The following is a 142,380-nucleotide window of genomic DNA, read 5'->3' as shown; positions in this document are numbered from 1 at the left end:
TTTGATTGCCCGAAAAGAGTCGGGCCGAGAGCTCAAGCATAGGTCCTGGCTCGAGTCAGGTCTTAATAGGTATTAAAAAACAATAATAATAAATAAAGTAAGGGAGAAAATAGACCCTCATTCGAATTTCCAAAAAATGCAACAAATGGCTCAAAAACCCTCATTTGAATTTCGCAATGGAGGGCTCCAGCTGGCCTGACAAATGATTGGCTCCATTTTTTTTTATTGAGATTTGGGATACTTATCTCTAGGGGTGGCAAATGACACGACCCGCCAACCCACCTCTTAGGCGGGTTCGGGTTTGGCTTAAACTAACCCGTTTAATAAATGGGTCGACCCGCCTAACCCGTTTAATAAACGGTTAGGCGGGCGGGTCAACCTGTTTACACGAACCCAACCCGTTTACCCGCCCGCCAACCCGACCTGCCAACCCGCTCGATAACCCGCCAACCCATTTACCCGACCCAACCCGTTTATTAAATGGGTTGGTGGGTCGTATTGGGTTACCCGTTTAATAAACGGGTCGGGTTCGTGTTTGCCACAGCCGACCCGTTTATTAAACGGGTCAGGTTTGGGTTGAGGTATGCTGACCTGCCAACCCAACCAGATTGCCACCCCTACTCTCTCTCTCTCTCTCTCTCTCTCTCTCTCTCTCTCTCTCTCTATATATATATATATATATATATATATATATATATATATATATATATATATATATATATATATATATACTCCCATTTAATAAAAGCTTTATAGTTTTCAAATTTTATTAACTTTTTTTGTTGATAGGACCCTCATCTATAAACATTATTTAGTAGAAAACAAATTTTAAATCATGCAATTATAGTATACATGTAGGCTTTTTAAAACCTTTAAAAATAAATGGCTCACGATATATCAAAATTTCATGACTTAAAAAATCATATTTTTATGTCAAAAAAATATGATTCTTATCAAAAATACTACGTTGAGTACATCCATAAAGTCTGATTTATAAGATACAACGTACAGCTATGATTTCTAGTATGTGGGAGTAGGTACTCCCCAAGTACCATACAATTAATATATATATATATATATATATATATATATATATATATATATATATATATATATATATATATATATCAGGTGGGGTTTTTGGGTAACAGTTGAACAATTACCATACCTCGAAACAACCTCAACAGTTGAACAATCAAATGTGTATTCCTTCGTCATTCCTCTACAAAAAGGCTATCAATACTATGATATCGTCAAGAAAAAGGTGTGACAAAAGTGATGTACAGTTCGTTGAACATTAACCTTTTCAAATCTTTATCCACATGAAGATATAATTCAGGGGGAGTTTTTCAGTGAAAATAGGCCACTAATGCTACCCAATTTATCACCTGATGATAGCACTGACTAGCCGCAAGAGACTATCGAAAATGAATCAGATGATTCCAGCCCCACAAGTAGTGAAACTCGTCTAAGGTTGAGTGATTTCTAACCTTTTTGCTCAAAAATCACATGCTCCAGATCAGTAAATTGCGGCTTCCGTGGGCAAAAACATGCTTGATTCTCCTCTTTCAAGTTTCTCCAAGGAGAATAGCCTCTTCCTTGAATACTAGGGGGAGTTCCCTATCCTATTATTTGAAGAAAATAAATGATTGAGAACAGAGTGGAAGAAAATAAGTGAGGGTTAAAAGGGGTGAAGATGAATGATTGAGAAGGGCAAGACAAAGGGTGCCAACAAATAGGACACTTAATTTGATAAAAAACTCTTTAAGATCCTGATTTTTCCTACATGTACAAGTGATAATTTTTTTTTTTTTTTTGCAGAAGATTTTCTTAACAGCTTCCTATCATTGCAGACTGGCACTCAACATGTGGTTATTGAGGGTCCGCTGTGTAAAGAATCTTACAAGATCCGGGAGTACTTGTATTCTCAGTTTTATTTGCTCTAAGAATGTAATCAAAGTTGAAATTTTGGGAAGAGCTTGTGCAAGATTTGAGCTTCAAGTACGACTATCTTAAAATTGATTCAGTTGCCACTAGTGTACCATCAGTCACCATTTTATTGTGGCAATTTTGGGGGTCAAGATCTACATGTTTCAGTGTTCCTGACATGGCCGTGTGCACATTGATGGTTCACTTTGATCAGATTAATATGCTGGCTTATCAGTTTGTTGACATGGATAATGTAATAACAGTTTTCTGTAACTATGGACCAGTATACCTCACCTCCCAGTGTATTTTAGAGAACTGTAAATATAGTAAACCCTAATTGGTAAATTCAGTACCAAATATTAAATAAAATACAGAAAAACATCATCAACAACAAACGCATGTACTGCAAGGTTATTAAATGTTAATATTTACAACAACAACATTTTGAAATGAATAAAACAATACTCATATATATTGTTTGTATGGAACTCACCTTTCGACCTAATAGAGAAAGTCGATGAGAAGGATATTGCAATCTTTCCATAATGGAGCAGAAAGATTTTATAAAAATTGCAACAAGGGAGGAGAGGAAAAGGTGTTAGGGTTCTTTTTAGAAACAATAAAAAATAAAAATAAATAAAAACAAAAGCGACTTTATATATGATTCAATAAGAATGTACAAAAATTCACATGCTAAAATATTGCACATGTCAGCAAATATTTACAGATCTCATTAAAGAGAATTTTGTCTGGGGAGATTCGCAGGTGCTTTTCATCAAGGTCATACACTATAAGAGTGTGAAGGTCAAAGACATTCACAAACACTAATATCGATTATTGTCACACATTTGTGGGCATCCTTGAGGATCATTTACATAAAGGAGATTTGCAAGGCATCTCGCGAATGTCGTACTATATATGTGATGGTAGTACCTTATATGTAGAGCTCGACCAAAGTTTGAAGGTTGAGGATATTCATAACACTAATATGTGAATGTCGCCAATATTTACGAACCTCTTGAAGATCACTTACTTAAAGGAGATTCATACGATATCTCGTAAATGTCGTACTATATATGCAAATTTTAAGCGATGTTTGCAGAGTTACATAGGTTTCAATTACAAGAGGTTCACAAATTTAGTTATGTGAATTGTGTGAGGTCTGCAAAAACATCGTGCAAATATACTTTTTTGTGAGAGGTTGAGACCGTGTATTGATATATAGCGCGAACCTCAGGTGGTTCACTCATGAGAAGAGTAAAAAGGTCTAAATAAAGTCAGCATTTGTGATTGTGTACACCAGGCAAATTTCACAAATTAAGGGGCATTTCGAAAAACTTGTTGTTTTTTAGGACATTATGTTTTTTCCAAAAATGAAACCATATATGATGAAGTTCATGAATCATGTTATTTTTGCTGCTAATGGAGTTCATGAACTTGGTTGGTTTTCATTCATGGCCAAACACACATTTTTGGCTATTCAGTGGGCCAAAGTTGTTGAATTCTAAAGGTATTAAGTGCCTAGTTTTGATAGGGGTGTCAATGTGTCAGGTTTGACCCAGACTTGACATGTACCAAACCCTATAGGGTCAAGGTTTAGTAATAAATGAGGTCTTATTAGAATCTGGATCAGACTCGAAAGATCTGATTAATATATGGAGCCAGGTATGGTTTGTGAAATTTCATACCAGACTTGGACTCTACACGAGTTTTGACTAAGATCCATAAAATTTTAATATAAAAAAATAATAAAAAATTTATTTTACCAAGTCTGGTTCATGTAATCCTTATAGGATCCAATTATGGCTTCTCTTATGATGGGTGTGATGGGACCCAAATCTATGTCACGTACCCTGAAAATTCTTGAAAATTTGAGCTATTTTTTTTATTTGAATAGAGCACACAATGAAAAATCAAACATTTATTTATTTATTTTTAAATGTTCTAGATTCTTTTGCAAATAATTTCTAACACAACGGAAGGAAAAAACTTGTTAGCAAAACAGTCATTCCATTGATGTATGCATTAATGCCTAAAAAAATATAGGGGTGAACTTTCACTAATTCATTACAAAATTGCATCCAATAACATTTTTTATAATAACCCAAAACACAGAGCAGTCCTTGAAAGATAAGGGTTCACGATCTAGCTCAAAAAATACTCTAGTTAACCACGTCTATTGCCGCCATGCCCGCCTATTTGTGGGTACCTAAAAAAGAGAAAATAAAGCATGGGTGAAATAAACTACAAGTCACAACAGAAAACATGATCACCCACTACGCAATAGCGGACATGGGTAGGTTACCAACCCAAACTAGACTTTAACTAAGTTTATGGCTAACCACGAGTCTCAAACCCTAACTCCTTGCAAGATTTCACTAAAAAAGAACTCTAACTTGAGAGGTGACTCACATAACTGTGCAAAACATAAATGCATGCATAATTTTTTCTTTTTCATTTAGGTACATCTTTTGCTATATACCAATACTCACAACAATTAACTTAAGTCTCAATAACATTGTTATCTCTACGAGGGCACTATTGCCTCGGGTCGCTATAGGTTTGCCAGACTACATGGAGGTGTACATTCAACCATGAGTAATTTAGATATTTTCTTTCTTTCTTTTAAACCCCACAAGGACTCGGTTCACCAACATTAAGGTCCAAAATCCTTCGTCAAGGAGTTTCTTTCCTTTGAAAAAGTCATAGTGCACTATAACTAGTGTATGTAGCTGGACCTCCAGCAAAAAAAAATTGTGTCCCTTAAGCCACCGTGATTGGGGATTGGTTCACCCTAGTGGCCAATGGGGGCCCATAACAGTAACATACCATCGCCAGCTGAAGAGTCTGTTGGCAACTCATCATAATCTCATGGGGTTGGTGCAAGCTCGCTCTAAAAGCGAGAAAGAATCACTCAATGTGATAAGTTACCTCATCTTTTAGGGCACAACACACTGGAAATTTTCTAATTAAGAAATAATCCATTTCCCGAGGCTTATGCAAAACCTCATACCACTCTCAATGAGCCTTTACTGCATATAATAATAAGCTCTTGGGAAAATCATTTTCCAAGGTCCTCACTACGGAAAAAGAAATTGGGAGCATTTGTAAATCTCAAGTTTTCGAATCTCAAACCTCATACATGACCACTAGGGCCCATGTATACAACTCAACCATTAGATTCCCAGATCAATTAATATCATTACATTTTTTTTTGTCCAGGTTAAATTCATCTTTCATGGTTCTATAAAAACTAAAATTGTAGTTTTTAGTTTTCTCTTCTTTTTTTTAACAAACCACATGATGTTCATAAATATACACATGACTACTAAGGTTCACGTATATGAAGATCCACCCGACTTTCACAATCAACCATACTAACTCACATTCTCCGAACTGAATTTGATTTTTGTGCGCACACACACATACACACACACACACACACACACATATATATATATTGGTGAGTGTTCATTTTCTCTTCTTCTTTTTCCAAAAGCCTTAAGGAGCTGAATACATTCTCATTTCAAAACTTACTTAATATGCATATGAAATAAATTATTTCAAGTATACTTGTTTTTTTTTCAAACTGAATTTTCTCCTCATAAATCCTCATATCATCCAACACCATATATATGTATATATATATATAACAAAAAATTTTCTTAAGACTATTCAAAATACACTAGTGAGAGGACAAAGCAGATTTTTTTTTTACATAACTAAGCATTCAAATTGAAGAGGACAATATAATTTTTTTTCTTATAATGCACATGAGTAGGGCGGCAAACCAAGTATAACAGAATATTTTGATCTCAATGCAAATAAACAAGGATTGTTCATATATGACATAAATTTATTTTAACCCACATACATATGAACAAGAGCAATTAGTTTAGTAAAAATGCATTTGGGTAGGCTGTTCATATCAATTTGGAATGCATATGAACAAAGTTGTTCGCATTTGACAGCAACTAAAAAATATAAATACATATAAACCGAGTTGTTCATATATGACAAAAAATTATTTAATTATAATCCATGAGCAACAACACATAAGATCATAATGCATAACTAAACAAGGTTGTTCATATTATGATAGCAGCTCATTTAGTTAAATTACAAAGAGCAAGGCTATCATAATATGACAACAATCATAAAATAAAATTGCATATCAATACAAGGTTGTTCATATTATGACAACTCATGTATTTAAAATCTAATGGGCAAGCTATTATAATATGACAACAATCTAAAAATCACAATGCATATCTAAACAAGGTTGTTCATAATACGACAACATCTTGTTTAGTTGAAATACAATGAGCAGGGTTATCATAATATGATAGTAATACATAAAATAAAATGCATATCTAAAATACATATTTTTAAACAACTATATCATGCAAAAACAAAAAATAGCAAGCCTTCTTTTTCTTGTTCGAAATGTAGACACATAGGCAACATATCATTTGCTTTATAATAAGAAAATTCTTCTCTTCAAACAAACTCACAAAATCAGCATACACAAATAGCTACAGAAAAAAGAATCAACACTCCATTACATGAGCAATATAGATTTTTCATCAAATCACAAAGGCATGTATAGCTTTACATGTGTGTATATTTTTTTGAAATCTATCACCTAGACAGCATAGCCTTTGGTGCAATTTTTTTTTTCGAAATCAAATTACATAAACGACCTAGCTTTCACTATAGAAAAATGTTTAAACCTACCACATTTTCTTTTCAGGTCATATAAAGGGGAAAACACAAAGAAAATGTAGAATATTCATGGATTTCTCAGTCAATGAATCAAATTTGTTAATTCTAAAAAAGAACACAAATTAAAAGCAATCAACCTACTCACAACTTTTTTTCCTAGCATAAAAACATGCAGATTTGTAGCATATATATTTTTGTATATATATATATATACACACACACACACACACACACACACACACACATATATATATATATATATTTCAATTATTCAAACCAAACAAGAACAATCACATGATATAGTCACCACATTTTTTTTCTTGAACATACGAACAAGTAAAGTGCATATTCAAAATAACAATTTTCAAAAATATAAATTGTAGATTCAAGTAACACATTTTTTTTCTTCTCTTAATATAAAAAAATGCAGATTCTTGTGTACACATATGTATTTTTCTTCATGGCTTAAACAAGATCTTAAATGTGCAAATGTACATGATAGAAAATAAGTATGACAACAAACATTGTTTTTTTTTCAAAAAGAAACAAACTTTGCAGGGATCAATTTCTAAAATAAAAACCCGAAACCGAGTATGCTCAGTTTCTAAAATCAAAACTCAAAACCAAGTAGGCTCGGTTTCTAAAATCTAGTAGGCTCGGTTTCTAAAATCAAAACTCAAAACAGAGTAGGCTCGATTTCTAAAATAAAACCTATTATATATTTTTTTTAAGTTACACAAAAGAAAATCCCAAATCCAATGATCAACGCTTTTTTGTTCTTTTTTTTTTAAAGATAAACCATGCAAGACAACATATATATACACATGTATAGCATAGATATATCAACACTTTTTTTTCCAAAGTATCGTACCATTAAAAACAGAACAAAATGTCCACTAAACAAGGGTTCACAACCACCAAAATTTTTAGACAAATCATATCTCGAATCGGGCCTAACTCATGCTATTATCGTGAAGGAGGGGTCGACACCTACCTTTGTACGCAAAATCTGATAGGTACAATCCCTAGGTGTAGCGAGACACACCCTTTCCTCAGTGGTTCTCCTCATGGGGTCGACTCATCCTTCATCCCTTAGCTGGGTGTTATCCAAAATCTCCAATCAACAAGTTTGGCCTCCATAGCTGCCCCACGAGTAGCTGGTTACATGGAGAGTGGCACCATCTCTTACATGGAGAGTGGCACCATCTCAAACCCGTGCTTAATGCATAAATTGCGTTTGTGTGTGTGTGTGTGTGTGAGAGAGAGAGAGAGAGAGAGAGAGAGAGAGAGGGAGAGAGGTGAGAAGGAGAATGAGGTGAAATCATCACCCTCCCCTTTCCTTCTCTCTAAACATAACACCATCTCTTCCTCTCATCATTCTCTCTTTGTTTTTTGTTTTTTTTAATTTTTTTCTCTCATATGAGAGGCTAACATGGGCAGCAAGAGAGGCCTCTATACTAAGTGCAAGAGTAGTAGGCTTAGGTAAGGTGCTTATGCTATTTTAGTTTTTAAAAGATTTTTTGTTGTTTTCTTTTTCACTTTTTTTTGTATGGTCGGCTTGAGCAGCAAGGAGATCTCTACCTTCAAGTGGGCACGAGTTTAAGGGGCTGACAATGCATGGAGACCAAGCTCATCATGCATTGATCTAAGATGGGGTGTTTTTTAATTTTCTTTTTTTTCTTTTAAAGTATTTTTTTTAATTCAACTCACATAATTAATAAAATTCAGAAACCACCCTAGTCAAAACCTAGTCAAAGTGCTTGAGACCAACATGGGTCTCACACAGTTGACCTGTTTGGTCAACCTAGAATGAGATTACTATGTCGCCCAAGGTCAAAAATATCCTTATAAGACCCTGAATTTACTCGAATTGCCCCCAAAACTTGCCGAGAATGTTCCGAAGCCAATTCAAATCCAAATTCGATGAAATAAATGTCAAAATTCATCAAAATTTCATTGCAAATCCATTCCCAACCTCAAAAAATAAGGTTTGCTGGCCCTCAATGTCCGAATTTCTTTTTAAAAAGAATCACTCAAAAATCAGGATTGTTACAATCCAAACCCAGCACCATCATCTTAAATCAAGCCTGCGTACGAACCAAACCCGACCTGTTGACACCCTAATTCCTCACTATGATTTAGTATATCATAAACATACATGGATATGAGGACATATAATTCTGGTTTGACTCGCATGTTGAAATCTTTTTCCAACAGATATGAGGTTGCAAAATTTAAGCAATAATTTTTTTTTTTAATAATGGAAAATATTTTTATTGAAATAATATTAAAAAGTATTAAAATTTATTCAAAATATTAAATAATGGGCGTACGTGTCAGTGCCCGTATCAACATGTATGTGCGTAGCCTGTGGTGTCACCAAGGACATTGGACCAAAGTGGCGTGTCCCAATGACATAGATGATTGAAGAGATGCGAATGGGGTCAGAGTATCAATCAAATCAGATCCAACAATGTTTGTCAGATCCGGGTAGTATATATCCAAATTCAAGTTGGATTTAGAAAAAAACTGCCGCCGGTTTTAAATAAATTATTGTTGGATCTAGCGTGGGTATATTTCTGAAACTGGCTGGATTCATAACAAATATGATCAGGTTCGGCTAGATCTGATCCGATACGGTAAACAAATGGGTCTGTTCCGAAACAGAATCAGGTCTAATCTGACCCACTTTACTTTTTCCACATAAAAATCTATAGATTTTATCCATTGTCAGTGGACCCAGTACTACAGAGAAATTGAGTGCAGGATTCCACAGTGAGATCTAAGTCATATCAAGATTCAGAAACGGACCCACTTTCCAAAAATCAGATACCTTGTCCGGTCAAGTGTGACCAGACCCCTTCTCATCTAGGTCCGGTCCATTTTCAATCGATTACTTTCACAGTTCACTTAACAGGTCCAGTCTAAGACATACTTGATCGGTTCGGACCCATTTGGCACACAGAATCTAGGTATGGATTAGAGTTGGATCTACATAGTTGGTTTTGGTTCGCAACTTGGCATGATAATAGTAAACCTGAAAAAAGGTGGTTGGTGAAAGGTTGAGCTGTGATAGGTTTTGACTCAGGACTAGGGCTGCCAATGGGTCAGGCTTTCATCTGGTACTTGACCCACCCGAACCCAAATTTCTGGGTATGAGTACAAAAGTGTCGACCCAACCCGAACCAAGCAATATGCTGGTCGGGTTTGGGTTACTATTTTTTTCTGGGTACCCGACCCAACCGGGTTTTTTTGCCAGGTAGCCCACTCGATCCAAGCGTTTTATATGTATTTTTAATAAAAGTAAACTTCTTAAACTATATGGATCCGAATTTGGGATTTCATTTTCATTGCTTGATAAAACCCGAACCTGACAATCTGTTACCCAACCCATTGACAGCCCTACCCAGGACTGTAGGGTTGCAGATATATTGGATACAGGCTGGATCATGTTTGATTCAGATCTAAATATACAAAATAGATTTGATTCAAAGTCTGGATCTGAAAAGTCTGATAACGCAGGGTTAAATCTGAATCAGAAACGTATGTTGGTAATATTAGATCTGGTAAAAGAAAACTGAAAACAGGCCTTTTACAGGCACAATCGGTTCCATTTTATCCAGATCTGAAGCTTGGTCCAGCAAAATCACGGATTTGACTCCGAATTTGAAAAAACAAATCAATAAGGAAATCTGAGCCTGATCCGAATACAAATCTGGATCTTATTTGAAATCTCTACATCCAAAAACAAAATGATCGATTCTACAAGAGTTCAACCAAACCTGATCCAATTGCACCCTTGCCCCAAAAGCAACTTTGTTTGATTGCTTGTCCAAGATCGGATAGAAATATCTTAAAGGAATTGGCCAAGTAGAGCTAATAGAAGAGATGAAGGAATTTTCTGTTTTTCTGGATATTTGAGAAAAAAACATATCAGTAACTTGCGAATTCATTGGTGCGAAAACCCCTCATTGGTGTGAAAACCCCAGGTATCTCTTGGCCACCAGAAGGTACACCCAATTTTGGCTTGGTGACAAGGGACGTCCGACCAGACCTTTCATCATCCCGGTGATGATCAATAGATTAGGATTTAAAGTTGTATATTGTTATGAAAAACTACAAGAGAAATGAAGCAAACCACAAGAACAACAGAAAACACAAGATTTTTCCTGATTCGACCATAGTTGTATAGAAACCATATTTTGCCCTACCTATCCCGTTTCATACATACCAGTACAGGTACAAAACGGGTTTAAAAAATATTGAAACCAGTTTAGGAAACACCAAGAAACTCATTTCCAAATGCACATGAAACTTGTTCTTAAGAATATAGGAAACCAGATTCTTATATAAATGAAACCAGTACCAAGCTTGGTTTCATATATAAATGCATATGAAACTTGACCCTAAAAATATAGAAAACCAATTTCTTATATAAGTGAAACCAGTGGCGTAGCTAGGATTAGGGGGGCGGGGGGGGGGGGGGGGGGGGGGGGTAAACAGGGGTGTAGCAAAAAAAAAAATGGTGTGATAGTCGGGGGTTCGGGGGCAGCGCCCCAATTTTTTTTTTTTTAGATAAAATAAAAAATGGCTACAATTATTAATAAAAATCTATTTCATATGGACAAATCAAACTATTTGTTGCAGTCAGGGCTGGGCTATGACTAGGTTGGGCTAAAAAATGGATAAAAATCTATTTCATATGGAATCAAGGCTGGGCTATGACTGGGCATTTAAAAAAATAAAATTTAACTGTTTCGGGAGGCAGGACTGGGCTACAGCCCATTCCTGCCCCCCCCCCGCTCCGCCTCTGAGTGAAACCAGTACCAAACTTGGTTTCATCTATGGTGGTGGCAATAATTGTATACTCTCAAACAAGGTACGACATGAGATAATAAAAACATCTTTAACCCCCTCTTACACGTTTTTTATGTGTGGATCTAGAGGTTATTTCTTTTTCTTTAATTTAAATATGAATTTTGTATTTTTATACCAATATTTTGATGGAGATTTGAAAAAGGCATTCAAGAGATCATTAGGCAACCCTTACATCATTAGCTTGAGATTGTTCTATATTTTTGTTTTATTTAGTTATTGTCTTGAAATATATTACTTTCAATATTTTGCTTTTACATGTTACTTGAGACATTGGCCCATTGCTATGGTAATACATAGTAAAATTAGGTGATATTTTGATTTTTAGCGCTGTTACTTTCCTTAGCATTTTTTGTGAGAGTATATATTATGGTATTATTCTTATAACATAAATTCTGAGATATAATTTTCAGAAACTCGTACCATCATCAAGGAAATCACGTACCAAAATATCGTATCAATGTCCATTAGAAACTCGTACTAAAATTTTTAGATGCACGTTTAAAAAAAAAATGTACTCAAAACTTTTGAGGGCCTTGCTTACTCGTACTAGTGTTTAGTACTCGTACCAGTACCAGTACCCGTCTAACAACTATGGGTTTGACACTCAAACCTAAGCTCACAAGTGAAGGAGGAAGAAATCCACTAGTAAATGTGAGAAAATACAAATCTCTCAAAACCTTAATCTCCAATACATTGAAACTTTCATCCACAACTCGCAAAGGAGGCGGCTATATAAATCACAAAAGATATAAAACCCTAGTTGGTACCAAAAAAATTTATAAAACTAGCTAGGTCCATACCGCCGGAATGGTGGGCTTCGATCTCGAGCCTAATGGCTCAATCCCTTAGCTACCACCAAAATATTTTCGAATCATATCTAAAATTCAAGACACCCACAACCTATATGTTTGATGAGAGAGAGAGAGCTAACCTAGGGTGGGCACAAATGCAAAGTAAAAACAAAACAATAATTACTAATAAATTATACTAATTCATGATATTAAAAAAAAAAACAAATCAAATCTCTAATCCTACAGGCTTCATAAATCAAAACCATAACCAAATATTATGTCATTCTTAAAAAACAAATCAAAATCTCAATTTCAACAAACATCAAAAATTATGATTTATGTTAATTAATAAAAAAACCTAATATTTTAACCAAAATAAAATCACACAATACTCATTCATTCATGCCTAATGGTAATTAAAAAACACACAAAAACTCTAGAACCATACACTATTTTTTCATGTCAATATAAAAACACCAAATTAAAACCTTAAATCATAGCAAATATCATTCATAAACATGCTAATTAAAAAAAAGCAAAACTCCAAATTAAATATTTGTGTCATTTGACAAACCAAAATAAAACATTTAAATTCTTAGAAAAATCAAAGATTTAAGGATTTGATAACCAAAATTAAGCCTTCATTGATGAAATCATGCTTAATGATAATTTAAAACAAAATAATACAAAAATACCCTAAAACACTAATTACATACATATTCAAGTCATTTGCAAAAACCCTAATCAATACCCAAAGTCCAAAAAAGTCATAAATTTAAGCTAATTGAAAAAAATCCTAACATTCTAAATAAAATCAAGTGTTAATTACTCATGCCAAATGCTAAATAAAAAATAAAACACAAGAAACCCTAACTAAACATTCACAGTAATTAAAAAAAACTACATTAAAAACCTAAACCCTAACAATACATCAGTCAAATTAAAAAAAAAAAACTTGAAATCAAAACTTTATCAAGCCTTTTGAAAAAAAAAGTTTGGAAAGGAGACAACACAAAATAAAATTTTAGGAGATCAATGCAAAATAAATTTTTTTTATTGCACAATTTAATTTTCAGGGTAATTTTGTGGTTTTAGGGTTAGTGTTTTGGGGAGAAATGTGGAGGATCCGACCGAATCTCAGTTTTAATTGTGTTTGTTAATTACATGAATCAAGGATAGTGCATGCAATTCTTATAGTAAAAATTTCCAATCTTGGTTTGACTTTTGTTTGTCTTTCATCAAATTAGGAGTAATGCACTTTTTTTATGACAATTTGTTGTAGTTAAATGTGGGAAATGTTACTATTTTTTATTGAAATTTTATTTTTTGTTAAATATGGAAAATTGTACGTGGAATTTAGTTGTAGGTTTAATTATGTTTGTTTTTTGAATTAGTGAAATTGCAAGTACTTTTTTATGGTGATTTGTAGTGCTACAAATATATTTTCACTTCAATCTTTTTTTGAATTTTTATGTGTTTTGAGTTTATTTTGCATAAATTACTTATAATGAAATATTTATTTTATTTTATTTTTATTTTTAATTTCACTGATCTCCTATGTTTTGAATTTTTTGTGTTGAAATTAAATTAGTTATAATGAAATATTTTTTCAATTAATTTTTATGTGTTTTGAATTTGTTTTGTTTTTAATATATATTTTTTTCAAAACTTTAGGAGGGGCAGGGGCCCCTCCTTACCCCCTGGATCCGCCCTTGAATCTTGGGTTAACTATTCATGAACTTGGGGGTAGTTTTGGACCTTGGATCAAAGAGTTGGAGATCCTGTGTCAGTAAAACCCATGAATTCAAGATGGACCCTATGCCAAATTCGATCATTGGATTTAAGATACAAAGTAATAAAATGCAGAAGTGTTCAGATTGACACAATTTGTTGACCCATAACCTATATCACAGGGATACTCCAACTTACCCTCTTGTTAGTCAAAAACTATGTGTCCCTCCCATGTCTTTTATGGCATGTCCTTGTGATATAGTCTGTAACTGAATGTGTGTCCAACAGAATCAAATTAGACTATACGGGAATTCGACCCGTTTCACCTCTAGTCTAGATGCATGCCTCATAGCTAATAAATTAATTGCATTCCAATTAGTGATGCAAATAGATATGCTTTGTTCAGATTTGTTGTGCCACATGTGATTCCAAATCACATTTGATTTGGAGTCATATGAGGCCTCTTGTGATTCTGATTCTCATTTAAACGAAAAGGCCTTTCAAACAATTTTTTTAGGCCAAACAAAGGTAAAGTAAAGGTGGGCTCTCGACCAGGGCAGCCCATGGGCTGGCCTGACCCAAAGCGGGCGGACACGTGCTGGACAACGGGCCATCCCGGTTGAGCATGTTATTATTATATATATATCATATACATTATATATATGATATATAACATAATATATATTATAATATATTATATAGATTGTAACGACCCGACATATTTCAACCAAAAAATACTAGAAACAATATATATATATATATATATATATATATATATATATATATATATAACATCTTGATGATTCTCTTTTTCTTTTTCAAAATGTAATAATGCAAGAGTCTCACCAACAGACATGTTTTAATCGTACCAAGTATTAGACAACCCGTCTGAGCGCAAGCGCGAGCGTGTTTTAGCATCCTAGTACCATATCAAGTACAAAACCACTGTTAACAAATATGATTGGATCATTACATAAAAGAACTAAGTCTTTCATCATTGGCATTGCCTTAACCGGAATAAGTTCTAAGGAGTCAGCATGCGCATGCACCAACGTTTAATAGCTCCATAGAACAAAGTTCAAGAATAAAGCGTCCACATGACAAAATCCTTAAGTTATTACTGGTGTGAGCAAACACAACAGAAAATATTAAATTTAGAAATCAATTTAATAAACTAGATTTGGTTAAATCTCACAAACACATTACATTTTAAAACATTACCAATTCATACCAATAAGAGAAATCAACTTAACATAAAATAATCTTATTTAAGTATTGGACCATTAAGGTAATTATTCAAATAAATATTTATTAAATAATCAATAATTATTAAAATTGAAACGAGACAAGTAGACCTTGGGATCATCGAAATCACCAGTCTTCACAACCCCCTTTATCTTCTTGCACTGACTCCACACATCACATATTACCTGAAAATATTTTATTTTGAAAGCATGAGACTTTGAAAAGTCTTAGTAAGTTTCACACAACTAATACAAGATATATACATTGATAGCTAAATTACTGCATCAACTATCAAAAAAGGCAATTACAAGATTTCTCCAAGATATTCATGCATCCATAATTCATAAACAAGTAAGAAATAATAATATCAAGCATCTATAACATCAATTCTAAATGAGATCAAGATATTTATCAATGAGCTTGAATCCATAAAATTTCAGAAACAAAAATAAAATACAGTAAAGTGAGCAAGTATATTACGTTTCACTTGATTATTTATACCTATCGAGTATGTGTAGGACTAACACGAACATAGTCCAAACTACTCAAGGTGTTTATTATGTCATGTATTTTAATTTTCCCGAGTAGCTGGTGAGTTGCATACTTCCCCAAGAGCGGAGTCAAATTGTGAGAGGTAGCGGTGTGCTTTGAGAGAATCTACCTAGGGGCTATGGCCTCAGGCAGCTATGATGATCATGATTACTCACTTATACAGAAGTCCAAGGGATATGCCCACCTAGGATAAAAGTAGCAGTCCTGGTCTCTCTAAATTCTCTGGGTTAGGGGACCGTCGAGGTATTGCCCCTCGCAACTCAATAAAAATAAAGACCCAAAAAGTTCCATACTGCCTACCCTCTCTCCAAGGACCATTCCAGTTCAATATACCTCGGTAAAGACATACCTGAAATCCTACTCTGGGTTATCTTTATTTATTGGGCCATAGGTAAATACAACTACTATTTAAGCTAGTGCATTGTCATCTCACTATTCTCTCGGTTGGAACCATAAATTCATAATTTATCAAGCACACCAAGTGCCCATGTAATCCCGTGGGATTTCTACTCATCCTGCATACATTTAACAAACACTACATTTCAAAGCACAACATGCATTCTCATAACAAGAAATCATGTCAACATACTATTTAACAATTAAATTATGTAGTATCATAATATTTCCAATATTCAGGAATGAGCATGCAATAATATCATAGATATATATCATTCTGAATTCGCATATATGGCCAATATGCAATAAAATCAATATGTTTATATTCATCTTTTACATGCTTTGTACTTATAAACATGCTCATAATAAGATTATCATAAAATTACATAATTAAACTACCATAATTGAACAAATTCATAAATCTCAATTACAATATATGTATGAACCATTTCCTCAGAAACAAGCCATCTTTACACCATAACCATAACTTTTCAAAAGCAATCAAACTCACCTTTATCTCTATCATAAATATTTGTATCAGATTTAAAGTGATTCAAAAACTGAATTTATGAAAAGTTTAGGAAAAATATCAAAATCTAATTAAAGCCATAAACACGTTTTTTTTTTATAAAAGCTCTTATAAACTCTCACCGAGCAAATCAATATGACTCTAATTTATATATTGACTTTTCAATTCTTAAATCATAACAGACCTAAATAAAATATTCATGATAATATAAAAATTAAACAACTCACTGCAACTATTCTGTAACAAAAAACACATAAGTCTTTTTCCCTTATCCAGGCCCCCATAAACCCAAACCGGAAAGACTTATATATTTCTAATTGTGTTCAGTTGTAATCATGTTTAAACAAGACAAATTCACATAACTTAATTTAGTTCATGTTGTTCAAACTTGTAAACATTCACATCTCATCAACATATGCCTTTGAAAGAATCAAAATCTGAGAACAACTCCAAAACCCTAAATCAAATTTTGAGAAATCGAGGTCTTGAGTGTCATACGAAGAAACCATAAGAAGATTTAACAAATTAACATATTGAATATGATCATCTAACTAAGAGTACTTGCTTTTAGAACCAATCAAAATAGTTAATTCACAAGACAATAGAAATTGAGTCATGTCATACATATACAACTCACATAATCCTTCATTCAGATATTCTCACATGTTTAGCACTTTATTTTGATTTCATGGGGTTTATAAACACTGATAATATGTCATACATGTCAAAAATATATTTAAAACCCTAAGGTCCACAACCGTTATTACTTGAACACAAGCATAAGTCTTTATGGAAACTCATATATTTGTTGACCCATTTTTATAAAATATGTTAAGAATAACCAAACACATATAAAATTGTGATATTTTTCTAGTAGTTATCTGTACCTGTCAAGAACAACATCCAATAAACATATCTTAAGAATAATAAATACATAAATAATTAAAAATCTTTTATGAAACCCTATTCTGACAATTTTGATCCAAAATTTGTAAACTACAAGATTTTCTTCAAATTAATGTATTCCTTAGAATTTATATATTCATCCAAAATATTTATAAAATATTTGGAATCATTTTTCTTGGGTATACACATCTTTTATCAGAGATGGATCAAAATAATCCTATAACCGGAGTCAGAAACTGGGGCTCTATTAAAATAAATGTTTCTTCCTCAATACGAGTAAAAAATAGATGAAACAAGAGTCTAAATTTAAGATCAAGATATGTAGATCATCATAGTGAATTTATTTAGATTTTTGGGGCTGATATTAAAAAAGATATTGATTTATTTCTAAACTAATTGAGAATAATATATCAAACATCTTAGATTTTGGTTTCTTAGAAAATGTTTTGTAAAAACTCTTTTTAAGATCATAAAGCCTTTAGAATCTTATTATTTTAGATTTGATCTGGCTTAATATGCTTTAACTCATGAATAACACCATAAAAAAACATGTTATGATTGAATCAAATATGAAACCACAACGAAACCCTAATTAGGCATGTTTTTAAAAATCATTTTTATGGGAAACCTACTATTTATCTTTTTTGAATCAAATAAATAAAATTTTCAATAAAAAACATGTAAAATAGATCAAAACTTGTAAATATACTGCTAGAAATTAAAATAATATAGATCTACATGCTTCATGTATGTAAAGAGCATTGGCTACGTAAATCTTATCTGAGAATTGATGGATCTCTTAAAGCAAAAAAGGGAAAATCAGGTAGTCCGATCTCTACACAACCACAACCACCAAAGTATGTGTAGGTTTAATGGCTATTGAAAAAGTTCCAAGAAGAAATAAGAAGGAAGAAGGAAGAAGAAAGAAGAGAATGTTAGATGATTCTAATGAGAATGGGAGAGAGAATTAACCATGTTAATCCTCCTCATAAGGGCCTCTATTTATAGATGGACTTAGACAAGAGTTCCATATTTAATATAAGAAGTTAATATTTATTAATCTTTTTTTATTAATAAAATAAAAAAACAAATTATGAGTCTTAATTCATTAGATTTCAAAATTAATTAAGATAGAGAAGAAAAGTAAAAACTTCTTACATTGGCTTGGGCGCCAGTGACATGGTAACCTTTTGTGCCTCCTACAAACCAAAAGACTCAACAAAATTTGATGTTTAAATAGTCGATTTTATAGCCCTCAAAATATAGATCGTCGTACTAGTCTTATATTTAATTGTATGCACATAGATTGACAAAAAATTTTAGTCGATGTCGAAACATTATTTTTTGACATACAATTAGGCATAAACTTTGGTCGATGATAAAATGCTCAAATCAACACCAATTGGGGCATGCAGATAGTCGATTTTGATACCCTCAAAATGAGAAATATCAAGATTGAATCCGATTTAATAAGTGATCCATTGATCTGCTAAAATTTCTGTTGAAACAATAATGATGTTTGGAGCATCCGATACTATTGGTCAAATCTAATGAAATTAGATCCAAATATTCTGAGTTATATCCAATTCAATCAATCCTTAATTAAATCTAAATTCAATATCCATAATCTAAAAATATACAAATAATTTATTTTCTTATTTAGTTCATATATTTTAAAATTTTTAATTATTCTTGTAATGTTCTTGATACTTAATTTTATAATAATTCGAAATCAAGAAAATAAAAAAAATCAGGAATTCACAATTATAGTCATAAATGCACTGATAATTCATCATTTATTTATTAATTATCAAGAAAAAATCTTGGGTTATATATATAACATAATATATATAATATATAATATAAATAACATAAGTTTTATATATATATATATATATATATATATATATATATATATATATATATATATATATATATATATATATATATATATATATATATATATATATAGGCCCGACCCAGCCATATTAGGCCCATGGGCCTAATGGGAGGGCCGTGGTTATTGGTTTTCCCAATAGGCCAGCCCATCATTGATGGGACCGGTCGGCCGGTCCATTAGCGGGTCAGGCCAGCTTGATGCCCACCCCTAAGGTTGAGTGAGTTTTTTTTTAAACATAAAAAAAGAATAGGTTGGATTATTTTAACTAGTGTATTTCAATTAGGGGTGTTAACGGGTTGGATTTGGTTCGGACCCAAGTGGAACCATACTTGGACCATGTTTTTAGGTATGGTATCAGGCCTAGACCCAAGTTTAGTCAGGTCTACTATAAGAGAAACCATACCCGGATCTTATACGAACTACATGAACCATACTCGGACCATACCCGGTAGAATAATATTTTTTATCATTTTTACATTGAAAAATTACGGGTCTTAATCGGAACTCAGGTCGGGCCCGAGTCTGGTATAAAATTTCAGAAACTATATCCGGGTTCATGTATTAATCGGACCTTCATGTCTGAACCCGAGTCTTAATCGAGTCTTCTAATTTGTCACGACCCTCTAGGGTTTGGTTCGAGTCGGGTTCAGGTAAACCCGATCCATTGACACCCTTAATTTCAATAGGCCTGGTGTCAATGTTGTCAATAATTGGGCCACCAATTCAGCTGTATCGGTCGATATCGATACTCAAGTGAATTATTCTGTATCGGCTAAAAATTTTTTTTATGTAGCTATTGTAGCGTGATACATGTTAAAATCATTAAAATAATAATAAACATTATTTTTTAGTATTTTTGTATTTATTTAAAAGATAACCTATTCAGGGTGAATCTTATTAATTTTATGCCGATACGATGCGTATCGGCTCATACGCACCGATACTGATAACATTGGGTAGCGTAGTTGGAACGGGCCTCGATTGTTAGACGGGAAGTCGGGGTTCGATTCCTGCGGGCGTTATTCTGTTGCGAAAACCGAAGTCGGTGGCTCTATGGGGTAAGGGGTGCGCCCGGGTTTACACCCCTCTGGGGTGGTTTTTTCTGTAAATTACTCAAAAAAATCACAATCACACACAACACTCTTCTTCTGCTTCGTCGGCGCTGGTTCTTCCAACGCCACCCACCCACCCACCCTCTCTCCCTCTGCAAATTCCCCCACCCAAACAACGGAACCCTAATTGTTCATTCTTCCCTTCATCTGAAACTCGATGGCTTCTTTGGGAATTCCTTCGTCTCCCAATTCTTATCAACTCCGACGCCGCACTCTCTCGCGTTCTTCCCCGGATTCCGTCCGACGGAACTCATTAATTTTCCGGCAAAGTGTTCGTCCGTTGTGTTGGAGGATCCATGCGAGTTCCGTCTCCGGAAGAGGAGACGGCGACGTTGACGTGAGCCCCGACGGTCGGTCGTGGATGGAGCCAGAGAAGGGCTCCGCGGAGTCGTTCTCCGGCTGGTTCTCGTCGGACTCGGGATCGGAACGGCGGCGCCGATTCGGAGGTAGGAGTGATTAGTTGTGGACGTGCTTGACATTTGGTATTCGTGAATCGTGATTTCGAGTAGTTACTCGGTTTGTGCTTCAATTTGGTTTTTGTGGGTTATGTGTGTGTTTTGGTCGAGTCTACTTCTTTGGTTCATTTTTCTCGTCAGAATTTGGTGTTGGCTCTCTGTAATTATGGTTTGGCTTTAGGGTTTTCCTTGTGTTTGATTCACTTTTTGGGGTCTCGGATATCTTGATTTTGTTGTTTTCTTGGCATCTTTAGATTGGTTATGTGATGCGGCTGCGGTTGCGGCTGCCCAATTGGTTCTTCTTGCTCGGTGCTGGTTGCTTTTGTATGTGTTCACACTTTGCGCATTTGCAAATGTGTTTGTGAGTCTTCGCTGTGATGGATACTTTGAAATCTTCTATGTTTCGTGCTGCATTTGCTTGAATATGTAGGATGGCTCATGTTGGCATCTCAAATCTTGGCTTCCTGGGGTTTGGTGAGGCAGTTCGCAGATGTTTGTAGTGTTGTTAACCAGTGGTGATGTGTTAAGACCACCTTGCGGCTTACTCTTTTGTTTGTTCTCTTCACTGTTTCATTGCTGATCTTTCTTACTTTCATACGTAAGAAGAATGAAGAGAGAGAAAAATGGGAGACATTCTTTGACTCACTGAGCTAAGTGGTGAAATTAGGACGTGTTTAGGAAAGATGTGATGCTTGAGTTTCTGCACTGTCTTGAAGATCGGGATTGCACAAAAGTGGCTTTTAAGTTTTTTTGGTTATAGTTCTATATGATTTTTTGAAACATAATAACAAAAAAGAAGAATCTGTGCTAAATCTAGCTTATATACTTCTTGAAAGCTTAATAAGGCTGCATGGAACCTCATTCCTCTGCGTGGTTTTAGGAATTCTGCAAACAATGGTTGAGCTTGTTTCTCAATAGGTCTCCTCAGACGATTCCATGTTTATGTGCAATCCCCTTTTCATTGATGATGTTGTTCTTATCTTCGTTTATGATTTTTCTTTTGTGAGAAGTTATTTTTAATAAACATTGTAAAATCTTAGTCAAACAATAATGTCTTGGAGAAGTGCGGTATGCTGTTAAATTGAAGCAAGAAGTCACCATAAGTAATCTCTATCAGTTGTCATGATCATAGCTGGGATTGGTTAGTTAGAAGTTTCTCTACTTTGCTCTGTGATGTGCAACCAACAGCCTGGCATCACAAGAGTACTGGGATTTCTTTAAGTTCAAATGGTCTCTACCCTAGCATACTGGAATATTTTGGTTATTATGTACAACATATTTGTGGAGCCAAGCTAACAGATGGCATATGAAGAATTCAATACTGATGGTATATTCTGCTTGTGAAAAAACACTGGTGGATGAAACATGGTTAAGAGACTTGTCACATCTCACAGTTATGGCACTGGACAGTTGCACTTGTTTGGTACATCCAGTTGAGCTCATGCTGTGGGACTGCTTGTGATATCCAACAATAGTGTTTTTCCAAATTATTTGTTTAATTTGCATCCCCTCTGTAACATTTTGTTTTTCTTATGTGTCTTCCGGGGTTTGTCTGTTTGGTGATCTCAAAGATTAAAACAGATGTTATTTGTGATAAGTTCTTTTACTTTTTTTTTTCCTTTTTTTTATAGCTAATCCTTCTGGGAAGGGCATCGATCATTAATATAATATGGAGTTACCAAACTTGAAAATAATTAGGAGTTGCAATTCAATCATAACCAATGGTAGAATGATTCCAATATGGTGTTTTGTCATCTTTATGGATCATTGTACCCGTGATCGGTGATTCCTCGGCTAAACATCGATGAATCGCAATATGTTAGCAGGCTGAGTTGGTGACCCTGATTTGCAAGGAAAATCGAGACATGACCAACTCATCAATAGACCTAGGTGATAAATGGCAATGTATTGCCATTCAATTGGGAAGTGGTTTTTTGCGTCGAGAGAGAGAGAGAGAGAGAGAGAGAGAGAGAGAGAGAGAGAGAGAGAGAGAGAGAGAGAGAGAGAGAGAGAGAGCTTAATTTAACCTTTCCAATACCAACTACAGGATCAAAAGGTTACTATTTGTTGATAAAAAAAAGGGTTAGTATTTTATTATATAATTACAAATCAAAATTTTGAAAATGACAATGTGAAGATAAATCTGAAACTAAAATGAATATGAATATAAAACTAAATAGTATTTTATGTATGTTTAAAAATATTAATATAATAAATTTAATCAGTATAAATTTAAAATCAATAGCATTTATGTACATTAAAAACTATTAATCTTGTATGTCTGATAGTAAAGTTAAAACTAATCATTTTTGAGAGTTAAGTAGATTATATATTATTTGCTTTCAATTTCATTAATTTCAGTATTTTGTTGTCACAGATTCTACATATTGGTTTTATTCTTTTTAATTGGCATTTATTTATAAGTAGTGTAGTTTTGACATGATGGTATTATATAATTAAAATATTAACATGCCACCAATTTTAAGAGTATAATTAGATCATTTTTATTATTTATATTTTTAAAATTAGCTATTTATGGATTGTAATGTAATATTCACAATGTTGCTGATCAATCATGTTTTGTGAGTTGACGAGAAGTTTGCATGCCGTGTTTGACCGTTTTTTCTCCCGATTAATCACGATTTGCCGAGGAAGGCAAACTCCAAGTAATGGCCAAGGAGGAGTTTAGCTACTATGTTTTGGTCTAACTTCGGTTAACTTTCTGGTCAGGCTCTTCTCATCTTGGTAAGAGCTTCCAAAACTGACTTCATTAAAGTCCATGAGCTGTTCTCCAAATTATCTTAGGTCATAATTCCAGGCTAACATTCTGTCATAAGTTATTTTGTGCGTTGGCTAAATATTGAATCCACCTTAAGCAATACACAGCTTCGTTTACACAATAAGATTCAAATATCCTACCAATATTCTTTGTGTTGCATGGAGAAGCAAATTGGGCAAAAACAGTGGCTTATTACGAACTGACCCGTCTTGTAATGATTGCTTTTTTCTTCACTTGCTTTTGCAAATGGTCATTCCATTTACCTGCTTGTGATAGAATATTAACTTTTAAAAGCAAGTAATTGTGCTTTTTATGCACTCTATTGTAACTCTATTAAAACTCAGATCAACTCTCATATGGTCGTGGCCAGAATCATCATGTGAATGAGTTTATTTTTTAAAAATACGGATACTTTTCAAATCACCCAAACTTTTTGGTCACCAAAGTTTTCTTAGTTTTTGAATACCCCCAAACTCTTGTCTTGTTTAAGCAAACAACCATGAGTTAACTGTAATCAAATAACATGAGAGAGTACAAAAAATACAAGAGGGCAACAAGCCAATAACACACGCCACCAAGGGCAATACAAAAAGCCACCAAGGCCAATAACAAATGCATTAAGGCAAAGAGAGAATGAGAACAAGAGAACAACACATAAAAAATATAGATATTTATTGATGAATAATACTCACTAAAGGCATACAAGATAATGGTAGAGGCCATATATATATATATATATATATATAAGATAGGGAATAAGAGAGAGACAAGTTAGCCATTAGGAGTGCCTAATGGCTAGTCAAACTAGCCGTTAGGCACTCCTAACCCAACAGCTAGTAGATAAAAAAATAAATAATAAATAAAAATTACATTTGGAAATAATTACATATATATATATATGTATATGTATAATAAGAAAATTACATATTTTAACATTAACCCCCTTTAATGTTTTTGTTGAAATGACAATTTACCCTTATAAAAAGTAACTAAAGACGATTTTTGTTTCGACCTTTTCACTCGTTCTTGTCCCAACAACTTCCTCTCAATCAATAAAACTGGTTGATAATAGACATTTGGTATGTTTTTGAGGTCGAAAATAAATTTATAGTGAGCATGGGGGGAAATTATAAATGCACTTTTATAGAGGTGACATGATAATTTTGACTTCAAAATCAACAATAATCCAAAATTAAATCAAGGGTGGTCTTGATGAGGGTTTCTGCTTAAAAGTGGCAAACATTTGGGGGTGTTCAAAATATGAGAAAACTTCAGTAGATATAGTAACTAGGACCAAGCGTTTGGTGGACATTGAAAATTGTCCAGTAATAACAAAAAACTGCTGTATCATGACAAAGTCGTCCAATTGGTTCATGTTGATCTGATTTGAATCAAACCATGAGAAATCAGTTGAATAGGATTGGATGTATCTGAGTCAGGTTGTTGTAATTTCACAAATTATGTTGAATTATCATGTTTCATCAAATCTAACATCATTAGACTGGTGCAGACCTTTTCTGTTATAGGCCCTACACCCTTTCTCGCTAGAAATTAAATTATTCCTTTGATGATCAGCTTTGACTGATTATTGATTTAGCTAGATTAGACATGATATTTGAAGCTTTTTGATCTATTTGTTTGGAATTCATAAAGTTGGATATATCAAATTGCAGATTTGTAGTGGTCTAATGACACTTGTTTAGTAGCTTAATCTCAGGGATTGTGACAGCTGGTGCTGCTGGTGTTATACTTGCTGCTGGGGTTGCTTTTGCATCATTGTCTTTAGGCAAGAGGAGTACTGATGGTAAGTAAGATAACTTAGTTTTATCAGGCAGTATGTCTTATTCTTATGGTTATTTAACATATTTTCTGTATGGAATTAGTTTAATAATCTTAAGCTGCCTAGCTATAACTTTGAATTTATTTACGAAATCCTTCTAAAGGTAGTTTTGAGTCTTTTGACAATAATTTTGCTTCTAGGTTATTTGTTAGTTTTCCATAGTTACACACTATAGCATGTATTTCTTTCTGATCCTGTTGCCTTCTCCAGGTGTTAAAGAGCAGATGAAACCCTTGACTTTGCAGCAAGAAGCAATATTAGCATCTGAAAACAGCGATGAAGTTGATCAGATGGGAAATGAGTGCAAGTCTGTGTTATCAGATGAGAACAATGGGCTTACAGACAAAACCTTGTCTGGTTTAGAATGTAGTACAGGTACAACCAAGGACTCTTTTCCATCTGAAGAATATAGTGAAGCTTCTTCTGAAAGCAGACCTGATGAGGTGACCTCAACACAAACTGTTGAACCTGATGAGTCAAAATCTAATGTGGTTGAATCCAACAATCTTGCCGTTATTAGTGATGAAGTGGGAAAACAAATTCAACTGCACTCTGATGTTAATGAATTTTCTGTATTACCTGATTCAAATCTGGGAACATCTGATATGTCTGCTGCAGTTACTGATGATTGTCCTGATATGACTAGCTTAAAAACAATTACCAAACATGAATCCTCTGACATGGTAGACATGGACACAAGCAAAGAAAATATAGGCACTGATCATCCAGCTAGTTTTTCTATACCTGATATTGATCTAGTTAGCTCTCAGGAAGAAATTGTTGTCTCAGTGAAAATTGAACATTCCAATCTCCATACCAATGTGCCTTGTGTTTCTGGTAATGAAATTTTCCAAAACCCACTGACTTCTGAATTCTCATTACCTCTTGAATCAAGTGGTCATCAAGATTCCTCTTTGGAGTCTGATTTTGTTATGTCAACATCCACCTCAAGAGAGCAAACTTTTGACCTGGATGAATCAACGTCACAGTTTCCTGTTGATGATATTAATGCATCTCTCAATGGGAGCACTTTAGATGGGAACGAGTCAGTGGAGACAGTTGATACTTTAGAATCTTCTTTACATGGAAATGAACTGTACGCTAATGGTGTTTCTGAAACTGATAGAAGCAGCTCTTTCACTGTGTCACCAAGTCCTGAAAATACCTTTTCCTACGCTGGAATACCTGCTCCATCTTTAGTTTCAGCTCTACAGGTGACTCCTGGGAAAGTAGTGGTTCCTCCAGTCATTGACCAGGTTCAGGTGCAGGCTTTGGCAGCATTGCAAGTTTTGAAGGTATCCTATCATGTTACTTATGAATGGTAATAACTGAAGTAATTGCTGCTACAGTTCTACTAGAAACTGCTTATTTTTCTTGCTTTCATTTCCAGTCTATCCTTTGCATATATCAGTTTGTGAATTTTCTGGCTGCTACTTTAACATAAGCGAGATGGCTATCATCGCGGAGTTCTCCATTAATAACACTATATGGGGGTATAGTATGGGAATGGAGATGGAGTATCCTTGTGACATAGAGTGACTAATCTTTATTATCACAATTCTTTTACAAATTCCCATTTGAAAGGGGAGACCATATCTCTTGGAACTGCATAAGCTTATGTTGAACAGTTGTGTGTAAAGGTGGTCTCTGTGTGGTTGTTCTTGTTGAATAATTACCTGCTGGGGAAAGCCTTCTCACTGAACTACAGTGAAGAAACAATGTTTGCTTACCCTTGTAATGGTTTATGTTTTGATGTCAAATTATGTCAGAAACTTTGCATTCATTTTAAATTAACAGTGCACATTTTGTGCTCTTGATTTCTATAAACATCAAAATGGGAAGATAAGGAAAGAGAAGGTTAATGGACCGCATATCTCTTTCTGAAATTTTATTGTGGGCTTTTGAAATTATACTCTTTCGTTGTATTTGTTTACTTTTTCAATGAAAACCCTCCTTTAGAAGTAACTTTGTTTTTATAACTCTAGATCATAAGAACTAGGGCTTGCAAAATTTCTCAAATATGATAAGAGTATGACACTCTTCCCATCTAAAAAGATGAACTATCCCTCTGTTTGGGACCTTGTTGTGTAGGTAATCTGTTCTATGGTTATTACAAATACATTGATACCTCTCACTATCCATCCTTAGACACTGGATGTTCTTTGCTATTATATCTTGATGTTCCCCTTCTCCTAGTTCTGTCAGCATTCAACACATTGCTCATTTTAATTCTATTGCTTCATGCCCCTCTGCAAATGACATTCTGTTTCTCAATGCTATCCATGAACTTCATTTAATGTATTTCATTCATAATTCTGTCCCTGGCCTCAGATATCCAGCTCAATGTGCACATCTTTGCCATATCTGGTTTATCTTCCTTTTAGTTCTTTGTTGCACTGTTCTCTTAGAATTTTCTTTTAGTGCAAATTATTTTGGCAACTTTAAGCAGGGGCAAAGGTTTGCGTTTCCCATGAACTCTTTCGGGAGCTCAGAGGAGCATGGTGCTTCTAAGATAAATGTCATATGAGCAAGGGTTCAGTGAGATGTGTAATGAAGCAAGCGGAAAAAGATATAAGGAATGCTAAAGGATACCCAATATCCTATAAAGGACAGCCACAAGAGCAATCACAACAAACAAGTCAACAAGGGACAAATACAAAAGCCAACAAAGGGCTTACAAAGAAAAAAGGAGGATGTTATTGAGCATAAGGGCTTGGAAAAGCCTATCTTACAAAGGGGTGAACACCCCTATTTATACAACTAAAGGGGAGGCCATTGGGGGCTCCCACTAATCGTCGTTGGGAGCCCCCAACGGTCATATTAATGACCGTTGGGGGTCCCAACGACTCTTAGTTGGGACCCCCAATGCAATTCAATGAAAAAAAGAAAAGAAAAAAGTTCAAAAAATAAAAATAAAGAAATAAAGAAATAAAGAAAGAAGAAGAAACTAAAAAAATAAATGACAAAAATGCTCCTATTGGGCAGAAATACAAGAATACCCTTTATCGGTTATGAAGCAATATATATATATATACTTAAGTACATATGTTTTAACACCCTCCCTCAAGCTTTACGGGGAGATGACCGAAAGCTTGTTAAGCAGAAAGATATAGCGAGGAGCAGCAAGAGCTTTGGTGAAGAAGTCCGCCAACTGGTACTCGGATGTAACATATGGCAATGTGACAGTCCCTCTTAGATATTCATCACGCACATAGTGACAGTCCCTCTCAATATGTTTAGCATGCTCGTGGAAGGTGTGGTTGCTTGCGATATAAATGACGCTTTTATTATCGCAACACATCTTCGAAGGTGTAGAGATGACTATGCTCATATCACTAAGAAGACTGCGAAGCCACACAAGCTCCATCGTTGTAGTGGCCATTGCACGATATTCAGCTTCTGTTGAGGACAATGATACTTTGTGTTGCTTCTTGCATTTCTAGGAAATCATAGAGTCACTTAAAAACACACAAAAACCTGTAGTTGAGACTCTATCACAAGGTTGCCAAACTAGGAAGCGGAAGCGGGAAACGATACAGGAAGCAAAAGCGAGAAGCGAGGCATTTTAAAATTTATACGAAGTAGGAAGCGAAGTTTCAATTTAAAAGCGAAATATGAATAAAAATGGAGCAATATAGAATCAAACAAGAAACAAATAAAAACTAAAATAAAATTGATCATTCTTATATTTCATAATTTTTCTATAAAAGAGTTAAAATTTTGTTAAAATCTAACAATGATGGTTACCAATTTAAAGAAAATACATGGAAAGTCAGTGAAAGCGTGAGAGAAAATACATGAAAAAGATGAAAAAAAATGTGAGAAAAGTACATAGTATGCATAGACCATGTGTATGAGAAGCATAGAAGAAGCATGGGGGAATCAAGCTTCCCATGAAGTTTCAGAAGCGAGGAGTATCACGCTTCCGAAGCGAGTTTTCGGAAAGCAAGCTTTCGGAAAGCAAGCTTCCCACCTACCTAAAAAGCTTCCGGTAACTCGGCTCTATCATTGGGATTTCCTCCTCAATCAACATCAATATAAACAATTAAATCAAGTGACGAAGATGAGGAAAGAAAAACTCCCTTGGTTATAGTGTTTTTAATGTATCTGATGATTCTTAAGGTTGCACTCATGTTCACCGTTGTAGGTGCGTGTTGAAACTGACTGACTGAATGAATTGCATTAACTATGTCTGGCCGAGTGATGGATAAGTATGTCAGAGACCTGACAAGTTGACTGTAGGGATTAAGATCTTTAAGAAAAGTTTCATCTTCCAATCTCAATTTGGCATTGATAACTTCAGGGGTTTCTGTCTTCTTGTCATCTAAAATGCCGAACTTTGAACAAATGTCAGCTGCAAGTTTCATTTGAGAAAGAATGTACCCTCTGGGGGAGTACACCACTTCAATACCTAAAAAATATCTTAAGAATCCAAGATAAGACATGCCAATTTTTTTTTTAAACTTTCTTGATATCATTAATTCCCTGCTTATCACTTCCTGTGATAATCATATCATCTATGTAAAGCAGAAGAATAACTACCAAAGACCCTATACTTTTCACAAAAAGAGCAGTGTCAGTATAGCATGAACGAAAACCCAAACATGTCATTACATTACTAAATCTATCATGCCAAGCTTTTGTGGCTTGTTTTAATCCATATAAAGCTTTGTTGAGTTTAAGAATTTTATCATTACCAATACATACCCCTGGTGGTGGATCTATGTAAACCTCTTAATTTAGTTCACCATTTAAGAATGTATTTTTAACATCTAATTGATAAATAGGCCATTTTTTAATAGAAGCAACAACAACAAGTGTCCTAACACTAGTCATTCTAGCAACCGGGGCGAAGGTTTCCTCATAATCAATACCGTATTCTTGAGAGTATCCTTTAGCTACTAACCTAGCTTTGTAGTGTTCTAAGGACCCATCGCTCTTAGTTTTGACTTTATAGACCCATTTACAACCTATAGATTTCTTTTCCACAAGTAATAAAGTTATTTTCCAAGTTTTTGCTTTTTCAGGGCACTAAGTTCTAAGTTCATGACTTCAACCCATTGGGGAAAATTCTTAGCCTCATTATAGTGGGATGGTTCATAGAATGAATGTAACACAATTAGGCATGACTTATATTTTGGTGTTAGTGAATCATAGGAAACAAACCATGGTTGCCAGTCGAGGAAGCGGGAGCGGGAAGCGAGGCACTTTCAAAAATTTAGGAAGCGGAAAGCGTGGGACTACTTAGAAGCAAGTCACGAACCGTCTCGGAAGCGACCTAGGAAGCGAACCAGAAGCGAGGGGGAAGCGAAAAAGAAAAAAAGATAAAATAAAATGGTAAAAAGAGGGAAGCGTGCTTCCCCTAAATGGGAAGCACACTTCCCATAAAAGGGAAGCACACTTCTCATAAAAGGGAAACACGCTTCTCATAAAAGGGAAACGCGCTTTCCAAAAAAAGGGGACGCTTCCCCACGCGTTTTGGAAGCACGACGTTTCGCGCTTCCGAAGCACGTATCGGGGAAGCGTGCTTCCCCTACTATAGGGGCGCTTCCGGTAACTCTGAAACAAACCTATTAGGGGGATTGGAGATACGACTGGATCTTCTAAGTGAAGTTTTCTCTATGCTAGAATCTTGGGAGTATTTTTCCAAGGCATTCATGGGAACTTCTTGACCACGCCAAATATAGATTTGAATTGGTCTACTATCAATGATATCGTTTTCATGTATTATTTTATTAACATTATCATTTTCAATATTGTTAAGAGGAGTGTCCTCTTGGTCATTCACCGAATTTTCATTAGGAATCACTTCTTCTTGAGGAAGAAGATCAAACAAGAAAGCATATTCGCTTTCACTAATGTCTTTAGTTTTCTCAAAGCCATTTTCATTTTCCAAAAAGGTTACATCTTTAGATACACATAGTTTGTTATTTTTGGAGTCAAAGCATCTAAATCCTTTTTTATTTTCTCCATAACCTAAGAATACACATTCAATAGCTTTTGGTGATAATTTATCTCTTTTATGTGAACGAACAAAACATTTACAACAAAAAAATTCTTAACCTATTGAAATCAGATATTCTTTCAAATAGTTTTTCATAGGGAGATATATTTTGTAAAGATGATGATGTCATTCTATTTATCAAATAAATTGATGTTAGAACGACTTTGGCCCAAAAACTTTTTGGAATTTCTTTTGAAATAAGAAGTCCTAGTAGTTTCCAAAATGTGTCTATGTTTTCTTTCGGTTAAACCATTTTGTTGAGGAGTTCTAGGACAAGATTTTTGATGGCAAATTCCATTAGTTTCTAGATAATTTTGAAACTCGTTTGACAAGTATTCTCCACCCGAATCGGACCTAAGGATAGAGATATTACTTAAAAATTGTTTTTTGACAATCATATGAAATTTCTTAAAAAATGAGAAGACATCGGATTTTAAGTTAAGAAAATAAATTCTTACATATCTATAGTAAAGTCATCAATAAAAGTAACATAATATGAATATCCTCCTTTTGATATGACAGGAGAAGGGCCCCACACATCCAAATGAACTAATTTAAAAGGCCTCTTAGACACAAAGGTTCTATTTGGAAAATGAGTGGATTTTATTTTTCCAAAAATACAATCAACAAAATTTTTCTCATTAATTTTTTTTTCTAGAGGGAAAATAATACATTTTTGAGAAACTTGGATGTCCAAGTCTTTTGTGTCAAGTCTCAATATTTTTATCTTGGACATAATTACAAAAAGAGTTGGTGGGGAGTTTCAATTTGTTCATGTAATAGAGATCCCCCCTCCTATGGCCTTGCCCAATCTGCTTCCCGAACCAGAGATTCTGCACAGAGCAACCCTTATTTGAGAAGGCGATTTCACATCCATGATTGAAAATTTGAGAAACAAAGAGAATGTTTAAATTTAGTTGTGGAACGACTCTACCATTTGGCACAATTTTTTTTAAAAAGAGCTTAATGTTCAAAAACTTTTGATTTGTAAAGATGTTCCGTCGGCAGTTAAAACATAGGAGGTTTTTGAATTAAAAATGTAAGTTGGATAGCCCATTTTCAACCGGTGTCATATAAAAAGATGCTCCTGAGTCAAGGATCTAAGAAGACATACCTGAAGAAGAGGAAGACGCAATGGTGACACCCGATGTAGATGGAGATTTGAGTAGAATTTAAAGCGCCTCCGATAATTGAGCAAGAGAAAAGAAATCTTTTCCTTTGATTGAATCTTCCTTCCTTGGGGTGGTTTCTTCAACAGAATCAACTCTAGGTTTGGGAGCTTCATTTATCTTGGGACAATTAGGTCTTATGTGTCGCGGTTCTTGGCGATGATGGCATATGACTTTCTTATATTTACCATTATAGCCATTTTGCCTCCCAAAATATGGAGGCTTGTAGGTCTTAACATGGTTGTCGGGTTTGAATACGGTTAAGACTTCATCTCCTTTTATCATGCCAAGACGGGTTTCTTCTTGACATATTTCGGCAACCGCGTCTTCTAGGAGAAGAGGCTTAGATCTATGGAGGAGAGAAGATCTAACTTGCTCATAATCGGGCCTAAGCCCATGTAAAAATTGCAAAAAGTGTTCTTTTTCCATTTGTTCTCTTCTAAGCTCTACATCTTTACTAGCCACCCACTTGGGTTTTAGGAGAGAGAGCTCATCCCATAAGGGACTAAGAGAGCTAAAGTAGTCACGAACACACATGTTCCCTTGCTTAATGGTGCGAATCTTTTCTTGAAGAAAGAATTGTCTAGCGAGGTTTTTTTGTGTGTACATACTTTTAATGAAGAACCATGCCTCGTTAGCTTTCCGAAATTTGGCAATGTTTGCACAAATTTTTAATTTCACATTGTTCATAAACCATGCAAGTATCTTTGCATGTTTACTCTCTCAATCCTCAATCTTGGATTGATGTTCTTCAATCGCCTTAATTCGTGCACCTCCTTCCAAAGCCTTTTCTTGTCCTCCTTCTATTTTGGTAAGTTGAGGTTCCGAAACGGTGCCCATCACATAACCTCAAAGTTTTTTGCCTTTGAGGTTGTTCTCCATAACGGATGCCCATACCAAATAGTTTGTACCATTTAGCTTGAAAGAGAGATCTATCTTTTGTTCATCCTCCATGGTGATTTAGAGAGAGGATGAGCAAAGAGAGAGATACAAGAAAAACAAATACAACTTTAACAAGAATCAAGAGCACAATCTTGCTATGATACCATGTAATGAAGTAAGCGGAAAAAGATATAAGGAATGCTAAAGCATACCCAATGTCCTATAAAGGACAACCACAAGAGCAATGACAACGAACAAGTCCACAAGGGACAAATACAAAAGCCAACAAAGGTCTTACAAAGAAAAAAGGGGATGTTATTGAGAATAAGGGCTTGGAAAAGCCTATCTTACAAAGGGGTGAACACCCCTATTTATACAACTAAAGGGGAGGCCATTGGGGGCTCCCACTAAGAGTCGTTAGGAGCCCCCAACGGTCATATTAATGACCGTTGGGGGTCCCAACAACTCTTAGTTGGGACCCCCAATGCAATCCAACAAAAAAAGGAAAAAGTAAAAAAAATAAAAATAAAGAAATAATGAAAGAAAAAGAAACTAAAAAAAATAAATGACAGAAATGCCCCTATTGGGCATAAATACAAGAATACCCTTTATCGGGTATGAAGCAATATATATATATATATATATATATATACTTAAGTACATATGTTTTAACAAGATGGTGGCAGTTTGCTAGGTAATAGAAATTTGCTTTTTCTTTTTTTACTATCTTGAAAAATATCACATTTTTATCACAATTAACATGGTATAAGCATGTTTTAATGTTTTTATATTATTTATATTTTTATTTATCTTCTTTATACTTTTATATATGACAGCATTTTGCTGTTTTTTTCCTAACAAAACCTGTTTTTTTGAAATATCAGTGAGATTTTTCCTTGCCGAGATCTCCCAAGAAGGAGATTTGTTACTTTGGCTTGATGTATATTGTGCTTTGCACCAAACTAGTAAGATGGGAATGCAATAACTGTTAATATATATATATATATATATATCCATATGTATATATATAATCACACACACACATATATATATATAGTATGTTAATAGGTAATGATCTCTAGGGGCATTTTGGTCTTGTTATTTTCATGTAAGTAGTGACTGTTCACTAGGGACAGTATTGTATAGTGTAGGGGGTCTATATGACTGTCAGTCATAAAGAGTCATAAATATGACTGTTGGAATAGTGACTGCCTATGGGACTGTTCCAACAGTCATAAATATGATTGTTGGAACAATGAATGCCTCAATTAAATGCCCATCTTGGCTCTATATATAATGTCTTTCTCCTCTTTGTAATAAAAGGCTTTGCTTAAGCATTTGTGATCAATAAACTGGGTATTTTTTATGTTCATTTGGGTCTTTGTAACCTTGTATGCACTTTGTGCTTGTGTAGTGCCTTAGTGCTTTTGTGTTTATCCACTCTTGGATTTGTAATTGTGGTTTTGCATGTTGTTTTGTACTTTCGCATACTTGGTGACATGTATTAGAGCATAGGCTCTTGATCTTGTGGTGAATTCCTATTGGTGTTCGTGGTGCTCAAGCTTGTACCAAATCATCTTTTTGTGGTGCTAGAAGTTAGTGTTGTGCTCATGGCTCTCAAAAGACTACTCTTTCTCTCTCTTTACAATTATCCATAGCGGACCGTGATACTAATATCGACCTCTCCTTCAAGCTTAATGAGGCGAATTACATGATGTGGGCCTCTGCAATGGAAAACAATCTAAAGGGCAAGAAACCTTGGGGTTTCATCATGAGAACCATTTTCGAACCCCAACTCGTGTTGACAAAGAAAGAAAGAGATCTAGATAAAGCCCATGAAGGAGATGATCGTATCAAGGCCATTCAAGACTATCAAAATAAAGTGGAAGATTGAGAGAGTAATCATGCAAAAATTCTTGCATGGTTCATGAATAATGTTGACATCAAAATATTTGCCAACATTTTCAAGTTTCGAAAAGCTAATGAAGCTTGGGTATTCTTGAAGAGAATGTACACTCAAAAGGATCTTGCAAGGCAATATTATTTGGAAGAAAAAGGTCTGAACCACCAAACAAGGAGACGTGAATGTGCGTGACTATTATAGCACATTATCTCTTATGTGGAATGAATTAACTATTCTTGAACCCAAATGGGTTCACATTCAAGATATTCAAATGAGACAAGAGCAATTGGAAAGAGAATACTTCTAATTTCTATATAGTCTTCGTTCTGAATTCGAGCAAGTGAGATCCTCTCTTCTTCGTAACCTTTTATTTACCTCTTGAGGATGCCGTTGCCGAAGTATGCAAAGAGGAGACACATTTTGAAATGACAAGAGATAAGTCTTAGTTGTATCTAGGCTTAGTAACCATGTAAAAACTTATAGGCCTCCACACTTTGAAAGAAAAAATAACTATGGTGGGGGTAGAAGAATTGTATGTCATTATTGTAATGAGCCGGGTCATATTAAACCGGCTTGTCCAAAGCTTAACAACAAGGTGGCTTCAATTGAGGAATCTACTCCAAAGTGGGAAGCGCTAAGTAAAAGAGGAGGAGGCGATTCTAAAGACTATTTCTTCCTCTCTCAACTAAGAGAGGTCCTTCAACAAATATTCAAAATATCATCTACATCCGATGCCGCTATTGCTTCCTCTTCTCCTCTCGGTATGTGTTCTTGGATCCTTGATTCTGGTGCCTCCTTTCATATGACCCCTTTTGAGAATCCCCTTTCCAATGTATGTACCAATACAAATCTACTTTATGTTTCAACCACCGATGAAACTTCTTTAGAAATTAAAAGTATTGGAACTTTGGATTTAAAAGCATCTCAAACCTTTTTTTGTTTCCAAAATAAGAGTAGTTCCAAAACTCATTCTTAATCTTTTTTCGATTTCTCAAATTAGCCATCAAAGGTGTGAAATTATTTTCTCATCAAAAGAGTGTACGGTCCGAGAAGCGGATTGAGCAAGGCCATAGAAGAGATCTTTACTATATGAATTTTTTGTCTATTCCCTTTAAGTCATTTTGTAATCATGTCCAAGAAAAAAATATTGAAATATGACATAAGAGACTTGGACATCCTAATATTTCAAAGATGTATCTTTTCCCATTTGCGGAGACTTATTGAAATGAAAAAGTTATTATGTGTAAGGATTGTATTTTAAAAAAAATGAAATCCATTCCCTTTCCTCAAAGAACTTTTGTTTCCAAAAGACCTTTTGGGTTGGTGCATTCGGATATATGGGAACCCTCACCGGTCATATCAAAGGGCAAATACTCTTATTATGTTATTTTTATTGATGACTTCACAAGATATGCATGAATCTACATCTTTAATCTAAAATACGATATATTTTCTTGTTTATAAGAATTTCATATGATAGTCAAAAATCAATTTCAAAGTAACATCACCATTCTTAGATCCAACTCGGTCGGGTGGATAATATATGTCTAATGAGTTGCAAAACTTTTTAAAAGAAAATAAAATTTGTTATCAAAGATCTTGTCCTCAAACACCTCAAAAAAATGGACTAGCGAAAAGAAAACATAGACATATAATGAAAACCACTAGAACCTTACTTATTTTAAAAAATGTTCCTGAGAAGTTTTTGGCCGAAACAGTTTTGACTTTTATCTATTTGATAAATAGAATGCATTCTTCTTTAAACAATATGAACCCTTTTGAAAAATTGTTCAAGATTGTGCATGATTGCATGTATTTGGTTGTAAATGCTTTGTTCTTACTCATAACATAGATAAACATTCACCAAAAGCTATTGAATGTGTTTTTTATGGGTTGCGGTGAAAACCAAAAAGGATATCGTTGCTTCGATTATAAAGAAAATAAGCTTTATGTTTCTAAAGATGTAACTTTTTTAGAAAATGAAAGTGGATTTGATAAAAAAGGTAACAAAAATGAAGTAGACTATGTATTCTTGTTTGATCTCTTGCCAAGACATGAGGTTGCCTCATGTGAGTCAAATGATTGTGAAAAGTTTTTTATTGTGAAAATTCTTTAGATGATGACAATGATTTGTCTCATGATGTTAATTAATTGAATGAGAATTCTTCTCAATATATTCAAGTCTATACCCGACGTAGAAATGATACCCAAACATGTGCCTATGATAAATTTTCCCAAGATATTTCTATAGGTAATAGTCAAGGGTCTACTTTAGAAAACATCACTCTTAGGAGATCGAATAGAGCATCTATTCCACCAAGCAAATTTGTGTCTTATGACTCTCCAAATTATAAAGCATGTCTTCTTGCAATTCATTCACATTGTGAACCCTCTCACTATCATGAAGCCAAAGATTGTCCTCAATGGGTTGAAGCCATAAACTTAGAATTAAATGCCCTTCATAAAGCTTATATGTGGGAGATTGTTGATTTTCCTTTAATAAAGAAACCTATTGGATGTTGGTGAATTTTCAAAGTTAAAACTAAAAGTGATAGGTCTCTTGAATGATACAAAACTAGACTTGTGGCTAAGAGATATTCACAAGAATATGAAATTGATTATGAAGAAACATTCACTATTATAGTTAGAATGACTAGTGTTAGAAGTCTAATAGTCATTGCTTCCATTAAAAAATGGCCTATATCTACCAATTAGATGTTAATAATGCTTTTCTCAATTATGGATCTTCCTCCAGGATATAATATTAAAAAATGGCAAGACTTTAAAACTTAGAAAAACCTTATATGGTCTTAAGCAATCTTTTAAAGCTTGGTATAATAGATTTAATGCTATTATGATTGTTGAGAATAGGTGGTTTTAAGTAGAGTTATCTTTCATTAAGGTGCTTTTTGTAATTTAGGTCTTTATAATGGGGCTGTATTGTAATTAGGTCTTTAAGCCTCTCTCTATTTAACATAGAGAGGCCCTAATCGTATTATGAGTTCTGAGGTTTTCTTTGCAGCCGTCTCTCTCTCTTTCTCTCTCTCTTCTCTATTTCTAGGGTCTAGGCCATCGTCTACATGGTATCAAAGCTGTACCGACCGTGGGAGCGTGATCGTGGGAGTGTGATCGTGGGAGCGTGATCGAGTCTGATCAAGGCTCGATCGATCGTGGAGGCCACCAGATCTGTCAACAGATCTAATGAGTAAAAAGAAAAATACCTAATTAGGTCAGCGATGAAATTTTTTTTTCTGGATCTGTTGACAGATCTGATCACGCAGTTGGTCGTGGATGCTTGCTGTGAGTTCGCAGCTTCTTGTCGTGGATGCTTGCTGTGAGTTCGCAGCTTCTTGTTTTATCATTTCATGACTGCCTACTGTCTCGGTTTCGTGGCTACCTGTTGGGAGTCTGATTACTGTTGGTGATTTTACATATGGTTGGGGGCCTGTTTTGTGTATCTTGATATCGTGGTTGTGTGGAGTTTGATTGGTGCTGGTACTCTTTGCACTGAAAATGTTTTGTGTATCTTGATATCGTGGCTGTGTGGAGTTTGATTGGTGATATCTTGGCTGTGTGGAGTTTGATTGGTGCTGGTACTTCCTGCTTATTTTTTTTTCTCTCCAGCAATCCAACTCTTAGTGGTGTTGCTCGAGAAAAATTAATGATGTATTGTCAAACTGTATATGTCTGGGGAGCTGCCCCTGTTATGGAAAAATTTTTCTGCATATGCAGAAGTCGTGTTAGCTGTGAATCACTGAAGTGCTGAATTATCTGTCTGCTTGTGGGCTGCTGCTCACTACTGTAGTGGGTTTTTTTTTTATTGTTGTTCGTAAGTGAACAACTGCTGGTTGGAATATCAGTTGGCGTGTGGGTGTAACACGCGGGTTTTTTTTTTTTTTGCAGTGTGGAGACTGTCCAGTTTTTTTTTACCTGCAGTATGGCTGAAACTTCGAAAGGTGATTCAAAATTGGAACATATGGGAGAATATAAGGCATTTGCCAATCCCTTTTCGTACGGCTCGTCTGTGAGGTTAAATGAAACCAACTATGCCAGGTGGTCCAGAACATTTATGATGTCGGTATCTGGACATCGTAGAAAACATATCTTGTTGGAAGATGGACCCACTGAAAAGGTGGGAAAATATGTTACTTGGGATGAAGATAATGACATAGTCATGTCATGGATTATGAATAGTGTCGAACCCCATATTGCAGATGGTTTAATTTATTATAATACCGCCAAACAGATGTGGGACAATCTTCGAGATACATATTCACAAGAAACTAATGTGAGTCGTATCCTACAAGTCGAACAGGAAATATACAATTTACAGCAGGGAGATCAAACCTTGGCCCAGTACTATGCCTCCGTAAAAGCTGCTTTTGAAAGACTTAATGCTCACAGACCTCTCTGTTGTTCGAAACAAAAGGATCATCAAGAACAAACTATGGTTGCTAGGTTTCTTACAGGTTTATCTTCAGAATTTTCTGTTGCAAAAGTCCAAATGTTGACTGGGTCGGATGTGCCTACTCTTGCTGAGGCATATAACCGACTAAGCAGACTTGCTATATCTCTTCCACATTCTCAGCCTGTGACTCAATCTTCTGCCTTAGTTGTCTCATCTGGTTATGGACGTGGAAATCTTCAGAACATCAGAGGACGAGGTCGCGACCGAGGTGTGGGAGGCAGAGGAAAGCTTCAATGTACATTCTGTGGAAAATCTGGACATTTAGAAGATCGTTGCTGGGATAAGCATGGCCGACCAACCTCATCTTCATCAAAGTCATATGCTCTTAGAGCTAATACTACTTCTCTCGAGGCAACAAAGGCACAAGACAATATTTCTGCAAGTGACAGTAGTATAACCCTCAGTCGTGCTGAATATGATGAGCTGATAGCTCTTCGTCCTTTGAGCTCTACCTCTCCTGTTGCTGGTGTTGCCTATTCAACCGGAAATCTTCTTCATCCGACTGACAGTAAGTGGATTATTGATTCTGGTGCATCCAGGCATTTGTGTGGAAATTCACTTGTTTTTTCAGATCTGAAGGATATTAAGGCTCCGCTTGGAGTCTCATTAGCCGATGGGAGTACCTCCCCGGTTGTTGGTCAGGGAAATATTTCTATATCCTCCTCATTACAGTTGAAAAATGCTCTTCATGCCCCAAAATTTTCTCAGAGTTTACTTTCTGTGAGTTGTCTTGTAAAAGAACAAAACTGTAGAGTAATATTTGATCCAATGGGTTGTCATTTTCAGGATTTGCTGACGGGGAAGAAGATTGGTGGAGGCTATGAAGAAAATGGAATCTACTACTTACATCATCCAATGGGTACTGTGCATGCAGCAGTGGACCATTCATTTAGTCCTATTCAGTGGCATCGTCGTCTTGGTCATCCTTCATTGTCAAAGCTTCGTTCGGTCTTTCCTCAGATTCCCTCCACCACATCATTTCAGTGTGAAGCATGTCAGCTGGGCAAGCATCATCGAAGTTCGTTCCCTTCGAGTCAGAGTCAGTCTAGTAATAAAGTCTTTGAACTTCTTCATGCAGATGTATGGGGTCCTAGTAAGATTCCTACTAGGACTCAGTGTCGATACTATCTAGTTATTGTTGATGATTTCTCTAAGTTATCATGGGTGTTTTTAATAAAGGAACGATCTGATGTTCCAAATATTATCAAATCTTTAATTCTTGAAATAAAGACTCAGTTTGAATCGAGTGTCAAGATTGTTCGCACTGATAATGCTCTCGAGTTTAAATCAAAAAGTCTGTTACAATTTTACCATGATAGTGGCATCCAACCCCAAACTTCCTGTGCCTATTCATCTCAACAAAATGGGGTGGCTGAGCGAAAACATCGTCACCTACTTGATATTGCCAGGACCATTATGATCCAATCAAATGTTCCTGCGTTATACTGGGGAGATGCAATTACAACTGCTTGCTATCTGATCAACCGCATGCCTTCCTCTTCTGTGGGTGATCAAATTCCAATTCATATCCTAAAACCAAATACCCCTCTTTTCTCCCTCTTGCCCAAAGTGTTTGGATGTGTTTGCTTTGTACACAAACTTGGCCCTGACCGTGATAAATTAGCTGCTCAAGCTACAAAGTGCATATTTATATGTTATCCCAAAAATCAAAAGGGATATCGATGTTATGATCCTACTTCTCGCCGAGAGTATGTCAGTGCGGATGTGTCTTTCTTGGAATCCACTCCATATTACTCTAATACTGGTTCCCCGCTGCAGGTTGATCCAGCTGAGTCTTGCCCATTACCTATACCCCCTTTTCCCTTGGAATCCGTGCCCTCATTCCCGAACCACACTTCATCCTCTTCCAGATTTCATAATCCTCCATTGGTATATGTGCGTAGAGATCCACCTCCTCAAGTGCCTCCATCTTCTTCCCCTGAGGTAAGTTCTACTGACAATAATGATCTTCATGATGATGATAACAGGCCGATTGCTCTACGAAAGGGGACACGACAATGTACTTTATATCCCATGTCTCGTTTTGTCTCTGAAGCCAGAATTGGAAATCAGATGAAATCTTTTATTTAAGCTTTATCTGCTGAAGTTATTCCTCGGAACTATCAGCAGGCCGAGATTCATACTCACTGGAAGAGGGCTATGCAAGAAGAAATGGATGCCTTAATATCTCAGCATACTTGGGACCTAGTTGATTCCCCTGCAGATGCTGACATTGTTGGATGCAAATGGGTATATACGATAAAGTACAAATCTGATGGTTCCATTGAACGGTACAAGGCCAGATTAGTAGCCAAAGGGTATACTCAGACATATGGTATTGATTTCTTTGAAACTTTTTCTCCTGTTGCACGAATGGGTACCATTCGTCTTGTTCTCTCAGTAGCTGTGCAGCATGGTTGGAGCCTGTCTCAATTAGATGTGAAAAATGCATTTCTATATGGGGACCTATCTGAAACTGTTTACATGCAACAACCTCCAGGATTCGAGGTTGAGGGGGAGTGTCAGAAGGTGTGTAGATTGAAAAAGGCAATTTATGGCTTGAAACAAAGTCCTCGTGCATGGTTTCAGAAGTTGTTTGAAGTAATGTCAGGTTTTGGCTTTAATAGGTCAGCAACAGATCATACACTATTCATAAAGAAAACTAGCTCTGGCATAGTGGTTATGGTGGTATATGTGGATGACATCATTCTTACAGGTGATGATGTGAAAGCTATTGAAGCCACAAAGGCTCATCTTCACAAACAGTTTGTTACAAAAGACCTTGGTTCACTCAGGTATTTTCTGGGTATAGAAGTTGCCAGGAGCCGTGAAGGGATGACTTTGTCTCAACGAAAGTATGTTCTTGACTTATTAAAGGAAACAGGAATGTTGGGAGCTAAACCAGCAAATATTCCCATGGACCATAAAGTTCAGTTGTTTGAAGAAGGGTCAAAACTGGTTGATAGCAAAAGCTATCGCTCCCTAGTTGGGAAACTACTGTATGTAACTGTGACCAGGCCAGATATTGCTTTAGCAGTGAGTAAAGTCAGTCAGTTTATGGACAAACCTACTGAGGTACACTGGAATGCAGCTATTATGATTCTCAGATATCTAAAATCTTCTCCTGGAAAGGGGTTATTGTTCAAGAAAGGTGGACCTTTGGATATAGTGGCCTATTCTGATGCTGACTATGCAGGATCTGTAGTAGATAGAAAATCTACCACAGGATTTTGTGTGTTCCTGGGAGACAACTTAATCTCTTGGAGAAGTAAGAAGCAAAATGTGGTTTCGAGGTCTAGTGCAGAATCAGAATATCGGGCTATGGCCCAAACAACTGCTGAATTGATGTGGGTTCGTACTGTGCTTCTTGATCTCCAGGTGAAGGTTTCTTCTCCCATGACCATGATGTGCGATAACAAAGCTGCAACATATATAGCGAACAATCCTGTATTTCATGAGAGAACAAAGCACATTGAGGTTGATTGCCACTATGTAAGGGATATGGTTCAAGCGGGTCATATCACTACCCAATATCTAAAGTCGGAAGACCAAGTTGCATATATGTTCACAAAACCTCTTGCCAGACCAAATTTTTCAAAATGTTGTGACAAGCTGAGCATGATCGATATCTATGCTCCAGCTTGAGGGGGAGTGTTGAGAATATGTGGTTTTAAGTAGAGTTATCTTTCATTAAGGTGCTTTTTGTAATTTAGTTCTTTATAATGGGGCTGTATTGTAATTAGGTCTTTAAGCCTCTCTCTATTTAACATAGAGAGAGGCCCTAATCGTATTATGAGTTCTGAGGTTTTCTTTGCAGCCGTCTCTCTCTCTTCTCTCTCTTTCTCTCGTCTCTCTCTCTCTCTTCTCTATTTCTAGGGTCTAGGCCATCGTCTACAATGATGAAATTGGGATTTCAATCTTGCTATACCAACACTACTCTCTTTGTTAAGAATACAGGTATCAATATTGTTGTATTGTTGCATTGTTGCTATATATAGATGATATGATAATCACATGAAGTGATACAATGGGAGTCAATGAAATAAAAAATGTTTTAAAAAAAATTGATGTCTAACCTAGGATTTCTAAGATACTTCTTGGGTATTGAAGTAGCTTATTCTCCCAGAGGTTACATTTTGTCTCAAATGAAGTTAGTAACTGATATTTGTGCTAAGTTATGAATTTTCGACGACAAGAAGGTGGAGACTCTTGAGGTTGTGAATGTCAAATTATGACTTGAAGACGACTCTTCTTGAAGATCCTATGTCTTACCGTCAACTAATTGGGTCTCTCACCTACCTCTCTATTACCAGACCTGACATAGCTTATGTCGTTCATGCCGTCAACCAATTTCAACATGCTCCAACAATTGTGCACATGAGTGTTGCCTTAAGGATTGTTAGATATTTTAAAAATACAATAAGTGAAAGGCATTTTCTATCCTCATCCTCTTCTCTAGACTTACTTGCCTTATGCTGAATAGGAGGAAAATCCAAAATCATAGGATCTCAACCACTGGTTTTTGTGTGTTTTTAGGTGATTCTCTAATCTCTTAGAGGTGCAATAAACAACAGAAGGTCTCTTTATCCTCCACTGAAGCCGAATGCAGAGCAATGCCGACAACTACAATGAAACTAGTATTGCTAAGGAATCTTCTCAAGGATATGGTGTAATCATCTCATAACTTTCGAAGATGTGGTGCAATAATAAAAGTGTTATTTACATAGCCAACAATCACACTTTCCATGAGCGTACAAAGCCATTTCACTAAAGCTCTTTCTGCATTGCGATTTATTTTTATCCTTAACAAACTTTCAGTTATCTCACTGCAAGTTTTAGGGGGGTGTTAATATATATATATATATATATATATATATATATATATATATATATATATATAAGAGTTGTAGGTCGGGGAAGCAGGAGCGGGAAGCGATTCGCGAAGTGAAACTGGAAAGCGAGGCACTTTCAAAATTTTAGGAAGCGGGCAGCGCGAGACGACTTAGAAGCAAACCAAGAATCGTCTCGGAAGCGAACCAGAAGTGACATAAGAATCGAGGGGGAAGCTAAAAAAGAGAAAAAAATAAAAATAAAAATGAAAAAAGAAGGGGAAGTGTGCTTTTCCTAAATGGAAAGTGAGCTTCTCAATTTTTTTGGCGCTTTCGAGCACATTTCGGAAGCACCACATTTTGCACTTCCAAAATGCGCTTCGAGAAAACGCACTTCCCCATGCCCTATGGCGCTTCCGGTAACCCTTTTTTATATATTATATGTTATGTAATAGGTAATGCTCTCTAGGGGCATTTTGGTCTTGTTATTTTCATGTAAATAGTGATTGTCCACTAGGGACAATATTGTATTTTTGTCTTTATTGTATAGTGTAGGGGGTCTATATGATTGTTGGAACAATCCAACTAGTTGTTGGACTCTTGAAGCAGTGATTGCCTCTCTTAAATTGTTGGAACAATGAATGCCTCTCTTAAATGCCCATCTTGGCTCTATATATAGTTGTTAAATTGTATATATGTATATATATAATATAATATACGTATGTGTATAGAAATATACATATTTATCTATTATATATATGATATATATATATACATATTTGTACATATACTTATTATATATATATGGACCAATATGGACCATGGTTGGACCAAGTCAACCTTGTTGACTTGGAGCCCAACGGCTGATTCCAGTCGTTCGGGCCTTGGCCCCTTTTTCAAGGTCTCTCTCTTAGCTCTCCTCTTTCCCCCTTTTTATATATAAATAGGGGTCTATCCCCCTTGTAAAAGTATGCTTCTTGCATACTTGTTTCTTAAATAAAAGATTTTATTTTTATCTTTTGTGTATGCCCTTAGTGGCACTTGTGGTTGTGCTCTTCGTAGCATTTGTGATTGTGTCCTTGTTGACACTTGTGCTTGTGTATTGCACTTGTTGATAAATGATTTGTTGGTGCTTGAAGTTGTTCAACCCATTCTTACATGGTATCAGAGCTTGGTCCTTTTGAAGCCTATTTGAGGATCTTCTTAAAGTGTTGGTGATCTTGCAAGAGTTTGAAGTGATCGTGTGACCCATTGGAGTGCTTGTGTTCCACATTTTGCTCTCTTTTTCCTCCTCACTTCTTATCTTCTCTTTCTCTTCTGATTTCAATAATGTAATATGGACTTTTATTATGAAACACCTTATTTGGGGAAAAGGGTTATGGAGACTAGTAGATGGGTTCGATCAGAAACCTAAGTTAGTTCTCACTAAGGTAGAAGGCGAGAAAGATGTGCCTTTATCCAAAAATGAAAAAAACAATGTTATAACCTCTTTGTGAGAAAAAGTGTAAGGATTGGAGGATGAGTCATGCCAAGATTATGTCTTGGCTTATTAGTAGTATGAATGTAAAAAAATTGCTCGAGCCTTGCTAAATTTGAGTATGCTAACAAGGCTTGGGATTATCTTAAGACGATGTATTCTCTTAAAGATATTGCATATATATGCAATATGCAATAAAGGGTTCATACTATGGTCCAAGGGGATAAAACCGTTAGAGAATACTATGACCTATCCGAACTTTGGGAAGAATTGGCTTTTTCTAAAGCCAAAGTGACACTATCCTGAAGATATAGAACTCCTACAAAAACAAATAGATGCAGAGCATTTTTACAAATTCATTAACGGTATAAGATCAGAATTTGAATTTACAAAATCTATTATTCTCCATAGTGGAAAAGTGCCCTATATTGAAGATACTATAGAAGAGTTGAGTATGAAAGAAAATAGTTTGAAAAAGCATGTAAGCAAAAGTGAAGATGACTCAGTCTTAGCCATTTCTAGACCGGCTAACTATGTTTGTACATATAAGCCACCTCATTATAAAAGACAAGGAAATGACTATGATAGAAAAAAAGCTATTTGTCATCACTGTCATGAATCAGGATACATTAGGCCCAAATGTCTTAAACTGAAAGGGGCATATGAGAAGAAGGTTACATCGGTGGAATCTTCAAGAGACAAAAGATATTTTTACATCGCAAGATTCATCCATTGGGAGTTTATCTTTGGCTCAATTAATAGAAGTGTTTCAACCTCTTCTCAAAGGAGCATCTTCCTTAATTAGGGTTGTTGCTTCATCTTACTTTGATCCCAGTAAAATTTCTTGGCTTCTTGATTCTAGTGCATCTTTTCATATGATCCCAAACAAATATTTTATTTGAATATCATAGCAACTCAAGTGTGTCAAATGTTTTCACAGCTGATGGCACATCTCTTCAAATTTAAGGAATAAAGAACTTTGAAAAAGATCTAATAAAAAAACTTTCCAAAAGTTTGTTACATTCTTAAACTAAACTTAAATCTTTTATGTGTCTCAAATTTTCGATTATGGTTGTAATATTTTCTTATTTTCAAATGAATGTTTAATACAGAATCGCCTGTTAAGGAAGCTGATTGGGCAAGGCTATAAAAAAGGGGGACTCTACTATATGGACTTTTTGGAAATACCCAAAGATGCTTTTTGTTGTAATATCCAAAAATTGGATTTAAATATATGGCATAGAAGATTAGGATATCCAAATGTATCCAAAATTCAATATTTTTCAAATTTGGAAAATTTTTGTAATCTTAATGATTTCTCTTGCGAAGCTTGTTAAAATCAATTTTGAGTTTTTGGTTGCAAATGTTTTGTATTAACCAACAAAAATGACAAATATTCACCAAGAGCCATTTTGTGTGCCTTCTTTGGCTATGCTGATAACCAAAAAGGATACCAGTGTTATGATCCTAAAAATGGAAAATTATATATATCTAGAAACGTTACCTTTTTGGAAAAAGAAAATTACTTTGAAAAATATCAAGTTAAGGAAATAATTGAGTACTCTTTTTTATTTGACCTTGGATTCAACAAAGATGTTACTGAATGTGACTTTGAATATGATTTTGAAAATGTTATTGAATCAAGTGAATCAATAGACAATGAGTCTCATGATGATCAATCTTGCTTACAATATTTTAGACGAGGTCAAAAATTTTCATGTGCACTTGAATTTTTTTTAATTTAAATGAAAAGAAACTGCAACCTAGGAAATCATCTCGAGTCTCACAACCTCCATCTAAGTTTGTATCCTATAACTCTTTTTCCTTCAAATACCAAGCATGCATAGCTCTAATACATTCATATATAGAACCCTTTTCATCCACTCAAGCGAAAGATCACTTAGAATGGGTTAAGGCCATGAAAGTGGAATTAGACGCATTAAAAAAGGCCCATACTTGGACTATTCAAGATTTTTCTAAGGAAAATAAACCTATAAGTTGTAGATGGGTATATAAGATAAAAACTAAGAGTGAGGGGACCCTTGAGAGATATAAAGCTAGGCTAGTCGTCAAATGATATGCACAAGAATATGATATAGATTATGAAGAAACTTTTGCACCTGTTACCCGAATGAGTACAATTAGAACTTCCATTGTAGTTGCTTTAATTAAAAATTGGCCTATATATCAAATAGATGTTAAAAATATTTTTTTAAATGACAATCTTGAAGAAGAAGTGTACATAGAGGCACCTTCTGGCATGAAAATGCCCCACGGGAAGGCTCTTAGTCTAGAAAAGACATTGTATGACTTGAACAAACTCCCTAAGCTTGGTATGATAAATTTAGCGATGTTATGATTAATATTAGTTTTAGATCTTGTTTGACTGACATAACTTTGTTTGTTAAGAATTCTGATGCAGGTATTGTCATTGTATTTTTCTATGTGGATGATATGATAATTATTGGAGGAGATAAATAGGGAATTCATAATATTAAAAATAGTTTTGAAATGATTGATTTGGGTTTTTTAATATATTTTTTAGGAATAAAAGTTGCTTATTTCTAAAGAGGGTATTTATTGTCTCAATCTAAGTTTGCTTTTGATATTATTCTCAAGTTTGGAATATTAGATGCCAAAAATGTTGACATTTCTGAAGTAACAAATGTCAAAATAAAGATTGATGATGGAGAGCCTCTGCATGATCTGACTCCTTATCGGCGCACTCTCTTAACGATTATTAGACTTGATATAGCACACATTGTAAACACAATTAGTTAGGTTTAGCACGCTCCTACATCTGTTCACATGGGAGTTGTTTTGCGTATTATTAGATATCTAAGAAATTCAGTTTCTAGAGGATTATTTATGTCTTTATCGTCTGTACTAAATTTGCTTATATATACTGATGCAGATTGGGGAGGTGATGATCCTAATAACCGATACTCAACTACAGGTTTTTGTATTTTCATAGGTAATTTATTAATCTCGTGGAGGTGCAAAAAGCAGCAGAAGGACTCCCTCTCCTCATCTGAAGTTGAGTACCGAACCATGGCTACAACCACAATGGAGGTGGTGTGGCTGAGAAGATTGTTGGCTGATACGGGAATCAAAATTCTAGGAGCGTCAAAGATGTGTTGCGACAACAAAAGCTCTATCTACATTGCCATCTATGTCACAGGGATTCGACAAAACAGGTGTCGCACCGGTTGCGGTCAACGCACCCAGGGTCATTTTTGTCCACTTTTTGGCGTTAAAAAAATTTCTCTGATGAAAAGGAGGATTAGGGCAATTTTTTTTGCCCCTAATCTCTCCTCTCCTCTCCCCCTGAGCTCGAGCTCTCTCCTATCGACGCCCCAGCTCCTCCTCTCCTTTTGCAGGTACGTACCCTCTCTCGCTCTCTTCTTGTGTCGGCAGGGGAGGGGCCGAGCCCCCCCTTTCGCTCCCTTTGTTTTCAACAGGTGAGGGGCCGAGCCCCCCTCTCGCTCTCTTTTTGGGTCGGCAGGGGAGGGGTCGAGCCCCTCCCCCCTCTCGCTCTCTTGTTGGGTCGACAGGGGAGGGGTTGCTCCCTCTGTTTTCGGCAGGGGAGGGGCCGAGCTTCCCCTCTCGCTCTCTTGTTGGGTCGATAGGGGAGGGGCTGAGCACCCCCTGCACCCTCTGTTTTCGATAGGGAAGGGGTTGAGCCCCTTCCTGTTTTTGGCAGGAGAGGGGCCGAGCCCCCCACCCTACTCTCTTTGATTTCAGGGAAGGGGCCGAGCCCCCCCCCCCCCCCCCTCTCGCTCTCTTGTTGGGTCGGCAGGGGAGGGGCCGAGCCCCCCTCGCTCTCTTGTTGGGTCGGCAAGGGAGGGGTTGAGCCCCCCCTGCTCCCTCTGTTTTCGGCAGGGGAGGGGTCAGGCCCCCCTCGCTCTCGCTCTCTTGTTGGGTTGGCAGGGGAGGGGCTGAGCCCCCCCTTCTCCCTGTGTTTTCGACATGGGGAGGGGGTCAAGTATAATTGATTTGAAAATTTGAATGTATTTTTTTTTTGTGTTTTCAGGATAAAAATGATGGATAAAGGGAAAGGTCTTGCGTCATCCTCATCCCAACATGTGAGTTCTGCTGCTAGTTTTGCTGATAGTTGCAGTGAGATTGATGATGTGGGGCCACTATGGGTACATGTAGATAAACTTGCAAAAACTGGAGAACGAGGTGGTGGAAACAAGAGATTTCAATGCAAGCTCTGCGAAAGAGATTTTGTTGGGTCTTACACAAGAGTAAATGCTCATTTGTTGAAGATATACCAGGACATGGCATTTCAACTTGCAGAAAAGTTGATGAGGCAATGTGAAGACAATATAAGAAAATACAAGAAGAATATGAGAAGAGAAAGGCAATGGCCGATTCTTCTGTAGTTAGTGTGTCATTTGCAAGCCACCAAGAAGATGCTAAAAGAAATGAAAAGTCAATGTAGGAGGTAGAGGAACGATACAAGCAACATTCAATACATATGGAAGAGAAGAATTGGATAGAAAAGTTAGGAGGTATTTTTATTCTGGTTCACTCTCATTTAACGCTGCTAGAAATCCTTATTGGAATGTTTTAGTAACATCCTTGGCAAATTGTAATTTGAGTGGTTATGTGCCTCCAAGTTCAGAAAAAATACGAACCACACTTCTTGCAGAAGAGAGGGCAAATGTGGAGAGGTTGCTGGAGATTAAAAAATATTCATGGGAGCAAAATGGAGTTTCTATTGTGTCTGATGGATGGACAAATATTCAAAGACGCCCATTAATCAATTTCATTGCTTATTCGCTTGGTGACCCAATATTCTTGAAAGCAGTTGATGCATCTGGGGAATATAAAAATGCAGAATAGTTGAAGGGATTGTTTATAGAAGTGATAAAAGAAGTGGGTGATCAGAAAGTGATACAAATAATTACAGACAACGCTTCAGTTTGTAAAAGTGCAGCGTTGAGTTTGGAGAGTGAGTACCCTCATATTTTTTGGACTCCCTGTGTAGCACACAACTTAAATCTAGCCCTAAAGAGCATCTGCAACCCCAAAGAAGAAGAAAATTCACAAGCATATGCTTTATGTTCATGGATTGAAGATTTAGAAAGAAATGTCAAAAGCATTAGGAATTTTGTTGTTAACCATCATCATGCTAATGCTATATTTAATAGGCATTCTGATTTGAAATTGTTTAAGGTCGCTGAAACACGATTTGCGTCCATCATTGTGATGATGAAGATGATTAAAAGAGTGAAGAATGCTTTGATTAACATGGTGACTGATGAAAATTGGACATTCTATCGTGCTGATAATGATATCAAGGCTCAAGAAATTAAAAAATTCATTCTTGATGATGAGTTTTGGGACATAGTGGTATAATTCATTCAATTTATGCAACCTATTTGGGAAATGTTAAGAGAAGTTGATAAAGATGAGCCCATGCTTCACAGAGTTTATGAAATGTGGGATAATATGATTGAAAAAATACAAGCTATAGTTTTCAAGCATGAATAAAAAAATCCTGCATTGGATGATTCAGATTTTTTTAATCATATTCATTCAATTTTAGTCAGAAGATGGGATAAGAGCAACACTCCTTTGCATTGCATGACACATTCTCTTAATCCAAAATATTATGCAAATAAGTGGCGGCTGGTGGTATTGGTCGTGTCCCTTCAAATTTAGACCCAGAGCTATCAAAACATAGAAATATGTGTATGACAAGACTTTTTCTAGAAGCATATCTTCTACATCAAGTCACACAAGAGTTTGAAAAATTTTCATCTTCGAGATTATATGGACCGACATTATTCGCGAGAGAAGAAGATAATATAGATCCTATCACATGGTGGTCAACATTTGAATCAGAAACACCTCTTCTCCAACGTCTTGCATTAAGATTGTTATCGCAACCTGCTAGTTCATCTTGTTGTGAAATAAATTGGAGCACATATTCTCAAATCCACAACATGAAGAGAAACAAACTCACCAGCAAGCGTGTAGAGGATTTATTATATGTTCATTCAAATCTTCGATTACTTTCGCGAAACAATGATGAATATAGGTACTAATTTGCTCTCTTAGTTATTTGATTATTTCTTAGTTTTCATTTAAATATACTTGTATTGTATTTAACATTTTCAAATTGGGTTTGTAACGTAGACAAGGAACATCCAAATTTTGGGATGTAAACCCAGAAGAGTATGACTTCGAGGGAGAACATGATTTCAACATAACAAACATGGATTTAGTTGAGCCCAATATTCCTTCTAATGATGCATTTGATGATGAAGAAGGAAATTATTAACGTTCATTACTTCATCAGGATATACTTTGGTATGTAATTTAGTTTTTTTATGCTTTACTTATTTAATTGATATTTAGGTCGATTTATGTAATTGCTTTACTTATTTGATTGATAATTTGATATTTAGGTTGATATACTGCATGCATGATGAATGATATTATGACAATGTTAATTGTTAAATGTGAAACTGTTAAAACTTTAAAATTATATATATATAATTTTTTTTTACATTTTTGCCCCTGCCGCACCCCCGCACCCGAGTTTTTTGGAAGTGCCGCATCCCCACACCCACACCTGCACCCATGTGACCTAGATTGCCATTAACAACACTTTTCACGAAAGAACAAAGCACATTGAGATGGACTATCATTATGTTCGAGAAGAATATCTCCGAGTCATTGATCTGCCATACGTTACATCTAGTACCAATTGGCAGATTTCTTTACCAAGTCTCTCTTTGCTTTTAGATTTCATTTCCTCTTAGGCAAACTTTCGGTCATTGTGCCGTAAGTTTGAGGGGGAGTCAAATTGTATATATATATGGACCAAGGTTGGACCAAGTCAACAAGTGGAGCCCAACGGCTGGATTTCCGGGCCCCTTTTTTAGGGTCTCTCTCTTAGCTCTCCTCTCTCCGCTTTTTTGTATATAAATAGGGGTCTATCCCCCTTGTAAAAGTATGTTTTTTGCATACTTGTTTCTTCAATAAAAGATTTTTTTTTTTATCTTTTGTGTATGCCCTTAGTGGCACTTGTGGTTGTGCTCTTCGTAGCACTTGTGATTATGATACTTGTGATTGTGCTCTTTGTAGCATTTGTGATTGTGTCCTTGTTGACACTTGTGCTTGTGTATTGCACTTGTTGGTAAATGATTTGTTGGTGCTTGAAGGTCTTCAACCCATTCTTGCAATAGTGTCTTTTTCCTCTTTGTTAGATAAGGCTTTGCTTAAGCATTTGTGATCAATAAAGTGTATATTTTTTATGTTGTTCATTTGGGTCTTTATAACCTTGTATGCACTTTGTGCTTGTGTAGTGCCTTAGTGCTTTTGTGTTTATCCATTCTTGGATTTGTAACTGTGGTTATGCATGTTGTTTTATACTTTCACATACACCGTGATAATAACATCAGGTTGTTGTAAGCCATTTTTGTTTCTTCAAGTGCTTTCATGGAGTTGCTTGGTTATGTTTTATCTTCTTAGCCCGTGATGTTCTTAGTGTTCAGCTTGTTGTAGAATGAAAGGATTATTCTATTTTTTATCTAAAGGTTACACAACAATACAGTGGATTTTGAGATGGTAATTTTTTATGTTAATGCAGAATAATTAAATGCTTAGTGAAAGTCTGTTCCATTTGAGAATTATATGTAGTGGTACTCATAGCTTTTGCATCAGTAGATGCCAATGTCACTCTGAGTGCACCTATCTTGACAGGTTATTGAGCCTGATGTCCAGCCAGGTGATCTTTGTACCCGTCGTGAATATGCCCGATGGTTGCTTGCTGCAAGTAGTGCTCTCTCAAGGTGTGCATGGTGACCTTTTCCTGTTGATTTATCAAATAGCTGCATCTTTCTTTTTTCAAGCATCATGAATTCAGGATGACAATTGAATGTTCCATACGTCTGCATCATTATTAGAGTAGCCAAGGATGCCTACGGATATTTAGTCCAGAGAAAGTTTACCTGTGGCCTTTTTTTATCCTAAAGCATTAGAAGCTAATGAGTAAGATAAAAACAAATTAGTTTCAAACTGTATCTCAAATCATAACTCATTCTAATATTAAAAGAATATGATTTCTTATGAGTTGGAGTTGCTTTCTTTCCTGTAACTTATTAAATAATCTTCACTTCCAATTAATTTTTGTTGTTACAGTGATTAGGGAAAATGACACTTTTTTCACTGGAAAAATGAACTAAATGGAGCATTATTCATTTCCTGTTTTGTATGCAATTATTAGCAAAATAATAGTCAATAAAATATTAAAAAAGGTAAAAAATGAACTGGATGCATGTAAAAATTGAAAATAGATTGAAAAAACTTGTTCATTACAATTTGAACAAATAAATTGTGTTTTTGCTTGATGACATTTGGTTTAGTTTCTCAAGCCTTTTTTGGTAGAAAATAATTTAAAATGGGGCATCAAAGCATCAGGAAATCACATTAATAACATTTCTTGTTGATGCTTTTTTATTCAATTGCATAGTAACTGCTTACTTCCATGTTCAGGAGTTCAATATCAAAGGTGTACCCAGCTATGTATATTGAAAATGTTACGGACCTTGCGTTTGATGATATTACTCCTCAGGACCCTGACTTTACATCAATTCAAGGTGATCAATAAGATTTGCTTCTAGGCCTTGAGGAAGTTCCACTTGGCTTGTTGAAATTCGAAAGGTTTTATTTCTATGTATGGCATGGTCACTTAACAGATAATGCACAATACAGGCTTGGCAGAAGCAGGACTTATCTCAAGCAAACTTTCGTGTGAAGGAGAGCAAGATAATTTCTTATTTTCCCCTGACAGGTAGTTTACTTGGTATCTCAAAGATATGGTCCTTGTCAATGTGCATTTCTTGTAATCTGCACCTGAAGTTCATAAAACAGGCTAGATGATATAACAGTCTTTTCTTTTTTCTTTATTGCATAAAATGACTCGTCTTTTGGTTCCTAACCTTTTCCTTCTGCCTAAAAATGCATTGCAGTCCTCTTTCACGGCAGGACCTGGTGAGTTGGAAGATGGCAGTTGAGAAACGTCAGCTCCCAGAGGTTGATAAAAAGGTTGTTCTTATTCAATATCTAGTTATTTTAGTAACTCAGATTTTTAAGGAGATAGAAAACTTAAGCTTTGCATTAGTTTCTTTCAGACGCTTTATCAGCATTCTGGCTTCATCGACATAGATAGGATAAGTCCAGATGCTTGGCCTGCTCTTATGGCTGATATATCTGCTGGAGAACAAGGGATAACAGCACTTGCTTTTGGTATGAAAATCTTCATTCAATATTAATATGTAAGTAAATGCTTCATTCAAACACTGGAAAATACAGTTTATGACCATCTCTTTTTGTTGTCTAAAAATAGGTTATACAAGATTATTTCAACCTGATAAACCAGTCACAAAAGCACAAGCTGCTATTGCTCTTGCTGTTGGTGATGCTGCAGAAGTCGTTGGAGAGGAGCTTGCTCGTATTGAGGCAGAATCATTGGCCGATACAGCTGTGGCTGCACATTCTGCTTTAGTAGCTCAAGTTGAGAAGGATCTCCATTTAAGCTTTGAGAGGGAACTTGCAATTGAAAGGGAGAAAATAGTTGCGGTTGAGAAATTAGCTGAAGAAGCTACAGCAGAACTGGAAAATATCAAAGCTGAAAGGAATGAAGAAAATAGTCTGCTTTTGAAGGGGCGGGCTACTGTTGAATCTGAAATGAAGGTTCTGTCAAAATTAAGGCATGAGGTGGAGGAACAGTTGCAGAGTCTCATGAGTGACAAGATAGAGATATCCTTTGAGCGGGATAGACTTAATAAACTTCGTAAAGAATCTGAAAGCGGAAACCAGGCTCTTATTAAGTTGCAGTATGAGCTGGAAATTGAAAGAAAAGCTTTATCTATGGCCAGGTGCACTTTCTTTCTGACATTTTTTTATGCATATAGGTTTTAATCAAATCGTATCCATGGGATTATTCACTGGACTGCCCCTTTACTGGGTTATTAATGAGAAGAGTTGCATGATAAATTTTCCTTTGACAAAATGAAGGTTTCTTAGGAATAAAAAAAATGCTTTGTAGAGCATAATACTGAGGATGAAGCCTAAAACTAAAGAGTAATGGCCTCTTGGGTCTTTGAAAACCCAATGCTGATGTTATTCGAGGCCCCATTAACTATTTGAGCCTCTCAAGATCTTGTGCATGTCCAAAACCGTGAGATGACCATAGTCCTAACTTTTGAGTTCCACTACTCGGGGTAGGTTAGTGAAATGAACAACAGTAGTTTATATATCTAAAGAATGTGACATGCTTTTTATGCTTTGCCCTGGCCCCTTGCTAATACCATTAAATATATATACTGAAGAAGCCTGTGTATATGCCACTGAATTTCCAGGTGCTTTAGGAATTTTTCTTTGCTTATTATTTTGACCGACTTGCCTAAAACAATAAAAAAAAGGTCTAATATTCTAAATCTGTTCGTCTGCTAAAAGGTTTCTGGTAGTAATTGCTGTTTCCTAGAAAATGTGGGTATGCCCAAAACCATGCCCATTCATGTCCAGTAGTCTTGTTCGTGTGCATGATGAATATGAGGAAATATATTCCGTCTCTATTATACTTAATGTTAGGTTGTTTCTTATCTAAAGTCTACTTTTTTTGTGGTTTTTCTTTCTTCATCCTTCACTTCCACTAAGTAATAGACCATCCAGTGTTGACTGTTCTGTGTGAACAACTCTTCCCTCTAAAAATGTCCCTTGTGTTTTTTTATTCCATTTTTTGTTAAAGACTTTTTTTTCAGTTACAGCTAAGTGTCTAGTTTAGTGATTGCTGGTTTATGTAGATTATCATTTTACAGCAGTAAATATTTCAGGACCCATTCAATATTCTGTGAGGAAATTTATTGTCAGTCACAGTCACTGTTATATTGAAATATTCTTCTTCCAAAGTGATGATAGACTTCATGAACTGAAGGTGAATGCTTTTTTCCTCTTCCAAGTTTCAGCTTTTGCAGATATGGTTTTGAGTAGGATTACTTATATTAGGATATTAAAATTGGAGAAAACATTATTATGGAAAGGGATTTTAGTATTTCTTGAAATCATGAGTACAACACGACAACTTTGCAGGCAGTCATTGGTCCTAGTACTGCTGTTAGCAAGGGACATTTAACTATGTATTGTTGTGGATATTTATTTTTTCACTGGAGTGTGCTGGTGCTCATAACATTATAAAATTCCTTGTCTATGATTTCTTTCTTTATGTCCAACAGTGTGTTATGGTACTGGTGTTCTTATCACTTGTCCATGGTTGTCAAGCGATCTTTGAAAAGTATCTTGATAGCCAGCACTTCTAGATGATTCCCCCAAGAATTCATTAACTACTTGAAACTTTGTGATCCTTTCTATAATAGATAAACAACTTATTCTAAGAGAGAGTTGTTAACAGATGAGTTATTGGGTTCATGCCTGAAAATATGTTCCCCAGCCTGTATTGCCCATAGCTTCCCTGGTGGTGGTCATCGAATTGTTTGTATCTAATGCTGCTCCTAAGGAACACACTATTTGATGCTTACTCATTGGTGATTTGCAGGGCATGGGCTGAGGACGAGGCAAAGAGAGCACGCGAACATGCCAAGGCATTAGAAGAAGCAAGGGACCGTTGGGAGCGACGTGGCATCAAAGTTGTCGTTGACAGTGAGCTCCAGGATGATGCTGTTACTGAAGTGACATGGCTAAATGTTGAAAAATTTTCCAGTGAGCAATCTCTGACAAACAAAACAATTGGTCGGGGTGAAAAGTTGGTGAATAAGCTTGAGGTTATGGCCAGTGAAGTAAAAGGGAAATCCTTCGCTGTCATTGAAAGAATTATTCAAAAAATAAAGTCGATAATTGAGATTTTGAAAATACGAGCATCCGAGGTAGCAAAGAAGGCCAGAGAGGTCAAAACTACTGTGGTTTCAGTTTTGAAAGACACGGGGGAAGATTTATCGCGGAGCACTGCATCGTCGGTTGCTGGTTTTAATTCAACAGTTAAGAATGGGGTCAAGCGGCTCACTGAAGAATGTAAGGAAGGGGTGGAGAGGATTTCACAGAAGTTCAAAATGTGATTGATCACGTAAGTTCAATTAGAAGTACCCCTTTCTTTTTTCTCCAATTGTTGTGCTTTACATGATTACTGCAACTTGGTAGATGAGGTGTAATTTTGACATACGGCTCTTTGCCCATCAGTTTATAGGCGGGCAGTTATTGAAAATGAAAATCTATCTCTGTATTTATGTCCGTCTGTCTCTCCCTCTTTGGAACTCGTTTGTGTGTGTGTTAATGGGTTGGGTTTGATCCGGATCTGATCTGTACCAAACCCTATAGGGTCAGGGTTTGGTGATAAATAAGGTCTGATTAGACTTCGGGTTGGACTGGAAGTGTCTGATTAATATATGGATCTTGGTATGGTTTATGAAATTTCATACCAGACTCAGAAACGACCTGAGTTCTGACAACGATCCATTATTTTTCAATGTAAAAGGATAAAAAAATTAATTTACCGGGTATGGTTTGTGTTTGGTTCATATAATCCTTATAGGACCCGGATATGGTTTCTCTTATGGTGGGTCTGATTAAACCTGGGGTCTGAACCCGTTTCCAGCATCTCAAATCAGGTCTGAGTCCGAACCAAATCCGACCTGCTGACACGCTTGTGTCGGGAGATGTTTGATGCACCCTCATCTAAAAACTTAAGAAGTTAGGGTATGGGTTTGTGCTCCACACTACAATCGCCCAACTTGTCCAGCTTTCCTGTATAAAGCCTGATTGCATCTAAAACCTCTATTTGCATTCCCATTTATATCTCTAAAAACTTAAGTTAGGATATGGGTTTGTGCTCCACACTACAATCGCCTAACTTGTCCAGCTTTCCTGAATAAAGCCTGATTGCATCTAAAACCTCTTTATTTACATTCCCATTTATATCCTAATCTGTTTTCAACTTCGGTATAGGTGGGATTCCCACAAAGAAATGACTGCAACCTATGGCAAGATAGGTGCTTATGTCAAAAAAGCATGTTGGTGATTCCCAACGAGTTTTATCCATATCATAGTCTGTGTTTGTGTCAATGGGTTGGGTTTGACCTGGATCCTATCTGTACCAAACCCTATAGGGTCAGGGTTTGGTGATAAATAAGGTCCGGTTAGACTTCGGGTTGGACCGGAAGGGTCTGATTAATATATGGATCCTGGTATGGTTTGTGAAATTTTATAAGACTCAGAACCGACCCGAGTTCCAACAATGATCCATTATTTTTCAATGTAAAAGGATAAAAAAAATATTTTACCAGGTATGGTTCGGGTAATCCTTATAGGATCCGGATATGGTTTCTCTTATGGTGGGTCCGATTGAACCCGGTACCAGAATCTCAAATCAGGTCCGAGTCCGAACCAAATCCGACCCGTTGACACGCTTGTGTCCTCAGGAGATGTTTGATACACCCACATCTAAAAACTTGAGAAGTTAGGGTATGGGTTTGTGCTCCACACTACAATAGCCTAACTTGTCCACCTTTCCTGAATAAAGCCTGATTGCATCTAAAACCTCTTTATTTACATTTCCATTTATATCCACATGTATCTGTTTTTAACTTCCGTACAGGTGGGATTCCCACAGAGAAATGACTGCAACCTATGGCAAGACAGGTGCTTATGTCAAAAAGCATGTTGGTGATTCCCAACGAATTTTATCCATATCATAATCTGGTCAGTTCAGGAACAGGAGAAAGGAAAAGGGGGGTTTGGAACTTGGAGAATGGAAAAGACAAGCATCAGGAGGCCTGTTTGCAAAATTAAAGCGAAGGGTATCTGGTGAATCATACAAAAGTGTGCTTTATGCAAAAATTAAAGTGAAAAACTGCAGAAAAGGGACATCCAGAGGAAGTTGAGCAACAGACTCTTGATTAAGTGCAACCTGAAAATTTTGGAAAATTGGTAAGCAAGGATTGGGCAATACAGCCCATTCGGGTAACTGCACCATGCCTTCCTTTAAGGGCACTAGTTCATATTGTTTAGTAATGTTTTTTTATTGTCTTTATACTTTGATTCAAGGTACATACAACTGTTTGTTAAAATGTGACCCTCTGTTAACCGTTCCCTCTTCATTGTTCAATAAGTATCAACGATTCTACTCCATCTTGAAAGTGCATCAGGTTAGACAGGATCGACAGCCTCTTTTCCTGTGTCTCACTTTGTATCCCTTACATACAGCTCTCAATGGGAAATAAAACAAGAATATCATCTAACATAGTCCTATTAGTATTTCGGATCCAATGCTGAATGATTATGCATTAAATAAAAAACAAGTGTAATTAAGGAGGTAATGGCAATAAACATCCCAATCTGGTGTCCTGTTCAATTGTCATTTGCACTAGACTGGACTTAATTCAACCTGATTAGATCATGAGAAATGCTTTAGAGGGAAAGTTGCTTGTGATATCAGAGTTGGTCACCATATTAACTGACGAAGCTAACTTCTTCCGCAATGTCCACATCCAAACCAAATGGTAACAGCTTCAAACAAGGACAAACTTGTTCCCCATGGAGCATTTTTCCCTGACAAGATCCATCCACATTCAGACTGTAGCAGAGGCTATCTGTGAACTCCAAACCTAACAGTGAACTACTCTTTAATTGTCGCCAGGCAAGTCTGAGGATGGTCCCCCATAAGATTAAAAAAGCCAAAGCCTCGCAATTAAGACAGTGCATCTCTTCCAACTATACTTTATTAAAAGAAATTGGCAAATAAAATCACAGGCACGTTGATTGTATGGCATAATGCTAATAAAACAAGACATGCATAAAACAGCATATATAAATCTGAAGATTATGTTGTAGCATAAGCATCACGTAATTTGTAAGGTGATTTTTTTCGGATCAGCAATTTGTAACGTAATTGATTAACATCAGAGGGCTGCATTGCTGCATAACATTTGTCGGTTCGATTCAGTTTCCCCATAGCAACTATTGACACCCTTAAGGACCAAAGTCGGTAGCAAAGAAGCCAGGTGAGAACATTGGGACTCGGCTTCCAGTGTTAATTCTTCCTGCCATGTATGGAAAATCAGAGTTTGTTGTGGCATACACAACGTTACATGCTGTACACATGTTACTATCCGCAGGCCTAAGCAACAAGGAGTAGAAATATTAGCAGACCCATAGATATCGCCACTTGTTAGCGATCAAAGCAACCCTTAGAGCACGGTTGTTCACTGATAAGTACCAACCGGGTGGTCTAGACGTTTTTTCACTGCTAAGTAACAACCGGGCAATCTAGGTTCAAATCCCATGTACATCACTCCTTGCACAAGGTGAAGGGTGATGACACAGCTAGCGTGGCTAGGTCTATGATCCTGGGGTGGTTAATCCGAGTAAAAATGGTACAAAGGGGCATCGCATGTCTGGTAAGAGTAGTTAGTGAACACCCAATGGTAAGGTTGTATAACTAGTGAGCGTCTGATTAACCCCAGCTTGCCTATCCAAAAAATAAAAGTTTCACAGCTGCGTACCCATTTAGGAAGTCTAAATGGCTCTACGAGAAGGCTGACTAGAGGACAATGAGCTTCAACAAACTCATTGCCAAGACAGTTAATAATATGTTTTTCATACTATATACAATACAATTTAAATTTTTTGCCACAACTGTACATGTCACGGGGCAAATGGTGGGACAGGGTCTTCACCCCCGCCCCATCTCAAAATTCTGCTCCGTCCCTGCACAGGTTTGGATTCGCTGGTCCAAATGGGGCAAGGCAGGGCAAGACCCCATTTTCCCTTAATCCACTGCCAACCCTAAAGGAGGTCAAACCGCCGAAGGGTATTTTAATTATTTTACTAACAGGAATCGGAGAAGGGGCAGAAGAATGTGCAAGTCCATCCCCGCACAGGTTTTGATTTTAACCTAAATCCGATCCAAATAGGGCAAGGCGGAGCAAGGTCCCATTTCCCCTCAGTACACTACCATCCTTATTTTAGACCGGAGGTGTGTGTGTGTGTGTGTGTGTGTGGGGGGGGGGGGGGGGGGGGAGGAAGAGAGCATATCTAGAACAGGCAATGGGTTACCATTGTGCTAGATTCGAGTATGAAATATAAAATTTAAAATTGAAATTGGATTCCATTTCCATGATTGAATACAAACAAAGGAAATGGATCCAATTCCAATCCCACGTAAAACCTCAAACAAAGGAATTGGAGTTTGGAAATTCAATTCCTGAAATTGAACTCCCCAATGCCCTGTATCCAAACACACACCACAAGGAGACAAGGTTCTCACACATTTCCTCTAATCTAAATGCTCAAAGGCACAAAGAACGGCAAATAACAGGAAACCAACAAAAAAAAGATATGGCTGCAATTACCCAATAAGAAGAAAAGTTACTCATAAATCTTTCCTCTAATCCAGGCGTTAAAAAGGCACAAAAAACTGACCAGAACATGGCTCAGAAATCCTTTGCATATGGGAAGTATCATATCAGCAATTAAGCTGATCAACAGATTCCTCATAAGGCTTCATCACTGCCAAGAAATTTCAAAAACACCAAAAGATACTATTAAATATCAGTAAACTAGTGAGCAACCCCTGTTTGACTAAATAATATAAATGAGAAAACAAACAAAAATATCCTATTCTGAATTTCAAGGTCGTACAGTGCATTACATCATCAACAGAAATATTAATAAATAATGGGAATGTAAAACAAGAATCGTCATAGTAATTAAAGAAACTACCAATCCTAGCTTATCTCACTAGATACCGGACCATCAGGTCTAGTGGCAACTCTGAACAAAGTTGCATGAATGTGAAGCTTTTCACTTCAAGATTACCTTACTGCTGTAGTCATAAAAAGGTGAAATGTCATCGATTCAAAAGAAAGGCACTAAAGACATTTCAAACATGTTGATTGAGGACTTTGATCAATTCAGGATTATATGAGTCACCAATTTGACCAACCAATCTTTGAAGACAAGAAAATGGGATTCTTCAGACTTAAGTAAAACAGATAAACGACGAAACTGAGTCAGCTGGCCACCACAGCTTGAGACTAAATATGATAAAATAAGATCCACAATCCAAAGTCAGGTGAGGTCCAACATATCAAAAACAAGCTCAATTTAAGTGACGAAATATATCTCATCTTTGCATAATAACAATTGGCCTCAAGCCTCTAAATAACAATAGCAAAAATCATCCTAGATTGATAAACACAATGCCAAACTCAAGTACAAAATAAGTATCAAGGTCTTAACTTGAAGTTGGTCATCCGCTCACTTCTTCTTCTCACCACCACCAGCAGACCTGTAAAGCAAAAGTCAGAGTAGAAACTGGCAAATCATCTTATCAAATGTGCATTCAAAACAATACAAGCATGCCGATCCAACAACCTAAAAACCCAAAAAGTTACTGCAAATTCAGGTATGAGTTGCATGGTATTCAAGAAGACTCATAAGGATTTACCAAGTCATAAGACTTGTCCTGAAGGCCTAAATAAATCCAGGTTAAGCCAATTTATATATTTATTTTCGTTATTTATTTTGAAACCTTACTTTTACATATACTCATGTTTGAGTTTTTCATATAAAATTGAATTTGAAATACATTGCAGACAAATAAAAAATATTAATGTGCTAAAGTTATCAAAACCTTTCCTTGACTATGACTATAAATGGAGATATTTAAACTTCATGTACAAGTTACCTAATATCATATTAGAAGTAATAATAAGACGCCGTAGCAGATAGATAAACCTTTATTATGTTCAAGATTCTAACTACCTACTCTACCAGAAAGCCCTATGATGTTCCAAGTTTCCAACACCATATGTTACCAACAAACTTATAGAAAGGCCAACTCACTGGCAACACTAACGGAACTTGAAACAAGCTACTGCAACCGTGACCAAGTCACAAGAATACAAGCTTAATCACATAAGAATCCATGTCCGTATGGAACAAAAATAAATAACATATTTCAGAAGTTCCACTATAAAGAAACATAGTTTTCCAATCAGTGCACACATCATGTGGTTTAAATTGAAAACTATTCATCCATGTTTCCCAAGCATAGGAATTATTTAACAAAGTTTTGGTGGAGCACCTTCATGACCTTAACCATATGGGAAAGATAGATGATTTGAAATCATGAAATTTAATATGTAGAATGACCATGGGTAGACTTGAAAACAATCACCTTTTTTTTTCTTGGTCTTCTTTGTTTTCACTTATGTATTAAATTGGTGGTGCAATAAGGCACTTAAAATAAATGACGAAATTTCCAATCCAAAATTTTTCTTATCATGCATTTCCAACTTTTTAGGTCTCCAAAGCTCTGTAATTGCAACTCAATAACTAGGCCAGGCAAGCGTGTGATTTTCAAAACTTATTGAACTACCTGACATCATTCGCACCAACAAGCACTATGAATCAAATAATATTAAGAGCTTCAGAGCTTGAAGGTATTTTTACATGAGTGCTACATATGCAATTTGATAAAAACATAAGCAACTCCTCAAAACCCTCGAAATGGACTGAAAAGATAACAACATAGTGCAGATAGAAGAGATGCATAATATGTTAATCTGAATAAAAGCCTCCACACTGTTAGCCTCCAAGATAAAAAAAACATATATATAACTTGGTAAAATGGCAGTTAGAAGATTATAAGAATTCACTAAAAGACAAAAAGAAAAAAACTGTTTATATTTTACAACATTATTCAGAGGAACATTGTATTGCTGTTCATTTTAAATCAACAAAAATGATAGATACAGACACCTAAATCTTTCATGGCAAATCACCACAGATTCAGATTCTGCAACTCGCTTTCTAACTTCTAAGAAATATATTATCCATGAAAACACAGTGCTTGCCGGTAAGTATGTTCACAGTGTAAGAGTTTTTGTGTTTCAATTTCTATTAAATGCAGTACCTCATCTTACGAAGAACACTGGACATTTCCTCGCGCTTCCTTTTAGCCCTTTTGTGAGTTCCCAGCTTTCTTTTGGCAACTTTTAGTGCTCGCTTGTCCTTCCCAACCTTTAGCAATTCAGTAATCCTCTTCTCATAGGGTGCAAACCCAGCAACCTCTCTGATCAAGTTGCGGACGAAATGTGATCTTTTACTGCTTTTCTGCACAAGAACATAGGTCAAGCTAATTCATAAGCATAAATTCACTCAGAAGACATTATTAGATGAACAATCATGTAAACTTAATGCAGGAAGAAGAAATATAGTGCAAGGTTAGAGAAGATGGGCATGAATAAAAAAACATATCCAGATCCCAAAATTGAAAGCCTAAAGTAAATTTACAAAGAACACTTGAACACACGATGAATGAAAAACTGGAGTTTTGACAAGTGAGAGCTCGGAGAAATGATTTCTACCGTCATCACCAGAAAAATTTCTAGCAAAGCAGATAGTTGGTTGAGGAAGGGAAGAAGAGAAGATAAGGCGAGTGGGAGTGTCCGAAAAAAAGAAATATAAAAGAAAAAAAAAGACCCCCTTTGTTTTTTAAAAAAGGGGTGGTTTTTATTTCTATTTATGAAAACTTGTTTAAAAATAAAAATAGAACTATCAAACATGAAAAATAACTAATTAATATAAAAAAATGAAAAACAGTCATTTATAAATACATCCAAATAGGGAGCAAATTTATACCAACTTTAGGTATGACCTTGTTTTTTTAAACACTTTTACTCTTCTCCCCAGTCCCTTTTCTTCTTCAAGTTCAACTCGTGTGTTGACATGAGGGAGGTGATGATGATCTAGAGAAAACAAGGATGATTTGAGACAAAATTAAGGGAGGGGCATACCAAATTAAAACCGACCTAGTTCATAAGCACCACAAAACCCAGGTTGAAAAGAGGGGCTGATTTGACACGAAGAGTACTTTTCCTCATTTCTAGAGGGCGAAAAAGATAATTTCTTTGTACTAAGTACTAACCTAAGAAGAGTTAGTACAATTTTACAAAAGTTTGTTTTTTACCAACACAATCAAAAGTTTGGTTCCCTTGTCAAAATTTTCCAAAGGTTATGCACACAAATAATTGCAGAGAATTGTAACTTACACCCTTTCTATCTGATGGACGACGAGCTAGTTCACGTTTGGTTACAACATGCCCTTTGTTCAGTCCAACAAAAAGTCCAGTTTTTGGCGGTGTTGGAGCCATCAGATGCTATTCTTCAGTACTACAAAAAACCAAGAAAAAAAGGAAAAACAATAGAATCAGAACAAAACAGCATTCTTAGCTTGAAAGAATATAAAGCTAAAGAGAGTACAATTCCTACCAATGCCTACAACATTACTGTTATAGAGCTTGTCACTGACCCTGGTTATATTATCAACTTGAGACAATTAAAGGACTTCTACAGATATGGCACGCAAGTATACAGGTTCAAAACAGGGATCATCAACCACATTGAAGACCTGGCACATCTAGCTATTTGAACAACTCAAGTTTGAGGTCCAGAGAACCACTGAAAGAACACGCAGGGATAACGCTGCTCTAAGGAGTTCTTGGGGTGCCTCCAGTTGTCTTAGAAATTGGAACAATCCAGTACATTGCGTTGTGATTTAGAATGCAATAACACATCAAGATTCCCAGTGCATTACCCCAACCTATCCCAGTTTACTGCATAAGCAGAGAAATAGAACCTATGTATGCACCTGAGATAAATACTCCCTGAAAGAAAATGACCATATCAGCGGAATTCTCTCTAGCCTTTGTTCAACCGAGAAGTAGGCCAAACACAACCTCAACACCCTTCCTTTTTTTCTTTTTTAAAATAATTCATCTTCTGAGATATCATGAGCACCAGGAAAACAAGTGCAAGTATTGACTAGCTGAACAAATGAAGTAAATTTCCTTTTCATCTTCACCATTGCGTACCCGCTCTTTTTCTTTTGCACAAAACTAAAGCCCCACATGATTGATGACTTAAAAATCCACAAAATCCACTAAGAAAATACTCGCTTTGAACAGTGACAAGCAACTCATACTTAAAGTATCACGTAAAAAATCCGCCAAACAAGAAAAGCAAAGACGATCAACAAAAAAAAAATCCATCATCAAACGGGACACAAGGGCATCAAATATAACTAATAACTAACAGAAACCTACCAAAGCAATTAGCATAAAGGCGCAGCACAAAACCCTAATCGAATTATTCGACAGCACGTACTTCTACAAGTCTAATTCAAATAACACGAAACCAACGCCAAATTGTCGTTGTTTTCAGACTAACGGCACACGAAACAATTCAGAAGCCCTGAAAAAGAAGGGGAAAACTCAGAAACGGACTAGGAACTAGGGTTGTATGAGATCTCTCTCGAAGAACACATACAAAGAAGGGGATGGGAAGCTCTAAGATCTCGCAATAGAGACAATTACCTCGCAGATCCGTTCGACGTTTCCTCCCCTTCCAAAGAGAAGAAAGATAAATTACGGTTTTTGGCGGCCACGCCCTCCTATAAAAACGAGGGAGAAATTAGGGTTTTGCGTGGAGGGCGTTAGTTTTCAAATACCACCAAACATTTAGGCTTAATTGATACGCCCTCAAAAGCTTTTACATTTTTAAAATACGCCTCCCAAAGATTTAAGTTTTAAGCCAGCCATAAATCTTTGTCATGGGGATTTTCTTAGCAAAGGAAAATCTCGCGATAGTTTGAAAATTATGTTTTTCTCAGAAAATACTGTATTTTTTATTTTAAAATAAATAAGAAAGCATATAAAACTTTTAAATATTAAAAATAAAAATAATAAATATTAGTTAATAACGTGATAATTGAAATAAAAAGGCAATATTTTCAAAATAAAGGATATTCTTGAAACATCGTGGTTTTTGGGGATTATATCCATCTTTGAAAAAACTCGCAATGGAATCATGAGACTTGAAAAAAAACACTAATATTTGTGACTATGAGTTAAGCAAATAATCCCCACATGATAACTACCATTAAAATCATAATTCAAAAATACTAATTCATCCTTATAAAGGTTAACTAAATCTCATTTTTAGTTTCAACCTTTTAAAATCAACTTTTTGTTTTTGGGATTACATGGAAAAACTACCTCACTCCCTCGGAAGCTCATTGGTGTAAGAACTCCAAGCTCTGATCCTTTCACACCACGGAGTACGCGCACCCATGAGTTTGAACTGGTGATGTCCCGTAAGCTTAGAGACATTCACAAGCAACTCCTATCAACAAATCAAAAACTTGGCTTTTTCATGCTAATCTCAACAATTGATAACAATAAATATTTCATAAAATAATTATACTGTACCACAAATACCCCTTGTTTCTCCAAATGTTTTAAAAATGTTGAAATTTGTCCGACGTCTAAAATCGTAAATAGGTAACTTTTTAGGACCTTTTTACCTTTCGCATAAGTGAACATGAAGTTCGTGCGATATATCGTTATGCCTGACAGTTAAGGCAAGACCTCACTTAAATGTACATTCGCATATTTTTTTTGTGGTCCTCAAGAAGTGCACAAAAATTATATTATTTATGTGATCTTTTTTGTTAAAATCACAAATCCCTTAGTAAAATCACATATTTTATATCAAAGCCGCAAAAAACTACGTGAATCTCCTTTCTTTTTTATTTAATTATCACTTAAATGTATATTTGCAGTTATTTTTTGTGGTCTTCACGAAGTGCACAAAAATAAGTTTTGTGAACCTCCGTATGATCGTAACTTTGCAAATACTTTTGTAAAATCATATATTTTATACCAAAATTGTTGAAGACCGTGTAGACCTCCTTTGTCTTTTTTGTAACCCTCGTTTCAATATATATTCGCACCTTATTGCAGTCTCACTAAGCTGGCAAATATCACTTATGTGAACCTCCTTTAATCATAATTTTACAAATAACACACTAAAATCATATATTTCATAAGAAGATCACATATCAAATTATGTGAAAAGAAGCAAATATATTTTAGAAGAAGATCACATAAATATATTAATTCATTTTATTCATTCAAAAATAAACCTGTTCATAAATAAATATATATATATATATATATATATATATATATATATTCATAATAGTCATTCAAAAATAGATTTGCTAATACATATATTCATTTCATTCATTCAAAAAATAAACATGCTACAAATATTTACAATACATAGTTCAACATTAGAGGGTTTGATCTTTGGCTTCTTAATGCAATTGAAAGATGTACATCCTAAATTCTGAAGTGCTCTACTTGAGTTTGGCATACTATGTGTAACACTTCAAAATTTTAACTTAAATTTTTAAACTTTTTTTTAATGTGCCATTTAATGTGAGGTTTCATCTAAGGCACTACAATACCCGAATCAAGCTTTAATGAGTTAGTTTGTGCAAGCATTAGTGTTTAATAGCCCCACAAAATAGAATTCAAAACAAGACCATTAAAGACAAATCTGGGTGACATTTTTCGGTTGAACTGAGTTCTAGAGAGTTAGTTTGCGTGCAAGTGCTCCTTCTAGCAAAGAGGAGCCCCGTAGAACCTAATGCACGTAAAGAACTACTTTTGCCAAATAAATTGGCAAAAAATAATGAAAGATCTTTTCTTTTAAAAAAATATATTACAAATCTGGGGCAAGTCACAGGTAATAAAAACATGCATGAGAATAGATCTTTGTTCCTTTAACTTGGATCTACAACCTAACTCAAAATTTGGCTCCAACTTGAGAAACCCGAATGGTAACTATGTTGGAATCATGTCATGTGTCAAATCATTCAACATTTAAGTAAACTAAGTAATTCAACATAAATTTATACGCATCAAATGTTTAATGTTTTTAAAATCTCAAATTTAAAACTAAGACTGATGTGGGCCTTGCTAAGGGCTTAGTTCAATGGCCTCCTGTCCTCGCACCCTGCAACCACAACTACTCATTGTCTGCAAAGTTGTTAAATAGGGGATCAAACTCATCGAGTATAGTAGAAGTGCAATCACCTCACATGTTTGTAAATAATTAAAACATACAACCACACATAATCATATTAAATGAACATGATACATACATTTGCAAACATATATAATTACGTGTTAAATCTCTTAAGGATGCTTTGTAGCATAAAGACTTATCAATATCTATAATCATACTTCATATCACAATATCATGTTTTACACATTAAACTTACATTATAGACATTTTACCATATTGCATACATAAGCAAATGCATGATGCTAATCAAAACTTTCTCGTGTCTATGCTTAGGTATTTGAATAATTAAGACATGTTTTTATCATAATCGTGTCAAGTAAGGTCTTTGTTTCTCTTAGTTACGATATCATCGGGTAATCGTGGTAACTGGCGAAATATAAGAGAACACCTTAGGTGTTTATTATGTAATATATTTTAATTTTTTGAGGGTCTAACTACTTGTAACCCAAAGCGATGGTATGTGACTGGGATAAATCTCTTAATGGCATAACAACAAGTTAGGATGCATCATATATTGATTCGAGTAGTCAAGAGATTTACGACCTAGGACATATTAGTAATCCAAGATCTCTACCTCCCTGAGGATTGAGGATCGGTGAGACACTTTGCTCTCACAAATAGTCAAAGACATATATGATTAAAATCAATATGTATTGTGGTCATTCATGGTTGTATTACCTACTTTCTCCAAGGTAGACCATCCCACATGATGGGTTATTAGGTCTCTTTATTTAAAGGGTATTAAAATGTTTCATAACCCATTCTTAAGTACTCTGATGCCGTTAAACCAATTTAAGCATCTCGCCTTCGCAAATCAACAAGTTACGTGTGCATGTATATATCATATCATGATGCACTCTTCATATCACATAGGTCCATTGACCATCAAATGCTCATTCAAGAGTATATATATATATATATATATATATATATATATATATATATATATATATATATATATATATATATGCATGTCATGCCCGCCTTATAGTACAAATATACACACATGTTTCATAACCATTTAGGAAGCATAGGTTCCTTGAACCATAATTTTTCATTATAAGAATTATTATGTTCATGCATGCCTTATATGCTTTATAGAACAACATAGAACATCATCATATCATGTTCATGCATGCCAAGCATACTTTTCATAATAACATGTAACACCATCATATCATGTTCATGCATGCCTTACAAAACATGCAACATCAACATATCATGTTCATGCATGTTTTACAGAATAACATCATGTCATGTCATAATATCATGCTTATGCATGTCTTGCATGCTTTACAAAACAACATGTAACATCATAATAATATGTTCATGCATGTCATATATGCCTTATAGGACAACACATATAACATGTTTCATTCAAACATAACATGATAGTATATACATCATGTTTGTCATTACAATCATCATGGCCACATTTTACAACATCATCTTGTTCTATTATAACATATTATGATAGCATATAATTCATGCTAAACATTATTCATCATCATGGCCACATATAATGTTATCATGATTAATACATATTTATTATAAGCATGATAACAACTTAGATTCTCATAATCATATACATGATACAAACATGCATTTGAATACATCATCTTGGTGCCCATACATATGCAAAAAAACTAAATTTATCAGAAATAGATTTTGAGTGCCCATAAAGATCTCCTTTTGCTTATGACCATCAACATCATTCATCACCTCTTAACTTTTCCAAATTCTTCTCCACCTCAACCATAACATTATCTTCTTGTTTCAAAATTTTCTCGATTGCCGCTTTTTAAAGGCGAAAACAAACCCTAAAATACGAACCATCACCTTTTAATATCGAAGCATCATTTTAAATATCAAAGCATCACAATTAATGTGGTTCGATAACATTTACATGAAAAAAGTACACGCAAATCACTATGTATTTGCAAATCTTCTTTGAGGATATTTGTATATTTGGGAGGACTTAACATATATAGGAGAAAATTCACATGTTTGTGAGGAACTTCACATATTTAGGAAGAACTATATGCAAACTTACTAGGAGTATTTATGAAGGTTTGAGGTTTGAGTTTAACAACATGTTTATAAATATGATTTTGCATGATGTTCGCAAAAAAAAAAAATTAGACCTATTTTGTAATACCCAATGAGCGGAGGAATATATCGCGTGAACTTCATGCAAATGTTAAAAGTATCTTTTTACAATTGGCTATTTGCAATTTTATACATCGATGGATTTTGGAAAATTGTAGGTTTTTTTAGGGAGACACATGTTTTTTGTTGTACAATATTGTTATTTTTTTGCAAATAGTTTGTATGTTTTAATGATAAACAATTAAACACATCCACAAGCATTACTGTGGGAGAAACACATTAATTTTAAGTCCAAATTAACCTTAATCCTTAATCACAAATGATAGGTGGTATATACTTAAAAGTGGCAAAAGGTTGGGGGTTCATTTGGAAAGTGTGAAACTGTTGGCAGAAAATTCATTTTGATGAAAAATTTGGTGTTTATTTGAAAATGACCCTATGCAATATCATTAGGTTAGTGATATAAGCGGTTCGGATTTGGATAGGATTGGCCAATACCATATTCAGCTAATCAGATGTTGGCTACACGGATTCGGACTTGTATGGTGAAAAGCTCACACCAGATTCACTTTTTTACATGTATTTGGGTTCAAATATCCATTAAATCCAGATATTTATCGAATTCAATAGCAAAAAATCAAAACCATATATACATCTGATTATAATTGGATATGGTTTTGGCTTAAAAAATGCAATTAAAAAGAGTTGAAGTCTGATTCAGTGACATCCCTAATTAAGGTAATAGTTGAATGCAGTAAGAGGCATTTTGGTAATTTACTGCACAAAAATGTCTAAAGTGAATCGTTCTGAATCTGACAAAAAATAATTAAAAACTATTACGTGTCAATCAGAACTTGACATATGCTAAAGCTATTAAAATAATATTAAAATTTTAATTTGAAGCTATTTTTATATTTATTAAAAAATAGTCAATTCAGGATAGTACCGATACGTATCGACCCATTCATGCCGATACGCACCGATACTGACAACACTGGATGGGGCTTTCAACGGATCGGGTTTGAATCAGTTCCCACAAACAAACTGCATTAGTGCTTGCCAATTGTCACTTTCGGGTTCATGGATTGTGATCGGGGGTGCAAAGATCAAACTGGTGGGATACAGGCCGGATTATGATAGATCCGACTTCAAATTCAAAATTTTTAAACAGAACCTATGGAGTACAAAATTTTAGGGATGTCAACGGATCTGGTTTGGGATGCAGTCTATCCAAATTTTAATATGTTTAATTAGGTTCAGTAAACAATGTAGCATCCAATTAATAATTGGATTCAGATTCAGATTCAGTATGAATGTTTTCATTCGAATCAGAATCCAAGACTGAGACGAAGCCCAAGTTGATGGATAATCCGACTTTGATTACATATTGGATGCAGATTTGGTGTTAGACTTCAAACCTGAATCTGATAGAAAAAATGTGCAATTAGGTTGGATTCAGTAATGCCTATATCCCAATTAACCCCAACATGTTTGCATCCCTAATTGCACATGGATGGATATGGATCCATTTTGATATAGTGGTACCATTAATCAGGTAATAAGAAACGGTTTGGAGTAAAGTTTTGCATGGAAAAAATGTATACGGACAGGATTAGACATTGACAGGTCTCTAGTCATTAGCCCCAAAGGGGTTTGGGGTAGTGGGATGGGACTTAGGCCAATAAGCAGGTGGTCAAGGTTCAAATCCTATGGTCAAGGTTCAAATCCACGGTACCTATAGGGTTAGTAAGTTTTATTGTTAACAAAAACAACAAGTTCCGGAGGGATTGATTTATTAATCGCAAAGCATCATTTTCATTAATTGTTGACTCAGGGATTGCACCTTCATCAGCTTGCTAGGTTTGATAAGTAAACTTCAGAGGAATTGATTTATTAATTCTGAATCCCGGATTTTGGTGTGTTTGGGTGAGACACCAAAACCTGGTTTCAAGACAGGTTTTGTTAAAACCTAGCTATCCGCCCCTCCCAGCCCCCCCAAGAGAAAAAAACACACCCACAACTCACTCTCCCTCCCACCACTGCCCCACCTTCAGCCATTTTCCGGTCACCCATTAGCCGAAAATAGCCAGCCACTTTTTTTTTTTAGTTTTTTTTAAAAATATTTTAGCCATTTTCCAGCCACCCACCGGCTGGAAAATGGACGGGATGTTGCTGCTTAGTGTTGCATGAGCAAGGCAGCATCCTCCCGGCCATTTTTTGGCCGGTGGGTGGTTGGAAAATGGCAGGCCTCATTTTTTTTCCTTTTCTTTATTTTTGGGTTTGTCACCCAAATACTTTGTAACCCAGGTTTTTGGCTAACCAAGATTGCCAAAAACATGGTTCTGACTCAAAAACCAAACCTGGTTTGCTCCCTGTCATCCAAAAGGGAGTAATGACTTCTTGATCAATCTAATTTTCATGTATTATAAAAGTTAAAATGACTAAAATCAGTGCTGAGTTCTTCAAAATATTTTTAGAATGTTTATTTGTCCCCAATTTTTATCAAGCAAAAAATGTAATAATTTCAGAATTATATTAAACACAAATTAAAAATAAAAAAATGGTAAAATTTTTAGTCAAATATGACAACAATTGGTTTCGAACCATTGAAAAAAAGGAATGCTTCGCTTTGAACTCTAAATAAGAGAGAGAGAGAGAGAGAGAGAGAGAGAGAGAGAGAGAGAGAGAGAGAGAGAGAGAGAGAGATGGAATATTGTTTGATGACGATTGATAAATCCATCAACTCTTGCAAATTTGCACTGCCTTTTTTCCCAACATTTTCATGATGAAATGTAAATAATGATATAAAGCTGCAATATATTTTATTAAATGAAACACCACAAATGTTCTCGAAATATCATAATACTTTAAATGTCTAAAACCTATGGTGAAAGGTTTAAATGGCAATTATTTAGGCATGACTTTCTCAGCATATTTCTAAAATTCATTTTTTCTTGGTTTTTAAGGGAAATCTCTGAAATAATTAAATAATAAAAAACAAAAAATTATAAAAAATACATTGTTAAAATTAGGTAATACATACTACAACATGGTGGAATTGTTTGATTATTCTTCAGTCTAGAAAAGAACAATATCACAATATGTTAAATATGTAAAATCAGCTTGATAAAATACCACATTAACAGTTTGTTTTTTTCAAAAAATGTAATATTTGTCACTATGGCAGCCATTATCCTATCCATTCCAGACTGAATGAAAATTGAGTCCGGATTTGAGCCCTTAGAAGTGGATTGTGAACCCAAATTATGTAAACCTGAATCCAGACTCAAATTCCAACTAAATTGGTTAGGTTAGGGTCAATCATCGAACCCAAATCCGATGGATTGGCAATCCTAGGTAGGTAAGCAGGTAGGTGGGTGCCAAAATCGAATTTTACCAACTAGACCAACCTGAGGTTGTTATACATCTATACAGGTAGACCAGCCTAGGTTTGATTGGCGTTTACTAGGATATAACCAGATCTAAACCAAATCCGACCTGCCTCCAACTTTACCAAAACTTACTTCCAACTAGTCAATCCTAGGTCATTGATAGGGCTGTCATCGGTTGGGCACCCGACCCGTTAGGGTATATCTGAACCTGCCCAAATAACAAATAGCCGGGGTCGAGTTTTGTCGGGGCACGAAAATGGAATCTCATACCCAGAACTGCATAATTTCAGAAACTTTTTTTTTTTTATGAAAAATACATTAAAATACTCGGTTCGGGTTGGGTACCCAGCAAAAAAGCTGAGTCAGGCCGGGCACCCGGTAAAAATCATGACCCAAGCCAGGCCCACATATTGCTCAGATAGGGTTCAGGTCAACCTGAATATTATTCAGATTGACATTTTTCATGACCATACCCGAGAATTCGGGTTTGTATCAAGTCAGTTACCCGATACAAACCTGTTCTGTTGACAGCCCTAGTCATTGATGTTAATGGATCAGTTATAAGATGCCCCCCCTGCCTTAGGAGTGAGCCTTCTAAGTTGATCTAGATTCGATAAAGATTGATTATTAAGGATTTATTAAGAACTAAACCAAATCAAACCTGTTTCTAACTTTACAAACCCCTAGTGCCAACCAGTAAATCCTAGTCAATGGATTCTTAGCTTCCCTATACCTACATCTTGATTTTTGTTTCAACTTTTTGGCTTGGCCAATGGAAAAACTCTCCTCCCATCAATGACTATACATTGGTAGGCCTTTAGTGGATAAACTATTTAAGATTAGGGGTGGGCAATGGGCCAAGCTGACCTGACCCATCATGGGCTGGGTTTGGGTCAAGGTTTTAGGTTTTGACCCGCTAACTATTGGGTCGAAACTCAGCCCGTTATACACATGGGCTAGACTCGAGTCGGTCCACGGGCTATCGAACCAACATGATGGGTCTCAACTACCTAATTAATTTTCAAAAAATGATTGTACTGTGTGATGAAAATGATGTGTTTCCTAAAATGTCCTATAAATTTTGAAATCCACCCATAAACTCATAAATTTTTAGCCTTTTTACCCTTCCCACAAGCAAATTTTCTCTGTATATGTACATGTGAACTTCTTCTCAAATATCCAAATATATGAATTTTTTCTTAAATATGCAAATTTTCTCTCAAATATATATATATATATATTTTAAATATAAGAATATGTGAATTTTCACATAAAAACTTTAGTGGCACTTTTAAAATGCACTAAAGATTTTTTTACCTTTAACAACACTTTTGTAAATACTAAGCACGAGGCCTTTTGTCTAACATGTCGGACATTCATAAATATAGTATGACATTCATAACCATGAGTTTCAAATTACTAAAAATATGCAAACTATTGGAGGAACATGGAAACTGATTTCTATCTTGAAATAAGTTCTTAATTTTTACGGGTTCAACTTCACAATAAGTTGGTGAGGGGGGTTGTAGGGGGCAGCACCCCTTTGCCCGTAAGGTGGGGGTTCGGAGGCATGAGCCCCGAAGTGAGATTTTTGAAGGATATTTATTTAAAAGAAGGTGCACACATTTTGGAGACCTCAACTCTTGGTTGTGAATGTTTTCAAAATATGCGAGTCTCCTTTTAATAAAATCACGTAATGGTCATAGGCATAAGGACATTCACAAATGTGTAAGAGGAGATTCATATATTTAAGAAAAATTCACATATTTGTATATTTGAAAGAAATTCGTTTGTGCGAAAGGTAAGAATGTCTTTTTATAACAAAAAATTTGTGAATTTGAACATCAAACAAATTTCAAAAATTGTAGAGCATTTCAAAAAATGCATCATTTTTGTTGTACAATACAACTATTTTTTGATTAATTTTTTAGTTGCTGATTGCATAGTAACTTGATAACTATTACTATTTACCCAATTAGTTGTATTGATTACATGAGAAATAAAAAGATAATTAGATGGGTGTATTAATCTCTCATTTAATTCATTGCTTTTGATATTAAAGGAATTAATTTATGAACTTCATTAAAAAATAACCTATAGATGAGTATGGGTTGGGTTGGATCGATCCACTAAACATTGGGCCATTGGCCAATGAGCCGGGTCATGGCTAATCTTCAAACCCTGACTCCTTAAGAACTGGGCTAAAACCCACCTGACCCATTAATAAATGGGTTGAGCCATCTCCGGGCCGGCCACATTTAAAACCCGATAAGCCAAACTCTAAACGAGCCTGGACCAGGCCGATGCCCACCCGTAGTTGAGATCCTCTCTGCTCAGTGGGGGAGTACACTTAGCTTAAATCTTGCTAAAAGAAATGCCTCGATCATGGTCATTCTACCATGGTCACACCTAGACAGGAAGGCTGGATCATTATAGGCTACGTCTTGAACATATTAGTGATGATTTACTGTGAAGAAAAATAAGAGGAACAAGAAATGAATAAGAAGAAAAAAAAATAGGTATGAAAAAAACGTGTTAGTCTTTCTCATTTCCATATAAATACATATCAAGCCCCTATTTGAAAAGTAACATCTGGCATGAGAATTTATGCATTTGGGAGAGGAAGTGAGCCTATCATCCCCCTTTATATGTGCACTAAAGACTGGATTTGATATCTACTAATCCTGAATTTTTGGCAGCCTCTACTTTTTCAAATGCATAAACTCCCTTGGACTACCAATTTTCAAAAGTGGGGTTATTAACTGACGGCACAAAAAGATGCAAAATTACAAAAACACCCAGAATATATTTCCTATGACTTCCATCATGGATGTTAATGGACCCTTTGTAATCCAAACCTGCCTTAGGTAATAGTGTTAGGCTTCAAGTTGCCTATATATAAGAACTAATGTGTGAACTGTGATTTTCATAATTTTTTTTGTTATTTCCTCTTGAATCTAACCACATGGATGTGATTTGCAAGTTTAGTTTTATAAGAACTGGCTCTTTAATCATCCAAAAACATGATTTTTTAAGGCATTAAAATCAATGGCTCATACTCTTCATAAATATTTACGCATTCAAAAATCATATTTTTTATCAAAAATACACGATCCAATGGTTGATTCCTAGCAAATTCACCATGCCAAGCACATCCACATAGTTGGATTTGCAAAAAAAGTGTTGAAAATGCCTATATTTTTAGTTCTCATATTTCAATTCTCATATTCTAGTGACTCTCTCTCTCTCTCTCTCTATATATATATATATAAATATATAATGTGGGTAACTGAAATATGTTTACTGGTATGAAGTAAGATTTTCATAGATTTAAAAAAAAAAAAAAAAATTTCACCTTACGGATGTGATCTAGATGTTTGGTTTTATAAAAACAGACTCTTAGATTATCCAATTATGATGTATATAACAAGGATATTTTAAGGGTTGAAAATCAATGACTTACAATATTCATAAATATTCAAGCATAAAAAATCACATTTCTTGATCCGTTTACGATAATACAAGAGTTGATACTTAGCAAATGGACCATGCCGAATGCATATGCAGGATTAGATTTGCAAAAAAACATATGAAAATCTTGATTCATACTAGCAAATATATTTGGTTGGTAATTTCAGTTATATATATATATAGACACACACACACACGAGTAACCGGCAGTGGCGGAGCCAGGGGTGGGCAGTCGCCCACCCCAGAATTTGAAACCGAAAAAAAAAATACTGTGCCTCCAGCGATATTTCGTAAAGAAACAAAGAATCTGATTTTAACTCTTGTATGCTAATGCCTACCGCTATGTGTGTTTTAATTTGTCTGGTGTGTGACAAACATAAAATAAGTGTATGTTTACTTTTAATCCAGCAATCTGTTCGAGGATCAATAACGCATGCTTGGAATTGAAAAATTGTTAGTGTTGGACCTGACCTGTTTTGGATATTATCGTCCGTGGTGTGTTGTCATTTAGATGCAGTTTGTTTTAGGTGGCGATCCCTTGCCCAGGACAGCGATCAGCAAGTGGTGCTGACATGTTTATGTCTTCCCGTGGCAGCGGTATCACATACACCCTAAGCTTCCACCTAATCTGGACCAGCGTCTGTCACTCCCCGAGTTCGAATCTGCATTCAACCGGGTTCTGGATTGTCCGTTTTAAGCTTTAGAAACTGCTTTTGGAAAGCAGCGTAATGTTCTGGTTCCTTGCTGTTTATTTGAGCTGAATGTATGCAAGACTGATCTCAAATGTTTTGAGTATATTGTGATAAATATTGCTGATTTTTTTTACATTGATAACCAATCAATTTCGATATAATTCAAAGGCTTATTTAAGTTTTTATCTCTTCACGAACGACTGTGCCTCCAACGAAAATTTTTTGGCTCCGCCATTGATCCGAATAAATGGATCGTCCTTCAAGACCATATCATTGTCCCCGAGACCCGAAGTCTGCCCACCCAACGAAAAACTCCTGGCTCCGCCACTGGTAACCGGTAACAGTGAATGAACATTTCGTTGCCTGCTGCTAATCGCGTGCAATCAACGGCGGACGGGCACACATTAACCACACAGATGTGATTTGCATGCTTAGTTTTATAAGAACTCTCTTGAATCATCCAATTTTGATGCATGAACATGATTTTTTAAGGCTTTAAAATCAATGGCTCATAATTTTCGTAAATATTTACACATTAAAAAATCACAATTTTTTATCAAAAATACACGATCCAACTGTTGATTTCTAGCAAATTCACCATGTCAAGCACATCCACATGGTTGGATTTGCAAAAAAAGTGTTGGAAATGCCGATATTTTAAGTTTTCATATTTCAATTTTCATATTCTAGTGACTCTCTCTCTCTCTCTCTCTCTCTATATATATATATATATATATATATATATATGGGTAATTGAAATATGTTTACCAACAAAATATGTTTACAAGTATGAATTAAGATTTTCATAGATTTTTTTTTTCAAAAATTTCCATACAGATGATTTTATAAAAACAAACTTCTAGATCATCCAATTATGATGTATAACAAGGATATTTTAAGGGTTAAAAATCAATGACTTAAAATTTTCATAAATATTCAAGCATAAAAATCACATTTCTTGATGAGTTTACGATGATACAACAGTTGATTCCTAGCAAATATATCATGCCGAATGCATCTAAAGGGTTAGATTTGCAAAAAAACATGAAAATCTTGATTGGTACCGGCAAACATATTTGGTTGGTAATTTCAGTTTTCTCTCTCTCTCTCTCTCTCTCTCTCTATATATATATATATATATATATATATATATATATATATATATATATATATATGGGTAATTGAAATATGTTTACCAACAAAATATGTTTACAGGTATGAATTAAGATTTTCATAGATTTTTTTTTTCAAAAATTTCCATACGGATGTGATCTAGACGTTTGATTTTATAAAAACAAACTTCTAGATCATCCAATTATGATGTATAACAAGGATATTTTAAGGGTTAAAAATCAATGACTTAAAATTTTCATAAATATTCAAGCAGAAAAATCACATTTCTTGATGAGTTTACGATGATACAACAGTTGATTCCTTGCAAATATATCATGCCGAATGCATCTATAGGGTTAGATTTGCAAAAAACATATGAAAATCTTGATTGGTACTGGAAAACATATTTGGTTGGTAATTTCAGTTTTCTCTCTCTCTCTCTCTCTCTCTATATATATATATATATATATATATATATATGAAAAACCTGTATCTTTGGATGGATTTTCCTGCAAACTCATTAGGATGCACGGTGTAACACTGCAATACTTTTTTTTTCCAAAAAAAAAAAAGATTTAGATTTGACTTTTGAACCACCGCTAAATGTGTATTTTTCTGCCCACAGTTTTAGCAAGGGTCAAGACCGCCGCTAAAAGTCTGAAGCTTGAAAAAAATAGATGACACCATCGCCGTTTGATCGTGAGCGATCAACGGCGATGCTTCATCCAAACAATCTTCAAATACTTTACGTGTTTGAAGATACATGTTACTATATATATATATATATATATATATATATATATATATATATATATATATATATATATATATATATATATATATAAAGCTTGATTGTTGAGGATTTATTAGGATCTAAACCAAATCAAACCTGTTTCAAACTTTGGTACTCTAGCACCAAGTTATCAACCCTAGGTCAATGGCTGTTAATGGATCGGGTTTTATCTGGCGTTTCCCAAGACTGCTGGCCATTAAAATATGCCAGATTTGTGTGTCACTTTTGGAGCTAGATGAACTAAAAATCAGACTGACCCTGCTAGAGATCTGGATTTGGATTCTTATATTTAGATAATGCTTAATAATCTTGGACCCACATTATATTGCTTTTACAATTCAAAGTCTTAAAGATCATGTTTGGACGGACAGGTCCCAGTAACAGAGACTGACCTACATTAGGACTACCCCCCTCCCCCACCAAGAATTTAAAACTCCCATTGGTGCCCTTACCTGGCTGCTCCCAACATATGTAAAAATTTTCTAAAAGTTTCTTCATCGGTCACATAAGGCCCGCTGCGGTACAGGTCAGGTTGCGGTGATTATAGTGACACTAGCATGTTGCAGAGGCCCGTCCATACGGCCGTGCTCGATAAATAAATTTTGTATTAAAGTTTTATTATGACAATAAAATATGATTAATAAATAATATGTATGCATCTGAAATAAAGTATTTCTTGTTAAAAATATGATTAATAAATAATATGTATGCATCTGAAATAAAGTATTTCTTGTTAAAAATGCATATGAAAAAATATTAAATTAAAAAATAGTTTTTATAGCACTTGAGTAGTTGATGAAAGTTATCACAATTTAATGTCCAAAAAGGAGCAGGGGTGTGACCTTTGGTAGGTCATGCAAGTTTGGCAATTGAAAAAATTAAGAGCGAGAGAGAGACGTTTTTGCCATATATGCCAACCTTTTCTACCAGGAAGGTAATTTTTAATTTTGTGCAAAAAATTTACATAAAGGCCATGGAAGTAATACATTCTTTAAAAAAACAAAAGGAAGTATTACAATGCACAGCCGTTTGTGCATCCTAATAACATTCACAATCGAATTTAAATGGTTTCTTTGTAATTCTTTTGCTTGCGTTTTTTGTTATTTGCCTAAAAATAATTTTTTAACAGAATCACCAAATGACCATTCCACCCTTTTTTGTTTTAACCCCTACCCTTTCCCTAACTCCTCCTCCCCTTCATTCTATGGTTGCCCACCCATGACCAGAAACCCACTGGAGTAAAACAAAATAACAAAAAAAAAAAACCCTTCAAATTACATCCCAGCTGAAAGTTTCTGGCAGAAGGGCCAGCAAAGAGTGTTGTTCCTGTCATCTACTAACCACCATCAGAAATTGGAAGTGAAGCAGCAATCCTATATTGCATTCTCTCAGTTGGGATTCAGGGTAGGATTGCATGGGACGTGATTGTCAGTGGCAGGAGATGGGAGGGGAGATGGTATTTAATGAGGGTTTAATCAATTTGAAATTACATGGTAACTGCAAAATAAACGGTTGACGGTAAAATCCAAGTTACCAACTAAAAAGATTATCAAATCTTATCACATCAGGAAGGAGAGAAGAATATGTATTATTTTATCAAAAGTAAAAGGAAAAGAGATTTTATGATTTGTTGTAACTTTTATTTATCTTTATTAGATTCGTTGTAAAAGATTTCAATTAATTGACTCATGCAATCACCAAAGTGATTTGAGTTGTGTTGATCGATGATTCTTTAGACTATGTTAAGATTCATTATTATAATTGCGTATGATTTTATGAAACAATGATTTTACCCAAAGGTAGGTCATTGTGCTTCAAATTCACACAGGGTGTAATAGTAGTTATGTATATCATCTCATAAAGCATGTTCGTATCCAAAGGTACAATGTTGAATTGCTTCTGATTATATGATCTGCTAGTTTCACCAATTGAGGTCAATTCCTTATGAATTGAAGAGACAAATCAACTATGAGTATTATCATTTTCACAAAAAATGAAATGATAATGACCCAATTATGCTTATCTCATAAAAGGTAAATAATAAAAGTTTCAATTTTTACCTTTTTAATATGAGTTTTGTTTGAGAAATTATAAGTTATTTTTCTTTTGTTTCTAGTCGTGCCATATTCTTTTATCATTGACCGTTCTAGTAACATCCCCATCTTAGACGGATCCAATTTTTCAGATTGAAAAGAAATAATATTACTCATTTTGGGTTACATGGACCTGAATTTGGATCTTATAATTGATGAACCTCTCGCTATTACATAGCAGAGTACAATCGAGCAGAAAGCTACCTCTAAGAAGTGAGAGCGTTCAAATAGACTTAGCATGTTGTTTTTGCAATCTCAAGTGGCTAAGAACATTTACTGCATGACAGTGAAAAAATTTCCGAAAGCCTTTGAGGCTCAGTTCGTCAGTTCTAATAAGGCTAGGGCCAATACACTAATGTTCAATTTGGTGTCTATAAAATATTTTCGTGATAGTTACATCCTGCAACATATCTTGGAGATGAGAAACATTGTATCTCAGCTGAATGACATGAGGTTCACCATTTTAGATTTAATTATGATTCATTCAATTTTGACCTCGTTGCCTATTGAATATGAACCATTCAAGATCTCCTATAACACACATAATGATGAGTGATCTTGTAATGACCTCTTAACCAAGTGTATTGAAGAAGAAGAAAGACTGAAGGGTGAGAGGGTGCTGAGTGCACATATAACCTTTTATAAAAAAAAATAGACCGGGAGCAAAAAAAGGTTCCTTCAAGAAGAAGAAAACCTTTGGGGAGAGTTTAAACTCTCAAACGAAAGACAAATTCGAGGTAGAAGGTTCTTCTATAAAGTGTTTCTTCTGCAAGAAGAAGATAAATAAGAAGATTGACTGCGTAAAACATAAGAAATAACTCGAGAATAAAGGTAATAAGTAATTTGTTTCTCATGAGTATAATTTAATCCATATTCTATTGCATAGTTGGTTGATTGATTTTGGTGCCACGATAGACATTGTTGACTCTTTGATGGCATTTTTGAACAAAAGAAAATCATTAAAACATGAAGGAAGCACCTTCTCAGGAAATAAGATGAAATTACCATGTCAAGAACGTTGAGACCTGTAGAGTTATACTGGAGGTATAATTTATTTTAGATTTGGTTGATATATTTTATGTTTCATCCTATAGTCGGAACCTTATTTCAATTTCAAAACTTGATATGTTTGGTTTTGTCTTTAAATTTAAAAATTCTGAGCTTATTATTGTTAAAAATTCTATTCTTATAGATTCTGCATACGTGTATGATGGTTTGTATATTTAAAAACTAAATTCTAAATTCGAGAATCTCATTCCATTGAGAACACAATGATTGACAATAAACGTAGCCTAAAGGATGATCTATTCTATTTGCTTTGGCATCAAAGTTTACGATACATCTCAAAAGAGAGAGTCCAAAGACTTGTGAAAGAAGAAATTTTTAGATCCCTTAATTTCACAGATACAGAACCACGTGTTCACTACATAAATGCTAAGCAGTCTAATACATAAGAAAGATGTCAAATTGAACAATGAAAAATTAAAAATCATGTATACACATGTTTGTGAGACTTTTTTCTCGTGTTATACGGGTAAAAAATATTTTGTCACTTTTATAGACTATTACTCACAATATATGTATCTCTACTTATTATTAAAAAAACTAGAAGTCTTTCGAGTTTTTAAGAACTTTAAGAAAGAAGTAGAGATAGACTAATGAAGTTATTAAATTGGTAAGGTCTGATGGAGGTGGCAAATATTATGGTTATTTCACTAAGATGAGACAAAAAAGGCCAATAATGTGGTTTCTAAAAGAGGAAGGTATTGTACTTCAATATACTATGCTTGATAGTGCTTACCAGAATGTTATTGCTGAAAGAAGAAACCGTACACTTAGAAATGGTTCAAGTGATGTTGAATAACTCAAACTTTCCCTTGATCATGTATGGTGAAGCTCTATGGATAATAGTATATATATTTTAAATAAGGTTCCTACGAAGGCTGTCCAAAAGATACTTTATGTGTTATGGATTGGTAGGAAACCTTTTTTGTCATATATGCGCGTATGGGGATGTCCAACTAAAGCTGAATTGTATAACCTACATATAAAAACCATTGATCCTAGGACAACTAGTGAATTTTTCATTGGTTATCCAGAAAGATCAAATGACTTTAAGTTTTATTTTTCATCTTACACCACAGATAGTGAAAACAAATAAAGCAAAATGTCTTAAAAATAGTTCTATTGGGATAGATGCATCTCAAAGTTTCAAATTTAAGAAAATGTAGGATTTAGGTTTCATACCTGTAAAGAATAAGAGCCTAGTTTTTTCTATCATTGTCCCTTTGGATAATACTAGGGAAAATTCGGTCAAAAAATATCAATCCTAAATAAAACAAGTTGTTGATGAGGAAATGCAACAACAAGATATAGAAGTTTATTTTGAACTACCTATAGCACTTGTATATAGGTCTATGAGGACCAATAAATCTGCTATCCATCATGACTATATGGTGTATTTGCAAGAGCTTAATGATTTCATAGACATTGATGATGATCCCTTCACCTTTGCAAAAGCTATTGAAAGTGAAAGATCAATACCTTTGATCAATGCCATGAAAAAAAATTGACTCTATGGCAAATAACCAAGTGTGAGATCTTGTACCTCGACCTGATAGAGTAAGACCTGTTAGTTATAAGTAGATCTTTAAGACCAAGACAAACTCTACAAAGCAAGTAGAGAGGTATAAGACTAGACTCATTGTAAATGGTTTCAAATAGATGGAAAGCATTAATTATAATGAAATTTTTTCTCTTGTCTCAATTGAGAAATTATTGAGAAGAATCATGACCCTCGTAGCTCATTTTGATTTATAGTTGCATCAAATGGATGTAAAAACTTCTTTTCTGAATGAAGTTTTGAAAAAAGAGGTATATAAGAAACAACCTCATGGTTTCAGTATAGATGACTCGAATAATTTAGTTTGTAAATTGAAGAAGTCAATTTATGGGCCTCTCGCGAGTGGTATAAAAAGTTCAATTAGGTAATTTTGAACTTTAGATTAATTGAAAATATCATTAATTAGTACATATACCTTAAGGTTAGTGAGAGTAAGTTCATAATTCTAGTTTTATATATTGATGATATTCTTCTTGCAACTAATGATTTGGGCATATTACATAAGACAAAAGATTTTCTTTCCTCTCATTTTGACATGAAGAACATGGGTGAGGCCACATATGTCCTTGAAATTAAGATTCGTCGTGATAGAACTAAGTGTATCCTTGGTCTTTCTTAAAAATTCTATATCCTTAAGGTTCTTGAAAGATATGGGATGGAGAATTGTTCTTATGGTTCAACACCCATAGTGAAAGGGGATATATTAAGTCTGAAGGATTGTCCATAAGATGATAATGAAAAGACTCAAATGACAACTGTCTCATATGCTTCGATAGTTGAGAGTTCATAGTACGCACAAACCTGCACCTAATTAGATATCATATTTGCTGTAGGAATACTTAGTATATATAAGTCTAATCCAGGCATTGCGCCGTCGAAGGCAGTGAAGAAGGTCATGCACTATTTGTAAGGAACGAAGGACTATATGCTGACTCACAAAAAGGTTGATCACCTAGAGGTCATTGGATACTCTGATGCATACTTAGGAGAATGTTTCGATAAAAGAAAGTCCACTATTGGATACGTCTTTCTATTGACAGGTGGTGTCGTCTCATGGAGAAGTGGAAAGCAGTGTACAACTGCTGCTCATACCATAGAGACAAAATTTATTGCTCTATAGGAGACTTCATCCTAGCCATTTGGATAAGCAACTTCATTATGAGTCTTAAAATTATGGACTTTATTGAAAGACCACTAACGTTTTTTTATGATAATAAAGTTGTTGTGTCCTCAAATAACAACAAACGCTCAATCTCATGTCGACACATGGAGTTAAAGTACTTTGTTGTTAAAGAAAAAACTAAGAATTATTTAGTGTGTATTGATACAATCGGTACAAAGAAAATGACTACGAATCCCCTGCTAGCACGAGGATTATATTCTCAACATGCAAAGGGGATGAGTCTGTTTAATTCCTTTTGATGTATGACAATACATTATGATTATATGTGATTACATTTATAAAGCTAAATTGATTCTCTATGATTTTGTGCATTGTTGATTCTGCATAAAGGATTTCTTACTTGGGTAGAGAGAATAATAGAATAACAATGTTAAAAGACCAATAGAATGGATTAGAGACCAACCTATTCATAAAGGTAATTTTAACATGCTAAAACACTAAAAATCAATTATATTGTAGTGTATGAAAATATGATATTTCATAAAGAAGTGTTTATTTTCATGAGTTGTATATTTCATTCTTTTGATACAGGATAACATGTGAACTCACATAAAAATTGAATCGAGATAACACTAAAACCTTGATGAAGTGTTTTTCCATATTAATGGGTCAAGTGAGAGAATATTGAAATATGAATCGTATCCAACCTGATGTGACCCGATTTGACATGGGTCCATCATGGGATAACATGAGTCATGAGACTTACAAGGAAGTTATTACAACTGCCCATGTAGGGTAACCACTGATTGTGTTCTACTGCGCATGTAGGTGCACAAATGTTCTTGCGGTACTCGTCGAAATCCTGTTTTTCACCACATTTCTTTTTAAAGAAGTGTTGGCATTCTTCAAACAAAACCAAAATATAAAAAGCAAAAATACATACCGATAGCCGCCATGAATGAAAGAAGCATTGGCGAGGGTGCTCAGCATTCTCCTCAGCCTATCAACACCCTCAATGAGCCCAATCCTTGATATCGAAAAGAGAGCAGGACCCTTGGAACCAAGAGAGTGATAAACAATATCACTTATAGTATTGTTGTTGTATATCACTCTCATCACACTACCATGAGTCGTTATAGACTTTTGAGAGAAGCTAGTGGAAGGTTATTACAATCAGTGGTTACCCTGTATGGGTAGTTGCAATAACTGCCCTGTAACTCCCATGTGTCATGCTATCCCATGATATACCTATGTCAATCTGGGTCCCATCAGGTTGAATATGATCCATATTTCAACAGATCTTCATCAACTAGGCATACTTGAGGATCACCACAATTCCAGTCCAACTTATATCCCCGACAATGGCACCAACTTCTTTTATGTTGTGCTTTTGGTTCTTTTATTTTATTTTGATTTTAGTCTATGAGAATTCTCTGTATTGGATTGGCTGAAATGGTTGAGAGCATTTTGTTTTGCAGCAAATATTAGAGTTGTCAACCCAGCAAGAGAATTTGGTTCACAGAGTTTTGGCAATGTTGCATGGAAACAGGGTTGAAAGTTGGAAGATAAAGTAGGATAAGAATGTTGTGCATATGACAAATGGAACAACTGCTGCTTTCCGAGGAAAGGCAGGAAACATTGATGCTTATACTGATGTCAACATGGATGACCCTCTATTGTAAGTTCTTTTTGGAATTACAGAGGCTTAATTTCTGCAATTTTGCTTCCGCGTGAATATATACAAGTATAAAGAATTCATTAGTTAATCATGATTAATTTTAAGCAATGGAGAACCTGGCCAACTGGATGTAGGTGAAGGACTGCCTTAGATTAACAAACTGTGTATAGGTCTACTGTTATCAAAACCACTGACTGCACTTTTAAATCATTGAAGTTGATATGAATCTAGCAATTGATAAATCAAGTGAACTTGATCTAGCCACAACATGCCACTTGTGGTAAGTAGTTGGCCTTTATCGCCCAATACTTGAAGAATGTTTTGATCTGGCATCAAAATGACTAAGGTGGTGTGTGAAGGTTCTACATACAAATTTTCCTATGTTATGTGTTGTTTATGTGCCATTTTCTTTTTGTACTTTTCTTTTAGTTAGGAAAATACATATTCACCGCACACTTTTTTTTGTAATAGTTAATAAATCTATTTTGGAAATCTAGTTCTTAACTAGCTTGTTTGTGCTGATGATCAAGTTCTTTCAACTGCGCATGTAAACAAAAATATCATTAACTATGTCCATGGGCGTAGTTAATAGTCATCAATGACTATTGTCATTAACTACGGCCACTCATCGTAATTAATAGTCTTCAAACCTTAATAAAAAAAAACAGCCATAATGAAATACAAAAAAAACTCTAATAAAAGAAAATCAAATAAAAAACCTTAATGAAATTAACTATAAAAAGCCCTAATTTAAAAATTTGATTTAAAGCTTTAAATAAAAAAATCAAATCAAATAATCAAATTAACTATAAAAAGCCCTAATTTAAATTTTTTTATTTAAAGCCCTAATCAAAGAAACAAAAAAACGTAATTTAAGAAATTTGATTTAAATCTTGAAGAAGAAGAATGAATAAGAGAGAGAGGAACCGGAAACGAAGAAGAGAGAATAGAAGAAAAGGGAAAGAACAAAGAAGAAGGCAAAGAGGCCTCACCACTGGCACAAGTGACACCTAGCGTCGCCTCACTGGTCGCCGCTGGCTGCAAAAGAGAGAGAGAGAGAGAGAGAGAGAGAGAGAGAGAGAGAGAGAGAGAGAGAGAGAGAGAGAGAGACCCCTCCCCCCACTTTTTTTTTTTTAAATGTTCCCTTGATTCCCATTCTAACTGTAATAGGGGTTAGAACAAAAATTACTCAGCAAAAAAGGCATTCCGGCAGCATCCTGAGTTTGTTATATCCCCTTGTTCCCAACATGGTTTATGTTCGAAATCACGCGGGGATGGGGTATCAAACAACCCCTTTAGGTTCATGTGAAATGGGGAACATGTTTGTGTATATATTGTAGATAATGATAATATGCATAAAAGTATAATTAATTTGCACAAGCTTTATTTCTTTAATGATATTATGATAACTAGTAAATGTCAATAAATATATTTCATTCATAAAATATATATGAATACACAGACTACAACTACAAAACAACCACACAAGTTTATATTTTATGTAAAGGAGTGCATAGTAAGCCAACTTTTAATAAATAATAAATATCATAAATAAATTATTTTAATGCAACTTATGGTTTTATGATTTAAATAGAATAGATTCAATAAATAAGATAAAAATAATTCAGTTACACTAGATTTAGAGTTTTTTTTTTCTATTTTATCCAATACATTACCCCCTTCTTAATATTAAAGATATACATTTTTTTCAAATAAATAATTAAAATTTTAAATTAGATGTGTATCTCAAAATTTTATTGAAAAAATACATTTTTTACTTGAGGAAAACATCCAACAAACGTATGAGAAACATGTTTCCCAAATAAGGAAAACAAGCTTAATATATAAAACAAGTTTGTCTCCCGTGTGATATGAAACAGGTTTCTCAGTAAGAAAATGAGTTTCTCAGGCATATTCACAAGTTTCGAAAACATTGAGTTTTCAATTTCAGAAAAGGTTTTCCAAGAATCGAATTTTCCACATGTAAGTAGAGTACTTGGTAACCATGGCTTTAACATGATTTTAACCCATTATTAACATGATAATTTTTTGCCACATTTTTATGTTATCCATATGTTTATTGTATTTATTTATCATACATACTTTTATACATGCTGATATTTTTTGGTGGACAAGTTTTTCAAAATGTCGAGAGATTTTCTGGAGAACAAACACCCTCCTACTGACAAATCATTGTCCAGTAAACTATGTCAGTGTCATGGGAGACACGAGTAAGACACGTTATGACACATTAACATGACTTAAAACACAAAAAAACATTATTTTAAGAATTTTTTAAATTTTAATAATATTTTACTAAAATACATTTTTAATTTTTTTATAAAAAAATCCATGTCGCCATATCTTGTCTTTCAAAAAGTCACGTGCCGAACACGAATCACGTATCGTGTCATACCCACGTTTATGTGAAGACAGCCGACCAGTGAAATTTTTTTCAATGAAAACCGGTTGAGAGAATTGCCAAATCTGACAATTTATTTTTTTGAGAAGAGCTAAATCTGACAATTTAACAAATACACAAGGAATACAGCAGGAGCAGCCACTCAGGTTTGGTGGGCCCCGGCTTTTCTTTCCCCTACTTACCAATCTGCCGGTTTGTGCTCGCCATTGACTAGCAGCTCTCTCTCTCTCTCTCTGGGGAGAGGAGTGTGAGTTTAATATTGGAATTCATTATACCTCAGTTTTGATGATTTTTTTGGGGGCTGGAGTAGTGAGTTTAATCTTGGAATGCTTGCTCTGGTTCGACCCAAGAGGCTTGGTTTTTGAATCAATTATGGTGAGGTTTTGATTGAGATGGAAGCCTTGTGACGTTGAAAACAGTATTTACTGGGGACGGGCTTTAAATCATAGGTACGATCCCAAGCCTTCAATTTTGAGTTCCAATTCGTTGTTGGTGCCACAGAATTCGTTTCCCAGAGTCAGATTTCTATATATTGTTTCGTTCTTATTCAATTCAGTATTGGTACTGGAACAATCAATATCGTATTCAGTTGTAGTGATCCCTCTATTTGAACTAACGCAAGAAAAAGAGAGGGCCACTCTGTTCCTGCAAGTTTCTATCTTTCTTCTACCTACTGTCTCCGGAACAATCTTTGTAAATGAAAAGAGAAAAATCCCCAACCATTTATTTTTCATCAATCTCGAATCAATATTCTCTCCTATTTGCTGAAATATGAAAACCTATCTCTTGAAACTATAAATTACAGTCATTTTCATCTCATTTATATTATAAACTAAATCACCCAGTTGTAAAAAGCCCACAGACCTTTTGGGTGCTTCTGTTTTGATGTTATATTCAGTGTTCCTGCTTATTCCATAGAGAAAAGGCCAACACGATCAAACTCTTCCCTCTCTACATTTGATTCCCTCTCTACATTTGATCGACATCCCCACTTCAAATCCAGAACTTTTTTCATCTGAATAAAACCTTAATTTGTTGAATCTTAGAAACTAGATCTTTCCTATTTGCGTATTCAAGAATTTGTGTCTCTGATCCCAATTCTTCATCCTTGAATGTCTCTAGTTTGTGGCATTCCTCTCATTGAATGCATATACTGTGTTGCTTGTGCTCGTTGGGCATGGAAACGTTGTCTCCACACAGCTGGCCATGACAGTGAGCATTGGGGTCTTGCCACCCCTGACGAATTCGAACCAGTTCCTCGCCTTTGCCGCCTAATCCTAGCTGTCTATGAAGAAGATCTTAATAACCCACAATGGCCCCCAGATAGTGGGTATCAAATAGATCCTGCCTTGTTGATCGTTCGGAAGAAGTATGAGCATACTCTAGGCCGAGCACCTCCTTACTTAATTTACCTTGATCACAGTAATTGTGATATTATTCTTGTGATACGTGGCCTTAATTTGGCAAGGGAAAGCGACTATGCAGTTTTATTGGATAATAGGCTCGGACAGAGGAAATTTGATGGTGGATATGTCCACAATGGCTTGCTGAAGGCAGCTGGGTGGGTCTTAGATGCAGAATGTGAAACTCTCAGAGACCTGCTTGAGAAGAATCCTGGGTACACATTGACGTTTGCAGGGCACTCACTTGGGGCGGGAGTGGCAGCACTATTGGCAATGGTGGTTGTGCAAAACCGAGATCGGTTGGGGAACGTAGAAAGGAAAATGATTAGGTGTTTTGCAATTGCTCCTGCGAGGTGCATGTCTTTGAATTTGGCTGTGAGATATGCTGATATTATCAATTCTGTTGTGCTCCAGGCATGGTTCTTTTCCTTTTGTTCTTAAATGCTCTTCTTACTTCCCTCCAAAGTTACATGGAGAGAAGCATTTTGATTACTGATGGCATGTTAACTTTCGAAGTAACGTTAATTTTGCTCTCAGTCATGGACCTAGCTATATTTAACACTGGCAGGTCAACAATAAAACATTATTTATCTAGGTAGCATCCTAAGTTTCGAACTTATGCAATTTCTATTCATCTTTAGGGTCCAAATATATATATATATATATATATATATATATATATATATATAAGAGCTCCATAAAGGATCACATGCACACACACACGGGAAGAGAATTCCAGTAGTTCAACCCCTTCCTGGCATTTTTTCCACTGTCTTGCTGACCATTAGATACTCACTGAAAATTGTTAATAATCATCTTTCTGTTGAGATCACATAATTCAATGCAAATACGCCACCTTAATGCAATGAAAGTATTGCTAATGGCTGAGTTCTTCTGTTAAAACCTATGATTCAAATCATGCATCCGAATAAAAAGAACAAGCCTTATCAGAAAAGGAAGTTTGATTATTGGAATCTTCTTTCTGTCAGCTAGAAATATATTGGATATTGGCAATTTTATCATTCAGGTGAATTACCAATAGCGAAAGTGTCATGCTCGAAGACACTCCCACATACTTGATTCGTTCATTATAAAGGGTTGGTCCCACTCGTACTGCTAAAAGAGCAGGCCTTGCATATTTTCCAGTGTCACTGTCTGAAGAATTTTTTCTATTTCTCTCTGTCCTCAAGTAGAAATTCCCAAACCTCCCCTTTTGGATTGTGTATTTTCAAAACTAGGAATGCTCTTGAGATATGAGAACCTTCCCAATTATCTAAATCATACAATTAAGTGGAAGTGAAGGTCAGCTACTTGTAAATAAATTGTAGTTCCTATTCTTGATCTTTAATACTTAAGAAAAAAATGCCAATCTTCTTTTATGTGCACCGTCTTACTTTGTTCGATGGGGTCAAGAGAAATGGAAATCGCACCTACATCATAGCAATATAGATGTCAAAAATGGATCTGTCTAAAGAAACAAAAAGATTTAAAACACTCGGCAGTGAGCCATACAAGCATAATCCTTGTATATTGCTAGACCGAGAACTAGTCTGTTAGTCTTGGATACTCTAAGATAGTTGATGTAGATGGTGTATGCCTGATCGAAGAAACCTTGTTAATTAATGTCTAGCATGTGAATGCATGATAAGGGTGCTCGTAATGCTGCACTGTAATCAAGCTGAGGGAGAATCTCCAGCTTATCTACTATTATATGTTTATGCATTGCAATTGGTGTGCAGGAAGGCCTGCAATCAGCCATTCCAGAACTATGGGATATTCATGTCAGTTGAGAACCACACTTACATGGTTGTTTTAAATAATAATGGATTAAGGTCTGTCAAGTGGAACCATCAAATTTTGAATTTGAGACAATCAGTTCGGAGGCACCTCTGACAGATTACCATTAGATGTGCCTTGTGTTAAAATGTATATACATATAATATGTATATATACATATATGTATACATTGTTAAGAAGTATGTATATATAATATATATAAAAAATGTATTCATACATTTTATATATATATATATATATTCTTTTATCATTGTAATATAGGTAGTTATTTATCACTGTAATAGGTAAATACCCTCTAGGGGTATTTTCATCTTTTCCTCTTATAATAGGTTCTATCTTCTAGGAACAGATTTTCTGTTTTTTTTTTTGTTGTTGTCTTTATCCCAAAGATTAAGGGTATTAAGGTCCTTGCTCTTATAGTCATTGGAGGCATCCCAACGGCTATATTTATAGCCATTGGGAGCTCCCAACGATTCTATGGGAGCTCCTTTTTTATATAAGGGACCTCTTGTCCCCACTTTAGGTAATGCTATATTTATAGCTGTTGGGAGCTCCCTTTTGTATATAACGGACTCTTGTCCCCACTTTAGGTAATGCTTCTCTTAAGCTTGCTCAATAAAATATATATTTTTTATGTTCTTGTGTTTCTCTTTTTAATTCTTTGTTGTCTTGTATGCACTTAGTGCCTGTATAGTGCCTTTGTGCTCTTGTATTGTCCCTTAGTTGGACTTGTGTATGTTCATGTGCACTTTATGTTTTCTTGTAAGCCCTTAGAGGCCCTTATTTTGTATTTTCACATATTTCATTACATACACACTTAAGTGTGTATACATATTTGTATACATATATACGTATGTGTATACATATATATTATATATGTAAATATTGCAACTAGTTGTAACTATTTTTTCCTTTTTTCTTTCTTTTTCCTTTTTAGTTAGGTTCTTTTTGGACTAGTCATCATAGAGTTGACTAGTCAAATAGGGCTGTTGGAACAATCCAAACAACTCTATTTGTAGCCGTTGAACTGTTCCAAGAACTTTATTTGAGCTCGTGTATAAACAGGGGTGAACCCCCTCATTATTTGTAATGCATTTCTTTTCATTTTGGTGATTAATAAAATATAATTTTTATATTCTTTGTTGTGGAGAACCCTTTTGTGGGTTTTTGTGAATGTGTCCTTAGTGACACTTTTGTGCTTGTCCATTTGATTTATTGGTGGACATTTTGGTTTGTAATTGGAGGATCGTATTTTCTCACATGGTATCAGAGCAAGGTGTGTTCTTTGAGATTGAAGAAAGTTCGTTGGCTAATGAAATTGTTTCGTTCGTGCTCGTGTTGGTGGTTGCAACACAAGCTTGCTTTTTTCTTCGTGAATCATCTCAAGTGTTCATGTGATTAAGTTGTGCTCTCTTGAAGGTTGATTTGTTCGTTGTGCTCGTTGATCTACTCAAAGTTCGTGAAAGTGGTGTTCATACTTTTTGTGTTTTCTCTTTCTCTCTGTCTCTTCTTACCCTTGTAAAAATGGATGACAAAAAAATTATCACCGTTATGCCCATGAAACTCAATAATATGAATTATGTTGTAGTCTTCAATTATGAAGCATAACATTTGGGGAAGATGGTTGTGAGGATTAGTGGATGGTTCCAATCCAAAACCTAAACTACTTCTCATTAAGGTGGAGAGCGAAAAAAAAGTTTCTCTTTCCGAAGTGAAAAAAACTAAAGCTATAGCTAATTATAAAAAAAGTGGAAAGAGTGGATAGTAGGACATGCCAAGATTATGTCTTGGCTCATCAATGAAAATGACATAAAAAAGTACTCTATAATTGCAAAATTCAAGCATGCCAACAATGCTTGGGAATACCTCAAGAACATGTATTCCCTTAAGGATATTGCATATGTATGCAATTATTTAAAAGACAAAGTTTGAATTATGATTCAAGGTAACAAAAGTATTAGAGAATACTATAACGAGTTATCCGAACTATGAAAAGAATTGAATTTACTTAAACCAAAGTGGCATTCTCCCAAAGATATTGAGCTCTGCCAAAGGCAAATCGATGCAGAACATTTTTACCAAATTGTGAATGGTTTGAGGCCAGAATTTGAGTCTACTAAATTAGCTTTTTTGCATAAAAGCAATCTATTGTTGATACAATAGAGAAACTAAGCATGAAAGAGAATAGGTTGAAGAAAATTCTCTTAAAAATGATGAAGAATCTGTGTTGGTCGGCTCAGATCTTATGCTCGTACTTATATATCATCTCACTTTGGGAAACAAACAAATGACTATGACAACAAAAGAAAAATCATTTGTCAGTATTGTCATGAACTCATTAAATCTATGTGTCCCAAACTAAAGAGAAGGGATGAAAAGTACTATACGGAGAAGAAAGTGGCTACGGTTGAAAGATCTCAAGAGACTAAGGACAACGATACCTCTCAAGATACATCCATTGGAATAGTTAAATCCTTATATCAATTGGTGGAAGATCTTCAACGTCTTCTTAGAGGACCTTCTTCTTCAACTGGAGCCACTGTCTCATCCAACACCAACCCTGATAAATTTTTTTGGCTTTTTAATTTTGGTGCATCTTTTCACATGACCTTAAATCATGATATTTTATTCGAATGTCATAATAACTCAAGTATGCCAAATGTTTTCATTGTCAATGGCACATCTCTTGAAATCAAAGAAATAAGAAATTTTGAGAAAAATCTTTCAAATACAATAAAAAAATTAGATATATTCTCAAATTAAATTTAAATCTTCTATCTATCTCCCAAATATCTGATTATGGTTGTAATATCTCTTTCTCTTCAAATGAATGTTGGGTGCAAGATCGTCAATCAGGAAAGTTGATTGGGCAAGGCCATAGAGAAATAGGTCTCTATTATATGGTTTTTTTGGAGATACCCAAAGATACATTTTATTGTAATGTCCAAAAATTAGATTTAAAATTATGGCATAGAAGATTAAGACATCTCAATGTATCCAAAATTCAATATTTTCCAAGATTGAAAAAAATTTGTAATACTAATGACTTGTGAAGATTGTGTTCTTGGAAAAATGATGAGATTATCATTTAATGATAGAACTTTTATTTCTTTTAGACCACTTGAGTTAGTTCATTCGAATGTTTGGGGTCCTGCACCAGTTATGTCTAAAGGTGGATATGCATATTATGTTATATTTGTGGATGATTTCACTAGATATACTTGGATTTACTTTTCTTTTTTTAAAAGGCAAGCTGGGGTTAGGCAGACCCCCCTACTAGTTATACAAAAATACCATTGAGATTTGAACTTGCAACGTCCCAACACAAGGTGACGTGCACTAGCTGCTCCTACTAGACAAGCAGAGCCCCTATTAGTATACTTGGATTTCACTAGATATACTTGGATTTACTTAAACATAAATTTAAAGTTTTTTCAATTTCAAAATTTTCATAAGTTGGATAAAAATAGATTTAATAATGATATTTCTATATTTCACATTGATTCAAGAGGAAAATTTTTGTCCAATGAATTTAAAAATTATCTCAACTTACATGGCATGACACATCAAAGATCTTGCCTGCATACATCACAACAAAATGACTTAGCTGAAAGAAAACATAGGCACATTGTAGAAACTTCAAAAACTTTACTTATTGCTAGTCATGTGCCTAAGGTTTTTTGGGCAGAAGCCGTTTTGATCATTGTCTATCTTATAAATAGAATGCCATCTTCTTCTTTGAAAAATATTTCACCAGTTGAAAAACTTTTTAAACTCACTCCTTATTATTCTAGATTAAAAGTATTTGATTGCAAATGTTTTGTTTTAACCATAGTTGGCAAACCCGGTGATCCGACTCAAAAATCGCCTAAGTTGGATCAGATCACCCATTAACTGGGCCACCAATTCACCCCAAACATGTTTTAGCCAGGTTCGGGCATGTGCCTGGCTTGGCATGGACTCGGCAACTCGCAGAGTCAGTCTTGAATTAGACAATTTAGGATTGAGGCTACACCAACCAGTTCATACTTGATTCACCGAGTCGACCCGGGATTCGTATTGGTTCGTTATGATACAAACCAGTTTTAAGGTATAAAAACCTTTTTCAAAGGGTCTCGACAGTCTGACAGTTGAGACCCTTCTTCCCCTCCGTTTTCCCGCTCTGAAATTTGGGGTGTTTACAGGAGTCCAGACGAACCCTAGCATCTCTCTGTTGACAATCATGATCTCAGTCTCTTTCTCTTTCTCTCTACGAGGGAAGCCCAAGAGGTCCTCTATCTGGAATTGTCGACGAGTCTCTCTCTCTCTTTTGTTGCCGCTCTTCTCCTTCGCCCACTCCAATTTTTTCTCCTTTTTTACCGCAAAGTGTCCTGTGAGAGGGATAACAAGATCATCAATATGGCGTCCTTCACAGTTGAGAGGGAGGATCATACAATTGGGAACATCCTCAGGACGTAAACCCCTAAAACCGTTGACAACCAGTTTTTTTCTCTCTCTCTCTCTCTCTTTCTCTCTCTCTCTCTTTCTCTCCGTGAGGTGAGCCCAGGAGGCCCTCTCTCTCTGCAAGGCGAGTTGAGTCTCTCTCTCTCTCTTTGCGAGGAGAGTTGGGGCCCTCTTTGTTTTTGCATGACTTGCCGAGGCCCTCTCTCTCTCTCTGCATGACCCATATATTTTGTAGTTTTGTTCTTTGATGCTTTGATTTAGTGAATTTGTTGCTTGGGGTTTGATTATTTGCATTCACATTATAGAAAACATAGTGTTATATTCAATATTTAAAGTATTATTAAAAAAAAAACACTAACAAAATTTAGGTCCTAACCCATTCGAGTTACCGAGTCGACCTGCTGACCAACAAGTCAAAGGTCGGGCAATCCATGTCCTTGTCATGGGTTTGCCAACTATGGTTTTAACCAATAAGAATGCCAAATTTTCTCTTAGGGCTATCTCTTGTGCCTTTCTTGGTTATGCTGATAACCAAAAGGGATATAGGTGCTATGACTCTAAGACTAAAAAACTATATATTTCAAGAAATATAACTTTTTTAGAAAATGAAAACTTCTTTGATAAGGATCAATCTAAGGAAGTAACTGAGTATTCTTTTTTGCTTGATCTTGTTTCAAAACAAGATATTGATGATTGTGATTGTGCGTATGATTTTGAGAATATTAATGAATCAAGAGATATTGAACCTCTTGATGAACTATCCCATGATGATGAAACTTATATACGATTAGGGGTGTTAACGGGTCGGGTTTACGTGCACCCAATCTATACCAAACCCTATAGGGTCCAGGTATGATGATAAATAAGAAGACCCAGGTCCGGTTAATACATGGAGTCGGGTATAGTTTATGAGATTTTATACCAGACCCAGGCCCAACCTGAGTTCCGATTAAGACCCATAAATTTTCAATGTAAAAATAATAAAAAATATTATTTTACTCGGTATATCCCGGGTCTGGTTAATGTAGTTCTTTTCGGGTCCAGGTATGATTTCTCTTATGGTGGGTTCGATTAGACCTGGGTCCAAACTTGATACCATACCCAAAAATCGAGGCCAGGTCTAGTTCCACCTGGGTTCAAACCATAGCCGACCCGTTGATACCCCTATATACAATATTCTAGATGGGAAAACCAAAACCCTCCATGTGCACTTGAGAAATTTTCTAACTTTGAAAGTGAAAATGGACTGCAAACTAGGAGATCATCTAGAATATCAAAACATCCATCGAAATTTGTATCCTATGACTCTTTCTCCTCGAAATACCAACCTTGCATATCCTTGATCCATTCTTATGTAGAACCATCATCTTATGCTTAGGTCAAAGAAAATTTTGAATGGGTTAAAGCGATGAGAATAAAATGAGAAGCATTAGAGAAGGCTCAAACTTGGACTATTCAAAACCTTTTATAAAAAACAGAAAGCCATAGGTTATAGGTAAGTATATAAAATAAAAACAAAGAGTGATGGGACTCTTGAGAAATACAAAGCTAAACTAGTTGTCAAAAGGTACTCACAAGAGTATGACATATATTATGAAGAAACCTTTGCTCCTGTTGCCCGTATTACCACTGTTAGAACCCTCATTGCAATTGCTTCACTTAAGTACTGGTCTATATATTAAATGAACTTTTAGACATTGGTTTTAGATCCTATTTGACTAACACTGCTTTGTTGTTGAGCCCTTTCTTATTTGTCAATTGCTAGACTTGATATAGCACATGTTGCACACACATCTAGTCTGTTTCAGCATGCTCCTACATATGTTCATATGGGAGTTGTTTTGCGTATCATTAGATATTTTAAAAACTCTATTTCTAGAGGCTTGTTTATGTTTTCTTCATCTGCACTAGACTTGCTTATACTGATGTTGATTGGGGAGGTGATCCTAACAATAGGCATTCAACCACGAGTTTCTGTGTTTTCCTAGGTGAAACTCTAATCTCGTAGCGGTGCAAAAAGTAATAAAAGGTCTCTCTTTCTTCGACGAAGACTGAGTATCAACCCATGACCACTACTACAATGGAGGTGGTATGACTGAAAAGATTTCTGGATGATATGAGAATCTAAATTCAAGGAGCTTCAACGATGTATTGTGACAATAAGAGTGTTATCTACATAGCTAACAACCACACATTTCATGAAAGAACCAAGCACATCGAGATGGATTGTTATTATATGTGAGGAGTATCTTCAAGGCATCATTGGTCTACCATATGTCACATTAGAGTATCAATTGACAAATTCCTTCACCAAACATCTCTTTGCTCCTAGATTTCACTTCCTTCTTAGCAAACTTTCAGTTATTTTACCGTAAGTTTGAGAGGGAGTGTTAAAATGTATATGCATATAATATGTATATATATAACATAGTCACCTGTATCATTAAAGGTAATTTCTCAGTGAAGGTATTCCTCTAAGCGATTTTTCAAAAGTTAATAAATCTCGAAAATATCTTTGGAGTTTAAAAAATTTGAAAAAAATATAAATAACAACAAAAAAAGCTAAGAAAATAATAAGTTTTGCATTGTTTTTCTTTCAAAAATATAAAAAAACATGTTTTAAAGGTTTTAAAATATAAAAGAAACAAAAAATAGGAAATGCAAACTTAAAATTTTAAAAAATATATTTTCTCAAAAAATATCGCGATAATATTGTGATATTATCATGATATTTTGTTTCTGGCGATATTTAAAAAATATTGTGATATATTTGCTGATATTATCGACTACCTTGAAAAAGCTGATGATATCACGATATTTTCAAAATATCGGTGATCGGCCGATAATATCGGCGATATATAATATATATGTATACATAAGTATGTATACATATATATTATATATGTAAATATTGTAACTAGTTGTAACTATTTTTCCCTTTTTTCTTTTTCTTTTTTAGTTAGGTTCTTTTTGCACACACACGAAGAAGAGAAAAACAAAGATACAATTGGACACAGCTACACACATACACACATACACATGAAAGAGTAAGACATGTTCGAACTCCAAACTGCAAGGAGAGAGGATGCCAAATTAGTTTTGTATTGCATGAGTCTAAAAGATCAATAAAATAGATATATCTGTTTATATCATTCTTTCTTTGATAATTCAAATAAACCCATGAAAAGTGCCAATATGAAGTCATTAAGGTTCTTGTAATTTTTATCCAAATAAGCAACATTAATCATAGAAAAGATGATTTAGTCTGAAACTGGAACAAATAGAGGTACAATTACAAAGAAGGCATGAACACTAAATAAATAAAAAACTGGAGTGTCCAGAATGTTAGCGTCAGTATCACTGTCACCAATTGTTGGATACAGTGATGGCTGGTTGGTAGGAGTGTCCAGGTAGTAAAAACTGATTTTGAATAGATCTTAGATGATTGCATTATATGTTAAAAATCTAAATTTGTTGGGTCTATCGTTCTCTCTTCATTGTATATGGCTCAAGAGGTAACAATTGGACCAAATTAAAACCTTTTGGTGCTTGTTAATTTTTCTCATTACTTGTTGATATTCAGTTATAATTGTTTTCTAATAGGAATTTTGGTGATGCAGGATGATTTTTTACCACGAACAGCTACACCTTTGGAAGACATATTCAAGTCACTCTTCTGGTAGAACTCTAAGTCCTTTTCTAATCTTCATGGTTTCTCCCACGTTACCAATCTTTTGTTTCAGGACACACATTGAGGGAATTTGTGGAAATGATTAGAGGGAATCACAGGAAATGATTTGAACTTTGAAGAGAATTAAGGAGTTTCTCACTCTTGTTTGGGAATTTTTAGTAATTCCTTAAAGGATTCTGGCTACCAATTTTCCCAAATTCTTTACTTTGGGAGACGATTCTTCATAAATAGGAGTGAGGAGGAAATGACGGGTAGGGTTGAGATGGTATGTCCTAAAATTATGGGATGATTGGTAAGGGGAGAAGGGAATAATGTGGTATAAGAAGAGTACAGTTTCCTCAAATATGGTTAGCTGATGATTTTCCAAGGGAGTCGGAAACTTTAATGGTGAAGGAACTAACAATTAACCTCCTAATAGGAGTCCAAAATGAGGAAAACAGAGGATTTGAAACTGGGAACTTCCTCCCAGTCTCTCATTTTCTCTTAATTCCCTTCTGACGAACAACCACAATTTTGACCCCTTGCTGCCCATCTCCCAGACCCTTAAATAAGATTGGTTATATAAACTAGCATTCAAACCAAGGTTGCCAAACTAGGAAGCGGAAGCGGGAACGATACGGAAGCGGAAGCGAGAAGCGAGAAGCGAGAAGCGAGGCATTTTAAAATTTATAGGAAGCGAGAAGTGAAGTATCAATTTGAAAGCAAAATATGAATAAAAAATGAAGCAATATGGTAACTTAAAAGGAATCGAACAAGAAACAAATAAAAATAAAAATAAAAGTAAAATTGGTCATTCTTATATTTCATGATTTTTCAGTAAAAGAATTAATTTTTTGTTAAAATCTAATAACAATGGTTACCAATTTAGAGAAAGTACATGGGAAGTGAGTGAAAGCGTGAGAGAAAATACATGAAAAACATGAAAAGAAATGTGATAAAAGCATATAGGAAGCATAGACCATGCGTATGGGAAGCATAGAAGAAGCATGGGGGAATCAAGATTCCCATGAAGTTTCGGAAGTGAGGAGTATTGCGCTTCCGAAGCGAGCTTCCTACCTACCTAAGAAGCTTCCGGTAACTTTGATTCAAACTGTCCTTTCTTTTTTCAAATGACCCTAAATGATGAAAACTACTGAACTGCAGTTCCTTTCAGAAAGGTCAAGGGGCATATTTTTTCCATATTCTATTAAGAAAAAATTATAACAATCAAAATCAATGACCTTGTTTTTCAGTGTGTTAAGTCAAAAACTGGTTCTCTTGCAATGTTTTCATAATGAGTCTTCTAGAAGTTGTCTTTTATTCCTTTATGGGACGTGTGCTTCTCTCTGCTTGTGCTCACTCCCATGCATATGTTAGACGTGTTTCTGTAAACAGAAGAATTTCTTAAATTTGTGTTTGCATGTGTGTATGTCTGTCTCTGTGTGTATTGCAGCGTGCATGCATGAGTATGTGTGTGTATGTGTGAGCCTCACAATTAAAAGGGGTCTTTCTGTGGACAGTTTGCCATGCATATTATGCTTGAGATGCATGAGAGATACATGCATACCAGAAGACAGAATGCTCAAAGATCCTAGGCGACTCTATGCTCCAGGCCGGCTATACCACATTGTTGAGAGAAAGCCATTCAAGTATGTGCAAATGCAATTATTATTTTTTTCTTTTTCTTTTCCCTTTATTCATGGTGGAGGATGTGGCTCACACACATGTATCTTTGAAATTGCTGACTAGATTGGGGTGTCTATTACTTTCTTTGGGAGAAAAATTAAGTTTTTATCACTCAGGATAGATAGAACTGATTATCCATATCGCTGAGTCCTAACAAGATAGGGAGGAAACCTCACTTCCCGGCCACCAGTGAGGGTCATACTCTGCACCATAATTCACTAGCTATGGCATACTGTATGAACCACAACGTGAACTTCTCTCACTGTTCAGGCCAATGCCATTTTTTGAGTTATCAATGAATGACAATAATAAAGTTTTAATCATGGTAAAACTGGAACTTTTGTATAGATTAGGACTACAACAAACAACAACTACGCCTTCATCCCAAAACAATTGGGGTCGGCGATTTGTATAGATTAGGACTCTTTCAGAAAATTTGTTTCTAATTGGTTGTTCCACAAAATGTTGTTTAACTGTAATTGTCAGATAATTAGTGTTCAGATTCATGTGGAGAATACTTCAAAACTATGATCATTGGTTGTTATATCTTTGGCTTTCAAAAAGTAATTTATTTCTTTCGTCTTTGAAAATGTTTACAGCATACCAATTGAGTTTCTGTTTCCTGGAATATGTCACACCTAGCCCATATGGTAACATTGTTCTAGTCTGAACAGGACACCAAGTGCATGACTTGCCATTTTTTCACCGGCCTACACTTGAATAGCCAGAAGTATGTCACCACAAACAATTTCAAGAGAACATTTGCATGTAGTTGTTTGTGAGCTAATAAAATTCATTTGGTATTTGGTATGATTTTACAATAAAACCAAGTGTTTCATTATGTCTGGAAGCAACAAGGAGATTAATGAGACCTGCTCATAGTTCTAAAGAAACTGGTCAGTTATGCTTGCGGTTTTGACTTGGCTAACCAAAAGATAGCTCTTCCTAATGTTGCAGATGCGGAAGATTCCCACCAGTTGTAAGGACGGCTGTGCCTGTGGATGGCAGGTTTGAGCATATTGTCCTCTCATGTAATGCCACATCAGACCACGCAATTATCTGGATAGAGAGGGAGGCTCAGAGGGCTCTAGATGTAAGTCCATCACACCACTATAACTTTGAAGTTGGTTACTTTGAATTCTAAATAGGTAACACCAAAAGACGTGATCATCTTTTTTTTTATATTTACATGGAGAAACCACCCCCAGGATCAGAGACCTAGCCGTGCTGGCTCTGCCTGCCATACTTAAGGTCGCTGAAGGATGTGATCAGTTAACAACTATATGTTTCCGAAAAAGCACCCATGCTCACAATATTTTCTGATTGATTTGTTCACTTTGAGGTTATTTCTGGTTCCTTACTGCCTTTGAATTATCTTTTGTCCAACATCATCAAGACCAAGCTATTGTCAATAGGTTGGATGGTTAGGCCACTTGAGAAGAATGCTACTCATATGCAAAAAACAGAAAAAGTCTAACAAAGGTAGTAAATTATTCATGATAAAGTGCATGGTTTCCGTTCGGATAAAATGATTTAGTTCTTGTTATGTTGGTCGGTCCTTCTCTTACCGTTGTAGATATTAAGACTTAATAATAGTAATACCTCATTGGGTGATAAAAAGTCTATATTAGATTTTCCTCCAAAAAACCCACCAATGTATCTTCACAAGCTTTGTTACAAGCTACCAGACTTATCATCCTGTGCTTATGACATAGACATTGATCATTTTTTCACGCAAATGTGAATATTTACTTTCATATCAAGGTTCATGATTTGCTTTTTCCAGATACTGAATAAATCGTGCAGAATGGTTAGGGTTTACAGATTAAAAAATACCACCTTTATAACGTAAAAATTTCAACGAGATCACAATTTTCATGGCTACATCCTTCTCCATGGCTGTTGTCAGTTTCATGTATTTTCTGTTAATTTTGCCCCACTAGTAACTATTTTCATGCACAACAGTTGATGTTGGAGAAGGATAGGATCACAGAGATACCACCAGAGCAGCGGATGGAACGCCAAGAAACACTACAGAAAGAACACAGCGAGGAGCACAGAGCTGCACTTCAAAGAGCAGTAACACTAGCAGTTCCTCACGCTTATGCGCGGTCTCCGTATGGCACTTTTGATAGATCCAACAGTGAGCATTCTCTTGCAGGCAAGTACTCGTCGAGCGCTAGGAAAAACAGGCAGGAGAGCTGGGATGAGCTCATTGAACACTTGTTTGAAAAGGATGAGTCTGGTCACATGGTTCTCAGAAAAGCATAAGCTGGCAAGTTACGTAAATTTCTGATTTTTGCTATTGATTGTATTATTGTTGTTTTTTCAAGTTTGCACATGCAGAACAGAAGAAATATAAATTTTCTATTGAGATTGCAAATTTCTTTACAACACAGGAAGGCATTAGGTTTCTCAAGTACAGTGTTTCTTACACACACGTGTGTGTGTGTGTGTGTGTGTGTGGGGGGGGGGGGGGGGGTCGAGGAGTGACAAAAAAAAAATCCTCTAGACATGGTGCATGTGGATAATCTCCTCTCCAGTTTACAGTTACGTACCAAGCACCCATTCCCCTGCAAGATCAGAAAGAAAGGCATGCATCAGCTTCCTCTTTTCTTGCTTGTAAACAAAATCAAAGTACTTGGAGAAAATATGCAAGATGTTCAAAATGAACGAATGATGTGGACTCTTTTTTTCCAAACTAAGAAGCGAAAAGGAAAGGTATAGAAGCCAGCAGTTTCTCTTTCAATTGTATCTACGCACAGAGATGCACATAAAAGGTAAATGAAAGAAATACAACAGTAGTTCAGAAAGTGAACACCTACCAAAAGCACGGGACTTGGTAGTAGCATTAGTCAGAGGTACAACAAGAATTCAAGCAACTGTGATGACAACCACATTGGGTATCACTCTCAATTTGTTGATAAGCCTATTTCACAGAAAAAAGAACAAACTTTATTAAATTTAACAAGGACACCATGTCAGGAAAGCAAGCACATATATATGTTTGTGCATGCATGCGCACCCACTCTCTTACATCACCACCAAATGCATTAGAAGTCACAACTCTTCTTTTATTTATCTATTGCTTAAAACATCAACAAAACATAGATCCTGGCATAGTAGGATATATGCCCAAGAAATAAGATTAGGGATGTGCAATTGATACCAACATAAACCAGAAATAAACTAAGCACTGGATGTGAACCAGTAAGGTTGAGACGAGCCCTCCTTTTTCAAAGAGCAAGCAAGACAGGAATGCCTGTAATTCACCAGCAAGTTAGATACCTCGAGATACTTTTACAGCCTTGAAAATATGCTAGAGAGAGAGAGAGAGGCATTAACCTCATGAAGATGGTTAAGAATTCTAGCTCGACTATCACTAATCTCAAACTCTACATATCTAGTAAACTGGGTAGAGAGAAAAAAAAAAGAAACATTTACCAAAGACTCGAACATCCCAGCAGAAAGAACACAACTATATTTTGCATATGGAATAGGTAAACGTAAAGGGCAGATAAGAAATAGTATTTACCATGCATTCTCTTCACAAAGCGCTCAAATTCTAAGAAGTTGTGTCTCTCCATCAGAGCTGGGCCCAGTCTGAGATAAGTGAATGCAGACAGGTGCCTATTATCAGGATCATTCAGAGGCTTCGCATTCTCCAAAATCTTGTAATAACCATCTCTATCGTGACATGGCAGAGCATTCTCACTGGCTACATGTATGTTAACATCCCACGCAGCATTCAGCACCTGAAGCACACACAACAATTAATATAGGTTCCTTTTTCTGCAGTAATGAAATGGGAAAAAAGGACCTAAAAAAAAAACTCGAGGTTTCTCTTGAACATAAATGCAAGACACAGTGTGATTGGTAGCAGTGCACCAGTTACGATATGCACTTTTGTGTTCAACTATGTCACCTGGGTACGAGTGCGGGTGTGAGCACGGGTATGGAGGGTACGACACGGTAATTCTAAAAAATGTGGGTAGGGGGACACAGCTATATATATATTAAATATCACATAAATACAAAATAAACTGAATATAATCTAAATATATATATTATATCTAAAATATATATTATATACTGAAAATATAATTATAAATTAAATACAAATTTGTATGTATGGAGGGTAAAATGGTGTGTCCAGGTGTCGACGCGTGTTGACACGGGGATACGTATAATAACCATATTTTTTCTGGTAATTATTTGAATTTTTTTCCTTTATATAATGTGAAATATGCAAAATGGGCCTAGGATCCGTATTTCAGATCCAAGATCCATAAAAGGGTATGTACGTATAGTATCATGTAAACCTATTAGAAATAAATAAATAAGAATAATATTATATATATATAATAATATTAATAAACATAGGAAATATATATATATATATATTATATATATATAACTCAAGGATCCACTGTTGGATCCATTCGGATCCAACTCGTGGATCCACATCGTATGAGTGAGGCGCGGACCCAACTAGAGGTTGGTTTCCAGGTCTCGGGTCCGAACCCGGGCCGCGCCCTGTGAGAAAAAAAGAAGAAGGGGTTGTTGTTTAAGAAGCCGATAGAGGCTTGCCCGATAAATCGGGTGTTAGGGTTCTAATGAACCCTAACACAGCCGAGAACCCAAAGCGATGGGGAGGGGGGCGAAGCGCAGCCGCCGGGGAGAGCTCCTCCCTTTTCGGGCATCCTCCTACAAGAGGGGGTCCCCGAATCCCCTCCCCTCCCACTCTCTTGGTCGACCTCGTCCGCCCTCTCGTTGCGCTCAACGCCGCCGTCGCCGGCAACCTCAGAGTCGTGTCATCGAGGCCGGCGAAATCATCTTCGTGGTAGCAGCCGACATCTCCCTATTGTCTTTCTCCCCCGTTTTCTCACTCTTCCTCCTGATCGCCTCTTCGCGGCAGCACTGTCGAGGCTCGGCCGACCTTCCTCTCGCTACATCAACCGCCTCCAAAGCATGGATTTCTGAGGTACGGGTTTCCCTTTTTTATCTCAAATGAGAAAAGGAGCACAAATTCGTTTTTATGCACTAGATTAGTGAATCAAATGGGAAGGGGGTAAATTTTAATAGTAACCCTAATGATCTATGGTTGAAATCAATGTTTTTTTTTATGTTTGAACACTTTTTCAAAATAAAACAGCGTATGAGTGTAATTGCATCCCTCTTTCCTATGTTCTGTAAAGATTTCAATATTGTGGTTAATGTACCATATCGTCTTGACTCCAAATTCTGAAAACGGGAAAACTAGATAGAGAAGCTTAGATATTCTCATATTTTCTTGTGTCTCAAATCTTGAGTGGATGTATCCAGTGTTAATCATCTGAACACATATATTCAACTTATTAATCTTCCAAATACGTGTAAGTTTCAAGGAATAAAAGACAGGCCTCTGTTAAATTCTTATATTTCTATTATGTTCTTGCTGTTTGCTTGTAATGTTGGTCTGACAACTGTTATGAAGGAATACATAGTTTTCTCCTTTGCAAAAAAAAAAAACAGCAGGCTGGGTTCAACCGAACCAGCCTGCATGCCAAAGGCATTCTGGGTACTGTTTGGGTTTAGCCCAGCCGCCTGGGTCATAGTTGTTTAATATATATATGTGCATTCAGTTGTGTGTTTTTAATTTCCAGACTTAACGTGCTAATTTAGTTGACTGCTACATGCAAAGGAATGATACTGTACAAGCCTGCACTTAGTTATACGTGTACATGGGTAATAGTATGCACAGGCCAGACATGTTATGTTATGCTTGAAAAACGTAATGTTTCATAGTTGTCTCATTGTACAGGTGCCTACTTAAGTCAATATGGGTAGTGCCCTTATCAAAAAAAAAAAAAGAGAGAGAGAAAAAAAGGAGAGAGGGCGCAGGAAGCCTGGGCAGCAGGCTAGCCGAGTGCAACTCGGCTGGTCAGGCGTGACCAGGTATGGCTACGCTTTGATAGGCCGCAGGCCCAGCTGAACCCATTCAGCTGGCCCGGCCTGTCATACTGGTGGTGCCCAGCCGAGTGGCTCGGCTGGACAGCGAAAAAAAAAGAGAAGAAAATTTGTTATAGATTTAATACTGGGTGCTGTGTGAATCTGAAATTTTGCCTTAAATTTGTATGAAGGTTTCCAGATTTTGTTAAGAGCATGAGCTTTGATTCTAATACATGTTATGATTAAAAATTTTCCCACATGCCATGATTTGAAATGACATACTTGAATAATAGGTTGTTTCGAGGTTGTTTCAAGTACACTTGCATACATAAACCGAGTGAGAGCATGCAATGAATATGTATATTCAGAAGAAAACATTGCACTATGAACTTTTATATATATATATATATATATATATATATATATATATATATATATATATATATGCAAAAAAGAATCATGCATTGACAGGGTATGTGCACTCAAGAAAGTTATGCTTTGATGTATGTGTCTGCAATGCAAGTATGCAGGTGATATGAGTATGTGTAATGAATGGAAGTATGTAGTTGGTTTTACGGCTGCAGCCGGCTGTTTGTTTAAAAAAAATGAGGGTCAGCTTTGCATGATAATTTTCATAATTTGTTTCCTTGTGTTAGTCTAGCCTTATTCATGCTAAAGATTGAAACTTTTGACCTGATATAATATGTTGGATCAAGGTAATATTGCAAGGCTGTATCTTATGCGTATGCATACTCTAACTCGATGTATTTGGCACGTGCAACATTACTTGAATGTTCACATGTTTAACTAATGTGCATGTTGCACAAAAGTAATGCATGCGACATGAACATGAAAACTTGAGCATGCATTTTGACATGAGCATGCGAACTGAATGAAAGCACGCAATGAATATGAAGTGTGACTCGTGCACATGCATAGGTGTATTATTGTGTTATGCTCATCTTTAAATGACATAAATGAATGTGCATTGGGAAGCATTGAAAGAATGCATTGGCATGTTCCTTAAGATTTTTGCATATGAATGCATAGATGATCAAGATGGATCATGGTAGGTTGTGGATGCTTTGAGCCGGTGTGCTCCTTGCTTTACTTGTTTATGCGTTGCAAAAATCATATTTGATATTGTCATTTTAATTGTACTGTTTTATGGTTGCCACGGGTGGTAGACCGTGAAGAGCTGCACATGCTGATTTGCGAGTTTATGTTTGCATGTTGATTTGCAAATCTATGAAATTGATTTTAATAACAGGATAAAAAAAAAGAACAGTGTAACTAACGTTCCCTTGATGTCCCTTCTTTAGTATGAGAATGTTGGATATTGCGATTTTGGAGAAACTGTGAGGATACTAAAACTCCATGTGCGTTGTTGTTACCCATGAACTCAATATTGAGGTTCTTCTCTTGGCCACAATTTTAGGGAGAGTCCGCCACTTTACTTGATGGTGGTGTATAGATACAGTTGTTGTTTTTGGTATTCCAAGAAAAGTGACGCCAGTAGATGCTGATTTTCATGGTGTCCTTGACATTAGATACTGTTTTCTAATGTTCCGATGGATGGTGTTGTTTCCTGATGTCGGTTGAGAGTTAAGTTTGGAACCCAGTAATAAAATACTTGTGTGTTAAGTTACCCTAAGAACCCTACTTGACCTCGGAGAATTTACCCGTTTGGCGTATCTGCGGGCAACAATAATTAAAAAAAAAGAAACTTGAATTGTAAGCATTTAATAGGGTATGCATATGAAAAGACAAACCTTAAAGAAAGATAATAAATTGTTCATGCATTGCACATAAATCATGCATATTCCTGCTATGCATTACATGTTCCCTTGATTGTTAAATATTGGTGAATGTATAATTTATTTTCTAAAGCATGTTAAATGTCTTGTTTACTTAAATTGTGATTCCTGTTATTGATTAATGTTTTTTCATGCTTAATAAATGCTCCCTGATTGCAGGAATGCTAAATTAAATTATGTAATTATCATAATTGCATTCTATTGAACTATTGCATGAAATCTTATTTGTATTTTTTATGCTTATTTGATTCTTTAGAGGGACCTGTACGTAGGATTCTTTGGATTCTGACACCCTACTTTTTTGTGTTTTTCGCAGCATCAAATGCCTAGTGGGGTAACCTGCTTCTGAGAAGAGTCACGAGGGGACCACATGACTACAAGGCAGATTCTTGGGACAGCGTGTCTCTTTCCTTTTATGTTTCCTTTTGCTTTCTTTACTTTTAATTAATTATGTCTCAGACTCTTTGCATTTGAATAAATGAAGTTTGGTTTCATCATGGTTTGGTATAAAAGATGAGTATAAGATCCCTCGTGGGGGTGGTTGTGTTTAACTGTAAAGGCCTTCGGTTTCTGGGAAGACTTCCGCAATGGTTTAAAAAAAATATCGTATTTTCAAGGGTTATGAGTTGGGGTCGTTACAATACGGGTGTGGAGGGAAAAATGGAGTGTCCGGGTACCATAGGTATTTCAACAAGTTTTTTTTGAGTGATCACACTCTGGATCATGTTTTTTTTGAAGTAAAATCAGAATTTTGTCATAAAATTTTGATACATTGTGGGCCATTGTTTTTCAAAAGCTCTTGAAAATTTCTTACACATCATAATCATGTTCTAAAATCTGTTTATTACTAACAAACAATGCAAATCACATCTCTAGGACTTTTTTGACCATTTGATGTATATATATATATATATATATATATATATATATATATATATATATATATATATATATATATATCGAGAGAGAGAGAGAGATGTATGTATTGTACATGAAAACAGTTTCTTCAGAAATAACACGTTCTTCATCAGTTCTCATGAACTAAGTTTTTACAAGCAACATATTCCAAAATGAAGGAATCTAAAACATTGTAACTTGTACACTTCCAGGATAAAGCCCAAATCTTCCCAGTGGATATAAGTCGAACATTTTAGGTTTGTACAAGTGGAGCGACCACAAAGTTTTATGGAAATATTCAAACTACTGACTTGCTTAGATTATGTGAAGGGCATGGCCCTGCAAACTCGGGTTTGTAAGAAAACTTGAAACCAAGCTGAGTTGTTTGACTAAATAATCTCCACCGAATTTCATACAAAATTTCATCAAAGGCTTCAGCTGGGTCAGTACTAGTCTGTGGGTTTTGATACATTGCACAAGATGATATCCAGATTCAATCCATAATTTTTTAATCCAGCTTTATCTAAAACACCAGGAGATTTCCTTGTTTACCATAAACGATTGTTCTTCATTAGTTACTTTTATCAACATGCAGCTATCCATAGGGCTGACATGAAAAGAATGCGCTCTTAGCAGTTTGAACTATGAAAAAAAAGATGCAACATTGACTTACTTGCCAGACCAATCCTTCAGGGTCTGCCAATGCCTCTGGAAAGTCCTCATGCTGGTCCAATGTGCGCAACTCTACACATGTAAAATTAAGTGTGGCTTCATGTTTCTTCAGCATCTGTGCAATTGTGGCATAGCCATCGCGATTGCAAGGATTATAGAACCCAGCAGTCAGTTCAGCAGCATGACTTGCAGTTTTGTACCACCAATGAATACCCGATAGCTGTTCAACAAAGTACAGTGTTAGATACCCTGAGAGAAAAAGAGACCAAATTCTGGAGCGATGAACATATATTTTCCTCCTAGAAGAATCTCTAGGCAGTAGTCAACTTGTTCTTTTAGCGAAGAAGGCATTTTTATATAATCAATACTTAATGGAAAAGAAGGAAAAGTAGTACAAAGGTTTTACACACCTTTGCTGCAATACAGGTGCCTTCAAAAGCCAACCTTGCAAGAGACAGCACGCGGTCTGCATGATTTATTAAAACCTGAGAATACCAACCAAGGAAGAATCTCCCATAATAGCTGTCATAATCGCCTCCATCACAGAAGAATCCAGTTTCATGCGGTTGTGAATTATATGTTCCTGCATTATCTGGTCCTCTTGCCCAGAAAGAGTGTCCCCTCTGCTCAGCAGCCTTTCTCAAACTTTTCAACAAATATTGATCATAACACTGCAGACAAAAAGACAATTATAAATACAACAAAGAAAACAGACAAATAGACAAATGCATAGGTATATGACAAGTTGACCACGAATAAGAGATGCAAAATGATCCAAACTTAATCTAATCAAGGGATTAACTCTTTTTGATGTTTCCAAGTTTCCACACATGGTTCTTTCTCATTAAATGATAAACCAACAAAAAATCATAAACAGAAGAAGCTTGGGTTTGACCTAATTTTAAGTAAACAACAACCATGCCAGTATGCTGAATACATCCACAAGTTACAATGTGGAGAGGAAGCTGACACAAAAGAAAAGTTGCTCCCATGACCTGTCAATTCAACCATCTACAAGATGGGGCTCCAATTCAACCCAGCCAAAGGTTTTTCAGAACATTTTGCAATCTCAACCCTAAGAAAGCTATGACCTCTCGTTGCGTAGGACAACTGATGTCAGGACACCATTTAGAGCCTCCATTTTCCAACAATATGCCAACACTATAATGAAATAAATTTTGGCATTGCCTGTCACATAGGCATGGGTGCGAAGGATGGGACACAGCAACTTCAAAAAACATGCACGCAGGGGTGTGCATATACTTGTTGACAGCCCTAATTATCCTGGATCTACACCAAGGTATTATTAATGGTGACTTTCAAATATCACAGAATAGAATGTGATCCGATAAGATAGAATGCAATAGAAAAAAGACTGGGAATGGGTTAGAGAGAGAAAGAGGCGTTGTAGGGTGGGGCTCACCAGAGGTAAAGGGAGAGCCATGACAAACAAACAGGTGTGGAGGGAAAGGATGGAGGTCGATTGTGCCCTAAGCCCCTGATACCTTTTTTTCCTATAAACTTTAAAATACATAAAAGTGGACTCAGTCAATGCTGACTGAGTCCATTTTGTAGAAGATTAGGTCTTGGGCAGTTGACCACATCTGGTGCACCAGACATGGGTCCAGCCGCACTGGATACTGCACCAGCCCTGTATCATGTTGATGCAAGTGCAATGGGTACTTAGGTGAGTCTACGTGACATCAGTTATAAAGTCTACAGTGCATTGCCTTGTGTGCTAGTGCTAAGGAGATCAACATTGGGCAACCAATTTTTTAAAGTAAAAAGAAAAATTAGAAATGCAAGTTGTAACAAAAAGTCACACCTACACAAACAAGTCTGAGATGCGGATTGGATGACAAAAATGGGCCCCATAGTATGTCACATGGATACAGCTGTGGATATGAAGATACGGCAATTTTTATGAAGTTTCTGATATGAGTAGTATATAAGGGATACCGAACAGGAGTCAAAATGGGGTATCCATGTGATATAGGGGGTGGGTATAAGCCGCCTGCCATGAGTGCAGTCATCAAGAGAGGTCAACATCATTGGAATAGCCATGCTCGTGAGAATTGAATGGCATGGGAACTGTCAGGGAGGTGATCCTGGTACCTTCCACTGGTTTATGTTCCGATCCAGATAACATCTGACCCTCCTGTGTTTTTATGTCAAATGATTGTTCCATCCTTAGTTGTCATAGGCGCTAGGCGGAGCCTAGGCGGTGAGCACCTAAAAAGGCCTAGGCGGTACCCAAAATAAAAAAATAAAAAAAAACATAATAAGAAACATGTATACAACATAAAATCAATCAATAATAAGCAATAGACAAATAATATATTGTTGAACAGTGTAAAACGTTAATCTTGTTTTCTCATAGTGGATTGTGTTTTGTTATTCAACACTATTCAATTTTATTTTCCACATATAACAATACATGCAAATTTAAGACTATTGATGCATGCATGATTGCAAATTATGTCAATGATTTTAAGTCAACTGAACATTATTGGAAGTAAAACTGATCCCACTGTTTAGAAAGATCGCATTAAGTACATAAGGACTGTAGCATTGTGTTCTATAGGAGGGAATTTCAACTCTAGGCAAGAGGATAGCAACATACTGGTCATTAAATTGACTAATATGAGGAGATTCTATTCATGGAGAGATGGGGACTTGTTGATTTTCATGACCAATAATAGTGCACAACCATGCTTATGTATGCTTGAACAATTCTCGATTAGGGAACTTTTTGGCACTATAAAGAATATGGTGAGCTCAGTAGATCCAAGGATGATATCTAGCCACTAATCTATCCAATTAATGTGGGTTAAAGATGAAGGCTAACCGTTTAAGATGGAGAGTTGGTGGCTTCAAGTTTTGACCTCAAGGGACTTGGTGCACAATTGGTGGAAGTGTCAATGGAAGGGAGATAGGTGGAATACAACAATGTCAACAGAATTGTTTTGTATCGAATGATACAAAACACTGTATCATAGTATCAGTACAATAACTGATATGATAACACTCCCTGTATCATTAAACTCAAGATTATCGACCCATATCGGACCATTTATGGAGGTCCTTTTTAACCTCTAGGGGTCATATGATAACACTCCCTGTATCATTAAACTAAAAAAGTGGCAACCGACCATTTATGGAGGTCCTTTTTAACCTCTAGGGGTCATTTTGATCCCAGTTTCTCTCTCTCGCCAAACCCCATTTCCTATCTAACCCATTGATTTTTTAAATCAAATAAACCTAAAAAATTAAGGCTTTTGATATCCGAGCCTTAGAGGTGTAATGTACCCTAAACCACCCATTTCCGTTCTAGGCAACCTTTTCTTTTTTTGCCTCTATCCCTTAAAACTGAGCCCTAGGGGTTTGATTGAAGGCGTTTGGGTATGACTACATCAAATGAGACCATTACACAATGGTTTATTAAGGGAATATAGTGTTTAATTGGTGTACTTATTGTAAAAGTGAGATTCATGGGGGCATCTCAAGAATCAACCATCATTTGGTCGACGCAAAACAAAATGTGGCTACATGCACTTCTAGCCTACTGTTAAATGCTGTGAAATGGCAGATGAACAAGCTATTGCAGGAGAATTAGAAGAGTGAGAAAACTGGAGGAGTTAGCAAAATTTGGATGTTGGGATATGCCCCAGCCATGGGAAGATCCAAAAGTTCCTCTTGTGGAGTTTGCAGAGAAAACTAGCAAGTGTCAATGGCCCTGCTGAAGAGGAGCCATGGATCCTACGATAGTAGAAGGACAAGGGCGTGTCTGTGGGGACAAGCAGTAGTTGCACTAGGCGTGCACCACTCCCTGGTGGTAGCAGTAGGGGAAGAAGAGGAGGAAGGGGCTTTACGAGGACATGATGCAGGATTGGCACTATTTCCCGCCTATGATGACCCTAAGAACCCAGCTGGATATATGAACTGCCATGGCTTCCAAGCAAATGATCGATCATGCAAACTTAGTAGAGGGATGCTTTTTCATGAGACTTGTATGCCCTTCAGTGCTGCAAACTCTCGTCACTTTCAAGCTATGCATGCCATAGCCAATATAGGGGCTGGTTATAACATGTCCTCTTTTCATGTATTGAGGGCAGGATTATAAAGCAAGTTGTAGAATTAAACAATTGTGTGGTGAGTTTAGAGTCATGAAAGACTACGGGTTGCACCAACATAGCAGATAGATGGATAGACAAAAAACAGAGAAATTTGGTAAACTTTTTAGTTTCTTGTAGGGGTGGCAATCGGGTCGGGTTGGCGGGTCGGGTTGGCGTGTCAGCATACCTCAACCCGAACCCGACCCGTTTATTAAACGGGTCGGCTGTGGCAAACACGAACCCGACCCGTTTAATAAACGGGTAACCCGACACGACCCGCCAACCCATTTAATAAATGGGTTGGGTCGGGTAAACGGGTTTTCAGGTTCGCGGGTTGACGGATCGGGTTGGCAGGTAGGCAGGTTGGCGGGTCGGGTTGGCGGGTTGACGGGTCAGGCAGACGGGTTGACCCACCCGCCTAACCCGTTTATTAAACGGGTCGGCCGGGTTGGCATACCCCCAACCCGAACCCGACCTGTTTAATAAACGGGTTACGCGGGTCGACCCGTTTATTAAACGGGTTGGCTTAAGCCCAACCCGAACCCGCCTAAGAGGCGAGTTGGCGGGTCGGGTTGGCGGGTCGTGTCAGAAATTGCCACCCCTAGTTTCTTGTCCTAAGGTGTAGTACTTTTGAACTCTGTTGATATGTCAAATAGGTTGAAGATGGAAGATGAGTTGTTTGTTATCTTTGAGGATGTGGTGGAGGATATTAAACCTCACAATGTGGTCCAATTCGTCAAGGTTGACAGCCTAGGCTGCAAAATAGGGCCCCACCGCCCAGACCTGGTCGCCCAGGCGGTGGGACTGCGCCTAGGTCGCCTAGGCGCCGCCTTTGACAACTAAGGTTTCACCCATTGCAAGATCCAATATTAACATACAAAACTCATATCCAGATCAAAGTCTGCTTCTCCCAATCTAGGTCAGATCTAGATTTGGACTTGGATCTGCAGCTATAAAAGTTGAATCCAGATCCAGATCAACGATTATCTGACAGAACCCCACCCGTTTCACCCTTAAATGTAAGTGCAGGGTACAGGTAGAGGTAGGAAAATTGTGGGTGACAAAGCAAGCAGCTGGCACGATGCCATGTTATCCAATTATCAAGTGTCACTTTAAATATTATTTCCCTCCATGCGAGTTCTGTAATGCCCCAAAATTTCTAACTTATAAAAATTTAGAAAAAATTAAAACTTTTGTAGTTAATCCTTTTTCAAAGTTTAAAATGATAGTACAATGGAATAATTTATTGAAGAGATTAAGTTAGTGAACTCGGGACGTACTACAGGTTAAGTATCCAACAAATGGAATGGGTTCCCAAATATCTCGAATTTGGGTCCACATCTCCATACAAGTCATTCAAACTCACAACGATTTAAACCAAAGAATTTTTATTGAAATAGTTTATACAAAGATCCATAAACAAAACACCAAAAATGCGCTAGAAGCGAGCAGACAGAGAGAGTTGATTCTTGACATAGCCTCATCATCGTCTGTATCAACAATCTACTTGACACCTGTATCGCATAAAATGGGTCAGACTCATGAAAGTCTGGTAGGTATAACGATGTTACAAAGTTATACTAGACTAATACAAGTATTTATAATGGTTCAAAATATTAGACTAATACAAGTATTTATAATGGTTCAAAATATTATACCACATGCAAATTAACGATACACATTGAATGTGTATAAAATATATCAATAATATCCTAATACATGTGTTTAAACCATCTGCTAATTGTACAAGCAGGGTAAACATTTTCATTCTGAATAATAGTGTGAATACCAGGACTTTGTACGTGCCAATCGAGGCAACCATACACCTCTCATCCTACTTACCGCAGTACGCAATGTACCTGTTCAAAAGTATAACCGCGATGAGAGGGGTCAACTTATAGTGAGAGTAACAATATCACCATTTTGTGATCTTAAACACGTGTCATTGCACATTCGAGGTAAACACAAGCCTCTCATCGTACTCATCGTAGTACGCAATGTACTTGTTCAAAAGTACAACTACGATAAAAGGGGCATGGATTTCTTAAAAGGAAATCCCCACAACAATGCTTTGCCGATAAGATATGGTGTAACCATTCAAGTTCAAACTTGTCATGCTCAGGTCCTTTAGACCGTCATGAGCCTCTTACCTGTTAGGCGAACGTCGATATTACATGATTACCATAGAGTGTCAAAACACGCTTCGAGGTTATTAGAGACCTCTCATCATGTTCCTCGTAGTCTAAACATATCATATATGACTAAGAGTATGACTATGAGGAGAGGGGCATGGATTTCTCACAAAAAATCCATCAGCAATAATCTCGTGTAGGAAGGTAAAGCGCCAACTATCTTAGTTTGGTCAGAAAACCCAATAACTAGGTCTCGCATCAGGGGTGATGTAGCACCCGTCTAGCGATGGCGCAGGTTCCTCAGTAGAACCTTCGCCCATCTCATGCACATGCCCTTAAACGGAGTTATCCGAGCTGTGTCGAAAGCACGAGCCGAAGTTGTAAAACACTTCTCCCACATGCATCGATTTGAGAGATCGAGCTGCTATCTCGCAAAAGGCTTTCGAAATATGTTTTATAAAACTATACGTTTCAAAAATAGGTTGATGCCTAAAAATCATCCCTTTTTGGAGGACCAAGTGTATAAGTGTGGATCATGTCTTTTAAGACAAATGAACAAGTTGAAATACGCTCAAAGTTGCACTCAGTGAGTGTAAGCTAACAAAGAGCAAGCACATGCACGTTACAGTGCAGCGGTAAAGTATGATCGATCCGCAAAATGCAAACTGTGTCGAGTGCAAAACCTCGTAAGTAGTGCACAAGGTACGAAATCATGCATCGACTAAATAGCCATATAAGCAAGCGAATAAATACATATGGTAGTGCACCAGGTACGTAACCGCACCTTAGCTAAACAACCAAGCAGGTACGTGAATACTCAAAGGAATGCACGAGATACGAAACCGTACCTCGGCCAATCAAACACGCAAGTGACATACCTAAGGCAGTGCACGAGGTACAAAACCCTACCTCGACTAACCAACGTACGAACAAGTAATACGCAAAACAATATACGATGTGTGAAACCGCACCTTGGCCAAGCCAACACATAAGCAAGTAAATATGCAAGGCTGAAAAGAGCATCAATAACTTAAACCAATAAGAACAGAAAGGAAAGCCTTGACGCATAAAGCGCGGGGCAACAGAAAGGAAAGTACAACAAGTAAAGGTGAAACAAAAGCCTGGGCACATATAGCACGATAGCAAAGTAAAGACAATAAAGTAAAAAGCCATGGCGCATAAAGCGCGGGGCAGCAAAAAAGTAAAGATGACAAGTATCGTGAAATCGCGTTCTTGAGTTAAAAGACATCAAATGTAAAGACGGGAATTAAAAGCTTGGGCACATATAGTGCGACGACAACAGAAAAAGAAAGTGCAAGGAAAGTAAAGAGGATAAGGATCACAAAACCGCGTCCTTGAGTTAAAAGACATAGGTATATATTTTATATGTATATCATTATCCTCTTTTATTTTTTATTATATTTTCTTATTTTAGCATTTATCCGTTCATTGTCCTTTTACGCAAGAATTCCCTACCTTGAAGGGTTGTGGGTCCAGCATACGCTTGCGAGCGTAGGTAAGCACGAGCTCGGCCACAGGGCGTGAGCGAGATCCACCGTTCAACCTGCGATGCTAAGAATGTTAGTGATATGCCATTAAAAGAAGAAATGCAATAAGCACAAGCCGAGCCCTAACCCATTATCATAAGATCACAAGGAGCGTCTTGGTTCCTCGCTTGCAGGCAGCAGAGGCTTCCTGCCTGCAGGCTGCAGAGGCAGAGACTCTGCACCCTGCCTGCAAGGGTGCCAGAGGCAGGGGCCTCACCCCTGGCTGGCAGAGAGCGGAGGCTCCCTACAGAACCTGCCACAACAGGGGGGGGGTGCAACACCTTGTTGGAAACGAGACAGGCAGGCGGTGGCAAGATCAAGGCAAGGGGGTGAAGCCCCCGTCGGAAAACAAACGAGATGCAGGGGCCGAAGCCCCCTGCCCGGAAAACCAGAGGCGGCAGGGGAGGCAAAGCCCCCACCAAAAATCGAGAGATAGGGGGCAGAGCCTCTCACCAGGAAGAGCACGCAGAGGCAGGCCCCCTGCGGGAAACACCAGCAGAGGCAGGGGGGGTGTCGCCCCCCGCCAGGAAACAGGAAGAAGGCAGGGGAGGCTTCGCCCCCTACCAAAAACCAAAGGAGGCAAGGGCTTTGCCCCCTACCAGGAAAAACAAAAGCAGAGAGAGTGAAGAGAGGAACAAGGAGGGCTCGACCACTCCCTGCCAACCAGAACGCAGAGAGACGACAGGGGTTGGCCCCTGCCGACCCATCCGAACACAGGGAGGTGGCAGGGTCTCGACCCTTGCCAACCTACCGAGAACCAGAAGGGAGGTGGCAGGGGCTCGACCCCTGCTGACCTGCCTGAACAAGAGGCAGGCAGAGGGGGCCTTGCCACCCTGCCGACCAAGGCATAAGGGCCACCTAGGAGCCCTCCCCTGGGAGCCCTCTGCCAGACAGAGGAGGCGACGCAGGCTGCCTGCCAGAAGGGAAGGGAGGGGGGGGGGGGGGACATGACCGAGGGGAGGTGCTCAACACCTCCCTCCCTGGCAGACCCAGAGCCATCGTGGTGGCTCTGGTCCATCGACCCGAGAGCAGGAGGGTCGAGGGAGACGAAGAAGAGAGGAGAAAGCGAGGAGGGGTGCTCAACACTTCCCTGGTAGACCCAAAGCCACCCACGATGGTGGCTCTGGGCCATCACCACCAAACGAGAAAAGGGGTGAGGTTTACCTGGGAAGATCACGACGACGAGGGAGTCCGATCGTGGGTTGCCGACGTCTGCAACGAAGGCGACGAAGGGTGGAGGGAGCGTCGAGGGTTGCTCAGGGAACCGATCATCAGGTGGCCTCCGGCAAGCAACGGGTGACCGAGACAGGGGTTTGGCTGAGACCATCGGCGCACGAGGTCGAACGGGAGGTCACGTCGCCAGGACTCGCAACCATGCCGACGTCAGGCAACCGGAGAAGGGGGTATCTGTTGAGGCCACCGGACTGGGGGTGGTTGTCGGTGAATGTCGAGCACGGGCGGCGATGACAGGGATGCGTCGCAGAGAGGGAGGAGAGCAGCAGTGGTGGCATCGACCGGATACAGGGAGGAAGAGGGCGACGGGGACAGGGGGGGTCGTCGGCGCTCGGAGGTCGTCGGCAGCTCCGATCGCCGGCGTCTGCAAGGGGCCGAAGATGGGAGGCAGAGAGACAAAAGGGAGGAGAGAGAGAGTGGCGAGGTTCAAGAGTCTGGGTCCAGTTCGAACTCGAATCTGGGTCCGACACAGCGGACCAACCTCAACACGTGTCCGACACAGATTTTTTTTACAGGCTTTACAATTATATTCTTGAAAACCAACAGGGATATGGATATACGAGGAAATTATCGCTGTCAAAAATGATTTCTCGAACCTCTAACAGAGGTGAATCTAGGTTAATCCCAGATGCATATAGGAGAACTTGATGTCCGTGCGATCGAAGTCCCACATTCACTTGATCATAAAAGATTCACTTTCGTATATCTAAATCATCATTCATAAAAGATTCAGTTGTGTATATTTGAATCATATCAACCATTTATTCTTTGGATCAACTTCTTAAATTCGAACCCCGCAAGGTTTATCGTTTCGTAAAGTACGATATTTGAAAATGTTCGAGGCATGTGTGTAACGATCCCGATTTATAGCTCAATTTTTTTGTGATTTTTTTTTTAAACTCAACGGAATATACAAATAGGGATTGTCACAGTTACCGTATCAAACCATACACTAACTAAAATGCAAAAATCAGAGTACATCAATATAAATTGAATTGAATTGAATAAAGTTAAAATTATTCACAATTGTCCAGTTACGGAACCATTCCCAAACCCAATATCAAAGCCAAAACCAAACCCTCTAAATACAAGAAACCAAAAGCACCACCTTGACAGGTAGCGTGCAAAGTCCAAAAACAACTGAACAATGTAGGATCACTCAGTCTCCTTAGAACCTAAAAATTTTACAAGTAAAGGAATCAGACAACCCGAGTCTGAGTAGGCAATAACACATTGCATAATGCACGATATCATAATACACTCAAAGACAACCTCATATATCAATCATGTAACACATATTTTAGCAGACAATAATATAAAATCATGTTAGCAACAAAATAGCAAGTCAATTTAATGCACATTCATTCATGCTAAGATTTGCAATAATACAATAAATTATACATATGCACGAACATTTACAAAATGCATGAACATATACAAGATGCATGAACTTACCATTTCATGATGCAAGTCCTTCATGCATGAGTAAGTTCTTATCTTCAATTATTATTTTAATATTTTATCTACATGCAATTCACATTCTTATTTCACTTGTCAATATCTGTCTGTGGGTACAACACAGACACTCCCAGTATGGAGGTACAACACAGGTTTGTATTTTCAAGCAATTGTGTCTTATTAACATGCTTGACGCTCCAACTGTGACTACTTCGAAGTGAAAAATATAATTTTTAAAGAGAGTTCTTAACCTCCTGCAACCCGATATATCAGATTTTTCTCATGAGTCTTACCTACCACACCGCGGACAAATCATGATAGTTCTCTCGGTTACGGGCTTTGTCGATGGAGTCAAAACAACCTTTCATACCAAAAACAATATCCCCGCAGAACCATCAGTATCATGCTTACTCTCTTAATAAGCCACAAGAGAATTAACTTTATTTTGATTTATTAATTAACTCTCTTTTTAATCATACCAATGCAAACATGCAACAACATTCAGGGTTCATATGCAATAATATTCATGACACTCTATGCATGCTTTCGATTAGTCTCTACCATAAAATATATATAATAATACAGTCACTATGTATCTACACAATCAAGGTAGACTAATCATGCGCAATTCAATCAAGAATGAAATGTATTCAGTTAAGATGCATATCGGACAAAATTCCAATTTAAGCATTAATAAACATGTTGCACAAAGTAAAACACAACTAAGCACAAACATATGACAGTTCAAATCCCTGTTAACTTGATTTTGGAAAACCCACCAAAAATTATAGGAACCGAATTTCACTCTCAAAATTTTACTGAGACTGCCCCAATATCTCAGAAACACAGTCCAAGAAACAGAAATGCAAAATCAGTCGTAATAAAATTAAGAAAATTCTGGGACTGAACCCTGTTCAGGAAAAATATACGACTTCCTGTCAACTACAGAAATTTATTCCAGATTGAGGATTCTCCCAAGACGTATAGAGAAATCTTTTGACAAAAACTATTTTACAGATTCTTTTTATATATATTAGCTTTTACCCAGATTTTTTACAATTTATTTTGATCAATTTTGATTAGGATTTTAGAACTTTCAAAATCACTTATCGAAATAGTCTTGCTGACAAGGCAGAAAACCTGTGCTCTATTGCAATGGACGTTTTGACCTCAAAACTGTTCCAAACAAAACTATTCCAAACAGAACAAAACAAGATTCTAAATTCAAGCCATGGATGTGTAGAACACTCAAGTAAATTTCTTTTTATTTATTGACTTCATTTTAAAAAAGATATCAATTTTTTTCTAAAACTGGTTGAAACAAAAAACAAAGACAATATAGCAAAGATTCAATCTATTAAGCAAGAGCAAGAATCATGTAATAATCCATTCAATCACGATTTTTTCTGCTCTAAACATATTTACATCATACAAAACATCTTTGATCATACTAAAACATTAACATTCATCATCCAAGAAGCATAAAAACTTTATGAAATATCTCAAATACAAATTTATCTATGCAAGAATCACAAGAAACCTTAATCAACATAAAATCAAAGTTTATTTATGCAATAACATGTTTAATCATGGTACACATGAACAAATCTACCATATATACTCAAATCAACTTTCTGTATCATAAAACATCAAAACCCCAAAACACTTTTGCCAAAACCTTCTTCAAAATGATTTTTGCGTATCCTTAACCAAGATCTAGGCAATAGCAAAATTTACAACATCAAGATCTATAAAGAAACACTAAAAAACGTCCTATATTCATTATACATGCTAACCAAACCAATAAAATACAAATATAAATACTCACATGATTTTTGCTTTTAGGGGTTTGAAACTAGTCTTTTCCAAATCGTTTTCTCAAAACCGATCTTCCAGACACCGTTTTGGGTTTTCAAAAATCTTTTTCATGTAAATTTAATAGTCATAGACGTTCCAGGCATAGATTACATGTAAATCCAAGCTCTGGATAAAAAAGAGGATATACTAATTCATCTCAAAATCGAACGCCATGAAAGTAGAGATTCCCTATTGAAAATGTGTTTCCCGCAACGATACCATCGCTTTTTCCTCCACACGGACCTCACTCCGGGCTAGTTTAGACATTCACCAAGGTAGTTGCAGGTCTCTAATGGAGGTCTAGACTACCTTTAAGGTTAGGAGGAAGAAGGAGATGTGAGGAAGAAGAAAAAAACAATGTAAGTTCTATTCTTCTTTTTTTTTTCTCCCTTTTTTGTTTTCTTAGAATATGTAACAAGGGGGGTCATGAGCCTCTCTTTCATATGCTTTAGACTCCTAAACCTAAATAAACTCTCAACCCTTTATCTTAAAAAAACTAATTTCTTAAATCCTTAATTATCTCTAAATTTTTTTCTAACTATTTAATTACTATATATTATAAACTATTTTGTCTTTAATATATATAACACATATAGTTATTTGACTTTAAAGTCCACACAAGAGGGTCGACTATGGGGGACGTCCCCTTGTGGATAGACCTCTCAAGAGTCCAATTTAGTTGGTCTTCTACCTTACTTTATCTTTTATAAATTTAAAAATCTTGATTTTCTTTTTCTTTCTTTATCTCTTTATTTTTGTTATTATTTAATATTTAATATTTTATATTTTTTTCCAAGTGGCGTGACCACATGTGGGGTCCATAATGGATGTCCAGCCCATTGGACTCCATGCCCATAATCAATACCAATTTTATTTTTAATTAAAATCCATGATTTATCCTTAATTGGATATTTTATTGGATTTTCTTATTAGATTTTAAATCCAATTAAGATCCAATCTACTAAACCATATCAAATCCATATCCATATTTAATTAATAAAACTCACATCCTAATGAGGATCCAAATTCATCTTAAATTTTTATCAAATTAGATTAAATTCCTACGTGTGATTAAATTCCAATTTCATGCCTAATTAAATTTAATATTATATTTAATTCAATTTATAATTTCAATCTCAAGTTGGCAATCAGATAAATTTCTAATTCTGTCAATTTAGGGTGTAACTAACGATTTAATAATTACCGAAAATCACAGGCATTACGATGTAAACGTAAATTATCATACGCATGCATATGCAAGTCTTGATTATTTTACAAATTATCGAATGTGTGCAAGCGTGGGATCTCGCACACATGCTAACGTAAATCATTTGATTTATTTTGCAAAACTTCAGGGCATGCAGACGTAAAACACTTGTATATAACCCTTTTTAAATAATCAAAGCAGAGGTACGCAAAACTACATACCTGAAATAAATGTTCAGGTTAACTTAAATAGGCGAGAGTACACAAAACTATGTACTCTGAATAAATATATAGGTATATATTTACACGTATAACAAAGCATCGTCCGCCAAAAGGCCATTATAAATAATGAAGAGGTATGTAAAACTGCGTACTCTAAATATATATATATATATATATATTTACACGTATAACAAAGCATCGTACGTCAACATGCCATCATAAATAAGGCAAAGGTACATAAAACTGCATACACAACAACAACAACAACTACGCCTTCATCCCAAAACAATTGGGGTACATAAAACTGCATACCTTAAATAAATGCTCGCGTAATTTAAATAGAGCAGTAGTACGCAAAATTGCGCACTCTGGATAAATATAAACGTATATATAGTTACACGTATAATAAAGCATCATACACCAAAAGTCCACCGTAAATAAAACAAAGGTACACAAAACTGCGTACCTTAAATAAATGCATAATTTTAAATAAAGCCAAAGTACACAAAACTGCGTACTTGAAATAAATGCATACGTGTGTGTGTGTGTGTATATATATATATGACATAAATATAAACATATATTAATAGTGTACAACCGTTATCATTGCATGTATTTTTCCCTACCTCGAAGTACATGAAATTTTGCGATGAATTGAAACGTAGGCGAAGGCTCGTATGTGCCTCGTAAAACTTACCATTCGAGTGCAGACATGTACGATTTTGCACCATAATGTGCGCTCGTTGATCGTGAGAACGGATCTCATCGCACCGAAGGTGACGATAGTTTAGTTCCCGAAGTGGTTGCGACTGCAAGGGGAGTGCACAATTCTCGAGGAGTGGTGCCGACAGCGGAGCCTACTCAGCCTGATGGCGGCGGCAGCAGCTTCCTTTTTTTCCTTTTTCTTTTCTTTTTCCTTTCTGCGCAAGACAGGGGAAGAGGCGATCAACTCTTATAGTTTTGCCAAAAAAACAAGCGAAGGGCATAGGGTGAGTGACCCTCTGTCTGAAGGCAAATGTGAAAGGAGGGGAGTTGCCAAATGCTTGGCCTCGGGTGAACATGACCATCAAATTGCACACAGGATAACACTGCACAAACAATACAACTGTGATCCTGTAGCCTACTTTGCATCGATCTACCCGAGTATTGGTAGATTCACCGATCTCGATCCTTGGTGTCCTAACTCCCCACACGACGTACGTGGTGTCTCTCATAACATTGAGAGAGGGAAGTCAGAGGAAGGAGGTGGTGGTTTCCGGCGACCAGAGAGAGAGCTTTATGAGAGAAGGGGAGGGTTATGGTTTCTAATGAAAAACCATGGGAGGAGAGGGGTTTAATAGCCTTCATGAGGTTGTAGATGGGTATTGGTTGGATTGAGTTGGGTCCATTTGGATCCAACTCAATCCACACACACACACACACACACACACACACACACACACACACACACACACACACACACACATATATATATATATATATATATATATATATATATATATATATATATATATATATATAAAATTTTTTGTGGTTGGATTTGGATTTCCAATTCAACTCTTACTTTAATGCCAAATGCATATATATGGGTTTGGTTTGAGATTGGGTTAGGTCCATTTCGGATCCAACTCTAATTCAAAATGTTGTAAACATTAAGTAGTGTGTAAATTTAATTGGGTTGGGTCCGAATGGACCCAACCCCCATATTATTTTAAATAAGACCCTCCTTGGGTCTTGTTTGGATCTTGGATCCAAATACCATATATATATATATTCACTTCTGTGAATTGGCTCCATCTAATGGATTTAAATTAATTTCTTAAAAGGACCTCTAACCATAAATATATTATGTGAATATATATACACACTTGCTTAATGGTTTAGAATCAGTCCTTCTATTTGGATCTGATTCTAAACCCAAAATGTTTCACCATTTGGATCCCTCTTGGATCAAACTTGTTATGAGATTGGATCCATCTAATGGATCTAACCTAAGTCTCAAGGTTTTGAGAAGTCCGGATCTCTCCCAAGACCCAACTCGAACTATTCTAAACCCGGACCGGGACCATCGAATGGATATGTCCTTATTATGGTGTTTTACAAAATTTGGATCGTTCTCTGGATCCAAACTCATTAAACTATAAGATCCAAATGGATCCTAGACATTTCAAATGCATAATTTGAACGGGGTTTCATAGGGGTTAACCCTAGTGGGTCCCCTATCGAGACCCAAATCCGGAAATGTTTTAAAAACCTCGTATAGGTTAACTAACTTGATAAACATCCAAAAGTTCATCGATTTTTCAGTGTCGATGAATTTCTCATGAAAATACTGGGAATAATCCTTTATTATTTCTGAAAAACCCAGAAAATTTGCGGACTTTAAGGAACTTGTACATCAGAAAGACTGAAAACAGACAGCGCATATAAACAAAAGAAATTCAAGAGTATAACTGGAATGAAGAAAAAGCTAAGGATTCTAATGGCATCTTCTATTGCAGTAAGATATGAAGTGTTGAAATTCAAAGGTTTACAAAAGCCAGACCAGCAGCCTTGCTCGAATGGTGCAAGTGCCAACAGCAAATGAAAACCAAATATGAACTAATGCCGCATGTAACTACATATTGAAGCGGAAATGATGACATAAAAGAACCTGCGTTGCACAGCCACAACACTTCTGCTTAACAAACTTGGCACATGACAAGATATTTTGAAGAATAAACAAGCCTAAGTAGATAAAAGTTACCTGGAATTCTCCAATCCCTGGGTATCTCCAACCATGCCTTATGGGATAAGATGGATACCGCAACTCTCCACAGGGACCTAAACCAATTTCAATCTCGGAAATAATACCATCCTCAAAAAACTCATCAAATTCTACACGGAAACTTCTCATGTAGTCAAAGTAAACCTACATGACACCAATCAAAAACAACAACAAAAAAATAGACAAATACACAGATCAGACCCTGCCAATCCCACATATGGCATGAAAGCCAAGCAGTTGAAGGTTGAAATAGAGAATATTCTTTTATATCAATAACAATGTAAGAGGAAGGCATGAAATTCAATTTATTTGCAATACATGTAAGATAATAATATCTGATGTAAAGGATATTCTCAAGAAGAAGCAAATAAGAACACTAAATACACTTTTCCCTTTAAAAGAAAATTCATTGAAAAATAAGTACGAAAGACATGACAAGCCATCACCAAAGTAAACTGTAAAAGAAAGGAGGATCAGACTACTTTAATTAAGAATTCAATAATTGAAGCAATGAGACTCTCACTAAGTCCACATGGTTGCAGTGATATCACACTGGAAAAAGTGCAAGCAGCAGTAAAGCAACGTGTAAGAAAAGCAAATGCCAGAAATATAAATGGAAAAGTCAACACATATATGAATGCCAAAGATCAGTACCTCTACTGCCGTTCTGCCTCTTAAAACCCTCTCTTTGTCAATTCCCCAAGAGAGGCACTCAGGGTTGCGTCTTCCTTCATGATCCGTGAAAAATATGTCCGGATTTGACCTTCCAATTTCCACTATCCAGTGAGGCAAGGGAATGCACACATCATCACCAACATTACCTCCACATTCATGAAAGGACAGAACTACCTGCAGCATTATCAAATTGGAAAGATGTGTAACGACTTGGAAGTAGCAAATTAGGATCAATGGATCTCTCAAAAAAAAGGAAAAAAAAACACACATATAAAATAGCTATCAATTAAGATTATATGAAACATTTGATTACAAGAAAATTTATTGAAATGAGCATCTTCTCTGCTGTTCAACAAATAGAGGTATCCATTTTCTTCTTCCTTTTTTCCCTTTGAAACAACAAATTGGAAAGTAATTGATCCATCTATCGGGCACATGGCCACCAACTGGATAAGAACAGTGATTGACTTTGTAAACTACATGGAAAGAATTCCTAACTAAGAAATCCAACAAGCCTGTGATAGCAACCTAATTGCCTTTTTCTTCTTTCTTGTGTACTCCCCAAACCAATAAAGAGAACCAATTTCACTAGTCTTTGGCGCAACAATTAACTCAAAAGTTTAAAAAACACAAGCAGATCTACCCATAGTCAACTCCACATCTGTTTTACACATAAAGTATACAACTATTACAAGGCCTCACACTCTGTGAATGGAATGAAGTCTGGCTTTTAGAAAAATTGTGCCATGTTAGCTTTTTAAGCAAGATTTGAAGGCATACACAAGCAAAGAAACTCGCTATATGCATGTTCTTTAGTTATATTGCAAAAATATGCTTTGTTTTGCATCTAATTTTAAGTTTTGGTTTTCAGTTTTCTGGGCGGACCCCCACTTGCATATGGTAACTTTGAGTCTGCATGTGTTTATGTGCATGTATGTCTATGCATGAGTGCACGTATGTGTGCGCATGTCTTGGTGCATGCATGCATTTGAAGGAAGACACAGACTTGCACACCAATCTATAAAACTAATCTACATACATACATACACACACACAGCATTTTGACACATTGGAGACCATGGTAATCATGGCTGTAAAAGACCGTGTATCATGCAATACTTTATGATACCACAATTATCCATCCAAAACCAATATGATACACCCCTGAAGCTAGTTTCATGGTTTCAACTTTCAAGGCTATGTTGGTGTTGTACCATATATATCATATGATATAGTACCAGTGCATTATGTGATACCATTATGCTGAAACTCACATTCTTTTGAGGTTAAATTGTTTTTTTAAGAGGTTTGGAAAATTTTGGCCAGAACTTTTATGAAGTTTTGACCCCCCAAACACAGTCTAACAATTTTTAATGGTTTGAGTGAGAATTGGAAGCTCCAAGAGTTGCAAATTTGGGAGTTTTTTTGTGCATTCTATCCTAGATAGCGATTTTGCACGAAAAAGGAGCACATTAACAATCATTTGAAACAATGGAAGGTCAAGTTCACCACTTTCATTCTTTTTTTGGAGGCTTTAAGGTGAAAAAATCTCTTTTCCTTAGCGATACAAGATTTTGAAGTGGAGTCGATTTCCAAGGCTTTGAGGTAACTCATTTCATTGTTTTATGGCATTTTGTCTTTGTTTATTTAGAGTTATCAATGAATGAAAGAACGAACATGAATGCCCCGATGTGAAAAATATTGTGAGCTAGATGCTTCTGAAAAGTTCACATGGTTGTCAGTTTTATAGGTGCATGATTCAAGGTGGGCTCTATAGGTTCAAATATCATATTGCAGGAACACGAGAGCTTCATACAACCATGATGTTCCCCTATACTTCAGGCAGCTCTCGTATTGACAATTCTGTTAGTTTAAGAGAAGTAGATGAAAGAAGGGCAGGAGTGTGCCGCCAAAGGCACAGCTTGTAAAGCCACTGCCAGAGGTCATCCTGAAATGGTTGGCTGATGAAGATCCATCATCATGAGCTGTGAATAAAATGTTAAAAACTTTGATTCCAAAATATAAGAAGTAGCTTAGTCTTAGGAGTAGGGTTTAGAGTTGGATGAAATTTTAGGAAACTAAATTAATAGAATATTAGAGTTTAGGATCTTAGATGAAATGCTTTATATTTTTTGTTTGAGTAACATTTTTTAGATTTTATTTTGTTTGAGAATGTGGATTGTAAAACTTTAAGTCTTAAATACTTCAAATTTTTTTGTATTTGCTTACGTATCTTTGCATTGTATTGTGACTTATTAGCTTGTCGTACTTATTACTGAATGAATTGATTAAAACACCCTTAAAGGAAATGGCCTTTTCTGAAAATTCAAGGTTACTTTTTGAGGTATATATTGCATCATGGTTTTGGAAAGAAACAAAGAAACACATTTTACGAAAACTAATAAGTACTATACAAATTTGAATTTATAAAATGAATGGATTTTTTTATCCAAAAAAAAAATAAACATGTATTATAAAAATGTCATTGCTTTTAATGGTGTTTTGGACATTTCAATAAGCTGAAAAACTAGTGTTGGCATAACTAGTTTAATGTTAGTCTCTCTCTCTCTCTCTCTCTCTCTCTCTCTCTCTCTCTCTCTCTCTCTCTTTTATATATTATATTATATTATATTATATATATATATATATATATATATTGCAGGAGCTTCATTCAACACAGAAAAAGTACAGGAGACAGGGCATGAATGAAATGAAAAGGAAGGAGCTAGCAGTTTTCTGGGAATTCTTTCCCTTCTCTTTTTTTATTTATTTATCTTTTGGTTGTTCTCTTAATTATCTATTTTGACAGGGAAGATCAGGTATTTGAATAATTTATTGTCATGCAGATATCCCTGGAAACACCAAAGGAATCAAATAGTTCTTTTTCCTAAATATCATTAATTGGATTGGACCAACAGCTAGCTAGCAGTACAGTATTTTTTTTCAAAAGCAGCAGCCACACATCAGTAAGAGATCAAAACCTGCAATTTAAGCTTCAGGTCGCGTATAATCTGGAATAGCCTCTTATAACCATGCCAATTGTACTTCTGCGGGGAATGGGCTTCCACGATACCCCACCAGCAATCAACCATAACACCATCAATATTAGCAGACTTCAAAGTTCTCAGCTGCTGAATTAGACCATCAGGATCAACCAGCTCACACTTTAAATTGATAACTCCAAGCTTGTCATTTTGCAAAAATGGTTGAAGAAATCAGAAGAATATTTTGAACTATAAAGTATTCATCTGTTTTTGTCTTAAACATATACAACTTACAGGTAGCATCACATAAACTGGAACATATGGTGTGCCAGCAAAATCACACTCCTTAACCCTTGGAGGTAGTTCCAGAATCTAGAGAACAGAAAAAGAAAAAAATGAAGTACTTAAACAGTAAAGTGCTACTAGTCCACAATAGCAAATATTATAAAATATCAATGAATTACATGATCAGGCTAGATAAGTAGCTAGTGAAAATAGCTTATGTTACTACAGCCAGAAAAATACCAAATCACAGAGCATGAAGAAATTATGTAACTTCAAGAAGGTATTGGCATGCTAAGACAAGACATAATCACATTAAACATAAAATCCATAATAACTCTGTATGCTTCACCATCACTGTGAATTACAAATAGAACCTGACAAAGACATAAGTTCATCCACTAGTTGGCAAGAACTACCACAAAATCTTAGTGGAGATTTTCCTTCAAAGCCTGAACTAGAAAAATGATGTATGGACTCATAACATACAATTCACTATTCAAAGCGAAAAATGAACATATCTCAACCTTTGTTAAAACTTCAAAGCTTACAGAAAGAAATTAGAATTCTATATTACTTCCCATTCACATCCACAGTTGCTTCCTACTTGCTTCCTCCTGACACTTAAATGCCTCATGCTCCATGTGTCAGTAATTTTTAAAGACTCGCATCTTGCGTCCTACTTCATGCATCTCTTCTCACACCCACTTCTCACTTTGACAACCATCAATAAAACCATACATAGAAGCCTACTGTACCATACAATAGCTTCTAGGATGACTGTGGATAGAAAGTTCTCATTCTCAAGAAAAATCCACCAACCATTTGTCAGCATGCATAAATCAGACATGATATAGTTCCCATTATTTTCAACAGTAGATTAAATTCAAAGTGATGACGGGTTCAATCACGCTCATATTCATCCTCATCTTTTGCATTATAAATAAACATTTGTTAGTCATTCAATTAGAGGAACCAAAAGATAATCAAGAAAAGGGGTTCAAAATGAAGGTTCCTGCAACAATATCTTGTTTGAAATGAATTCCAGTTGTTAATGCTTGTTGATTCCAAAAAAATGCACATAACATATGGTAATTACAAACTTTATTATCTGAGTCCTAGTGTTAATTGCAACACATTGTGGCAAGTCATCTGAAAAAAATATTAAAAGCATTCAGTTCTATGTCGCATGGATACTTCATTTCTACTCCCGTTACATGCCCCCTTATATACTAGTCGCATTGAAAATTTCTAAAAATGGCCATATTCCAATATCTATAGCTGCATCCGTGTGACATAGACTATGCGTAAGTGTGTCAATGAGCAGGCATCAAGAAGCCAAGCTTGTGAATAAGCTTTCAAATTTCAATGGTTAACTGTTTGCACTCTAAAAGGCAAGCCATGTTTATCCACGGATTTCAACTACCTCAAAGCTTTCTCTCCCCAGGATATGCATGGTTGCAAGTATTTCAATATGATCATTTACATGCAAACAGAAAGCTATCTGCATGTAGAAAAAGCAGCCTTATTGGTACGCCAAATGATGCTATAAATCCAACGTGACAACACCTTTCATGTGACACCACACAACTAACGCATTAAAAAACAGTACATACAACTGTAAACTGACGGACCTTGTAAACTGACGGACCTTCCTTCAGTAGTTACCTTTTGACAAGAAAAAAAAAAGCAAAAGAAAAAGTAGGTTATATTCAAACCCTCCTTAAATCAAATTAAGAGAATCAACCTGGAGAAACTTCGACTCAGCACAAAAAAACAATTCCTTTCGCGGGGATAGTTATCAGTGCAACGAGTAACAAGGATCTATGATATCAAACATCAATTTTGAGTGCAAGGCAGACTCATGGAAAAATACCTGAAGCATGGATAATCATCAACAACTGGGCAAAAGTTTTCTAACCTCCATCACCCACCAGTTACTGTTAAGCAAGCTGGGAACAACAATCACCCTCAGAAAATGTACCAGCAACAAAGAAATATTTGTCGCCGGCTTCAAATGACTAGTGAAATTATCTATACTATGAGATATGAAGTTCACCTATCCACAAGAATTTGGACTAAAAACACAGGCAAAAATCATAAAGACTACAAGCAAGCTCAGAACACAAAAGCCAAAGACTAAGGACGCATCAAATTTACCTGCTTATCATCGCCCTCCAAGCAGCCTCCCAACAAAGGGGAATTATCACCTCCATCCCCCATCATAGCTCCGGGTCTAGGCCTACCACCAGATGGCCCATCAAAGGAAGAGGAAGCCGTCGGCATGAAGACGCCCTTCAATCGGCACGGCCGATACTCAACCGAGCTCCTAAATCCGGACACCCCTCTGAGAGAAGGTGAAGGTGGCGTCTGCGAGGCGACCATGAGAGGCGACGTCACGGCAGCTGGAGGAGGAGCAGCGGGCCTCGCATTCTGGAAAACCAGAGCATGAGAAACACCCAATTTCATTACAAACCCTCAGGTGCCAACGATAATTCAAGTGAAGGAAGAGAATCCAAAGGTTGGTGGTCGAAAACTAGCGAATTTCGGAGGCCAGAGAGGAAATGAAGAGTATCACAAGATGGGGAGGGGAGAGACGAGTCACGGGTAACCAATAGAGACAAGATACACAAAAAAGACAGAGAAAAAGACCTCCGAAGGAAATTGGGATCCCCAAATCTGGAAATTGCAAGAACAGAAAGACACGTTATCAGGATGGCTGCCAGATGCAGAAACGGCCGCGTTTGGAGGTTAACTCCTACGCCAACCAAGTTCACGTTTTGGCAAAATCCCGAAGGTCAAGGACAACGGTTCCCAGGACGGCAACTTGGTCAGTGAGTCTGACTCGCCAAGAGACACGGCCAGCACGAGACCAGGCCACTGTCACCTTCACGAGCCATTCCGAACCCACCAAGTCTAAGCAAAACAGGCGTGTAGCGCTCTAAGCTTCTCCCACCACTGACCCACGCAACACCAAAAATCTGTCATAGTCAAAACCATGCTGCTTAGGCGACTAGACCCACATTGACCCGACCATCTCACCAAGCAGACTGACCAAGTTGACGGATGCCCGACCAGCATTTTCCAAGTCAGCGACAACCACGGTCAAAAGAACACACACGCATCCAACTGAAGCAAAACCCACATTGACCATCTAGATCAAGGCAGTCAAGCCGACCAAGGTCCAATTAACCAAGTCAACTAACACCAAGATATCCCCAAACTAGACACACAGTATACTACTAAGCTTACCACCACAATTAACCCACTTCCACAAAACTCAATCCAGGCAAACAAACACTATCACAATTCACCCAAGTCCTTCTAACCATGAAACCAAAACTAGACGGTTTCTAGCAGCCCAACTCAGATAAAGCCTTTACAAAACCCACACCAGAAGCATCATATAGCAATTCACTCATCCTACAAAACCCACACTACATACATTCACGCCCCCATTCAACCTAGCCCACACTCGACAGCACCCACCTGAGACAGACACATGGCCCAGTCGCCCCAAGGACCACAAGACCCACCTAGGGGGCCTAAGCCTATGACACGAAACCACTCAAAGACACGACACCCCCAAAAGACAAAAAGAGAAAAGAGGCAAAGGGAGAGAGAGCTTTTTAACTATTAGACTAAGAGCAGCGGAGAGAGAGAGAGAGAGATATTAAATATTAAACTAAGAGCAGCAAAAGGCATAGTCCTCAACCCAGAGAGATGACACGACACCCAAAAGACAAAAAAAAAAAGGAAAAGAGGCAGAGAGAGAGAAAAGTAGAACTATTAAACAAAGAGCAGCAAAAGGCATAGTCCTCAACCAAAAGAGAGAGAGAGACATGGGGTGGTCTGGCGGGGGGGAGGGTGGTGCCGTCGGGGAGCACCATCCAGCCGGCCTCCCGAGCCAACGCCGAGATCACGTCGTTGATGTCCGCCCGCACCCTCAGGTTGTAGTTGCCGTGCCGCCTGAGCCCCGACAGTATCCTCGCCGTGATCGCCCGCCGGTGTCTTTCCCTCAGCTTCGTCCGCTCCTTCTCCTCCTTGGGCCTGCACCTCCTCGCCACCCCACCGCCACCACTACCACCAATCTGCACCTCCCCTCCACCACCACTACCCTGAACGAATCCACCACCACACTGCTGTATCTGCAACTGCTGGAAGTGGTGGTGATGCTGCCCTGCTGCCCCGCTCACCCCCTCCATCTCCATCATCATCATCCTCTTCTTCTCCACCCCGTCTTCGTCGTCGTCGTCGTCGTCTTCCTCTTCCTTCACGCCCATGTCCATATCGTCGTCCTCTTCCTCTTCCTCATCCTCCTCCTCATCGTCCACCATCCGGGAACCTCCCCCCAATTTATTCATCTCCCGCGCCATCCTGCCTCGCTGCAACCCGTCTCCTATCGGATTTTCGTTGAGACCTTCAGCCCCATCAGGTTTCCTAAGACATCTACGCGAATCCCAATGCGTCTCTGAGAATTTGGTCCTACAGGCCGAGATTGAGGGGTTCTTTGAGTTCTGGCACTCGTTATAGGTCGAAATTAGAGTTTAGGCGAAGTGAATGAAGCCCAAAATTAGGTTTTGGGTGCATCTCCTGCAGAAATATGCAGCAAATTAGGGTTTTTCAGAGCTCTGAATCAGCTTCGTCGGACGGAAATTGGGTTCCGTTATCCTAAAGCTAAATTTAAGGAGACGAATCCCGGCAAAGGTTCGAAGACGACTTACCTCTTCCAAATACGCACTCCGGCAGGAAAATCAAGTTAGATGCTCTGGAATTCAATTCTTCGGCGAGTTTCCTGCAGCCCCCAAACGGCCGAACACTCCGGGGTTTTCTAAAATTCCAAACCTTCGCTCATCCAGCCAAAATTTTCACCCGACCTATCCTTTTTCCAGCCGCCGCTCCCCGTTTTCCGGCGGGGAACGAGATCAGCCCTCCACCCTCCTTTCGAAAACTCAGGACATGAAGAAGAAGAAGAAAAGCGAAATCCCGACCTACAAGACGACCGTCCCTGCAATTCCTCCACTTCCCGGCGCCCAATTCCGCCGGTGCCCAACTTTTCCGGCGACCGCTAACCCTTCAGGAGCGTCATTCCACCGACCGATTCTCTCCGCCTCGTCGATACCTCCCCCGGAAGCGCCCACTCCCGCTCGCCGGACGGCCTAAATCCGGCGGGTGGAAGAATCTCCGGCCCGCCGTAGCCCGAGGTTCTCCAGAGAGATCCGGGGCGCGTCGGGCGGGGCTTTGCCTGGGATCGGTGCTACTTTGGCGGTCGAAAAATGGCGTTTTCCGGCGAGACGAGACTCCGGCGGGTTTTAGGGAGGCAGGGAGGAGAGGGACAGAGGAGAGAGAAAGCCATTCTTGTGCGAGCCTGCGAATTCTAGGGTTCCCTCGTGTGCGGCCGTGCGAGGGCGGCCATTTTAACACGAACGAGATGCGTCGTCGGCACCCCGGGCATCCGACGGTCCAGGACGTGACACGTGTAAAACGTTTGGGAAGGTTGCGATCGTGCGAATGGCCTGAGATCCTGAGTGTAAGGATGTCAATGGGTTGGGTTTGACCCGAACCCGACTCATACCAAACCCTATATGATAAGGGTTTGATGATAAATAAGAAGGTCCAATTACAATTCAGGTCGGACCCAAAAGGTCTGATTAATATATGGAATCAGGTATGGTTAGTGAAATTTCATATCAGACCTGTGCCCGACTTGAGTTTTGATTAAGATCCATAATTTTTCAATGTAAAAAGAATAAAAAATATTATTCGATCGGGTATGGTCTGGGTCTAGTTCGGGTATGGTTTTTTATGGTAGGTCTGATTGAACCTGGGTTCAGACCTAGTACCAGTATCTCTGATTAGGTCTGGGTCTAGTTTCACCTGGGGCTGAATCAAACCCGACCTTTGAGACCCCTACCTGAGAGGCACATTTTGGGTAATTTCTAAATTCATGGTTTTTACCTTCAACAAAGAGAGATCTTGGATTCAAAAAATACCGCATGTTTGCTTCGGTCATAGTTGAGATGAACGCTCCAGCTGAGAATCCAAAAGCTGTGATCGTCGGTCACAAATTCAATCATGTGTGCTGCTCAAGTGAGACCATCACTACTTGCACTTTCTCATGTTTCACTGAATCTGAGAAAGTGTTGTAATTGTAATATGCAATAACAAGAAACTAAGAAATCAAATAATCATACGACTTTGAAAAACAAGCCCTAAGTTCGTGAATTGGTCTGGCTTGGAGCTCTCTCACTCTCTCTCTTATCAAAAACAGAAAACTTCATTTTGAAATAATAAGACCTGACAATATAACAAGGTTGAGATCCTAAATAATCAAATGAACCTTGTGTATGTTAGATTTTGCGGAAAATTACTGCTCAGTACGACAAAAATGACATGTTTTATGAAATTTCTCACAAATTTTGAAATCCGCCTCATGTTCAAATTTGAAAATTTATGAATTCTTTAGGACCATTTTACCCTTCATATAAGGGAACCTCCTGAGGTTCGCACGATATATCGGTTCCCTCATTGGTTATCGCAAACCCTAACTTAAATGTAGATTCACATGTTTTTTTTTTGCAGACCTCACAAAATTTCGCAAATATCAGACTAAATTTGCATATATAATATAAAGTTTATGAGGTACAGTGTAAACATCTTGTTATTGAAACATCGTAACTTCATAAATACCATATTGAATTCGCTTATATAGTACGAAATTCATGAGATACACTGTAAATCTCCTTTAGTAACTTATCGGCAAGGAGATCTGCAAATATGTGGCGGTCTGCGCAAATTTTTGGCATGCAAATTTTCATATATTCACATTCTTGCTTACTCATATATAAAGTTATTTTATTCATTTTTTATGGAAAGAACCCTAACCCTTTTTTCTCTATGACTCTCAGCATTCTCCTTTTCTTCTTCTGAAGATTCTCATAAAATTTTTTTGTTGCATTCTGACGAGGTTGTGTTATCATTCACATCAACTTTTTCTTTTTGGTCGAAATGTGAGTTTCATACAAATAATATCATTTTATTTCATTTTGGTTTTTTTTATAGTTTGTATATATGAGCATTTAATAGCCCAATGTGTGTTTGTGTTTGGTGAATATTTTTTTTGTATTTTATTTAATATTTACCATCAAATTTATCATTTAAGGTTTACTATGTTTACGATTTTTTTCATCGATATATAGATTCATTTGTGTTGTAGATGATTTATATTTGTTTGTTTGTTCTTTAGTTAATATTCAGTATTTTTGTATTGGTATAATGAGAATAGGGTTGACTATACACAAACATTAAATAGAGATTAGGGGTTATTGTGGGTAGTTAGTTTTCGGAGTAGTTATTATAGGTATTTATGTTAATTGAATGTATAAAATATATATGGTTGACATTTTCTCACATGATATTTTCATTAGATGAATGATATATTTTGTGGTTGGTGTAGGCAATAATGATGACCTCTAAAAGGGTTAAAGTACACTACCGCAACACTGATCACATTAATTGAAGATTTATATTGGTCTTTAAAAATAATAGCTTTGACGAATTTGTGACTTTGATGTATCATAAAATCGATTATGCAAAAGAGTTAGTGA

At 36.4% G+C, this 142,380-nt stretch overlaps 4 protein-coding genes across 7 annotated transcripts; 2 read left to right on the top strand and 2 right to left on the bottom strand.

Moving 5' to 3' along the window:
• Positions 1–20,712: 20,712 nt before the first annotated feature.
• Positions 20,713–60,658, top strand: LOC149818965 (uncharacterized). 3 transcript variants are annotated; one of them, XM_089985211.1, is made up of 11 exons: positions 20,715–21,140; positions 25,646–25,732; positions 25,979–27,063; positions 54,223–54,311; positions 55,015–55,118; positions 55,234–55,312; positions 55,491–55,566; positions 55,653–55,767; positions 55,868–56,399; positions 58,076–58,600; positions 60,128–60,658. In XM_089985211.1, exons 1-10 carry the CDS (start codon positions 20,852–20,854, stop codon positions 58,590–58,592), a joined length of 2,973 nt encoding a protein of 990 aa, XP_089841337.1. In that variant the 5' UTR covers positions 20,715–20,851; the 3' UTR covers positions 58,593–58,600; positions 60,128–60,658. The 3 variants fall into 3 exon arrangements, with proteins under 3 accessions (XP_089841336.1, XP_089841337.1, XP_089841338.1); XM_089985210.1 differs by lacking the exon at positions 60,128–60,658 and having other exon boundaries at positions 20,713–21,140; positions 58,076–58,764; XM_089985212.1 differs by lacking the exon at positions 60,128–60,658 and having other exon boundaries at positions 20,780–21,140; positions 55,491–55,554; positions 58,076–58,764.
• A 2,871-nt stretch (positions 60,659–63,529) lies between these two features.
• On the bottom strand, positions 63,530–67,989 carry LOC149818964 (large ribosomal subunit protein eL36y-like). The gene is made up of 4 exons (XM_089984880.1): positions 67,911–67,989; positions 66,588–66,708; positions 65,450–65,649; positions 63,530–63,820 (listed from the first exon to the last, which is right to left on the bottom strand). Exons 2-4 carry the CDS (start codon positions 66,687–66,689, stop codon positions 63,790–63,792), a joined length of 333 nt encoding a protein of 110 aa, XP_089841006.1. The 5' UTR covers positions 66,690–66,708; positions 67,911–67,989; the 3' UTR covers positions 63,530–63,789.
• Positions 67,990–92,799: 24,810 nt separating this feature from the next.
• Positions 92,800–107,370, top strand: LOC149818963 (uncharacterized). Its single transcript, XM_089984879.1, has 5 exons — positions 92,800–93,796; positions 103,243–103,301; positions 104,813–104,941; positions 105,936–106,071; positions 106,944–107,370. The coding sequence occupies exons 1-5, from the start codon at positions 93,092–93,094 to the stop codon at positions 107,247–107,249; spliced, it is 1,335 nt and encodes a 444-aa protein (XP_089841005.1). The 5' UTR covers positions 92,800–93,091; the 3' UTR covers positions 107,250–107,370.
• Positions 107,323–140,163, bottom strand: LOC149818962 (beta-amylase 2, chloroplastic-like). Of its 2 annotated transcripts, none has more exons than XM_089984877.1 (12): positions 139,498–140,163; positions 138,598–139,366; positions 136,934–137,206; positions 134,786–134,863; positions 134,489–134,692; positions 131,487–131,681; positions 130,812–130,976; positions 114,706–114,966; positions 114,297–114,515; positions 108,514–108,733; positions 107,804–107,907; positions 107,323–107,551 (listed from the first exon to the last, which is right to left on the bottom strand). In XM_089984877.1, the coding sequence occupies exons 2-11, from the start codon at positions 139,147–139,149 to the stop codon at positions 107,891–107,893; spliced, it is 2,184 nt and encodes a 727-aa protein (XP_089841003.1). In that variant the 5' UTR covers positions 139,150–139,366; positions 139,498–140,163; the 3' UTR covers positions 107,323–107,551; positions 107,804–107,890. The 2 variants fall into 2 exon arrangements, with proteins under 2 accessions (XP_089841003.1, XP_089841004.1); XM_089984878.1 differs by having other exon boundaries at positions 138,616–139,366.
• Between the last annotated feature and the right edge of the window lie 2,217 nt (positions 140,164–142,380).

Source organism: Nuphar pumila, chromosome 13, assembly GCF_984573655.1.
Source record: "Nuphar pumila chromosome 13, dmNupPumi1.hap1.1, whole genome shotgun sequence".
In the NCBI taxonomy this organism is placed as follows: Eukaryota; Viridiplantae; Streptophyta; class Magnoliopsida; order Nymphaeales; family Nymphaeaceae; genus Nuphar; species Nuphar pumila.
Note: the sequence above shows the minus strand (reverse complement) of the source record. Positions and strands in the feature narration are given on the sequence as shown.

Excerpts from the sequence above, each read along its gene's own strand:
- LOC149818965 (XM_089985211.1), top strand. The coding sequence starts at position 20,852 with ATGGCTTCTTTGGGAATTCCTTCGTCTCCCAATTCTTATCAACTCCGA. Across the intron at positions 21,141-25,645 it reads ACGGCGGCGCCGATTCGGAG|GGATTGTGACAGCTGGTGCT; the intron begins GTAGGAGTGATT and ends GCTTAATCTCAG. Across the intron at positions 27,064-54,222 it reads CAGCATTGCAAGTTTTGAAG|GTTATTGAGCCTGATGTCCA; the intron begins GTATCCTATCAT and ends CTATCTTGACAG.
- LOC149818964 (XM_089984880.1), bottom strand. The coding sequence starts at position 66,689 with ATGGCTCCAACACCGCCAAAAACTGGACTTTTTGTTGGACTGAACAAA. Across the intron at positions 65,650-66,587 it reads GTCCATCAGATAGAAAGGGT|AAAAGCAGTAAAAGATCACA; the intron begins GTAAGTTACAAT and ends GTTCTTGTGCAG. Across the intron at positions 63,821-65,449 it reads AGTGTTCTTCGTAAGATGAG|GTCTGCTGGTGGTGGTGAGA; the intron begins GTACTGCATTTA and ends TTTGCTTTACAG.
- LOC149818963 (XM_089984879.1), top strand. The coding sequence starts at position 93,092 with ATGTCTCTAGTTTGTGGCATTCCTCTCATTGAATGCATATACTGTGTT. Across the intron at positions 103,302-104,812 it reads ATATTCAAGTCACTCTTCTG|TTTGCCATGCATATTATGCT; the intron begins GTAGAACTCTAA and ends TTCTGTGGACAG. Across the intron at positions 104,942-105,935 it reads GTTGAGAGAAAGCCATTCAA|ATGCGGAAGATTCCCACCAG; the intron begins GTATGTGCAAAT and ends CTAATGTTGCAG.
- LOC149818962 (XM_089984877.1), bottom strand. The coding sequence starts at position 139,149 with ATGGCGCGGGAGATGAATAAATTGGGGGGAGGTTCCCGGATGGTGGAC. Across the intron at positions 131,682-134,488 it reads ACCTGAAGCTTAAATTGCAG|GTAGTTCTGTCCTTTCATGA; the intron begins GTTTTGATCTCT and ends ATAATGCTGCAG. Across the intron at positions 108,734-114,296 it reads CTGAAGGATTGGTCTGGCAA|GTGCTGAATGCTGCGTGGGA; the intron begins GTAAGTCAATGT and ends TGTGTGCTTCAG.